Source organism: Sinohyriopsis cumingii, unplaced genomic scaffold (genome assembly GCF_028554795.1).
Source record: "Sinohyriopsis cumingii isolate HCF-2022 unplaced genomic scaffold, ASM2855479v2 utg000360l, whole genome shotgun sequence".
NCBI classification, from domain to species: domain Eukaryota; kingdom Metazoa; phylum Mollusca; class Bivalvia; order Unionida; family Unionidae; genus Sinohyriopsis; species Sinohyriopsis cumingii.
The window spans coordinates 110,926-255,104 of NW_028315892.1; the positions used below are offsets into that span (position 1 = coordinate 110,926).

The window sequence follows — 144,179 nt, forward strand, 5'->3', positions numbered from 1 at the left end:
AATAGTAAAATACAACCCAAAAATCTGAAACAAATTCTTACCAGATCTAAATTTAACCTAATTGAAATAGAGGACCGAGCAGCAAAAGGTTGCACGAGTAGATGCAAAAACTTATTCAAATATTTAACAGAAGAAAACTAAATAAAATTTACAAATTTTAAGCTATTTAAAGTTAAACAAGACATGACTTTCAATTCAAGAAATGGATTTGTGATGGATGACGATGACGTATGTTGTAGTCAGTACCGTGCTTATCTACGGTTCCTCGTAGAAATACAAATAATGACATTCCGGTGTTGGAAATCCAAATTAAATTTATAAGCAATGTCTTCCCGAAATTTATGTGTGAGCACTCCTCTAAATTATTATAGCTTAAATCTCACTACACAAACAAATTAACTTGCCATCATTAAGAAAGTCCAATAACTGAGAAATCTCTGTCAAAACAAAGATTATATTGTATCATAAGACGCAGTTTCGAAATTCCCACAAGTTGTGAAATCAGAATGGGGGTCACATGATCAGGTTTATATCACATGTACAGACTATGGCCTTGATTAGACTAATGGTTTTATTCCCACAATAACAATGAAAATAAGTGTTTACTCCTTAACCCACGTAATCCCTTCATGACCTTGACAACAGCAAATCATTTTAAAATAAAATAGAACTATGTTTACTAATTCTGAACAAAGATCAGAATTTAGATCAACACCTGTTGTTTATAAACTAACAGTAAAGGTCAAACAATTTTCTGAAAAAGTATCATATCTAAAGAATAAATTTAAATTACGTTATCATGTAAGAAAAATAAAAATGTTAAACTGACAAACAATTAAATTAATGTATATATATATATATATATATATATATATATATATATATATATATATATATATATATATATATATATATATATATATATGTATATATATATATATATATATATATATATATATATATATATATATATATATATATATATATATATATTAAATCAGATATACTTAACGACATTTTCATATCATGAAGACAGAATAATTTTTAGATGTTTTAAATTGTATGAATCACATGTTTCACTGTATTAATACTATAATGCACATTCATGACATTTCAACACTACCGATTTAATTTTTGTATACAAGTGTGGCATATAGATACAGGAAGTTGTTAATGTTTCGTCGTATTAGCAATGACGCATTTTCATATTATAATGGTGTTAAACTGTTTGTTTAATGAAACATTGTTAAGGAATGTTGTATCCACCTGTGGAGCATCTATATGTGTGTGTGTGTGTGTGTGTGTGTGTGCGTGCGTGCGTGCGTACGTGCGTCTGTGCGTATGTGTTTTTTAATCCAAGGCTTTTATCATCAAACTTAGCCCATTAAGAACGGGATATTGTAGACTATGAGGAGCGGGACAAGGCAGATGTTGCTTTTAAACGGCTGTTTATAGAATCGTTTGTGGCCGCGATCGTGTGACTATCTACATAACTATTCTTAGCAACGTGTTTCGGTACGGTAAGGTCTGTCAAATACACGATCTTGTGAGTCAGGTTTAGAATGCCTGTTATGATGTTTATAGCTATGAGTAAGCAAAGCTTATCAAATTCGGTCTGCATATCTTTTCTAGGGAAAATTCTTTGGCATTGTGGATGGGCTACGTTACGAACATTATCCTGAACAATACATCAACAGACTGAATCGGGCTAAGAAGCTCATAGCCATCGTTTTGCGTACCATTGGCGATAAAGACCACACTATTGCTGTTACAAGGACTGGTTTAGTTATGAGCGTAGAAATGTCAAATTCTCAGTTCTTAAGGTTATCGTCGGCATCAGAAAATACGAGACCCGGTCATTTAAGTCTGCGTTCAAAGCGCGGTTACAAAATGAGGCGAAGTAGGCCTTGAACGTCGAGCGCTTCTTTCGAAACTGTCAAGTTAATGTCCGTGATAATATACATATTTTTCGCTCTGTATCGAGCATCTTAATTAATTTCCCTTTCCGAGCAGCCAATTCCCGCTCCCCAGTCACAGACAACTGTGCAAACAGAACGTGGGTCATGCCGCGAAGTAGACCTTGGACGTATAGTTGGTGTGGTCGAACGCATCTTTCGAGTGAAAAGATGGGGTGATGTCCGAATATGCCTACTGGTATTGTTTCTTTATTCAAACAAAACTATGTGTAAAGAGTTGACTGCCACAAAATTAGCGTCGGAGGAAATTTATTTGCTTGAAGCGTCGGAATGTGCTCACAAGCCATAACCTCCGCAATGGACAGGTAACCACAACACATTTATTTAGTCTCTTTTGAGCTAGTAGTGTGAATTATGTCAGCGACAGCGACCGTAGGACGAATTCCAATGTTCTGCGAATAAATAAAAATAGTTTAGGAGACGTTGCAAGGAGGCGTGAGTCCCTGTATTTGCCTGCTGTGACTTCCGCGACACGGGCTTTGAAGAACAGGTCCACAATAGATTATTCGATCAAGTCAAGTTGTTCCTGGCTGAAGTAGTACAATGGGTAGATGCCGGCAAATAAATTTGGTTTACCAAGAAGACAGTGTACACATTGTGATCGCTGTACAAGTACAAAAGAAACTGCAGTAAGTTCTGTAAGTTCAATCAACGTGGTAGTTTGTTTGGAAACGTGCCAGAATTTTGTCAAGTTCATGATATTACAGAAAAATAACAGCGTATATTACATTAAATAATAACTAGTTCTGCTCATATCTATCTGTCTATCTGTCTATCTATCTATCTATCTATCTATATATATACAGTATCTATCTCTCTCTCTCTCTCGATCCATCCATCCACCCATCCATCCATATATCTATCTATCTATTCATATTAACCGAGGAGGTGTCTAACCTATGTACCTAGCGTTTTGAAGTCAACACCGATTTGGCCAAAGCAACTCATAAAAAACGGTTACTTTTCATCGTGCAAATGTCAAAATAGAGAAGGCCAGATTAGTACCTGTCTGTCCCTTACCTGTCACACGTCACTTTGATATGCTATTCATTACTTGTTTGAATATGTGCCAAACTTGCATATGATATTTAAGAGACATGGGTATATACTTTTATCAATGACGTAATATACATACAGTGCATACATACTGGTCTGTCTATGAGTACCTATGCTAGGTTTTAGTGTCTATTAAAGTAGTTGTGACATAACTGCAAACGACAGCAGACTAATAGGTAAGCTGTCACAAAGTATACTAACTGGAAACATGTGCTAGTTCATGGAAATTCTTTCATCATAATCGTCTCAGAGAACTTGACGTGGACATTAGAACGGAGCTTGATTGCGGTATGTAATAGTTCAATATGTGTCGCGTCCTAACATAATAAAACATTTGCGAAAATTAAAAACACGATATTTACTTGTAATGAGTCACAAGTGTATATAAATTGGTACTAAATACATTTTTCGAATCAATATATGTGTGTGTGTGTTTGTGTGTGTGTGTGTGTGTATGTGAGTCTTTATAATATAGCATATATATTGTATTCCTCTAGCAATCGTTATCCCTAAAATGTGGGACAACTAGATACGATATTTACTAGCATTTGATTTATTGGGTCCAATATAACATTGTCTTTTGACAGAGAGAGAGAGAGAAAGTAGTAGTAAACCTGGAACAAAATATTGTATATAGATGACGTATGTTGTTCTGCATAATGTCAGCACTTTTTTTGAGAATATGTAATCACATGGTACAAGGACAGTTGTACATTTGCCAGCTATTTTTTTATGTTTATTTCCCATATTAAATCGAAAATGTCTCATGCATAACTTGTTCATGGCCTCTTCACTAGATGTTATTTATATATGAATACAATAAAAACCTTCAGTTGCAAATTAGTGTGCTATTAAAGATGAAATGAAACACAGCGTATAAGAATCTTAGTTGTGTGTGTGTTTTGGAATATCTACAGCATATCCAACATGAAAAAAAAACGAATACAACACCCACCTCTTATCCCCCGCCCAAACAAATTGTGTTGTCAGTGAAGAAACAAAATCTTAAATATGCACCCCTACCCTTCCTTAACAAAAACGCACGTCACACGTGAGTCTGTCAATTTACATTTGGCACACTTTTTCGTCGCAGTAAGTATTCTAAAAAAGCATTTAGTTGGGTATGTCACCTAGGTTCTAGTAAAGCGCAATACTAAGAAGGGCGTAAGAAATTATTGAAGAGAATATCTATTAGCTTTAGGCACCACATAAAGGTTTGTACCGCTGTATATCTGAACATGCTGCCATTCGTACCATGGTATAAAGCAATCATATTAGTGACCATTCATTTATATTTGCGAGGCAATTTTGATTCTCATAATGCTGGAAAATGTATTGCACTGATTTGTAGCAAAAGAACGCCATATTTTATTTATTATAGTATTTAAAAATTTAATTGTTTTACGATAAAGAAACTGAACAATCTTATCTGGAAAGGAAATATCAGTCCTCTTCTCCCAAGAAAACAAATCGAATGGTCACTACCCTATAGTAGGCGCATTTGCTGTTTATATGTTAACTGTTCTTTAAGTTGTCATCTAAACACTCTAACTAAAGTGGGACTAATACGGTGACACTATAGGTGACATCCTAATAACATATTGTGCTGAAATCATTGCGCTTGCTGATAGACATAGGAAGTGCTTAAACTGAAGCCTGTATCTTACTAGCTGAACTATTGATATAATAGGCAGGGAACCTTGAAGTTCATAAATATCATTATATTTCTAATATTCTGGGACAAATATAACTATTTCTAAAAAGAAAAATGTTACAGTCATTTTGTCATAGGATATAAATGATCAATACATTCGTAACATGATTGCTCGGGAATTTCCGTACATTCTTTTATGATGGAAACTACCAAAGAAATGGTGAAGTGCAAAAGTACGGTATCAAGTACCACCTGGAATAGAAAACAACAACAACAGCAACAACAAAACGTATTAAACTAGTATACCGATGATACCATAAACCTCCCCTCCCTCTCTCTCTCTCTCTCTCATTTCATAAATGATATTCATGATTAATATTTCGAATACACGAGAGTGTGATAGCTTACTAAATTGTCTAGAGTAGTTTCAAAGCATTTTAATCATCATGTTTAGATCCCAAACCGTTGGCACAAGAAGTATGCTATATGCATATCCCGTGAAAGTAAACAAGAAGTAAAGTCATCATAACAGGTTAAGATATGTTTACGTTCGATGCACTGGAGGCGGAAGGTAATTTTGCTTAACATAAGAGTATTTGATAAAAGAGTGAGTTTCATACTGATATCATCGTGCTATCGTGCATTAGTTTAGCCATATTACGGACGGAAGGAAATCGAAATTAATATTTGAAACCTTACAGGAATTTATTATGAACAGGAACAAAAGGACTTGTTTTCCGCTAGCATATGATATTGTGGTTTAAACAGCAGGGAGGACAAACAGACCTAGGGTTTCCAACAAAAAATAAATCTTCCACAGAAAACTCTCTCGTAGAAGTGCTCTATTTACCTAATAGAGGCTTCCTGGGGAAGCTTACTCGTTATTGAAACCCGTTCCATTAATGAAACCTTAGTTTGAAGATTTAGCTGAAAAAAAAATACTCTACGTGAATTTTTTTTTTTTTTTTTTTTGATTCTATATATACGACCGACTTTAGGTAGGTGCCCTCCCTGCTGCTATCGTCTAATCGAGTAGGGCTATAATTAGAAGATTACGCAGAAGATTACAGTCAAAAGTTTATATCGGAGATAAATATTATGGTTAAAAGATTTAATCTAGACCCACTCGATATCATGACCTGGGATCAGATAGATTTACTAGTAGTAAAGGGGGATACATTAGCGACAATGGGAATTAGGATTACAGACCCCCCTGGGACAGATTAGCGACAAGGGAAATTTAACATGGAGAAAAATCGTGGGTCAGATTAGCGACAAGGGAAATTAACATGGAGAAAAATCGTGGGTCAGATTAGCGTCAAGGGAAATTAACATGGAGAAAAATCGTGGGACTGTTGAGCGTCAAGGGGAATTGAACATGGGAATAGAGTGTGGGTCTATCTAGGGACTAGGGGAATTTAACATATGGAAATTGAACATGGTGGGTCTGTATAGCGTCAAGGGGAATTGAACATGGTGGGATTGTCTAGGGACAATGATGGTAGAGGGTCAAACACAACAGAGACAGAAACATACATACACTAGTACAAGCGTGAGATTTATATATAAAGCATTACCAAGACCTGAAATCTTGCTGGGGTGTTCAAAAATTTGCATAATTGTAATGATGCTATAAATAGCTATAATCAAGGAAATGCTCAACGACAAAATGGATGTGACTAAAAGTAACGCTAAAATGACGAAATTGTCCCAGAATTTAAAGGAAAATAAACATATCCCCGAAAATTAAGTTACAATGGTTTAGACTAAAATGGATAAAATTAGTAACTACTTACAATATCAACTTCTGTGACGATCGTGAATAAATACCTATGTATCTATAATCAGCTGAAATTCCTATGAAATCCCACTATCTATTTATAGCTCCAACTTGTGGGTTTTTCCTTTGGAAAATCCCACTATCTTTTTATAGCCTCAGCTTGAGTGACGTTCCTGTTTATGAATTCTAATATATATGTAAAGCTACAAAATGTGGAAATCCCCAAGTCGATATTTATAGTCTCAAAATTTCCAGCCTCAGTGACGTCACTGTACTGAACACTAGGGGATAAATGGCAACAGTGTTGCAAGTGGCTGACCTGAATACGCGCTACTGTAGGTAGGTAGGTAGAGTGTATCTGATAGGGAAAAAGTGAGTTTTATAGGGACAAACAGAGACCAATACACACACACAAACACACAGAGAAGAGGAAAAAACAAACCCCAAATATACTATCCACACTCGGGAGGAAGAAAAAAAAACAACCAAATATACGATCTACACAACGTACGCGAACACACACACACACACACACACACACACACACACACACACACACACACACACAGAGGGAAGAGGATAAAACAAAATCCAAATATACTATCAACACAGAAGGGAGATAATACAAACCCCAAATAAACTATCCACACAAACGTACGCGAACGCATACAAACCCCAAATAAACTATCCACACAAACGTACGCGAACGCATACAAACCACAAATATACTATCCACACTCGGGAGGAAGAAGAAAAAACAACCAAATATACGATCTACACAACGTACGCTAACACACACACACACACACACACACACACACACACACACACACACACACAGAAGAGGAAAAAACAAACCCCAAATATACTATCCACACTCGGGAGGAAGAAAAAAAACAACCAAATATACGATCTACACAACGTACGCGAACACACACACACACACACACACACACACACACACAGGGAAGAGGAAAAAACAAAATCCAAATATACTATCAACACAGAAGGGAGATAATACAAACCCCAAATAAACTATCCACACAAACGTACGCGAACGCATACAGACCCCAAATAAACTATCCACACAAACGTACGCGAACGCATACAAACCCCAAATATACTATCCACACTCGAGAGGAAGAAGAAAAAACAACCAAATATACGATCTACACAACGTACGCTAACACACACACACACAAACACACACACAGAGAAGAGGAAAAAACAAACCCCAAATATACTATCCACACTCGGGAGGAAGAAAAAAAAACAACCAAATATACGATCTACACAACGTACGCGAACACACACACACACACACACACACACACACACACACACAGGGAAGAGGAAAAAACAAAATCCAAATATACTATCAACACAGAAGGGAGATAATACAAACCCCAAATAAATTATCCACACAAACGTACGCGAACGCATACAAACCCCAAATAAACTATCCACACAAACGTACGCGAACGCATACAAACCCCAAATATACCATCCACACTCGGGAGGAAGAAGAAAAAACAACCAAATATACGATCTACACAACGTACGCTAACACACACACACACACACACACACACACACACACACACACACACACACACACACGCACACCACAGAGGGAAGAAGAAAACCATTATACACTATCCACACGGAGTGAAGAAATAACCCTTTATATATATATATATATACTATCAACAGAGAGTGAAGAAAATAACCCATTATATTCCATCAACACAGAGTGAAGAAGAAAAAGTTTTTTGAAAGCACCTAAGCCCTCACCTGCAATGACCAACTCTGCCAAACACCTACACCCCACCCCACCCCCCACTCCCAACACTACAAAACCCATTTAACCCGTTATTTTATGGCATCAGTGTGTGCTTTAGGAAACATCAAGACACAAAATGATGGATGAATAGACTGACTATTGTTTACGGACTTGCATGCCTAAAGAGCGTGCGTGAAGGAAAACATCCTTCCATTTCAATTCTAACTAAAACATGATCCACAGGGATAGAGAGGTGAAAGAGCACAATTTCATAAAGTGTGAGTAAAAACAAAACACGCCATCCTTATTATACAATGTCAAGACCAAGAGACACTTACGTTTTCTTTCTGGTCTATTCTCTTTTAGAAGGTAGTATGAAATTTCACATCAGGGCCAACGCATCGGCTCACATTGTCAATTTTCCATTTCCATGTCTTTACTGGCACAAGTTCTTCATCATCTTCAATTTCTTCTTCTTCTTCTTCTGAATCCCTCTTCTCTGTTTCGTCTTGTTTTTTTTTTTCTTCTCTTTTCTCGTAGGGCACTCTGAATTCCAGTGTCCTTTCCCCTGACAACGATATTAGGTATCTTGACTTTTGTCTCTCGTTCTTAGACGAAGCAGGTATTTTGGAGACAAATACCCATTTACCTTTGCAGATATAGCAAACTTAGCACACACTTTCGTATGACTCTCATCAAATCAACGACCAAAAGAGTAAGTTTTGTTGCCACTTTCGCCTGTGAATTATGCTTTCGTATGACTTTTAGCAAATATTTGACCAGCAGGTCGATCTGTGCTGACTCTTCCATTTTCGTGATCGTTTGAGAGCGGAATGAATACTCTGACGCTAAGACACTCTCCTTATATACAGGGACCTGCTGCGTATGAAACCTAGTCAAATGTAATTTTGCAATAAGATGAAACGATTTCATTGAGGAAGTAAAAGGCAATGATGTACCGTATCGCCTCACACAAAACCTGAAGTGTTAGCTTAGATCCGTGTCAGCAATTTCGAAGACATAACTGAGCTTTCATCAATGCTCTCCATTTATACCACAAAACCACGAGTCCTGATTCACGCCAAAAGAAATTTCGTTCGGTCCATAAAAAATAGTATCACATCCGAGAAACGCAAAACCGAACTTCTAGAAAAATGAGAACGACGGCTTACACCTACAACGTGAAATGTATGAGTTCAAGTAGTGCGTAAAACTTAGTCAAATTAAATTTTTATAGTCAAGACGAAACGATCTCTTTTCGAAGAAGAAAGCAGACACCAAGCGACAATGGCGATCCGTGTCACACAACACTTTTCAAAATGTATATGATCAGAGGTTTGTTCTAGCGATCTGCACGGTTAAATTAAATGTTGATGTATTTTGCAATAAGACGGACACAATTTCCATGGGATCGCCCATGGAACCATTGTTCGTGCATTAGTTTAATTTTTTAAAATATTTTTTATATAAATCGCCTATAGGATAGACCCAGTAAAACATGGCCATTCTCGTCACTGTGTGAATAGCTACTCAAGTCAATTCGAAGTGAACGCGGTAAGAAAATAAGTATAGCCAATGAAATGGCTTACAACGGGTGATGCATTGTTTTGTTCTAGGACTGTGTGGCATAATAATCCCTATGTTCTTGCGTTGTTACCATTACAGTGCAGACAGACTGAAATGTGAACTTACAAGCCCTCTTTGTGTGTGTGTGTTGTACCATTTCTTCTTACCACATCAAAATACTGAGCGTCACAGTATTGGTTCGCGTTTTCAAGCTGACCATTTATTTTTATATCTCACTTAAACATTTTAACATAAACACTCACACTCACATCGGTAGAGTCAGAACAGACGTGTTACAGTACTGAGGGGCATGTTATCTTTTTTTTTTTTTGTTTTTTGTTTTTTTTTCAAACTAATACATTGGGGGTTTGTATGAAGTAAAGAACCGAAAGTACAGTGAAACTCAAGGATGATGACCCAATCTGTCTGTCTATTGATGCGTGTATTTACTTAAGAAGAAATATGACCTCTAAAACACAAAGAGATACGGCAAGCATGATTAGAATGAACATAACGATGTTTTCCTTCACGCCCGTGTAATTTAGAGCTTCAATCCTCTTTGAAGACAAACTTGGTCTCCTTTTGTAGGGCTTGAAATAATAAAAAATCTGAAAAAATCTTAAACACTTTGCTATAGATAATTTCATCAACAGACTAAACAACATAAATACCGTTACAACACTAGAAAGCCTTAAATCTTCTATCAAAAAGAAATGCATAAAAAAATTAAAGATTAACGATAACTAACCAATGAAACCGAATTTAACAAAGGCAGTGACATGTGAAGAAATGGCTCTCACTTTGGAAAGGTAGGCGAACGTACTCTGTCATGCACCATCAACTTGAAAAAAAATTATAAACAGAGAGAAACCTGAATTCAAAATTCAGTTTGTTTTCTTCAAAATTGTTTCGTTTCTTTATTCTTTCTTTTGGAACAAATCTAAGCACTAATATAGAGTGGAAAAGGGAAAATGCACATACAAGCTTTGATATTTCTTTAAAAAAATGAGGGGATATTCCTAACGTTCATAATCACCTATATATGCTTGGACTTGTCTGTGACTTATCCACAAAACAAGATGTACATATTTCTGGTCAAGCTGCAAGTGTGTGCGTGGTTTTGAAAATGGTAAAAATTGGATATACAATTTTCTCGTGACACTTATAAAGTGAAGAGTCTGTGCAAGTGTCAAAAGCCAAAGTCATATAAGTTTTGTATTTTGTACGGCTTGTAAAGATTTCCACTTTAGAAAATGTGAAGTATCACAAGTTATTATCACAAACAGAAGTGGAACATAGGGGATTGCAAGAAAGAAAATAACCCAGACAGTTGGTGTCATCAAGAGTGCTAGAGACGGTACCCGAACTTGCTTGCCTGCTTACTTGAATTAAAGTGATTTTCGCTCTAATGGAGCATATATCACTGGTTTAATAACGCACCGCGTGATTTTTAATTACTCCTGGGGAAGGAAAGAGACCCTCATCCCCAGGCTTTTATGTACTCACAGACTACTTTTAAATTTAGCCACTCAGGTGTAGGACTAACTAGTCCTTAACAACCTGACTGAAAGGCTTTAAACATGAGTGGGAATAGTCTCACCACACACTCATTTTTCTGTCCGAGCGTGGTAAAGGAGGAAAAAAGGTGCTCAAAAAGACAGCCATGGGTGTTAAGTACTCAACAGAACGCTAGCCCGTACTTATTTCAAATCAAGTCCCGTTTTTGCTAATAGACAGTAAAAAGTACCAATAATGTGTTAACCACTTGTGCAATTAGTTCAAATCTAACGAGTCTGTTAAATTTCCTACTTCCTAACATATCTATCTAATATTAGTACTTAGTGTAGTGTACATAAAAATAGCCATACTGATCTTATTTAAATTATTATGTCTAAGAGACATATACCAGTTTGGTCACTGTTAGGTTTAAAAAGTTAAGTTTGTTGCGGTGTTCCAATGGGTCAAGTTTGTTTCGAGAATAGTTTAGTCAAGGAGGGATACCAAGCCAAATATGGTTCCCTAGTTAATAAAAAGCAATCTTTTGGAGCCCTAAAAAAGGCTGTTTTTTTCTGTTAGAAGGTAACACGTCTCTCTTTTGCTTTCACGTTCTTTCTCGCACTCCTAGTCTCATGATTCTTGATATCGGGAAATGCGTAGCCATGATGGGCGGCAATGTAAGCAGCGGCTTCTACCAGTTGACTGAGGGGGTATCCAGCGTAGGTTTGTTTGTAGAATTGGGAAGAACTCTGACCCTAATCCCCATTGAGAAGGTCTTGGTTTAAAGGTGTCTAGAGATTTGTAGGCAACGTATTGTATGACTCTAATAAACTACCCTGCTTTGTTGACGTCATACAATGCTTGATCTAGTCCCATTTCGGTGTACTTCTCAACGAGTGTCAGCGTCCCCCTCCTCCTCCTCAACCGCCTCAATTTCCTCTTCTGGTTCTGATACTAATTCTTTAGTTGAGGTAGATAGTTTCAAGTCTGCTGCTATGGTGTCTGTCGCTGTTATTGTTGTTGTGGTTGTTCTTTCAGCTGAGATTGCCTGCAGTATCGGAGTGAGAAAAGAACGTTGTTGTTGTTGTAGTGTTTAACGCCATTTTTCAGCACGCGATAGGCTAGCAGGGTAGTTTATTAGAGTCATACAATACGTTGCCTACAAATCTCTAGACACCTTTAAACCAAGACCTTCTCAATGGGGATTAGGGTCAGAGTTCTTCCCAATTCTACAAACAAACCTACGCTGGATACCCCCTCAGTCAACTGGTAGAAGCCGCTGCTTACATTGCCGCCCATCATGGCTACGCATTTCCTGATATCAAGAATCATGAGACTAGGAGTGCGAGAAAGAACGTGAAAGCAAAAGAGAGACGTGTTACCTTCTAACAGAAAAAAACAGCCTTTTTTAGGGCTCCAAAAGATTGCTTTTTATTAACTAGGGAACCATATTTGGCTTGGTATCCCTCCTTGACTAAACTATTCTCGAAACAAACTTGACCCATTGGAACACCGCAACAAACTTAACTTTTTAAACCTAACAGTGACCAAACTGGTATATGTCTCTTAGACATAATAATTTAAATAAGATCAGTATGGCTATTTTTATGTACACTACACTAAGTACTAATATTAGATAGATATGTTAGGAAGTAGGAAATTTAACAGACTCGTTAGATTTGAACTAATTGCACAAGTGGTTAACACATTATTGGTACTTTTTACTGTCTATTAGCAAAAACGGGACTTGATTTGAAATAAGTACGGGCTAGCGTTCTGTTGAGTACTTAACACCCATGGCTGTCTTTTTGAGCACCTTTTTTCCTCCTTTACCACGCTCGGACAGAAAAATGAGTGTGTGGTGAGACTATTCCCACTCATGTTTAAAGCCTTTCAGTCAGGTTGTTAAGGACTAGTTAGTCCTACACCTGAGTGGCTAAATTTAAAAGTAGTCTGTGAGTACATAAAAGCCTGGGGATGAGGGTCTCTTTCCTTCCCCAGGAGTAATTAAAAATCACGCGGTGCGTTATTAAACCAGTGATATATGCTCCATTAGAGCGAAAATCACTTTAATTCAAGTAAGCAGGCAAGCAAGTTCGGGTACCGTCTCTAGCACTCTTGATGACACCAACTGTCTGGGTTATTTTCTTTCTTGCAATCCCCTATGTTCCACTTCTGTTTGTGATAATAACTTGTGATACTTCACATTTTCTAAAGTGGAAATCTTTACAAGCCGTACAAAATACAAAACTTATATGACTTTGGCTTTTGACACTTGCACAGACTCTTCACTTTATAAGTGTCACGAGAAAATTGTATATCCAATTTTTACCATTTTCAAAACCACGCACACACTTGCAGCTTGACCAGAAATATGTACATCTTGTTTTGTGGATAAGTCACAGACAAGTCCAAGCATATATAGGTGATTATGAACGTTAGGAATATCCCCTCATTTTTTTAAAGAAATATCAAAGCTTGTATGTGCATTTTCCCTTTTCCACTCTATATTAGTGCTTAGATTTGTTCCAAAAGAAAGAAAAAAGAAACGAAACAATTTTGAAGAAAACAAACTGAATTTTGAATTCAGGTTTCTCTCTGTTTATAATTTTTTTTCAAGTTGATGGTGCATGACAGAGTACGTTCGCCTACCTTTCCAAAGTGAGAGCCATTTCTTCACATGTCACTGCCTTTGTTAAATTCGGTTTCATTGGTTAGTTATCGTTAATCTTTAATTTTTTTATGCATTTCTTTTTGATAGAAGATTTAAGGCTTTCTAGTGTTGTAACGGTATTTATGTTGTTTAGTCTGTTGATGAAATTATCTATAGCAAAGTGTTTAAGATTTTTTCAGATTTTTTATTATTTCAAGCCCTACAAAAGGAGACCAAGTTTGTCTTCAAAGAGGATTGAAGCTCTAAATTACACGGGCGTGAAGGAAAACATCGTTATGTTCATTCTAATCATGCTTGCCGTATCTCTTTGTGTTTTAGAGGTCATATTTCTTCTTAAGTAAATACACGCATCAATAGACAGACAGATTGGGTCATCATCCTTGAGTTTCACTGTACTTTCGGTTCTTTACTTCATACAAACCCCCAATTTATTAGCTTGAAAAAAAAACAAAAAACAAAAAAAAAAAAAGATAACATGCCCCTCAGTACTGTAACACGTCTGTTCTGACTCTACCGATGTGAGTGTGAGTGTTTATGTTAAAATGTTTAAGTGAGATATAAAAAAAAATGGTCAGCTTGAAAACGCGAACCAATACTGTGACGCTCAGTATTTTGATGTGGTAAGAAGAAATGGTACAACACACACACACAAAGAGGGCTTGTAAGTTCACATTTCAGTCTGTCTGCACTGTAATGGTAACAACGCAAGAACATAGGGATTATTATGCCACACAGTCCTAGAACAAAACAATGCATCACCCGTTGTAAGCCATTTCATTGGCTATACTTATTTTCTTACCGCGTTCACTTCGAATTGACTTGAGTAGCTATTCACACAGTGACGAGAATGGCCATGTTTTACTGGGTCTATCCTATAGGCGATTTATATAAAAAATATTTTAAAAAATTAAACTAATGCACGAACAATGGTTCCATGGGCGATCCCATGGAAATTGTGTCCGTCTTATTGCAAAATACATCAACATTTAATTTAACCGTGCAGATCGCTAGAACAAACCTCTGATCATATACATTTTGAAAAGTGTTGTGTGACACGGATCGCCATTGTCGCTTGGTGTCTGCTTTCTTCTTCGAAAAGAGATCGTTTCGTCTTGACTATAAAAATTTAATTTGACTAAGTTTTACGCACTACTTGAACTCATACATTTCACGTTGTAGGTGTAAGCCGTCGTTCTCAGTTTTCTGGAAGTTCGGTTTTGCGTTTCTCGGATGTGATACTATTTTTTATGGACCGAACGAAATTTCTTTTGGCGTGAATCAGGACTCGTGGTTTTGTGGTATAAATGGAGAGCATTGATGAAAGCTCAGTTATGTCTTCGAAATTGCTGACACGGATCTAAGCTAACACTTCAGGTTTTGTGTGAGGCGATAAGGTACATCATTGCCTTTTACTTCCTCAATGAAATCGTTTCATCTTATTGCAAAATTACATTTGACTAGGTTTCATACGCAGCAGGTCCCTGTATATAAGGAGAGTGTCTTAGCGTCAGAGTATTCATTCCGCTCTCAAACGATCACGAAGATGGAAGAGTCAGCACAGATCGACCTGCTGGTCAAATATTTGCTAAAAGTCATACGAAAGCATAATTCACAGGCGAAAGTGGCAACAAAACTTACTCTTTTGGTCGTTGATTTGATGAGAGTCATACGAAAGTGTGTGCTAAGTTTGCTATATCTGCAAAGGTAAATGGGTATTTGTCTCCAAAATACCTGCTTCGTCTAAGAAAGAGAGACAAAAGTCAAGATACCTAATATCGTTGTCAGGGGAAAGGACACTGGAATTCAGAGTGCCCTACGAGAAAAGAGAAGAAAAAAAAAACAAGACGAAACAGAGAAGAGGGATTCAGAAGAAGAAGAAGAAGAAATTGAAGATGATGAAGAACTTGTGCCAGTAAAGACATGGAAATGGAAAAATTGACAATGTGAGCCGATGCGTTGGCCCTGATGTGAAATTTCATACTACCTTCTAAAAGAGAATAGACCAGAAAGAAAACGTAAGTGTCTCTTGGTCTTGACATTGTATAATAAGGATGGCGTGTTTTGTTTTTACTCACACTTTATGAAATTGTGCTCTTTCACCTCTCTATCCCTCTGGATCATGTTTTAGTTAGAATTGAAATGGAAGGATGTTTTCCTTCACGCACGCTCTTTAGGCATGCAAGTCCGTAAACAATAGTCAGTCTATTCATCCATCATTTTGTGTCTTGATGTTTCCTAAAGCACACACTGATGCCATAAAATAACGGGTTAAATGGGTTTTGTAGTGTTGGGAGTGGGGGGTGGGGTGGGGTGTAGGTGTTTGGCAGAGTTGGTCATTGCAGGTGAGGGCTTAGGTGCTTTCAAAAAACTTTTTCTTCTTCACTCTGTGTTGATGGAATATAATGGGTTATTTTCTTCACTCTCTGTTGATAGTATATATATATATAAAGGGTTATTTCTTCACTCCGTGTGGATAGTGTATAATGGTTTTCTTCTTCCCTCTGTGGTGTGCGTGTGTGTGTGTGTGTGTGTGTGTGTGTGTGTGTGTGTGTGTGTGTGTGTGTTAGCGTACGTTGTGTAGATCGTATATTTGGTTGTTTTTTCTTCTTCCTCCCGAGTGTGGATGGTATATTTGGGGTTTGTATGCGTTCGCGTACGTTTGTGTGGATAGTTTATTTGGGGTTTGTATGCGTTCGCGTACGTTTGTGTGGATAATTTATTTGGGGTTTGTATTATCTCCCTTCTGTGTTGATAGTATATTTGGATTTTGTTTTTTCCTCTTCCCTGTGTGTGTGTGTGTGTGTGTGTGTGTGTGTGTGTGTGTGTGTGTGTGTGTGTGTGTTCGCGTACGTTGTGTAGATCGTATATTTGGTTGTTTTTTTTTTCTTCCTCCCGAGTGTGGATAGTATATTTGGGGTTTGTTTTTTCCTCTTCTCTGTGTGTGTGTTTGTGTGTGTGTGTGTTAGCGTACGTTGTGTAGATCGTATATTTGGTTGTTTTTTCTTCTTCCTCCCGAGTGTGGATAGTATATTTGGGGTTTGTATGCGTTCGCGTACGTTTGTGTGGATAGTTTATTTGGGGTCTGTATGCGTTCGCGTACGTTTGTGTGGATAGTTTATTTGGGGTTTGTATTATCTCCCTTCTGTGTTGATAGTATATTTGGATTTTGTTTTTTCCTCTTCCCTGTGTGTGTGTGTGTGTGTGTGTGTGTGTTCGCGTACGTTGTGTAGATCGTATATTTGGTTGTTTTTTTTTCTTCCTCCCGAGTGTGGATAGTATATTTGGGGTTTGTTTTTTCCTCTTCTCTGTGTGTGTGTGTGTGTGTATTGGTCTCTGTTTGTCCCTATAAAACTCACTTTTTCCCTATCAGATACACTCTACCTACCTACCTACAGTAGCGCGTATTCAGGTCAGCCACTTGCAACACTGTTGCCATTTATCCCCTAGTGTTCAGTACAGTGACGTCACTGAGGCTGGAAATTTTGAGACTATAAATATCGACTTGGGGATTTCCACATTTTGTAGCTTTACATATATATTAGAATTCATAAACAGGAACGTCACTCAAGCTGAGGCTATAAAAAGATAGTGGGATTTTCCAAAGGAAAAACCCACAAGTTGGAGCTATAAATAGATAGTGGGATTTCATAGGAATTTCAGCTGATTATAGATACATAGGTATTTATTCACGATCGTCACAGAAGTTGATATTGTAAGTAGTTACTAATTTTATCCATTTTAGTCTAAACCATTGTAACTTAATTTTCGGGGATATGTTTATTTTCCTTTAAATTCTGGGACAATTTCGTCATTTTAGCGTTACTTTTAGTCACATCCATTTTGTCGTTGAGCATTTCCTTGATTATAGCTATTTATAGCATCATTACAATTATGCAAATTTTTGAACACCCCAGCAAGATTTCAGGTCTTGGTAATGCTTTATATATAAATCTCACGCTTGTACTAGTGTATGTATGTTTCTGTCTCTGTTGTGTTTGACCCTCTACCATCATTGTCCCTAGACAATCCCACCATGTTCAATTCCCCTTGACGCTATACAGACCCACCATGTTCAATTTCCATATGTTAAATTCCCCTAGTCCCTAGATAGACCCACACTCTATTCCCATGTTCAATTCCCCTTGACGCTCAACAGTCCCACGATTTTTCTCCATGTTAATTTCCCTTGACGCTAATCTGACCCACGATTTTTCTCCATGTTAAATTTCCCTTGTCGCTAATCTGTCCCAGGGGGGTCTGTAATGCTAATTCCCATTGTCGCTAATGTATCCCCCTTTACTACTTTTACTGTTACAAATCCATATGGAGTAGCTTGAGCTCGTGAGAAAAAGTTTCTGAATTTATTTATATCCATGTCGCCACCGTACCAAGTTTGATGAATATTTCTTAATGTACGAGCATCAACACCATTAAAAACAACTAAAACATTACAGTTATCTCTGATCACTTTAGGTATCTGAGTATACCTCTGAGTTACATAAATAACAACAGTGTTTTTGTGTCGACCACGGGGAAATGTTCTAGCAGGATTATTTTGTTTATCTAACATTACATCGTCATATACAACTAAATTATTAACTGAGCCATCTAGATCATAAACTGAGGGAGCTTCTTCGATATATGTTATAAAATCAATAATACCGTTACCGTCATTTAGCAGCGCTGCGTTGTCATTGAACTCTCTTAGTATCCGATAACATTGTTGATCATCAACAGATGGTGCAACTAAATATAACCTATTCCACTTCAGCCATCTCATTATCAAATTCAACAACAGCTGAGTTTTTCCACTCCATGATGGTCCAATTATTATCATTCTGGTCGAATTAGGTAACGCTGCATGACGTTTGACAGGAACAGACTTTTTTGTAGCTGAAAAATCAATTACATTCATGGTATAATTATAATATGGATTTATATTGTGTTAGATGTAAAACACACACACCAACGATAGAGTTAACTACGGTTGTTACTCGCAACAAGAGATCAGCCGTCACCGGTAGATGTGAAAAATGCAATACAAAAATTTACCTCATCAACTAAAAAAAAAGATTCCACAGAGGTGACATCACCTCGAAGTTATCATCGCTACCAGGATTCCCCTGGGCTAAATACTCTGGAGAAAAACACCTACCAGGATACAGCTACTGCGGACCAGGTACCAGACTCGATATCAGATTAAATAATCAAGATCAACCTAATTCAGGTGAGGAGCCAATTAATGCGATTGATCAGGTCTGTCTAGTTCATGATATAGCATATCGAAATAAAGATATTCAACAGCGACATCTTGCTGATGTAAATTTAATTCACGCAATAAATTCTATAAAAAATAAATCTATCAGGGAGAGATTAGACTCGTGGTTAATTAAAACGCAATGAAAGGTAAATTAGTTTTTGGTGCTGGTAATTAATATGGAAGCGATTTATTAGTCTCCTGCTGGATTTTGGCGTGGCAAACCAGCTATCAAGAAACTCGCAAAGGCTGCTCGAGTAAAACCATCCACGGCTGTTGCTTGGCTATCTAGACAGGCTATATGGCAAATTTATCTATCACCACCTAAGCGAATTGAATACGCTCATTTTGATGTTAGCGTACCAAATGAGGTTCATCAGGCTGATATAATGTTTTTTATCACACGATACTGTTGACGGTAAAATCTATAAATACGTATTAACCGTAGTAGATAATGCTAGCAGATACAAAGAAGCCGAGCTATTAACTAAGAAAACAGCTGCTGAGGTAGCTGATGCATTTGAAAAGATATATCAACGAGGATCATTAACCTATCCGATTTTACTTCAAGTTGATCCCGGACGGGAATTTCTTGGTGCGGTTACTTCATTGATGAAACAAAAAAAAATACAAAAATAAGACGCGGTAAGGTTAATATTCATAATGATCAGGCAATTGTTGAAAGATTCAATAAAACACTAGCTGAGAGACTTTTTGGTTATCAGTATGCTATGGAGTTTATTCAGAATAAACGATCTAATGATTGGGTTGTCAGGCTGCCCGGTGTTATTTCTGGGATAATTAAGGAGACAACAAGAGCTATATCAATGAAACCAACGATCGCCATACAGAAAGATTTTATACCGATAAAGGGACGCAATTTTTCAGCTCGACTTGTTCTCGGTGATGTCATCGTTAGATATCTATACAAACCAGGTGAGGCTGAGGGTGGTAGAAAAAGAGCAACATATCCAATCTGGAGCACGACAACACATAAGATAGTATCAGTGACGAGATCATCAGGTAGACCAGCAATTTATATACTCGATTCATTAGCACCACAGCGAGGTTTTACTCGCGAAGAATTACAAGTAATACCAACTGATACTCAATTACTACCTCAGTCACTTAGATAATCAACTCCGCGTCGATTACACTCTAAACACGTCAAAGTAACATTATCGCGATTGTGACCTAAATTATTATTTATTCTGTCTACGGTAAATTGTCTGGAATCATGTTTTTGATAATCCCACGTCATTATGCAGTTACAACCGGCACAGTGATTTTTTTGTTTCTCTTTCAGCGATAAAATAAATTCGACATCTAAATCAAATTCATGATTATTTTTTTTATCAGTTTGTTTATAGTTGATCAATTTCTTTTAAATCACATACTCGCTAATTTCATCGTTAATATTTATTCTATCTAAAACAATTCGTCCTAGTTGATTTATTTTTCTGACTCTGGATACCGCTAAATATATTAGATTAGACCATTCTATGTGGTCATCTACAATCCAGACACGAGTATCGGTTACAGTTAGTCCCTGCGAAGAATGGATCGTCATAGCATATCCTAACGTCCACGGAGATTTTTCTGCACTCAGCATATCACTAACAAAATCGATATCAACAGTGACAATATCATTCAATACAAGAATCTGTTTCTCTTGTCCTGGTATATCAACATCAATATTCTGCAATCTGATATCAGCTGGTCTGTAACATAGCGGCACAGGTATCAACGGAAACATTTCTTGATGTAATTTAAATAGTCTCTGCTGAAGCACGTCACGTATTATTTTTCTGCTAGCTACAATCAAATCATTTGGAGTCCACGTTGATAAGAAATCTTCCATGGATGTTTTTGGAATTATTTCTCGCATCACACTACACTGAGTTCTATTCGACTGTAATCGAATTAATCTCTTAAATTCACTCAACCGACCATCAAGAGTTCTGTAGTCGGTGTTGACCTCCTCATAGTAGTCAACAAAATTCTTTACCCACTCATGAGGTGATTATCCATCAATAGGATTAGGCTGACCGTGATCTCCGCACATGATTATAGCAGTATTTTTTGTTAGCAACCAATCTAGAAACATCTTTAACGTTTTAACAAATACAGTGCAGATCTCATCCCATATAATTACTCTATTCACATATTTTTCTCCCATTCGAGATGGATTCCATGTACCACCATTATACTTGAAAAAACTGTGATTCGTGCATGAGTTGACACCGCGTTGTCTCATCTCTCGTGCTAGTCTATGTGTCGGCGTCAGCACGATTACATCAGAGTTCTTAAATAATTCTATAATTCTGGTCGTTTTACCCGATCCACCCGGTCCATTCACGTAGACTGTTTTATATCTCTATGCGGGATCTTACACAGATGGTGCTGTCGAAATTTCTGATACACTATCAGAGTAATAATTATCCGCAACAGGTACATCGGCGTTTTCGCAGTACCATAGAATATGTTCGTCTTTTACTCGCCATGTACCCCATGATCCATCACCTGTTAATTTTTCCAACTCTGGCAGGTGTTTTTCATCAACATAGAATGAATCAGTAGCTACTCTAACAGCGTCATTGGGGAATCTGTTTATCATTGATAGCAGATTTATACTCGCATACGCTAACATCCATGATCTTAAATGAGTATACTGCGGTGACTCTCCCTCGAGATAACGAACCACAGTACCAAGTTTTTTTTCCATCTGATAAATAAATACTCTCTCGGTCACAGAATATACCTCGCTCAGCGGTATCAGCGATTATAAAATCTAATTCAGCTTCATCCATGATTAATCTGCAGTGGTGTCGCTGATGATCACACGAACCACCCTGAGTAAACTTTCCGATTATTTTTCTACCTAAATCTTTCGCGTCATCATGTTCAGTTGGTAGCCAAACATCAGTTTGTTTCTTATACGATATAATAGCCTCGCTGACCGTCAACGACATTAACATCGCAAAGACCAACATATATCTCAATAACACTATTGCAACCCACTGTTGCTCTGAAAAATGTTTACCAAACCAAACGTAGCAGATCTTATGTAAACCATCATTAAATTTAAACAATACAATACGAGCGAATCCTGTCAGGGGAAAATCTGGCAGAGGACCATTAATAGATACTCTGGTCATCTCATCGCAAGGATGGCCAAATTGAGTAAGATATTTACTGCACTCGCCTAATCCGAGAAAACTACCAGGATAACATGCTATCATATCAAATGAAATCATCTTGATAGGATTATATTCAGTATTCCACAATCCATCGTGACCGTACTCGATACAACTCTGTTGTATATCTTTAAGAAATTCACGTCGAGTTGGCTTCCATGAATTTTTCTCTCTTGCTGCGTGAGCAACAACAGATGGAATCGTAAAACAATTAACTAATGAATCTTTATTCGCAGAATATTTTTCTGCTATTTTTATCATAGAATTGTGTAAAGATTCACTTCGATATAAATCGCCATTAGGTCTCACGAACTGATAGTATTTCTGATCACTGGAAAACAACCATACGGATAACGGGTCAGATTTACTTATTTCATGAATAAAATCAAAAATATATCCGCTGTAAAATTTAACAATACGCTGTCGAGGGAAAATGTTTACTGCGCTACTCCATGCATGAGAATTGTGATCAATTATTTCGATAGGAGCTCCTCTGGATTTATACGCAGATGAGTATAAAATCTCTCCTGATATACTTTTTACTGTTATAGGAAATTTTAATTTTACTGATAACGCGGCGACGTCACTTACTGATGCTCCATCAACAACTGACTCAGCCCAGGTATTTATTTTTTCTCGTCGTAAATCTGTTAAATCGTTTCCGCGTTTTGCGTTTGTGAAGTGTTCGAATACTCGCTCAGCGACGCGGTTTATCTTCGCTGACATTTTCATCTTAGTAAGATTCTCAACAGTGGGTTTATTTAATTTATATATGCCATAAACAACAGCTGTAACAGGATAAGCTCGTACGTATTATGGTTTGTCTATTCCTGTAAGTAATCCGGGTTTAGATTTTTTACTTAATGTTGCAGATTTTTTTCCACTAATTACAGGATCACGTTTATCTCGAGTGATCCACAAGTCATTTTCGTTATATACAATGAATTTTATTCTGAGTATGTATTTGTCATCACCGAGTAAGTCAATTATCTTTTTTGCTCGTGTATCATTCATGGTATTATCAATATCATTTGTTCTCCACGTGGACCACACATGAGCTGCTCCATCATCGTAGAATTCCTTCTTAGCGAGATCTACCTCTGGAACAACATATTCAATATCATCTAACAAGATAACCGGGTGGGATATCTCGGATTAACAACAGAACACGTTTTGACGACACAGATATATGGTTTAATATGGCGATTTATATGAGTAGTGGATTATGAAGATGTGTGCATATTTATAATCCAAATATTGGATCTATTTAACATAAAAAACGCACAGTTTCAAAGATGGAAAAAATATACAAATAAATTTAGTTCAGTAACCCTAAAATACAGGATAAATGATTTCACAAATGATTCAATAATGGAAAGATGAATATAGTTCACTCAAATAGTAAACAATGTAAGCGTTTACACATAGTAAAAAAAATGTATTCGCTCAGGTAGCGAAATTATGTCACTAAACAAGAACGGATATACAATCTATCCTTCCAGTCCTGAATAATACACTGGGTCTTACTAACCCAAAATTAGCATACAGCTAAAAATACATGTGTGGAGATGCACTCCGTCACCCGTGCACCATATCCGCTCCACAGCTCCTCCGAATCAATTTCACAACCAATATAGACTCCGGATCCTCGGAATACTATGATCACTTGAAACATTAGACCCTCCGGACACTTGAAATATTAGACCCTCCGGACCCCCTGGTCCTTTGACGGCTCTACAGCTGGGTCACCTTAGTCACTCTTGACATTCCGGACGCTAGACATTAGACGCTCCGGCACCTTAAACGCTCCGGACACACAGACGTTTCTACCCTCTGACAACACCGGACACCCCGGATATTCCTACCATCAAAAACTCAGCTGAAAATATACCCGATACAGTGTACTACACTTGATACAGACATAACGTAAGGACGTTATACACGGTAAGTTAAGATTATATTATAATGGCAATTACAAAACAGAGGTTCAATAGTAAACCTAACCCTGCTTGATAAGACAATAGTAAACAATTCTTTTAAAAAATGTAGCTTTACATTACCAATATAAGTCCTGCACTACGTCGCAACAAGAATAAAAAATGCACGCATTATGGTATGTAAAGAAAACTATAACAAACATGCAAAGGCAAATATGGTAATACACTAGTTATCACTTAAAACCCAAAAATTACCTACCCCTACAGCTGGAGTTGAGCGAATCCTTTTAGCAGGCCGCTTGCTGACAAAACCATTAGTATTGTAAAGGTCCTTTACATGTAATAACGTATTTATACCTTTAGAATTTTCGTTATTCTTTATCAAAAGCACTTTGCACGTGTGGCACAGGACAAATCGTACTCACGATTTCGAAATACATAGACCATATTATAATCACCCTCGGGTATCGTTGTACAGAGAAAAGAAACGAAACCCGAGTACATGTATTTAATTAACAACATTTACACCGTTCCGTGACAATTTTAGACAAATGTTTAATAAATAAAATGAATAACTGCAAATGGTTGATGATCGGTTCATTAAATTGCTGTAATAGATCGTGTAGAAAAGAATACTGCGGAATACATTTAGCTTATATAAAGCGAGGTGGAGTTGGTCCAACAAGATGCATCAGATGCAACGTCGGAATACGAGGGAAGACTCGTATATGTTTAGATTGTGGCGCGAAAAAGTACAGAGAGTTGAAAAGATATTATAATAAAAAATCTTCAGATAGTGATCTCGCTATCAAGTGCGAAGAAGATTGTTTAGATAGATTTTCGGACAAACTTTGATTTAGACAAATGGATATTGTATAATGAGTACGATATTCAAGAAGCATCCAATTTACGATAACTATGAGGCGTCATGTGATGGAACAGTTAGAAATGTCAAGACGAAAAAATCGGTTGATCACGTTGATAAATTTGGTTATCTTCATTTTAGAACCGGAAGTCATCCAAGAAAAGATTATTTTAACCATAGGTTTATATACGAATGTTTCCATGGACCGATCAAAAACGGTTTAGTAGTTGACCATATTGATGGAAACCCACTCAATAATAATTTACCTAATCTTCAGGCGATAACATCCAGTGAAAACTCTGCAAAGGGAAATACTGGTGGTGGAGGAAAAGTTTCTAAAGCAGTCAAATCAATTAATATGGAGACTGGTGAAGAGTTATATTTTCAGTCGATGAACTCTGCCAGTAAATATTGTGTTGTCAATTCGGCTTCAGTGCGATTTGTTGCAGATGGAATATATAAATCGACTTTTTCATATCGATTTGGTTGTTCGGTCAAATTCAATTACTTTCCTCTCATATTAGATAAATAAAATTATTTAGAATTAAGTTAATATAAATATGAACCAAGAAAATATTGATGATATAATTAAATCCATTGAGGTGTTGAAAATTAAAGAAATTCCATTATCAGATGAGCTAGATGCTGATAAAATCACCATGGATTTCGAAACACTAATGCAAAACAAACAAGAAGGTATATATACTTTATTGTCCGAATACAGATTTATCAAAAAGATGCAGTCTGCGATGTATAAATCACTCATTAACATCGACGACACGCAGATATCCAATTTTACTCCATTAGCTCGTGCTGTTGAAAGAATTCGATCAGCGTTATCTGACGAGTATGAGTCTAAAACAATGATTGATACTCGTGCGAGACAATTAAGAAAACTAATGGAATGTTAGTGAAATTACCTAGCTGAAAAAAAAGTATACAAAAATTAACTTTATTTTGTTTTATTTTTGTTTTGTTGCTATAATGACAAGATTAAGATTTTATCAGATTTTATCAGAAGATTTATGTTTAGAGTCTCACCACGCATATCTAACAAATTCCCAGACTGATCAGTTAGTGAGAAATTTGCTTGTGATAATAATTTATTGTGAAACCGAAGATAAATTGGATTAATTGGCTCCTGTATAATTAAGTATCCTGGTGGTTCTCTTGGTGAAAACGAATACAAAACAAACCCCTGTTTTGCCTGATTCGATACAGACGCGTCTGCGCTATAGCTGTTTTCGACGATATCACAATTGAGATTAACTGCGACAACGTTAGTTATATTTGCCACATCGGGTGAAATATGCCGTCCGGTACTATCTGGCGCGTTATCGCGCTTAAGAATAGATGGTGGTGGTAGTCTTTTTCTCCATGCGGCGTGTAGTTGGGAAAACATTTCATCAATAGTATCAGTGAGAGATTTTTTAAACTCATCTGCGTTATAACCGGGCAATTTATAATTTGGCAACTCAGCCTCAGTTATCCGATATGCTCTCATAATTTTTTCTTTATTATCTGTTTTATCATTAATTATTATCTGAATTAATAATCGGTGAAATTCTTCTAAGATAGACGTTAAATTATTCATTATTTCAATGTTTTTAATAATTTCATTATATGAGATTGATACATCAGAAATACAGTCATTAAAATGTCGTTTCAAATTATCTAATTCATAACGATATTCTTCATTGTGTTCATTAAATAATCTAGTAATATCACTATCGTGATTAGTCTTTCTAGTAACATCACCAGAGTAAATGGTAATAGAAAAATCCGCGTTTGGTGTTGATCTTAAAAATGTCCATTCTATTGCTCTACCAACAAGTACAGGATGATGTGTGTGGTACGTAAAATATTTGTCAGGATATGTATCTTTTTTATTCATTATATTATCAAAAATAGTTGATGTTAAAGCTCGTTTATCTGTGATAAAATCTTCTCTCTTAGGTTATGTTGGTGCTGGTGGTGCTGGCGGCGCAACCTCAGGCCAACCTAGTATGGTTCTTATTGAACTTGAATAAATATCTACGTTGATCTACGTTGTAATTTGAGCTCACTTCGATAATCAAGGTTAGTGTTGGCTCATGCACGGATATTTTTATTCCGGGATCCTCTCCGGTTATATTTTTTATTCTCCATGTCAGCTCGTCACTGATCTGATCGATTTCATAACTGCCTGTTGGTAATCCAACTACGTTCCAATCAGGTGTTCCATCGGGTTTATTTTTATTAGCAAAAACAAGAGAATTATTTGACCGCCGGTTCCCAAATGATTTAGCTCTGATATTTGGCCAACTGTAATAAACTCTTAACTGCGCTGAACTCGGGTTTAGTCGAGCTCGCCGAGATCATCGTTGTTTTTTGCGGTATTGTGTTTGTCGCTATCTGCGCCAGTAACTCTGTCATTATTTATATTGACATCTTTAATCGTTTGATTATATATCTTAGTCATCAGTGAGAACTCAGCGTCAGATACAATACCGTCATTGAGATTCTCCGATAACATCGAGGATAATTTTGAATACGCTGCCGTCGCTGTGTTTAATTTATCTTTGTATTTGGTTAACTTTGCGCCGGTACACGAGGATATTTTTTTTGTTGTTATTATACCGAATACACCATACAGCGCAGTAGTCACAGAAACAACAACAGTTATCGCTACCGGCGCTATCATCGTTAACGCAGACAGTATTATTCCGGTACCAACAACAACGGCAGATATAGAATAAACGGTAACATCAATTACGACTAATCTGCGCTGGTATTTTTTAATTTTTATTTGATAAATGTCAGTTATGTTTTTTAGAGATTCCTGCCATTCACGAGCCTGATTATATCGGTATCTGGACGCGCTCATTATTTATTAGTTGACACATACGAGTAAGATGCTCTAGATAAATTACCATCATCAGATTGTAATCCAAATACTGCTTCAGTATCTTTTTGTAATACAACTGTTACCGGGTGAGGCGATTCAATTGATAGTACAGCTATAATTATTTTAAATTTCACCAGACTAAGTACTGTTAATCTATATATACCATCAGCAGCTGGAGTATATTTTATTGTATTATCTGTTCTTGTCCACGTTGCAGATGTAGATGATGATACCACACGAACTACAACATGAAGTAATTTTTTAATTTCTGTGAGTTTTATGCTAACTACAGGTGGTTTTCCCAAAAATTCTTTAGCTGCTTTGTTTGGATCTAAAGTATTTTTTCTAAATGTTGCGAAGGTTATTATATGAGAATCATATTCTGCGCGTAAAATACTTAATTTTAAATTCACGTCGTCGACGTATTTTTTTTTTGTTGTAGCATCCTCACCTTCTACTGGATCTCCCAGTGAAGATATTCTATTTTTACCTATGTTAAGTTCTCCTGACGCTGTATCGCCAGTAATTTTTACACGATTATTAATTTTTGTATTAATATCTCGAATTTCTTCATCGTATAATGATATATCGATTTTTCGACGCATTAAATTATTTATAATTCCAAAATCATCATTAATCTTTTTGATAGCATCTTTTTGATAGCATCATCATTTGTTTTAGTATTATCACTGATGGTATTAAAATCACGTAGGTGAGTACTGTATTCACGTAGGTGAGCACTATATTCGTCTCGCTTGATTATGTCGCCTATCTTAACGCTGCTATTCTTTAGTTTTCTGTAATGATCCTGAAAAATAACAACCTCGTCAGGATCTGCTCCTGTTATCGACAAAATCAACATCAACAAATCTTTTTTTCATGCGCGATATCAGAGATCTACCATAAATATCAACCATTATTTATAATCTGATGGATCTAATTTACCTGATGTGTACTCGTGGACTGTTTTATGGTATGGTTTGTTAAATTTAGATATCGCATCGAGTATAGTAATTGCTTCATTGCCGCAGATCGAAGGATATGTTAGTGTTTGTGTTGGTAACGTAGAATATCACGTCGGTATATTTAACTGAGACACATAATTAAGAAACTCACGAGGCGGAGCTAATCCATATGAGTCCACGTAAATAACCTCGCGTAAGCAACCCAGTGAGTACCCGGCCCGATGCTTTTATCGAGATTTATAATTCCTGTTTCATATTTATTTGGGCGAGCTGGTAATTGATCTCGCATAAATACACCCCTGAAAAATTTTATTTTTTGTTTGTTAGCGGCGTTAATTAGATCTAAATTTGACATCGGTGTTACCATGGAGGTCTTGCTAATCGGAGGCCTCCTCCGTACCGGTATCTTCTCAGATAAAGTCTTCGACCTCTTTTTGGCCGTATCTTCCACCTAGTACTTTTTTGGCGGCCATTTTTGCTCCAACTCCAACAGCACCTAATGCAGCAGCTTTCGCTACGGCTGGTGCCGCCGCGGAAATTAGTGCTGGAATCGCAGCTAATAGCGGGGAAATTCCGACTGATTTATCCATATCCTTAATGGCACCAGCAGATAAATTAACTTGAATTCCTGTGCTACCTGATTTAGCTTTATTGAAGTGTGCTAGCTGCGTTTTAGTTAGAGATAGTTTATTTGGTCCACCTTGAATCTGATTATGTTTCAGCGTTAATGTTGTCCCACAGGTTTTTGTTGTATTCGAGTGTAATTTCTTCATCTGACCCGGAGTCAGAGTAACACTAACGTGTTCGTATGACATTTTTTATAAATAAACTGATTGATTTAAATTACATTTTTTCCACAGGAACATCAACTATTCTCATGCGACCACTAATGCCCTCGACAAGCATAGTCCTATCGCTAAGTATAACAGCGATAGCTCTGTAATTAATATTTAATGGATTACCTATTCTGGCCTTAAAATGTATATCAACAACAGACTGTTTCATCAGATCAAGATGTTCCAGCGAAAAGTAATAGATAGGATAGAAATTTTTAAAATCCAACTGAGATATCTGCAATCCGGTATCAATATTTTGATCTCGTCCTAAATAACTCCATAACCTGTGATAGCAGCGTGCTACTGAGTTATTTTTAAAATCCAAATGAATATCCTCAGTTGGTTCTTGATGTCCATTTATTCTCAGTGATACCTCGCTGACTCCAATATCATCAAATATCATATGACTTCTAGTTTGATCACCTAACCGAGCAGTATTTTGAAGAGCAATAAAGATATGCCTGGGTGCAGAAACACCCTGCTGTGATGCTATATGCCAAGTAAAATTACCTCTGACATTAGTAGAAGAAACATCAGTAACAGTTGTTAACCAAGATACTGCTGATTTACCACCCTGGTCCATAAAATAAATTAATTTATCTTCTTCAAGTAGTGATGGAGTCATTGATGGCATCCACAGTGTTAGTTTTCTTAATATTACTTTACCATCATCACCATCGCCTGTTGTCTCCAGAGAGCATCGTTACTTTCAGGTTTTCGATAAAAGACAATAGTGTGTTTAGCTCCAAAAATAACTTTTCTAAAATCTCTGCAAAATCCAAAAATATGCGATAATGGAATTACATATGAAAATCTTCTCTCATCATCTGATAACATAATTTTACGTGTAGCAAATCCAAGATTATAATTGGTATTATAATTTATGATCATATTTTCGAGGTTAGGAAAAAGAACAGGAGGAGCAGCACGATCTACTGGCTGTCTTATAATAAATTGCTCATGATCAGCCTCATCATAATTATCTTTTGCCAACATCATGCTGGGACCGGCTGATCTGATAAAATCATCTGAGTATCTTGCTAGGCCAATAATTGTTGTGGCAACATCAACGTTATCATTAATTGACTCAATTTCTTTTTCATCAACCATGTAAACGGCGCTCTTGAATAATGCCATAATACGTTATTGACGAATCCTATTTTAAAATCATCTGCAAATGTTCTGAGAATAGGAGGACCAGGATCAGGAATAACTCTCTCAATTTCACCAACAACCTCAATAAAAGCCTCACATGGTAAAAAATACCTGGTTGTATCGTGTACTTGTAATTCAATTCTAGCATTTGGTTCTCTTGCATCATATGAGTAATATTGATAATCTTGTACTGAGAGATCCTTTCTTACTGGCTCATCCAACTTAAAGGCGTCATTAGATGTTCGCGAAAACATTTTATTATAAATTATTTATCTTCTAAAACGAAGACTACCCCCGTATGTGCTAGTATTAATTGTCTTGCTTCGCGGTTGTGTTAACGCCAGTGATGGTTGTGCTGACGCCAGTGATGGTTGTGTTAACGCCAGTGATGGCTGTTCTGGAGCCAGTGATGGCTGTGTCAAAATATTAGCTGCTTCTTGCTCTAACGCCAGTGATGCTAGTTTTTTATTAGCTGCGTTATTTATTATTTTACTGACGTCACCGGGCATCTCAGCAGTACTCTGTAATTTTACAGCAAGTTTTTTTGTGTCGCACTAATCTTAATATTCTTTCTTTGACGGCATCAAATGCTTTACTGGCAGCAGAACCAACGACATTAACAGCTTTATCGCGAATAACTCCTATGGCTTTCATCGACAACTGCTTAGCTATAGGACCAACTTTAGGGGCTATTCGTGTGAAAAATTTCCCAATACCTGACCCGAAGTTACATTTGTACACGGGTAAATGCGAGTTAACTAAATGAACATGTACTGGTCTCTGATGACTCTTGTGAATAAACATTTTATTATTATCTAATTGTTTAATCGCTGTGGTAGTCAACCAGCTCATCAATAAAATCACGATAAATAGTAACGTCGATGATACCACCCTGGAATAATCTTCTACAGATATCAGTTGCCTCGTTGATTATCTCGTGCGAGTTGTTTCCAGCTCGTTTCCTTCCAATTAAAACCTCTAATCGAGATACATCATTACAACACTGTCAGGACAAATAGAATAACCACTACCTGTTTTAGGTGGCGATTTTGGTAGTGATCTTCTTATTCGACCTTCTTGTATATATTTATTTACCTCGCGGTTAAAATGTTGATAATCTGGAATATAATAATCAACATGAATACGTTCTTTATTTATAAGTATAGAATATACCTCCATACGCCACAAGATATCTGGCATCATTCCAACAGGTCCCTTCGTGTAAAAATTTATATTTTGTTGTCCATAAGCTGCAATTTCATACGCTTTTTCCTCACTACTTCGAATGTCACGAATATCATTTGAGTTAAATATGCTATCAGTTTCTATTCGTGCTTGTTGAACTTCTTCATCAGGTTTTCTTTCTCTACGCTTATCCGTAGGATCATCTAATTCTGCCCTTCTCATTTCATCTCCTCTTGCATAAAAATCCTCAGGTTCTTCTTCTTCTGCAGCAGTACGTGTTGCAAAATAAGGAGATGGTTCATCTTGCTCTTCTATTTCTACCTGCTCGACTGGTACGTGTGGTGCTGTTATATAACCTTTTTTAGATTTGTTTTTTGATTCTTCTATTTTTGATCTTCTTTCTGCTGTTTTTATCTCTCTTTCTTCTTTTTTTCTTTCTTTTTCTTCTTTTTTCATCGTTTTTTCTTTTTCTTTTAATCGTTTTTCTCCTTCTCTTTGTTCTCTTAAATATTCGAATCCTTTCCTTGCGGAATTTGTATAGCTATGATAAGAATAATCTCTTGTACGATCTAAACGATTAATCCTTCGTTTTGATTTATATAATAGATCTTCCCACTGATCAGCATTAACTTTTTGAACATATTCGTCTTTTATAAAATTATCTTTATTTTGATAATTAGAACCAGCAAAAAGACCAAATTCGTGTAATCCTTTTTCGTTGTTAATATCAATTTGTTTATCCAGAAAATTTAAACCGAATTCAGTAAAATATTCCCGTGGAGAAAGAATAACTCTGGATTTTTTGCTGTTTTTTTCTTATATAGCTAAAGCACCAGCTATAGCTTCTTCGGGTTCTTCTTCAATATCTTCATCTGGTTCTTCTTCAATAGCTTCATCTTCAGCTATCGTTTTGGTCTTAGTTTTAGGTCTGAATTTAGGTTTAGTTTTTGCTGGTCTAAATCTGGGTCTTCCAGGTGCACGTGGAGGTCCAGGTGGAGCTGGAGGTCCAGGTGGAACAGCAACAGGTAAAGGTCTAGTTTGCTCTTCAATTCTTTTCAGCACAGGAAGAATACCGCGTTTTCTCACTTCAGGATCTTCTACGTCACCTAATAAAACTCTTTCAGTGGTTTCAGTTACTGGCTTAAATAATAACTGAGTTGACTCAGTAAATCTTTCCTTTGCATCCTCAATTGCGCGTATTTTTCTTTTAACTGATTCTCGTACTGGTAAATACTTTCTTATAGCTTCATGTCTTTCTCGTGCTATTCTTGCTGTTAGTGATTCTCCAACATTCATGATTTATTAAATCAGTATTAATTTTAATTCTATAATTTTCTGATTATAATCTTCTGCGTAATCTTCTAATTATAGCCCTACTCAATTAGACGATAGCAGCAGGGAGGGCACCTACCTAAAGTCGGTCGTATATATAGAATAAAAAAAAATAAAAATCACTTAGAGTACTTTTTTTTCAGCTAAATCTTCAAACTAAGGTTTCATTAATGGAACGGGGTTCAATAACGAGTAAGCTTCCCCAGGAAGCCTATATTCGGTAAATATAGCCCTTCTACGATAGAGTTTTCTGTGGAAGATTTATTTTTTGTCGGAAACCCTAGGTCTGTTTGCCCTCCCTGCTGCTTGGTTTATTCTGGTGAATTCCTTTCAACGTGTAACATCTGATTATTTGGCTAAGTATTTCGTACGCTATACACATGTATGAATATGATCACATAAGGATTTGGGTTTTGACAATACATAAATGAAACAACAAGCTACACAGACAAAACTGTGTCGACTTTCTTGACATATTCCATTATAAAATACATAAATATATTGAATAGAAATATTTGCTAGGTTAATATGATTATTTATTAAAATCAGATGTACCACTTTCACTCAATTAATGCCCACGAACGTTTACAAAATATAAATGCTCTGGCGACGTTTGCATTGTCTGACATATACGTCAGATGATACGTCAGATGACGAAATATAAACGTATGAGATGCCGCCATTATTAACTATTTTTGTTATTGAAATTGTGCACCACTCTGTAAAGAAAGAAGGAAACAAACAAAACATAATTGCGCAAGCTATGTTCATTACGCAAAGAAATCACTCGTAGCTCTATCAGATCCGTATCGAGAATACGGAAAAGATCGAGTGTTTTGACCTTAATGAAGTCTATCAAAACGGCTGATTTATCCGCCAGTGCGTTGCCACTGTGTAGATCGATACCTTGGGCACCGGTGCGAGGAAGGGTAGTTTGGTAGTGTTATAGGCAACACAATATAAAGTGGTATTATGAGCGTCAGACACAGGCGACAGGACGACCGGTCATTTTACATCAAAGAATAATACGTATTAAATCTCGCGAGAGTCTGATAGCGTCGAGAGAATTTTTCACAATATCCGTTCCGAATTTTATTATTTTCACTTTATGCAGTTTCAGAGAGGTAAAACCATGTTTAATCACCTGTAATGATATCAGTCAATCGTTAAGCGCCACTCTTGTCATGTTATGGAGATGAGCTATTTGTCAGTTTCAATCCGAGTGCCTTTTTGATCAGCTGTAAACAAATGCAAATGCAAATACAACAGCTGACAAATTAATGTCCGTGATAATATACATATTTTCCGCTTTTTATCAAGCATCTTGATCAATTTCCCTTTCCGAACAGCCAATTCCCGCTCCCCAGTCACAGACAACTTTGTAAACAGAAAGTGGGTCATGTAATGAAACCGCGTCAAAAGTGTAATATATGACAGATAATTGCGTTCGTAAACGTCATTCAAGTCGGCTTTGATATCAGCCCAAGGGGTACCATAAGAGAGCAGAATTTTACAATATGCTCATTGCTCAGAGCAGACGTGACGTAACACAGGTACATGAATATGTTCCAATAATTATGTCACAGTCGTTTACCTTTATTACGCCACATTTCTGGCGTGTTGCATATACAGCTGCAGATAATTTTATTTATTCTATTGATCATCATTACATATATTGACATGTTGTAACACACACATACACGAGCAGACACAAACTCGTAATAACCAAAAATGCAGAACTTTTTCAAATAACCCTCGCAACACCAACTTTTACAAGAAGAGGCATAAGGACTAAACGTGTTGATATGAGTACGCAGCGAAAGAAAATGGTCCCTTTGGAAATCAATAAATAATAACAAAATAATATTGAACCAGTTTGGTTTTATTTTTTACTAGGCCTTTTGGAAGAAAGATACACATATTCAGCAAAATGTGTGAACAGAAACTTTACTGATACTGATATGTAAATGTGGTTATATCTTGCTCGAAATCATTTTTTTAGAAATTAGAAAATTTTGTTCTGGGTTGTATGAATACAATGTTGAGATAAAAACAATATAATTAGGTTGTAGACAATATATACCTTTCTGTCTACAATTTTGCATTAATTGTTAACTTGAGAAACATTTAGATATGTGTGAAATGCTAGTACCACTACAATACCAAAAGAAACATAAGGTACAACTGGTATATCATATGCTACTACTTCAACCAATGTAACAACCACCATTGCCATTACTACTACGTCTTCGCTCAAAGGATGTTTAAAATATGAACAATACACAGCCATGTACTTGCCTATTATTTCCAAAAGTATTATTTTTCTTCTTATGTTTGATCTTTAACAATGTAATCAGATTCATGACTGAAAAGTTGCCAGTTGTCTTTCATGAAGTTCCCTATAAAAGTACAGCCAACAATAAATAAAAAACGAACAAGGACAGCAAAATAAATTAATACATAGAGTGAGAGAGAGAGAGTGAGAACAATAAAGAAAGAGAGAGAGAAACGGTTATCTAAACATTTTACGCCCATTAAGTTTGAGTTACGCCGTTCAAGTGCTCAATCTAATTTCTGTACAAATTTAATATCAATAATTTAAAAGAAAACTAGTTTAACATGTCTACCTTAATATATAAATGGGTCACTATCGTTTGAAACGTGAACTCGGAATATGTAGATATCGATATCTGTATTTGATTTCTGATATGGTCATAATTTTCCAAATATGTATATGCTTTAAGTGTTTCACTATCTCTTTGTTTATGTTTGTAATACAGTATTGAAATTTCAAAGCATTATTACGTATTTAATAGTTTTTCTTAATCAAATTTAGTCTAGCCTCCCTAAAAGTAACAAATACACTCAAAGAGGCAATTTAATTCTGTACATAAAATATATTGCTCTTCAAGCTCTATGTTGATAAACAAAACATATTTAATTTGATTGAGCTACTACATTTTTTATTTTGTATAAAGTATGATCTACTATGAAATAGTGTTGTAAATTGAACTCCACACCTCTAGTATTGATGGAAAATGGGATAAATTTGCCTCTTCCTTAATACGAGCTGTCTTGATCTGGCCGCCCAATGCAGTACAACACATTAATAACAAACCTACTTGATCTCTACATATACCTTCTTGTATATGGAATGAGTTGTGTCACTATTAAAATATGAAATATTAAGTCTTGATTCTGGTAAAGATGTGATGTTGGAAAAAGTTTTTATTAGCAGACATAATATAAAGCATTTTATTTCGTAATGCCGTTTTGTTAAATTAGAATTTGCCGAGTCTAAGATAATTTCTTCTGATCCTAAACGTTCATAATAGCATATATGACACAGCTTTACAAATGTACCACGCAATCGATAACAGTGTATGTCTTCTCATGGCAGAACGATCCTTTTGTTAATGATAGCTGTATTACCTGTTGAGATTTGGGTAAACGTTTCACGGTACACATACAGGTGGGGTTTTCGTTTATGTACACATCATTTGCGCAGTGGGTTGACGGGTTTAGAATATTTGATTACATGCACTTGAACTAGCAAGTGTAACAGAAGTACATATTAGATTTCACACTAACTGTTTTGTGTGTGTGTGTGTCTTTGTGTGTGATTAGGATTTTTAACGTAGCTTTAACAATGTTTCAGTCATATAGCTACGATGTTTGCAGTGTGGCAGTTTATAGTGATGTCTAGCACTCGGGCATCATGCCGCAGACATGTAGCACGATGCCCCACCCACTCACATTATCTTGAAACCAGGCCGACCAGTCTTAACACCAACCTCTTAATGCTAAGCCCCTAGCGAGGCAGCTGTTATCGTCATTTTTGTAAGTCTTTGGTGTGACTCGGCCGGGGTTCGAACCCACGACCTCTCGTTTCCGAGGCGAACTGGGACTTCCTCTAAATATTTTGCATATGCCTCAAAGGGAACGGTCGCTCGATCGATCAAACGAGTGACTTAATTAGGATATAGAGGATGCGGTAAATTATTCGAATTGTGACAATTGAAAACCCATTCAAACAACTGCTAAAACTGTAACGTGCATACTATTAATAAATTATATGAAAATTTGCGCCTACTCCTCTAACAGCCCCCCCCCCCCATCAGAAGCGTCACAGATATACAAAATGCCAAAACATATAATGTTGATTCGTCAATTTGTAATTTCTAACATGAAAGAATTCGCCAGGGGGTCTCTACTGATATTATCTTTCTTTGTTAACACGGCAGTCATATTTTCCTGGGCTAGTCAGACAACAAGAATGATTTAGTTTACCGTCCTCGCTAAGCTATAAATAATTATGTTCAACCCATTTACATTAGAGTGTCCTTTTTTATTTTAATTCAATTGTATTTGGAGACATATAAAAATAAACATTTCAAATATTGCATGCAGCCGACACAGTGTGTATCTTCAATGAATGTGTAGTCCAACGTACCTCAAATATTCGGCTTTTCCAGGAACCGCAAAAGGCGAATCTGTAAGTTGGTTGTTTACCTGGTATCTTCATTTTGCAACAATGCAACAAGATGCCATTGACTGGGACCCTTAGCTACAATCAAGTGATAAATTGAAACTTTAATTTCATACCATTTTAGCATTTTTAGAGTTGTACATCATTCTTGCTTTCTGTTTTTAAAATTGGAAAGGGGGTTGGGTGGGTAGGGACAACACGGGAAAGAATACTCTATACTACTCCATATATGCAAATCAGATTTCTTTGCGCAAATGAACAAGCCCCCTTCTCTCTCTCCCCATGCAAGCTGTTACTCTTTCAAAATAGTTATTTAGCATACCCAAAATATAAAATCCAATTATTTATATTTTGACACAGATATATTACATCAACAAACGAGTCTGTATTCTCTCTCATTATACATATATACAATTAAGTTAACATTTACCCTTTGATATAATGTACTATTCATAGCCAAAAGAGATTATTAATAGTTTACAACAAATCTTTACTTACAAACATCCAACACAAGATGATGAAATATAAAACTGTGAACAGTTACTTTCGAAATGGCGCTTAGGTGGAGAGACAAAGATAATTATATTCTCTCCATTAAGTCAACAGTTACTTATGATATGGCATATACTTATTATTTTAATATTAAAGTAAATCACCAGATCTTTCGACAAAATAAAAAAATAAATAACAATAATAGAGGACTTTGTGTGGCGCCTAATTTTTAGAAGCTCTAAGCATTTTACAACATTAGACAACACCTATAAGATAAAAAACCTTTAAAATGATATGATTACAAAAACAAACACCATAAAAATAGAAAACATAAAAAACATGCTGAGAATTTCTAAGGTAGTTTTAAGGTAGGACACATTATTAGTTCCTTAAGTTTGTTCTTGCAATCAAAATAAGTGAGTTTTGAGAGCACCCTTGAGTGTGATCACTGTGTCTTTGTTTTCTACGTCATCGTTGTTTAGGGTTTTTCAGTTTTAGTTCAAGCAACATCATCTAAATCAGAATCATATTCACGCTCACTCTATGTTAAACTGCTATTTGTACATGTCGTCTTTCCTGCCGAAGTCAAACTTGGAGTAGGTTTCAATCAAACAGTCACATACCAAGTTAAAATTTACAGCCAAAATATGATTTAAAGTATTTGTGGATATCAGTCGTTTAGAGATGTATTGCATAGCCAGCGAGTCAGATGGTTTCAGTAACTTGTGTTTATCTACTTCACAAAAGTCCTGTATTGGTTTTTATTTCAGCTAAGCATTCCGCTTTGACGACTTCGTGAAATAATACAACAAAAGACATGGAGGCTCATTTATGTCACTTGGCACTCCTGAATAACTTTTGTTGGCAGCAATATAGCTCCGCTGACATATGCACCAAATATAGACCATGTTAACTGAATAGTCTTCATTCTACTAAATCAACCCTTTCAAGTTCTGATCACTGTATTCACACAAGAAGTACCAATGTGTATTATATTTATACAGGTATATTTTCCGACTTCAAAGCATTCTGTCAAGTATACTCAATGAAGTGGCCGAAATTAAATTTTATATTCTATAACAATATCCCATGACAGTACTAATTGTCTCGTCATATCACCTGAATAAATACAACACTGCTGTTTTGTGGTTACATCTAGTGTGTCGTCATTTGCAAGTCCAAACTTAGCAGTGTTTATTTTATTAATTACATTATGTTTGTAAATGTGGAGCTACATATTTAGAAAAATCTCATTTTGCCGTTGTATGTCCAAATTTAAATTGCCGCGCAATCGCCGAATCCGGAAACATTGAGTTGAGTAATTTATAAGGATGGCCTCTTCTTTTAAAACTCAGCCGATGTGCTTCTAAAATGAGACCACATTATGTCTGCTTGTTTAACTTGATTGGATAAAGAGTACATGTTAGTAGCACTCAAATGAGAATTCACATCTCTTTTGCATACAGAATAATAAATATAATGATGACATTTTGTAGATTTTAAACACCAACTCTGACGAGCTGGACGCTTTTCAAACTTAAACGTTACGGAAGGGTACCTGATGATTGATTTCATTCTGAATTAATACGATGTTTCAATAACTATTATCAACTGCATGTTCCCAAATAATTTTTTACGTTTCTTGAACCCGAAATCAGGTGATTTTTTATGCAGACCTGACTATCCTGAGACGAAGCTAAAACGCCGCAGAAGCCGGATTTTATCCAGAGATTTGGTAGGCGTGTAAATGATAAACTGCTTGACCAGGAAGAAGTGCCTCAGGCTGAAGCTTTGACTGGAATAGAGGCCAGCAAAGTTCTCTTGACTTATCTGGAGACATGATTCCAGGTTTTCATCGAAGCTAGTGAAACTCAGAATTGGTAGTAAGTAAGAGCCACTTTATACGCATTATAGTATAAGAGGATTTCGCCAGCCGGGACGGTTTAGCCTCTTTAATGTCGGGATTACCATATACCATAGTTTTGGACTCTTGATTAGTTAGCCATGTCGCGTCATGGAAGACAACACATATTTGACTGGGCATTTATTAGACAGTAATATTGACTGTTGACAGCTATCTCATGGAATAATGTGGTCATGGCCTCGACGGTTATGGTAATCGTGTACCACCTCCCCCACCCTCCACTGCTCTTATTTAGTTCAACATTTGGGTGTCCATAACCAGTGGCGGTGGTATCGCAGGTATCCAAATTACAAGTTTTTAAATTATGACTTTGGCTTGAAAAAATGCCGTCAGCGTCTGTATTCTTACGATAAATGCGATCGCCTGCTTGGCACCAAAGTTAGCCCTGCACTGTTACCCGGAAACGCCAAATATTGTTTCCAGTACATAGTATTTAAAAACATTATGTGCAAGATCATATACATTATAATATACCCTTTTATGATTATCAAAATAAGTAGCTTTTAAAACAATGAAACAATGGCACATATGCCATGGAATCACTCGGAACGGGTGTTGTGTGTTATTTGCAGGGAAGGAGTGGGGGCTAGTCTCAGGTAATCGAAAATAATTGTTTCAAACCGTTTATCGCAATTTGACAGATAATAGATTTGCCAATGGTGCTGCAAACATGACATAGGAAAAGCGATGCATCATGTCACCGTCATATATACTTAATCATTGTGGTCCTTTCTTTTTAACTTGAGTGTAGATATTCGCAAGAGCAGCTTGCATCCAAGTGCAGATTGATAAGGAAACATACTAAATTATCACACATTCCCAGAGGAAACTTTAGTGTTTGAGTAAAGCATTCAACTGATTCATATGTTCATCGTGAACTTCTATATATAAATACCAAGGAAAAGTTTATAATTTTGGCAATAAAAGCCAAGACAAACGTTTTCATAACACATTGTAAATTCGAAATAATTTGCTGATAATAGCAGAAAAAGAGAGGAGGGGATGGCAGACCGAAATAAAATAATAAATCAGGACAATTTTTTGCATTGATCCAGGCATTACAAAGCATATTTGCAACGAGTAAGCAACAATGAATATCAAGTAAAGCAGTAACTGAACTGTGCTATTCACTGCATTTCTTACTAATTTTGAAGTACTATGTTTATTAAAATAATATCTAAGACTTCTGCATATTCATTTCCGGAATTTGTTTGTACTGTAACGGTTATATCATGCTGCGCCCACTACCACATGAAACAGCCGACGGTAGGCCAACTACAAGTGAATGTTGACCAAGTGTGGTCGGCTACACTAACTGTGGAAAATCATCTGCGTTGGATACTGCAGCAGAATGTGTATATTCACCGGCACCCTACACCACCCTCGTTGTCAAGACAAAAGGCAATATATCAATCCAATGCATCCAGATTTGTCTTTAGACTTTTCGACATCGCTTTGCTATGGTATTTAGACAGATATGAGAGAGAGAGAGAGAGAGGTGACTTCGCATCTTTACCTCTCTTAAAGCCAATTTTAAGCTCACTTAAAGGGAGTATTTCCTTCCCACGTCAGGTATTTTAAACTAGAACACCCCCTCCGGCCTACAGTGACTGAGCAGCACATTTCAGGATCATATTGCTTTCCTCCATATCATAGGGTCTAACGAAAGGTGCCTGCTTCACCTTAATCAATCCTAGTTCACATGCCATATATCGGTTATGAGTGAAACTCGCGTTGGCGAGAAAGAACAACTCACTGGTGTAGGAGCACGCCATACTTTCTTCTGCAGCAGTGGTATTATGGAAGACCGACCCGAAGCCACTGTCGGGTTTGCCATATATATCAAATCTTCTACAGGACATGAATGGCAGTCTAATTCACATGAGAATCCCAATTTCGGGAAGACGGTAAGCACTATTTCAAATGATAATCGAACTATCTGGAAAAAGACATACACTGGTACACCCACCATAAACAACCCAGATGAGATAAAGGACTAGTTATGTGGAGACGTGAAATATCTTTTGCAGACGAACCGAAATCAGACAGGCTCAGAATTCTTTTTTACTGTAATCCTAGCGATGGCACAGTTCAGAGCACAACTGTACTGATCACCAACTTACGGGATAGCAGAATTCCGAACAGTTAATTATATCATATTGGTTTTCGAAAAACAAACAATTGCACCATATATTTAGAACTCGCAAACGGAAGACAGAGGGACAATGGGTATTCACAGATGTTAATAAAAAAAATATCACTTCGAGTTATATTCTATTTTGTGATTATGGAATAGTAATGGATTTGATCGTCTCCTGCCAGTGTGTGTATGTATGTGTGTATGTATGTGTTTGTGTGTGTATGTGTGCAGTTGGAGCTTTTTAACAGTGTATGCCTTGTCACGCAAGTTAAGAGAGTAAAGTCAGATTATACACCATGTGTCTTAACATCGATTTGCAATCAAATGGTTCCATGCACTTTACTAGATTTGTTTTTGTTTATTTGGCATGCAGATAATTATATATGTAAACGATTATCGAAGCGACGTTCGGAATTTTATGAAACCTTCATAACAGTGTTAACATATGTTCAAATGCAAACATTTGGTGTAATATTAACTTATAACTCCAGTTGCTGGAATTTCTATCTATCAATATTTCAATATTTCCCTTAATGGTCCTACCCCGCGAGCCTAGCCCAGCTTTGCGACGAACGATATCCATACCGATTGTGCGAACGAAACAAACCCAGCACGGATGCATACATACCACTAACATCTACACATATTTACATTCATGTACCCTACTATCTCTTACCTATTACGATGTGGTACTGCAATACATGTCAATTCATGTTTGCATTGTTGCCATGATAGTGACATTTGGAGGGACATAGTTATATTGACATGTGATATGCATAACTTGTAAACGGGTCTGGACCTACATTAGAATTTAGTATATTTCAAAGTAAATATGCTGTACATGTAGACGACAAGTTAGTTTTCAGATAAGTAAAACTAGATTGGATATTTAACAGTGGTGTACATATGTAACTAGACGAATTTTTCGTTCTTCAGATCGGATGATTGAAGAGTGGCGTGGGATTTTGAAGGGAAAGTGCTTGTGGTATGTACTACATTACCGCTTCGTTTTAATTTTTACTGCAATAAACATTTATGAACATTAATGCAACTATATTAATGCGTAATGTCTTGGTGGTGTATACTTCATACACCTTTAAAATCACCATGCTAATAACAAAAATGATTTTATAATATAGTAGTTTTGTTGTACATCCATCAAACGGTAAGCATGTATAAGGCACAACAGAATATATCATTTCCATATTAAATGGATCCGATATAACATGTATTTTGACTAAGGGAAAGAGTGGGCAATCTGGAAAAAACATGCTGCGTATATATTACGTCTGTTGTTCTGAACAATGAATAATTTTATCCTTTCTCTAGAATATATTAACACATGATAGGCTCCATACAAGCTCAACTGTAAGATTCTCAGTACGTTATTTCTCTTACTCTTCCACATTAAGGTAATTATTACTGATCTATTTCATATATTGTTTGAGGATGACCTCTAAACTATTTTTTATCTAGATATGTTTACAGTAATAATTGTTTTGTTGCAAGAGAAGATTAAAATTTGACCAAAATGCCAAGTGGCAGACGTTTGGTACTGTATTTGGGATATTAAGTGCAAATCAAACAGGGCGCTTGGTTCCTGGTTTTGAATATTTGCCAAAATCAAATAGCAGAAATATATCAACAGTTATGTTGTAAAAGGACAAAATCTTAATAATACAATATCCCTATATTTCTCATAACAAACGCATATCATAAACACGGGTCAACTGCAAATTACAAATGGGAACTTTCTGGTTAGTAATCATTCACAATAGCATTTCGTTCGGTATTTCGCTTTGGCTCCATTTCTAGATAGCTAAGAAACAGACCAAACAAATTATTATTATTATTATTATTATTATTATTATTATGTATGCTATTAAAGAGTGACATTTTCATTCCGGGATACTGTATTAATTAAATGGTCTAGATTAGTTTCCAAGCACTTTTAAGGTTCAGTTTCAGAATAATTGTTCAAATCCACTAAAACGTATTGTTAAAAAGAAATATAAAATATGCCATGCCCTGAAAGTTAAAAAGACTTAACACACCACAGCTTACTTAGAATATGTGTTTACTTTCTTTATGCACCCTATAAGGAGGATACTTTTCTGATAGATGCGTATTTTATTGAATGAGTTGTTTTCATATTGACACACACGTGCTATCGTATATTTGTGTTTTGCACAAGTTTATCACATTTTTGTCAAACTATGCATGTCACCAATGATCAAAAAAACTCGCCATGCCTATAAAGAATAAATTATTTTGCTAAGCATGGCAATAAAGATTTCCAGGTATGTTCATTAATATTCGTCACATCCACAGCGACATGCTCCTGAAATTCGAGTTGAGCATACCCCTGAACCTGTAAAAGTACCTTCCCCACTGAAACAATGATAAAAAATAAATAAATAAATAAATAAATAAATAAATAAATAAATCCCTTTACACCAAAATAATTTAAAAGTTTTAAAATAAATGAAAATTGATACATCAACACTTGCCCCGTATATGATACCTTATGGCAACAATATGTTTAGCACCATAATTTATCAGATAAAATACCCATGGGTTATAAAAAGTTTGACCTGACATAAATCGTGACGATCTTTTGTTTCGTTTTCTCTAATTCGTGGTATTATCTGGCTTTTAAAACTTAGTTTATCTAACATTCTATGGAGCTAACTCCTTCAGTCGGCAAAGGAATTAAACTGGCTTTTCCTTCTCAATGTTAATAAAGTATTGATTGAATGTGAAACTCATGGGACGTATTCGCAAACTGCGGCCCACATAAAACCCATCACGCTTCTTTATTTTCTTCCTTTTTCGTTTTCCCGTATTTTTGCGAGTACATATTTTGTGTTTGTTCGAGTAGAGGTGTTGTTATCTGTTTAGAAAGTATACCCGCAGAGTGCTATTTCATGCTAAATATCACTGCATAAGCCTCACACTTTACTGAGAAAACCGAGAACGCAGCTATGATATCAAATCGACATGTGCAAATTCTTCACTTTATATTGCAATCTGCGTAGGTGAGTAGTATAGCTGAAAACTCGATAAATATTTCGTGTACTAAACTTCCTGTATCCATATATGAATTAATAAGGTACAGTAAGAGTGGTAATGAACACTGACTTTCTTGAAACACACTGAAATACATGACAGTGTCCTTAACCTAGATTTTTGCTGCTTTTGTTAAAATTAGCTGAACATCAACTTTTTAAGAAAACCTTGGTGATCTCTACTAATTTGTAGACATTCGATTTAGAATTTAATGAAGACTCGCAATGTTGACGCATTGTGAATCTCAGTTGAACATATGTTTCAGATCATACACAATTTCTATTCTACTGTAATGAATCTCAGTTAATTATGATCGTTTTACTTGAGGTAATTGTGTAAACAGCTTATATGCTATCAACATAGCAGAACAGAACAAAACTTCATTTCAAAATACGTCAACTACGAACAGACATAAGTGGTATACGAGTCAAACAAAACGATTAAAACTGTATTATGCATAAAGTTATCATTGTGTAATATAAATAAGATAGTGAAAAGCAAACAAAACAGAAAGATAGAGATTTGTTGTTGTTATGGGTTGATAGGCTATATATGGCAGCTAGTCTAACTGGCGCAGGAAGATAGGGGAAATCTCCGAAATTTACCGCTGTCAAGCTTTCTCATATACCAACACTGGTCCTGCCCGAGGTTCGATTGAGGTTAGATACCAGTGAACAATCGATCATTTATCGATACTTTTTTGAGCTGTCAATCCAAACGCATAGCCGCATTTGGTACGCTGACGTAGGGCAACTCGAGTGACCTACATGTATTACATGAATAAAAAAACCTGCCATTATAGATCGTCGAAGATAGCAGTACACAGTAACATGCCAGCTCGCGACTATTTGAGTTGAACAATACGTTTTCCTCAAGTACTTTTAAACAATAAATGGGTACCTGTTGCTATGTGCTACTGCATACTGGCTCTCAACTTATCGTCCCCCACCCCCGATAGTAACGAATCAATCAATAATAAACAAGTTAATTTGTATGACTAGCAGCTAACAAAGAACACAAAAAGACACATCACATATCAAACAATCATCAAAGACAAGCCTGTGATTTAAAAATTGAAAGTAAAATGAATGTAAGCCTTTGTTTTTGACGTAAAAAGTATGCACCCATCCAATATGAAACTAATTTTATGCTTCAAAGATATGTGTAAACCTTGACGTTTTCGTGCCTGTATAGTCATGATGAGTCAACTGAATTACACTTTGATTTGTCCAAATAGTAATTCTGGTCACATAATAAAATCATCCACCCACCCCTCCCCTTTCAAAAATGGATCATCCATTTTTGCATGTCATATCTAGGACCGCTGACAGGGTAGGACCAGTTTCTGAGACCCAAAACGGTGACGTGGTCTTCTGATGTTTCAATTTCTAATCCATAGAGGCCTAATGGATAATTTTTCCTAGGACCCACTAATCCTGTCCACAACCCTGGTCCAGGGGCCCCGAGTGGTCGAGTGGTCTAACGAGCTCTCCGTGACGGATCACTGCCATCTCACCTCTGTCTGCGTGATTCGAGTCTCGGATTCTGCTAATGTGGGTATGTGAGAAAGCTTGCCAGTAGCTTCTCGTGGGTCGGTGGTTCTTTCCGGGGTTTTTCAGGGTTCTTCCTCCACCATTAATACTGGCCGCCATGTATAGCCTATCGTGTGCTGAAAAATTGCGTTAAATCCTACAACAACAACAACAACAACCCTGGTCCTATCTGATGCAGTTTGTGATCATATCTACTTTTCTGTTTTATGCAGTTATTGAACTGTTCGCTGCAGATTTACAAACACTCTATGTCTATAAGCTGTGTACAGGTGTCAGACTTTTACAAATTATCTGAACCTTTCTTCACGAACATACACTATGTTAATGACGATCGCTTAAAAGGTGCCCTACGTTGATTGCCGTATAAAAATCCAGATTCGACTTTCGGAAAAGTTATATAAAGTCGAGCACTTTAGACTATTTGGCCAATCGAGGCCCTTAAGACAAAGAGATAATTGAGTATATAATAATTATATGTCAAATAAGTATCTAGAGAATCAAAGTTCACCCTTCAAGTGCTCACTGAGTTGTTTTATACAAAGCTAATATAAGTAATTTAGATGAAAGCTATGTTGATATGTTGATGAGATTTGTTAGCCAAAGTGCACAGGCTACAGCCTTCCTTGATAGTAACCAAATCAGATTCAAGTACATTGAACTGGTTCATTGTATTTGTATATCGTATAAATTGCAATGAATCAGTGTCGATAATGTAACTCCATACCTCCATTTTTGCTGGCAAATGGAGGAATTATCCTCTTCATTCACACAAGATGGCTTGATCTCGCTAGACTTCTTATTACGCGCTTCTCACGTTTACACTGAAGCAATATGCCGACCCAGGATACGAGACATGTAAGGGTTGCAAGTGTACGGCATATTTACGTTATACTGGTGATTTAAGGTATAACTACCAGTCTCGAGTTACTTTATTTACCTTTGATGAGCAGAGCCAAGCAAAATTTAATTAATTTAACTTTATTCTATGGTTTCTTTGTCTCGTTGCTAAACGTTATACCAATTTTATGAATCTCCTTGTCAATCCTTTGCTGATTGTGCTTATTATATATTTTTGATCAGTATATATGAGAGATTGGCTCTGGAAAATGATGATATTAACTGTTATCATGCTATTTATATATTTTCTTTCCTTGTCAAATTGAAATGATCGAGTTATTAAACTACGGATGTCACTCGCATATATAATCATCGCTGAAATATACCATTATATTCATGAGGAGATAACGACAAGTGAACTGAGATAACTAATATGAAGAAAACTCAAGAAAACAAAGGAGAATAACAGCAGTCAAGAACAAGTTACACATTATATTATACTATCATGAGATTTCTTTTGTCATATGGGTGAGAAATTGAATATTTACGATATATCGTTTTATGTTGATTTATTGTAGCAATAAATCCAATGATAATATTAATATACCAGTCACATCTTAGTTTTTTTGTAGCATTAATATAGAACACGCACAATTCGCTACAATACAAATTAAAAACTGATATTGCAACTCTCTATTCGCATCTTTACCCATAAGCATGTATCATAGCAAATCAATCACTGAACACTATCCAGAGGCTACATTATATTCGTTTGTTTATGATTTTGTTCAAATGAGCGGATTAGTTTTGATTGTGCTTCTTTTTACCTGCGTTGTCGGACTAAGGCGTTGCAGTCCATATACGATGTAAAGCGTGTTGTAAGAGGCGAGTAATGGAGACAGACACCACATTATATCAGAGATTATCTTGCCAACCTTGCTACTGAAAAGTCCTTGGATGGAATCCTATCATCGGATATCGCTAGATCTCTAATATTGTGCATTCTCGGACAGTACACTTTACTCCAATTACCACGACATAATATAACCTACTTGTATTGATGTGCCTTAATAAAGTTATGTGCGTTTGAATATATATTGGTGCCACTCGGTAGTTTCCTCTTAATTATAAACAATACATGTCCTGTTATAAACAATTGGACCAGACTGGTTAGGGGTAATGAAGAAAAATTATCGTATTGTATGTATTCTCTCTTATTCATAATGTTTGGTGATAATGTTATGACAGTAAATGGTCAGTTGAAGGAAATCTTTATGATGATATTAAGTTACAGTACGTATGGAAAAATCAAAGTTTTGTGTCGGTTAAATGGTTAACACATTCGGTAGAACAGCCACTAAATGTACAAGCTTGGTTAACTAATATTAATAAATCATCAAAAAGCGTTAATTGCAGGTTATTTACAACTTGTTTTAGATATATAAAAGATTTATTTCTCATTTGCAAAATGATAAACATCTAAATTTAACTTAAGTTTAGAGAAGCATATCATGGATGTCCCGCTGAAACTAGTAGGTGGCTAATGTTCGCTTTAACGAAAGATATGCACACACCGTCACTCTCTAGATCTAGGAAATACATATCTTCCCTTATGTTCTTATATTTACGATGAAAGACAAAAATGTATACCTCATTGTTTACACTTCCTGAGTTAACTTTGATAAACGTAATCAAATTTTAAGATTGTGTAATCCATTTTAGGCATTATATAATAGCATCCCACACTATAAGTTTGTTCTCTTATATACCTCACATGTCGTAATTTTTACATCCAGAGTAATAAAGTCTTATCTTGTCTTGCCAGATAACACCCTACCCCTCACCTGTACTTAATAGGATAGGTAAATATATAATGTGCTTATGGAATCGTCTTTATCCTGACGTTTATGTAACATATCTTCGACCGTTGCATACAAAAAGGATCAAAAAGGTAATATCACATTGAGGACGATCACATTAACACATACGGTCTGATCAGATTGCTTATGATCATAAAACCGATACACAGCAATTGTTGATTTTACCTTTATAAGGTTAGACTGAACATATTTTGCAAAAGTTACTAATCAATCAAGTCCACTTTAAATCTAATACAAGTAAATGCATAGTGTTAAAACATGGTTATTTGAATGCAAAACAAAAGAACATTATTTCTTCCAAAATAAATAAACGTGTAATTGATATATAATATTGAACCATTTATCGGTTTGTATCTAAGCTTGTGAAGGGAATGAAGTAATTATTCAGCAAAACATGTTAGAAAAAAAATCTGCCTCACATTGCTTTGATATCTTGTTAAATTACTCATGCGATATAAAACTATCATGGACTGTGAACGTTTGTCAAATATAAAAGGTAATTTGTTTATTAAAGCATTAAACTGTGTATAATTTCGAGATGATAGCTCTTTTTTAGAGCTAACGATACATCGTATGACTTTTACAAGGATAAATTTCCTTCTTAGAAACGTTGTATCACATTTCTGATTATCATGTATGTGTATTAAAGCGGACCGACATTCTGCATAGCACAGATAAATCATACTTAATGAAGACTGTATTTAATTATTATGGCCCGACTTCCAGTTTAAGTCTGTGACTACTTAGCATGCTTTATTCACCCCCCAAAAAACCCCCCACCCCCCAAAAAAACCCAAACAAACATTGGAGTCAGGCATTGTGTAATAGTGAAAAATACGTTTAAAGATGTGCAATTCTGTTTTGATCCCGTGGTTAGCTGCAGAGCGAGATGGGCCGGGGTAGGGCATTGTATTGAGGACCAGTTTTCAATATATGACTAATACTGTTATGTAATTTATTTAGATAGCAGAAGCTAATATGAACCTTTACTAGAGAGATTTTTTGCCGGCTACCAGTGAGCATGGATTGTTAGATTCAAAACCATTCAAATGTTTGTAAATATAAATAGCGCAATTCAGCTGAGATTAGAAAACAAGAGGATCGGTATAACGTAATCTCTCAAAATATATTGCATTTTGTGATATTTCACGCAAGAGAACAGGTAGAAGCCCTGTAATAGTAACATAACGCTGGTTGAATTCACGCTTAGCTATATCGACTGCTAACTCAGAACCTTTCTCCATTTGGGGATATTTTCCACATGCACACGCCTACTTCCCATATTATAGCTTGCGTATGTCCTTGAGGATGGTTTGCGTGACAACCCCGCCAGTGTTTCGGGGATTGTGGAGTAATGATATGGTAAGGGTGGCCTCATATATCTCAGTTATGATAATATTATTACGCTCGGTCTTTGCTGCATGCAGATTAATTATCTTCTGTGTTCCCTGTCTACTTCTGAGTCGTCGAAAGATTTTCATTTCGATTATGGTAATCGTTTATTCTTCGATGGCCAAACTGTATAGTCTGGCAAACATCACCGTTTATTCGTCGGTGGCCACATAATATATTGTGGTTCATGTTATGTTGTTAATTTTGGCTGTCGAGACTTTTTGATTAGACCAGTATTCCTTTATGCTAGTAGATGCTATCGATATAGCCCCGACAACAACTCCGATTGGCGTAGCTATGACATTTGCAGTTGAAACAATTCCCCCCACATCAAGACCAACAATTTTTGCAGCTGCGTATCCACAAATATAATCCAAGACAACACTCGCATTTTGTATTTCGCGAGTCAAGCGGTTTTCTTGGTCATTTAATTTATCAGCCGTTTATCCGCTTCAATACATTTTTGCGTCTGTAGATTTTTGCGTCCTTCGCATTTCTTCAATTAATATTATATTGCGTTTGGAGTGTTGTTTTTATTGACTTGGAAACTGTTCATTTAGTAAAATATACCTCAAACAGGAGAAGATCATATGAAAGCGAATCTATGAATGAGTTCAATTTTTATACGGGTGAATAAGGTATTAGTTTCTACAAGAAATGGTTTGAACATAATGTAATATACATTTGTGATATGCTGACAAAGCAAGCAATTATAAGTGATTATGATAGTTTAAAGTTCAGTACAGTCGCGACACAAATCTTCCTTCTTTTCAAAGTATAATTAAATGTTTAAATTTCATATGCAAAAAGTTATATTTAAATATAATGACACCGGTTAGATCACATATTCACTTCCGTTTGGAAATTGTATTTCATAATTATAAAGGGTGTAAACCCTTTGCAAATAAATTTTACAACCGAATGTTTGACCAACCTGTGGAAACAAATAAAACGAAACTTTCAATTTAAATATGGATGAGTGGCCTAACATATACACAAGAATTTTTCGAATAATATGAAATGAAAAAAGATACACTGGTTTCAATTGATGTTACTCAAAGAGTATTACCAATGAATTAATTTTTTATCAAGTAAATCTATCTCATACTGATAAATGTAATTTGTGAGATTTTGTTTTTACAGGAAACAATACTGCATGTGTTTTGGAAATGTAATATTATAAACAGGCAGTGGAATGATGTGTCCAACTGCACAAATATAATATTGTGAGATACAAGATCAGAAGGGATATATAAACATCCTCTGTAATTTTGTTTTCTTCATGCTAAATATTAAATATATGCAAATAAAATGGAAAATCATCGCCAGACTTAGAAGTGTTGAAAGGTTTTCCTATAGACCACTATAATTTGGAATATAATCTATACAGAAATAAACATTTGTGTTTATTTGGGAACCGTCGAAGCCACTATACAACTGGTATCTACGCAAACTTAGTGCTATATTTCAAATGGACGTGTTATTGCATGATGTACAGTGTAATGTTTAATATGCTTTTTTCTGATCTTACATTGACAATATATTGTTTAGATCTGTTGTACCAGCGTGAAATACATGCTACATCTAAGTTATCTAAAGTGAATAAAAAGGCACATCACAATAGCCCCAAAAGGACCCAAACATAACAACAACAAAAACAACAATTCGTCATTACTAGTGTACTTTCTCGACGATGGCCTTTCTCAGTTTCAACACATACAACACCATCGAATCAAGAATATGTTGTCACTGGTACAGCTACAATACAATCAGACAATATATCTTCCTGGAAAATATTTGTCTCCGCTGAGTGTACGTTCCTGGGTATTAACATCATATTCACCTCGATTGCCCTTGATCTGTGTCAGCAACGACTTTATCCGTTTTTCTCCTCTGTTAGATGGGTAAATGTAGCTTTCATGAACATCTGTCAAGAGCATTTTATCTTGCAATTGTGTTTATGTTGGATCGATATATCGGATAATTTTATCCATGAAGACTGGTAAATGAAATCGACTTCATCGTTGTACAACCAATCTAAAGATGTATCTAAGCCTGTTGGTGACTTTACGACCAGAGCTTAGGAATAATTAGGGCTTGAGTTGTATCAGTCATATGTTAGTGTCTCATGTGTTAATAAGGAACTTGCGATAGTCGGTATTATCATTTAATACACTAATACTATTGATGTGTCATGGAGGCTACAACGGTTAACGTCTATCTAGCTCTTAACCATAATGTATTTGAGCGTATATTTGTAGCACGAATTCAACATTGATGTTGACACGCTATCCCAATCGATCCAGGACCAAAAAGACATCGTATATACGAAACATTTTGGAATATTGTCATTTAGGATGTCAAGCATTATTATTATTGGTGCATGTTACTGGATATTATTTATCAACGTTGGTAGCTAACCCTACTCACCACAAAGACCGGAGAAGATGACTAAGTACGATCCAGACCCATACACATTTAAGATATTAGGTTCAGGTCTATGAGTCAGTAATATCAACAGCGACAACATGTCGTACATTTACTATGCCGGATTTATTTTCTTTCCTTTGTCGGTCAATATTCCTATCTATACTCCGATTGAAGTTGCAACACGTACTGTCAAAAATAGGGCCGATACACGTTCGTTACCTTTATAGGCAATATTAACCTCTCTGCCATTTACATATGTTACGTCACCTGCACATATTTACAGTTTCCAGTGTGATACATGTACATATGCAGGACACGTTATAAGACGTTGGTTTGTCCGTCGATCAGCAATACAGATTTTTAATTTATTTAACGCCATTTTAAATCTAATGCAAGAATATGTCTGCTTATGCACATAGACAAAGATAGCATATTTTTCCTTTGAAAGCAAATAAGTACAAAAAAGAACAATTTCGAGGGAATTAGTATATGAGACAACTTACTAAGCAACCTAGACAGTCCGGAAACTTTTTCTTATGTTATATGCGCCCGACTGTAAAACAGACGAATCCGTGTTCACTTCGCAACCGGGATAGTTAGAATTTGTCTCGTCACTTGTTACACAACAATAGCAACAACATATGATAACATAATTATGACACCAGTGACCACTAATATCACAACTACTATAATATGATGGTCTACGTCAGGTACATTTAGTATTTATAGAATAATACCTCTTCAAAGGCAACTAACTGCTATTAAAGTATTTTTTATTAACATATTCTTATAACTGGTACTTGGCAATGATAAGATTCATGCTTGAATAGTTTTGCGTGTAACGTAGATTTGGTACAGTTTTGAATGTTTAGGTATTATATTTGCCTAATTGAGTTTGTAAGCAAGCTGATCTTATTATTTCCAAAAACAGTTTTGTGAACTATAACCTAACAAGTGCCATACCTGTACATAATAAAGTAAATATGTGGTAAGCTTGCTTACAAAGGCTGATATGTATGCTCTGTTGCTACTGACAGGCTTTCTCACGTGCCAACGTTAGCCGAGGCTGAGACTCAAACTTACGCAGAAATAGGTGAGGCCAAAGATTTAAATGTGTGCTAAAATATGTTTTATTTTTTATTTTTCGTTTCTTGTAGTAAGAACAAAACATAAAAAATAGTGTGTTTTCATTTCGAAGTGCATGATGTAAAAACCAATATATTTCACATGCACAAGTGTAGAATATGATGTTAAAATAACATTATAGATATATATGACTATTCGTGTCCCATATATATAAAAGAATTTTATTCCCTGGTTCCTAATTCATCTATAGATATATCAATTGAATGATGTCAGTGCATGTTATCAATAATTAAAATAATTTGGCTCTCTCTTCGTTGTTATATCCATTTGAAAGAATAAATTAAAACGCCTCACAGATTTGATACCTTTTCTAAAAATTACATCGAACTAGATTTGGCTGTATGCATTTAAAGATGATTTTCAATCCAGATGTTATGCTGATGCCAAACTAACTGAAGGCAGTTAAGTACCGTAAATTATCGGCTAGGTGGACATAATCAGAGAAATGACAAATCAGTTGGTGTTTAGATTATGTTTTTCAATTTTGATTGAAGAAAACGATAACATGTTGTATTAACCGTAGGCTTGCTAGCTTACAATTGTATATACCTATTACATTTGACAATAAAAACAAAAAAGAGAATTGAATATATTTGGACTTGCTATGTTATGTATATAAATTTGCAATTAACTCTATATGAGTTTGTGAATGCCATACTTTTATACACTTTTGCACCCACCCCCATAATGCAAAACCAATTTATAACTAACTTGTCTATTTTAAGAACATTTTAGTTAGGTTTCAGAAGGCTTCTTTGTTTATATGGTATTATTCCAAGGTGTCATTTTTAAAATTCTAATTGACAACCTTTTGTTCATTAATTATTGTTGATGGTATATGACTAAAAAGTCCAAAACAGTGAGTGCAGAATGAATTGCTACTTGCTAAGACGGGTATTATTGATTTTCTTACCTTGCTAATTTTAGCATGTGCGTTGTATTTTCAAGTATAGTATTAGATTACATGATTATCTAAGCCAAATCATGATATACAATATAATCAATCCTGAATGAAGGCAGTTTTCAAGATTTATAGCTCTGTCTGTCCTTCACAATAATAACATTATAATGTAAATGTAGGGCCATAGTTTGACATTATCAAATACTTTTAGTCATCAACTTTTGTAGGATATTTTCGGAACATTGTCGGACACCTTTACAGAACTATATATTACTTGTATGTGCATACAAAAACAAGGAAACAGGACGAACCGTTAAACGTGAAATGTTATAAGTAATTAGGTATGCAGAAATTTTTCACTTTATAAGCCAGAACGTAAACTAAGAAGTTACACGTTGTATTCCTTTCTGTCCTCTCACATACATTTTAGTTCATGGGGTATTTCTTGTCCAACATTTCCATGAGCGTAAAATGTGTTAGCACTAGCAGAACATAAATTATCATTGACATAGCATAAAGCACTGTATGTTACTATTTGTTCTTTCATGTCCTCCGATACACATATTTACTAATAACCTTAAACACTTTGAGAATTTATCGTTATCGTTTAAATTACAGATTAATCTATACAATTATCTAATTTTTGACATTTACTTTAAACTCTTATTGTACTGAGTCATATCCTTTCTTAATATAAATATGGTACATTTTGCAGTTCGTAAAGACTTAATACCTATGCATAAACTCAGTTAAATTACATTCTCCAAAAAAATTCACTGGACAACAAATTTTTACAAAAGTCATGTTACTGAAATAAAATTAGTCAATTCTTATCAATTTTTATGTGCTGAACACGAATATGACAGTCAAATTGCAAAATTGGCTCTAGTTTTTTTGTAATCTGCAAGAAATTAATGTTTACATAACGAAATGCATTCCAATAGTAAAAGGTCAACTGTAATAGCCTACCTATAAAAAATCAAGTCATTGACTACATCTTAGATTTCTTCGCCTGTCTCTTGTACAGCTGTTCGGGAGCATCTCTGAGGAGTGTCCAGCAGTAGTCAGCCAGCATTGTAGTGGACCATTTTCCCTGGTATCTTTGTTCCATTGTTGCGATATCTTGATGAAAACGTTCGCCGTGTTCATCACTAACAATACCACAGTTGCTAGGAAAGAAATCCAAATGGGAATGAAGGAAGTGAATCTTTAGAGACATATTGCAGCCAAGTTTCTTATACTTCATCAACATGTCTTCTACTAGTTCCTTATAGTTTTCTGCCCTAACATTTCCGAGGAAGTTTGTAGAAACTAGGCGAAAAGCATTCCATGCTTGTTTCGCGTCACCTTCCAGCAAGTTGTTGAACCGGTCATCTTTGAAAAGCTCTGGAATCTGAGGACCCACAAAAACTCCCTCTTTAATCTTTGCTTCGCTGAGTCGAGGGAATTTTTCATGCAGGTATCGGAATGCTGGCAAAGTCCGGTCAATGGCTTTCACGAAGTTCTTCATCAAACCTAGTTTGATGTGAAGGGGTGGTAGCAAGATTTTCTGAGCCTCAACCAGAGCTGGGTGTTGGATATTCTTCTCTCCAATGGCTACATTCTGCCTGTGAGTCCATTCCTTCCTCATGTAGTGCATTTCCCTTGCTCGGCTATCCCACTCGCATAAGAAACACATGTATTTTGTATATCCTTGCTGCAGTCCCATTAAAAGGGCAACTACCTTCAAATCACCACAGAGGTGCCAGCTGTACTTGTTATACTCAATGGAATTCAGTAGCTGCCTTAAGTTATCGTATGTCTCTTTCATGTGGACAGCATACGCTACTGGAATAGATGGAAGAATGTTTCCATTGTGCAAAAGCACAGCCTTGAGACTCAGTTTCGAAGAGTCCACAAATAGTCTCCATTCTTGTGGGTCATGAGTGATTTTTAAAGCATTCATGAGGCCCTCAATATCGGAACAGAATATCAGATTACTTTCCTTTCTGAAGAAAGGCTCCAATTGCTGGTGGCGCTTTCGATATGCAGTAATTGTGACATCTTCTTCTAGAAGATTCCATTGTTGGAGTCTTGATCCTAGCAATTCTGCCTTGTTCTTTGATAAGTCCAAATCACGAATCAGGTCATTTAGTTCTTCCTGTGTTATTCTGTGTGGGGTTGATGATGCACCACAGTGAAAATCTGGATCACTGCATGCTGATGGACCAGGAGAAGAACAGGTCGACTCACCTTTGTCTTCGTCAGATGAATCAAGAGAATATTCTGCTGGAGGTTCTGGAATAGGAAGTCCCTCACCATGTGGAACTGGTCTCAATGCAGACGGAATGTTTGGGTAGACTATTCTCGACTTCTTTCGCTTCGTTATTCCGCCGGAAAGAGGAGGAACCAAGCAGAAGTAACAGTCATTTAGGTGGTTGCTTGGCTCTCTCCACACCATTGGGACTGCAAACGGCATTGATGACCTTTTGCAATTCAACCACTGTGAAAGCTGTGTTGTACATGTAGCACAGCATATATGCGGAGCCCAAGGCTTGTCTTGGTCACCAACCTTGCATCCGAAGTAAAGATGATATGCCTTCTTCCCTTGAGAATTGATACTTTTCTTCTGGTTGGCAAATGTCACTTCCCCACAAATATAGCAAAAATTGTCCGCGGTATTAACACACTTTCGAGGCATTACTGTTCTTTATTGTACGTAAATGGATAAAATAATAAGTTTTATGTAACAGTAGCTTGAACTGTCTCGCACAACGTCTAAAATATTTTAAATGCTGAACCTATCTGATTGGGCTTTATATAGTACACTGCTTACGTCAGCTTCAGCAGCCGCCTGGCATTAGTATAATAGGCCTACACATGTATAGTACACTGCTGACGTCAACTTACTTCAGCAGCCGCATGGCATTAGTATTGCATTGCATCAGAAAATGATGCAATCAACTGTGGATGATGTGAGCATGATGGTATTATGCAATGTTACATCATTATTCCGGATGTTGCTGCAGTCCTACTGGAGAAATTTACACAGTGAAACATAGAAAATGAGGTATATGAATATCTTCAAAACGAGAGCCAATACAAATTTTTCACGGTTATATTCGTGTTCGGCACACCAAAATACTACAGATTAGGGCCTTTTCAAGTCAGTAATGATTTCACTGTTGACCAGTGAAATAAGGATGTGTTTATCGCGTGCCTTTTTGTGTAGGGTTTTAGCACTGAAAAGTTAGAACGGGTCATAAAATGGGTATTTTTGGTGGGGTTGTTTGCATACATAATAAGGAATATAATTATTAGCACGCAGTGAACTAGTTTCTTTATGAGTGTACAATATTCACGGCCTTTGACCCAATGACTATTTTTAATGTATTTCTGTTAGTTTTATCGTTTGCGTTAAGGAACGGCTGCGCTTTCTGTAGGAAACAAATTGAAATATTTGTTTTACGCTGTTCTTTCATGCGTCTATTACGTTTAAGCTGATGAATACCTACACCTCATATATTATTACATCATCCTCCTCGTTTATTGTGTGAGTCGGTTTGAAAATGTTTCATCCAATGGTCTCATCTTACCAAAGGAAAGTAGCGAGAAGATTAATGAATACAAACATTCAGCTGCACTACGCCGTTCCTTTTCTATGACGTGAAGTGGTAGATTTAATAGTTTTTCGCTAGCACTGGAAATATTATTTTGTCATGCTGAACATAAGCGGCGTAGGTTGTTCATATCCAATATACTGACGTGACTACCAAATTAGTTTTCTGCATGGGACCATCAATATATAACTACGTAACTAATCTCTTTTTGTCCTGTTATCCAGACTTGTCTAGTCAAGCTTAAAACCAAACACAAACAATCTTTTTTGATAACAACGATAAACACAATATCAACATATTCTGTACTTGAAATGTTTCCGAGATCTACCGAATACATCAACATTTGTTGAACCTTAATTATCACATTTTCATCAAACTAAATATTTAATATCGTTTTCCTCCTAATTTCACAAAACAAACTATTCATACTTACTGAAATATGAACATGGCGAGGCGCAATGGCATCTAAATAGCTGAACATCTTCTAAATTCTCTACACTATATATTATCCTATTAAATGTTAATTGCAGCGTTTATGCTGATTATGCCAAGCTCTCAAATATTGGGTCATGAGAAACGTCGATACATACTTTTCCCGGTTTTAAAGCCCCACTCCATAGCACACATTAATTTCTCGAGGGAACTTAATAATAAATAATAGATCTTTTAGTATGAACGACATAATACAAAAATGTCATAATTTTACTCTCGTAAAGGTGTGCTTATAGCAAGACAATAGTTTATGAAGTGGGATATCTGCAATTTCTATGAAAATACAATTTTGTTACGCAGCTGTCTCTTCTATAACTATATGTCGATCTCTCTCAATCTTTATATATATATATATATATATATATATATATATATATATATATATATATATATATATATATATATATATATATATATATATATATATATATATATATATATATATATATATATATATATATATATATATATATATATATATATATATATATATATATATATATATATATATATATGCTCATTGTTTCTCCGTTAACATTACATTATCAGAATCGTTCAGTATTTTACGATATAGCACACCTTCATAGTGCACCCACGCTCAGGACACGTGTGCCCAATAGTGTATTATTAACTAGTTTGTAAACAAATGATGTACTCTCGTATATACAAAACAATGCTTTTTGTGACCTTGTATCCGTCTTAAGGTGTGTAGTGTATTGGATTTGAAAAATGAAAAACAAAACATAGAACATTAATTGTAAACTGGTGAATAAAAGACATGTTGATAGCCTCGGTATAAGGATGAACAATTTACTATAGCGTAAAAGAAAGTATAATGTGCACGTGTTAAATGTATGTAAATCATAAATCATATATAGTAATCTTAAGAAAGATGGGGTCAAAGAAAATGATTACGTAGCATGATGATGTGCAAATAAAGTAGAATAGTTAGAACAGTAGTTGCATGAATTTGGTAGTGTATATTTGAGAAATCTTACGTAGATTGTATGGATTGTTCTGTATGCAATTTCTCAGCAATCTTAATTCAATATAGTTCAAACCTAGCATTTGTGGTTAAATCATTTATTTCAATGCATTTGCGCGTATGTGCTAAAATACAAGATACAACGCATTTTTGAATTTTTTTGAACCTATGGTAGTATGATCATACTCTAATTCAAATAAATGTAGTGTTGAAAGCATTCTCGGAAAAAGCAGTAATTATTACCGATTTGATGTACACGTTGAAATATTCAAACAAATAAAACAATAAAAACCTGATGACATTGTATTAGAACATGAGATGTAAATGAAATCGTTGTGTCCGAAGCTAAACATCAGACAAACACATCCTTCACTTTCTCCCTAGTATCGCCAGAAGATGCAAATGGATGGTCATAATTTCTAAAAAAACAATGACTCATATGCACGTAAAATGTTAAAATTGTAATATTCTATCTTGGTGCCAAGTCTGTTAATTACTTTTCTTGAAATTAAGGTCGAATACACAGTTTAATAAATTTTCCTATCTTTCATTTCGTAATTTGTTCAACTGAATTTGATTCAAATTTTGTAATTAATTTCTACTTATAGTTGCGTTATGTATGGATGTGGAACAGTGTTGTTGCCACTGAAATATGTTTAAAGCAGTAATATTCACATTGCACTCATATAACCTTTAACCTTTGGTATTACTAAATACGAATATTAATTCTAATTGGTTACCAGCTCTTTACTTGAATTGCAGCGAAAGATATGCTATTAACGGAATAAAAACGGAATTTCCATTATATTGAATTCCTTACGTGTTGTGGGCGTGGCCCCAAAAACACAGGATGTATTGTTCTGATGCATAGACTTTAATATTTGTCTCTTACTGATTTTAATTCTGAACATTTGATACTATTCGCCTTTTGTCATATATGGATCAAAAATTGAAAGGATATCCCTTATGTTGTTGTCCTATATATATATATATATATATATATATATATATATATATATATATATATATATATATATATATATATATATATATATAGTCTTTTCGATTGAACAACTGTGAAAATGCTATTGTGTCTTAGCAACTATCATAAAACAACATAATAAAACGCACACTTTTTGGAAGACGTACATATCTGAAACGACTACCTATCATGAAAACGTTCGATAGACAGGATAAAGGAGCTAAATGTTTTACTACCTACAGGGTTACCAAGCAGTATCTGAATTCCATATGTATAGTTTAATTAAATAAATGTTTTTCACGATGTTTAAAAGAGTCATTAAATAACTGTACGAAAATATCTTTAAGATCTGAAAACTATGTACATGTACGTTAAAACATGGTATTAATGTAACCATCTGAACCTTTTTAAAAAAACAACGATTTTGTACTTTAGCAATGACTTCGTGTTGTTGACTGTAACAAAGGTCATTTAATATTGTTCAGAAAAATCGTTTTATGTGTGAAAGCTTAATTTTAATCATGGTTTTGTGTGGTTATACAGATGATTGGTAAGACGATTTATGTTTGTTTTAAAAAACCCACAAGTATGCATGGATTATACTAGGCAGAAATTAAATACTGGGAAAGATGTATCAATGAGTGGTGTGGTGTAAATTCAGCACAATGCAAAATGATTTACCCATGCTTGAAACACTGAACTATTTGATCACGACCAGATTACAAACTATATTTTTCCTGCGATGCTTCTTGTGCACCAAGATACATATAGAGTTTATACAACAGGATAAGAAATCACTTTATTCAAGCTACAACGTTTATGTCCACTTAACGTAGCTGGGGTCTATGAGATAAAATAGATCATTAGTATATACAGTAGCTCCCATTAAGAAAAGTGGGTGCAATAAAACAGTAACGGTATCTACACATATTGCAACTATCATATATGAAAGTGGGTTTGCTTAAAATAAAGATAATCGCATAATCAAAACAAATATGTACAGCAAATGACAAATACAAAGCAGCTCCACCGCCTATAGGCAGCCCGCACAAAGTTGGCTCGGCGTGAGACAACATAGCAGGCAGCAAAGACAGTGAGGGATGAATTTCCCCACCTTAGCTCGATTGAAAGAATGCTTTTATCATGCAGCGCCGCTCGTTGCGCCAATTACCTAAAACTCACACTTTCAGTGGTATCAATGTCTTCTTTACGCCAAGTTAGTCTGAAGCCAATGAATCTGCACATGAGCACATACACAAAATTGTGTGATTTTCATAACCTGAAAGGTTGTTTTAGTGAAGTCTAAAATAGGGAAATACAATTCATTAAGTATTATTTCTTACAGCGATAATGCGGTGAACGCATGATATATACGCATAAGAAGCTGCTTAATCTACCATTGTAAATCAGTGAATTATATTTTATCAGTTAATTGTCGGCAGTTTACCAGATTATTGAGCATACTGCCTTCAGTCGCAAACTCTACAACTGGCTTTTCCAGTTTTCTTAAGGACGGTTTGATATTTTAATCAATATTGCAGACATTTATCAAATAGCAGGGATATATAGTAAGTATTCAGAATACGGTTTGACTCTAAGAACCAATCCTTTTGAATTCACGTCTAGTACTAATTCCAATGATTTTCCAGAAGAAAAGTGCCTGTCCGTGACAGAGGCATGCACTTTTCACTATTATAAATTATTAGATTGTGTATATAGATGTGGGATCACATTTTAATATACTGATCAATTAACAAGACTGCTTTCCCCCAAAAATTAAAAGCAAATCTACCATTTGTTTTTTAATTTTATACTGTTCAGATATATATGAACCGTTACAACTTTTAAACCAGAAATCCATTTCTAGGCAAACTCCTTAATGCAATGATTTCTTCGAAAGGATTCACATATAAATGCCCATGTTCCTATACAACTACAAATACTACCAAAACATAACAGCAACAAACTTACACAAAACCGCTACTACTACTTCAAGTGCATAAGCCAAACGAACTTAACTTACATGTCTTATATTGATTTGACCACTATATTAATTGCTGCTACTACTGCCAGGACTACCAATATGACTACTATTCTTACAGCTGATGTTACTAATACTGCTACCACCACTAACACCACACTAAACAACGATTCGGAATATATTCAGTGCACACCAATCTTTGTATTGCCTCGAATTGCCATATAACGTCATTGCGATAATCTTATACAGATTTGCAAACTTTTACAACAGCGCCATGTGGCACCATATTTATCTTAATATAGCTCATAAATCCAAAGAACGATTTATATTTATTTCCTCATTTTGACTGACATAAATATAGTAAGTATCCCAGGAGTCTTCAAGGGATTATATCTGCATACATAAATCCACACAGAAAAGCAAGTATAATAATATCTTAAATGTTTTACGGCTTGAGCCCGACATCATATTGCGTGCAAGATAGGTTAGAGGATCAACAGTAATGGAAGATTTATTCAGTTTATATGATTTGATATGGTGTGGTTGGTACAAAGCTCAATTTAGGAGGATCAAATTGGTGCTTTAGCGTAATAAATGTGCTATAGTCGCTCAAAATGCATTTCAATGTTTAAATCTGAGTCCAAGAGTGATTAAAAGAGGTGTTAACATTTGATTTTGAAACGTCAGCAACGCAATCAGTATAAGATCCGCATTTGAATGCCCTCTTTTAACGACTAACGTATTCAAATAATATATTCTCTTTTCTAAGCAAGAACTCTTAGTAACGCACTCACCCGTTAGATGCCAATATACAGGCAATGATATCTGCTGGGAAATATATTAACATAAACTCATCTATCAAGTCTTATGACAGTTCAAATGACTCTTTATCCATACTACATTATCATCAGACAGGGTTGTGATATGAACATCTAGCTCGAAGCTAATTTCAGCTTTTTGTACACCGTGACTCGACCACTGATTCATAAGCAACTACTTTACTTCTTTGATATTGCACAGTTACGTAATTAAACTGTATATGGCGGTCTTTAGCAGTGTTCATAGCGTGATGAAGTTTTCATCTGAATTAGTAAATACACTTGACATTTATTTGATACCGGTCAACACTAGAAATACTATTACCTGGGTAAATGACCACGTTAGCGTTATAACGGTTTTAATCTCTGAAAGTTTTTGCAATCTATTTTTATATGATCTCTCTATAGTTATGATCATTATTTTGGCTTCGTAAAATTCAATATATTTTCTGTAAGAAAACTAAACAAAACAAGAAACATGCATGTAGTTAAATGTGAAGTGGGGGAAAAATATCATGGAGTTTAAACGAGTACACACATGCATTGGGTCTGTGTTTATCTGGACTGAAATATAGAAAAGAACTTCAATAAAATATAAATCTACGGAGATTGCTGAAAAAGGTATAATCGGAGGTTAAATAATGAGGCAGAATATGCATCATATTGATAATTAAATAGAGATTTGCATCGCTGGTAGGAAAACGCGTTTATTCTCGATGACGTAGTAATTACATATTGATAATGAATTGCAACAAATTTATCCTTTAATATTACTGTTTCTGGATATGTAATTCCGTGAAATGAGGAATATCTTATTTAATATATTTAAATTACTGTTATAATGTACAAAATGATTCACACAATAGTTAGACAAGATATTTACTAATACAAGACATGCTTACTTTACTAATTACAGCTTAAATGCACATTTTATTTTTTTAAGCTATTATTTCTGTTAAAATGCTTTCCAGTATAGATTATGTGACTGGTTAGACACTTCTTTTCATAAAGGACACCATTTACCTCACGATGCAAACAATAAAAAACACATATATTGTGTATAAGTCATTGTTTACTTAATACCATCCATTAATGTATTTGAGTAAATACTCTTAGTACAATCGGTTGTTTAAGGATATGCTTGGCTTTGTGTGACAATATGTTTTGCTTTTCAGAATGAAGATGATATCCAAATTCAGATTTTGTTTGTTTCTTTTGGTAAATGCAGTTACAAGATTGTTATCAGGTAGGCAAAATTATATCTGTACTTTGAAGTATTTTGTAAAATACATATTTGGTGATATATATATATATATATATATATATATATATATATATATATATATATATTTTTTTTTTTTTTCACACACACACACACACACACACACACACACATATATATATATATATATATATATATATATATATATATATATATATATATATATATATATATATAATTTACGTGAATTCAGGAGGACATGGCAAATACTCTTCACTTTTTGATCTTAAACTGAATCCACGGAAAACATATAGTCCATGGAAAACATTACTGAGTTAAGTATCATTTAAAGTACGCATCCACCAGAACCACATATAAAGTATTGTAATTCTTGGATGATGGTAAATGTACAATGATTACTACTATTGATTTTGTTGATGGCACAATAAAGTCCATTCTTTGTGTCGATTTAGCAAAACATGGATAAACATAACAGAACGCGTATTATATATATATATATATATATATATATATATATATATATATATATATATATATATATATATATATATATACAATAGGAATCATTCCAGGTAATGTTATGACGGGAACTAATATGCTATCCAGCACAATTCAAAGTCTTATTGAAAATGTTCAGAGCAGCAGAAGTTTTTAGCATCGGATATTTTCATACGATCATTCTTGAACTAAATAATAATGGTGATTATGCTATTTTTATGACCTTGTTTTACATTATTGAAGGAAGTAGTTCACTCTAGGGTCCTGTTATTATAAGGACCGTACTATTCCTGTAACCCCAGATCTCCCTTGCATTGCGTTGTAGTAGTTGCTTTTCCCGATATGTGCCTCCCAGTGCAGTATATTAGGTTTTGATTGGGTCTCACGGGTCTTCATAGTCTTTGTTTTTATTTAAAGAGTTGTGCAGTGTCACGTATAATGCATGTTTCGTTATTACCAGGCCATTTTCATTTCACTTTGCTTAGTTATTCTATTTTGTTCATTCCATTAGAAGTGACCATGCCCTGAAATGAATATAATGTAAGCTAGTATCTGATATTTATAAACTAGCACTATTTTTCCTCTTATGATATACCCCTAATCTTCTGAATCTTACATTTAAACAAGATACCCAAAGCAGTTTATACAACTTCTTCGGTCTTATGATCGTTGCACTTGTTTAAGCATTTCATTCTATAATCCGAGAATGTTGCCAGTGTGTTGCAAAAACCATTTGCAATGTTGAGTTTAATACTTGTATTCTGTTTGTTTTCAGCACGCTTTGATTAAGTGATATTCCTTCTTATATTTAATCTTCTGCAGTATGGACAACATTTAGATAAATTAATTTGTGTCTCGACTTTTCTTTCTTAACCATGATCTTTTGTTATTATGTTATCAAAATCAGTTACTCTGTTTGATTAAACTTTGACTGCCATAATATTCCCGTGTAGTCTGGGTCTCTCATAAAGTGCCCATGCTTTTCATTTGTCATTCTCATATTCTTTCAGTTTGTACTGGTATTCTGTTTGTACTCAGTCCTTCTGAATTGTCTTATAGGAGAGTATCTTTTATCAAGGGTATCTTCTCGTCTCGTCATCGGCAGGTACAGTCTGCTTACCATACCAGTCGGTACACTGGAATATAGATACCAATGACTTCATAATTTGGTCAATTTTACTATTCCTGCTGTATACCTTGTTTGACTGCCCAACTATTGCTTGTTGTGCATTTTTGAAGTTAGGAATTTAATCACTCTTAATGTCTATTCGTTTGTGTATTATTATTATTATTATTAGCATCTCCACGTGTGATGACAATATATGAACTTTAAATATATATCCTTTGATCCTGGAAGCGTGCAGTATATTGCCACGAGTAGTAATTTGCTTGCGAGTTGCATCTCTGTTTGTTTCGAGCTGTACATACTTGTCGGAAACTTTATAATATTTAAAATTGGCGGTCTCTGCTTTGGTCCCTATATATTCAATACATACCAACCAAGTCTTTTTAATTGTTCCTCAATGTATGGTCACCCTGATATTCTTAAACGATTTGTTGCTATTTGGCACACTACTTTCGTCGCAAAATATGTCTGGGACAGTGTAGGCACACTGTTGGCCTTGTCTTGTTCTGCCTCATATCAGAATTCAAATGGCAATAGGTCGTCACTGATGCCCGATACCCACTCTATTTGGCATACCATGTCTCAGAGTTAGCTCCCTTTCATAATTTCGATTTGTTTGGTCATACTATGTCATCAATACGTATGACTATGAGTTGTTGCCTTTTTATTATTAGTATTAATAATAAATCAATACTTTAGACTATTAAGTACTTACTAATATAAGATTTATAACTGCGTATCTTGTGTGACATGGTCGATACATAATACATAATAATTATTAAAAGCCAGCAATCAAACAATCAACAAAGGGTTTATGTGCGAATTATTTTTATTCCAGGAGATGAAAAGTCAGCACCTAATTATGCATATTGAATATATTTTATGTACTCCTCAGTTTCAGGTGCAGGATCAACTTTCAAATCTGTTTGCGATGGGACTTCTGTCCAGGCGTTTCAAAACATTAAATTCAACAGTTGCAATGCAGTTGTTTCCCTCTACGTAAATGGTGCGAGAAATGTGCAGATTGCCAAGTGGTCAATGCATAATTGCACCCATAATACATCCATTCTACCGGAGTACAATGAACGCGTGTTTCTTGACCAAACTGGAAATATATCGATACACAATATTAACCATTTTGATCAGGGGAGATATGTCGTTTTATCTCAGACGGATACTTTGCCAACGATATACGAAGTAGAAATATCTGTAATGGGTGAGTATTATATCATGTTCTTGTAGAACCATGATATTTCAAATCTTCTGTAATACATCGACTTAATACACGTTATTGTTTCCTATTACAAATCACTTTTGTATGCTTATTGTATGTGTTTGTTCATATCCAGTGAGTAATGATGTTGTAAGCTAGCCACATGGCTTGAACGGAAAATAAATACTTTAGACTATTAAGTTCTTACTCATATTTGATTTATAAGTGCGTATTTTGTGTAACATGGTCGATAAATAACATACTAATCAGAAATGCCATCATACCCAAAAAATGAAAAAGGCGGCAATCAAACAATCAACAACGGGTTCATGTGCGAAGTGAAAGTCACCTGTATTTTCGTTTCGGTGTTATCGTCCCGATGTAAAGAGTAGCATATGTATGCAAAATGCATGTTTCTGAACGGGACATGCCTCTGAAACTGAACATGAAACTGTAAAAGTCTCTCATAATACTACAAATAAATGTATATTTTGAAGTTCAGAACTCTTATATGATTGTTAAACATTGCAGGTATAAATATTAATGTCATAACTCGAGTATTTTATGTTTAACCCTGACAGTTCCACCAACCAAAAACTGCAAGCCGAAAATAGCGCGATTCGGAAATACTCTCTTGGCCTCTCTGAAACCTAACGATTGTGGATATCCTGTAGCGACCCTTTACTGGAAGGACAGTGATGACGTTTCCAGCACAGTAAGTAAATGAACCCATTTCTCCCCTATTTCTTCTATATATTCAGTAAAACCACGCACGTTAGTTCGGCGGATATAAACTATTACTTTTTTGTTGCTTCCAATGGTTGCATATATTTGAATATTTAAAATATATGCATTTCTCAATAGGCAAAATAGTCGGTATGTGACCTGAGTGTTTAAATTGTGTGCAAGAAACCTATTTTCTATATTAGATGGACGAGGTAAACTAAATTCACTATTGCAAGTAACTACTTCACCAACTAAAATATTGTATTACAATTTTCACCGTTCAATAGTTTGCTCCAGTTTCTAGCATGCTGAAATATGTGTATGCCGGGATGTTATAATAATCCCCAATTTAAACAAATTGTATTAAATATAATTTTTAAAAGAAATTGTTTTAACAAATCCTTGCTATCTAAAGTGGTCATCAGATTCATTGACATCATCATTTTTATAAAATCGTGTGGGTGCTGAATTAATCTCAAAATCGATGCCAAGGCCATTTAAAAAGAAATTTTGCAACTTTCATTTTATTCAAACCATTTAATCTATACTGCACTATTTTGTATTTGAAATAGTCCACTCCAATATGTATTTGCTTTTACTGGTAAGTAATATAATTAGATTATGGGTTGTTTGTAATTATGTCTGTTTATCGCTTTGTTCAAGTTTAGTAATTATTTGTTTCATTATGGGGTGCCAGTTTTGGGTACATATTTCTCAGGCCGAGTACAGAGCCAATTTTTAGGAGCAGACGTCGAAATGTAAAGTATTCACTAGACGTTAAGACTAAGACTCCATGGATTAATAAAGCCTTCACCGGACTTCATGATTGCATGGGATATACTCCTTAAAAATGAACCTTCGCTAATTTCTTAAAGTAGAGAATTATCTGGATATTATTAGGTGTATCTGTTTAGTAATTTGAGACAGGAGTAAATCTTAGTGTTACATGTTTGAGACTTGTTTCGCCGTGTATGGCGTAAACTACTAATCTTCGGCTTGAACACTTTTGCTGATGATTGAAACAAGAGAAAGGCTGACAGTGTAAAACTCGAGTTTCTTGATATGTGGTCATTCGCCCTTCTAGAAGAAAAGCTGTAATATATGCACTTTTTGCATGTCAATGAAAAGAATCCAAAATGATACTAATAATAATAATGATAATAATGACAATAATAATAATAATAATAATAATAATAATAATTGTAATTATTATAATAATAACAATAATAATAATAGCATTTAAAGTATCAGCATATGGGGATATAAAAGTACGGGTGACATTCAGGACTATAAGGCAAACAGCGTAACATTGTACACGTTTCCGCTCTGTTAGCACGAACTCTTTTCTCAGAAAAGATATTTGTTTTTTACGTGCAAAGGTCGATACCAACGCACTTGATTACGAGTCGTTTCCGTGTTTGTTCTTTTGTGGTTACAGCAGATTATGTGATTTCATATTTGAGAATGTTATTTTCGTTGAAAATTCGAATGTGGAACGTGCTAAGTTTTACTGAAAACGGACTCAAATTTGAAAAACTACTCAAAGCATAATCTTCCATAACCTAATTCATGTGAGAAGTTTGTCAACATATTAAATATTTTTTGAGAAGAAGTAAACGTTTGGAAGATAACAAATCCACAATTCTCTAATTACCCAAAATATAACTGCATTAAGATATTACCCTGATGTTGAACTAACTTTTGAGAGTGCACTTAACCTCACTATGGATGCCCAACATTCGGACGAGATGTAGAATACGAATGCCAGATTTACAATCGGTTACTCAGACATATTGCTCATGAATGGTAGAATGATCACCGATGTGTTCGCTTATTGGTACTCTGTGAGGTGAAAGTCCATGGTCTGTCACAATCTTTCACTAAATAGATAGGTGAACATACAAATCCGTGATTAGTATTTGGTTCCGCGTCATTTTGAAATGGATATTGCACACGATATAAGACTCCCAATGATACACCGGACATATCATCTAAAGGAAGCATTGATATACATTGTCACGACGCATATATGCCCTGTTACGCAAAAGAGCTTTACACGTTGTTGTTGCGTTGTGTAGATGGATTGATGAGACTAAGAGTGTCAGAAGATGAGTGCGAGTATCTACAGGCATTGTGCATATACATATACTTGACATTCAAGAGGTATTTTTAGACTGGATGCACTCAACGAAATGTAACAGAAAGAACATAGTTTGTGTTTAATGCTGGAGCAAAACGGGCAGCCAGTGAAGGGTACGTGGGGGGGGGGGGCAATCTGAGCATCTGTGGTTTTAAATTGTTTAAAGATTCTGATATTGAGAGGAACCGGATAGAAGATAAATACAATAGTCAAGTAGAGACAGTATTTACAGGATGATACTGTAACAATGTAAGATGACAAAATCACATCCATGTATATATTACACCCCAATATGTCTTCAGGAGATATGAACACAAGAATATCTAATGAGAATAATTATATCAAGGATGATATAGTTCGAATGATTAAGTGGAATTTTGACAATACAATTATAGGTTATATAACCAAATTTTCTTCCTTTATTTCAACCACTACATACAATTTCAAACAAGCAGGGATGCAAAAATCAGTGATATATTTTAAATATAACGAGCTTTCAATATCAAACGGAAGGTTTTGTAATTATAGAAATTTGGACATATTAACCTAGATGAACATTCTGTATTGACACTTTATATTTATATGAACGGTATACTGAAACTTAACCAAGCTCAGAGTCTTAACGGATTTTTAAAATACTGGGATGAAAGAGAAGAAAGAATAATTTTGCGCCAATATCTACGACATTGACATGGGCTAGTAATTATCAAGTATGAAAGCGAAATATATCAGTATTATATATGTATATTAAAATGGTTTCAATCTTCTTATCGAGTATTTATAATTCATCCCTAAAGCAAAAATAAACATTTCAAATGAAATGCATGATTGTTATTGATAGTGGCCACAGCTGACCGATGTTTGTTAGTGCATGCCGAAAGATAAGGATAGAACAGAATACGACCAACAAAGTGTTTAACATAAACCCAGCACAGACATATTAGAAAAACAATGAAGCAACAAATACGAGTATAAAGGAAAACAAAAACCAAAATAACTATGTAAAATTGCACATCAAGATAATTACCGTCTAGCAACTGCATTAGTTTCTTTCGGAAATTTTTTCACATCAATCTTAAATAAATCTTTACAAATGTTAGCAACACCTTATGTTTTTGTTACGGAAAACAAGACAAGATATTGTTGCATACACTAACATACATCATGAAATGAAATATGACATTTTGTGTCTGAAGACTCGACTCTCAGAAAACATATCAGTCACTTTGTATAGACACTCCGTGGCATAATCTAATTAAATAAAATATTGATATAAATTTGTGTAGGGTTCTAATAACACATACCAGGCTTAAATTCTTGGATTCTTTGGGGATTCACTTCGCAATATCAATGTTCTCTGTTCTCATTTTCTCTTTGTATTCTAGGGAAATAAATTATTTGTTAAATTGTACAAAGTTTATTGTCGCTCACTCTTCTGTTACTTATGTTTGGAGCGTAGGCTCCTAACAACATGTAACATATTACTCTCATACTGTCCAGTTTAACAAATACTTAGTGCCTTAGGCAATATTCCGTCGATAAGTTGATACGTAACAAGATTAATTTAATCTGTATTTTGTTTGAACATAATTTGAAATAATGACTGGAAGTCAGAATTATGGATTTTACCAGCGTATACAATTCTTGCGACTGAAAAGAAACCAAAATACTAAGGATAAACAATATGCACAAAGAATAAAATGATCAAATAAATGCATTTGATAAATGATATGAATTAAGCAAGAAACATGCTTTGTAAAATTTCTAAATTGATGCCTATTGTTTAATAATTCTTCACGGCGACTCATTGATATAGCATTGGAATTGATCCACAACATTTGAAATTATGAACCAAATGCTTTATAAATATGTTATATTACAGAACAAAGAAAAGTTAAAGCTTACACCAGGGAAGGAAGCTGGTATATATCATGCCTGCATTGAAGGTCCGGCCCTAGCTTGTGTGAAAAACATAATGCCTCAGGACTACTGTGACAGCATCACAATAGAAGGAAGTAAGACATATGTAGTTCTGTTCTGTCACATAATTAAATCACAATGTTTATGCCTGGAGGTAAGACCCACCATTATTCCTAAAACTAGAACAACCTTGATATCACTTCCTTGTTGATCCTTCCGATAATGTTTGTTGATGGGGATGGTGGCTTGTGAAATGTAAGTGCGCCAGAAATCAAACCACAGCATGAATGATCCTGACTAATAGGAATTAAGTGAGACAAACGTAATTAAGCCGCCTTTGTACAATAAGGTCCAGTAGATTGAAAGGAATATCGAATGCTGACATATTTCATAAATATCATAACACGATGACTGAACTAGTATTTGAAACACACTGAAAGCAGTGTAACTAAGCCTTATACATTCTTCTTTTATAAAATCATCGGAATGGAGTACTTTGAAAAGTGATTTGTTCTCTTTGATATAAGTATTAAACTCTTCTGAACTGTTTGGAAAAGCAATATACTAGAGCCATGTTACATCAAAACATGAAATCATTTCTAAAACATCTATATAGGGTGTCATGTGTTTCTTTCAGTTTTCATTTAGAGAATGCTCATTGCTATGATTACGATTTTGATAAATGTAAATTTCCTTAAGAAACTGAAATCGGAATCACATCATTGCGCGTGCAATATAGCACTAATATTTATCTAGTTTATGAACAAATAAAAATCTAATAGCGTCATTATGATAAGACTCTAATATTATAATCAGATGAATTACGTAATATTCCTTCAGACTACTTGTACTTATCCTGAGTGGTAATTGTCTATGGTAATTCATCATTTGCTAAACAGTAGTCAATAACCTTCAAATTATGATATATATATATATATATATATATATATATATATATATATATATATATATATACTACAGAGAAGGGAGAGAGAGAGAGAGAGAGAGAGAGAGAGAGAGAGAGAGAGAGGGAAAGAGAGAGAGAGAAACGTGCAAAGAGTCCATCCGTGTATGTTCTGCTGGACATGCACATAAATATAAATATGTAATAATACAGATATGATTCGGCTAAATAGAACAGCTGTGACCCAGGTCGGAATTCTTTTTGCAATACTTCGTATCAATTTTGGACTCTTCATATTGTTTACTACCATTTTCCGTTATCGCCATCATCATCATCTTCTTCATTATTGTCGTCATTTCTTGTTATTTTCGTCTTCCTGTTCGTAACAACATTGCGAATCTCGTGGATGCTATAAAGTCCTGCATAGGTCAAAATGATAGCCTGGATGTAAAATCTAGAATCTTCAATATGCATGTCAAAGATACCATCTACCGGTAATTGTTAAATCTTGTAAACTTATAATTTATGTGGTTAACGCGTATCAATAGTATGCTATCGTCTAAATGCTTACTATCCACACTAGAATACTATTCTCATCATAAAACTAAATACTCTTGACCTTTTTATGCGCACTATAATACTATTCTTACATATATCATGTAGGGTCTAGGCACAGGAAACCAGTATGAGAGATTAGTAGTGTTTTATTGTAGTTCATCTCCTCGCACCAATTCTCACACACTCATAACTAAGTATAATTCCCCTTGCACATGTGGTATATACATATGTAGTCGCTGTAGGCTCTCCGTGTTGTAGAAAATAAAACATAAGAACTGTCAAGGCAGCTCAAAGTATGCAACACATGTTATTTCGTCGGGAATGGCGCCCTATAGCTCTCTCTCTCTCTCTCTCTCTCTCTCTCTCTCTCTCTCTCTCTCTCTCTCTCTATATATATATATATATATATATATATATATATATATATATATATATATATTGTATATTTTGTGGAGTAAATGATATTTGATACTAGGATTGGTGATGTGATGAGCCAGGTATTCACAGTTCTATTTAAATTACTTTTTACTCCATTTTTATATTGTTAAATATTGACTAGATATTGGTGAAAGACGACATACTATTATCTACCTCCAGACCCTACCCCAAAGACCCCAACATATTTGGGCTACGAGTGTATAGAAAAATGCATTTTGATCAAAACATTTCTAGTGTCGTAGTGTTTAAAAAAATACAATTTGTGTCGATATTACTATACTTGATTGAATCAGGTGTGACACCTAATACAGTTGATTCGGATGAAAGTGCGGAATTGGTAAATATAAAGTACAAATAAAATTGAAATGTGATATGCAATGAAAATCGTAGGAACTGTTTCTTTCAGACACTATATACAATGGAAGTGAAATATAACGTAAATGCTGACAAATTGGCATCCTAAATTATTATTCATGGCACATTTTCGTGCGTCAACGAGTGAGATTAAATCATGGGTTGCCTTCAAGAGGGACTGAGTGCCAACTGGCGGAAAGAGATGCAGTGTCCTACTGAAATAAATTAGGAACAACACTGTAAGGTGACTGCGGCAGTGCCAGTCTCAGTATGATAGCTGTTTTAAGGTATACTGGTTTGCTTCTGCAAATGCATTATACTTTCAGATTCCGAACCCACTGACAGTGTTAGTATAAAATGATGAACTAATTGGGAAATTTACTTATTAGGTCATCATATGTACCAGATATTAAAGGATTATATATACATATGCGCTATGTTTTCTTCTCATTTACAAAAATGCATTAAACATTTCCTTAACAATTCTGTGTTAAAGATACTAGTCGCCGTCATCAAGTTAGGGCTCTTTCAGATTTCGTCAGTATGACATAGCAATATATATATATATACATGTTGTGGTATTTTACAGGTAACTCTTCAATAAAGTCATCGGAGTCATCTGGTATGAATGTCTATATGATTATTTCTGCATGTCTTGGTATCCTATTCACTTTGGTGATAATGGTGATTGCGATACGTGTCCTAAAATGGCGCAGAAACAGTAAGTTATAATTTTTTCATGTACTTGGAATAATTGAAATAAATACTGTATTATCTTATCCAAACTTTGTGTACATTGTTCACTACACAGGTCTATTTGCCAATTTGAAAGAGAAAAATGAAAAAAATATTTAAAGAAAACATTCCACCCAGCACAAACGCTTTTCTAAAATGAAAGGGGTTAGTCATTTTTGATAAGTATTTGGGTCGATATTGCCATTAAATTGGTGCTAATAATTTTATAACGCTTATTTGTAATAAAGGAGTGGATTTCTAGACTGCAAAATGGCAACGTGCAGACCCAGCTAAATGATAGTTTCATAAGCAGACTACGCTGGAAATGAAATTTCAACTCATGTGGTTACCGATAATGAAATATTTACAAGGAGCGCTACAAGAACAAGCAAACATATAAAATTGTAGCTTATCCTGAAAGATGACGTTTTTATGCTGTAATATAATGGAAGTGTACCTTAAATGTACTTAACGCATCTCCCTTGTAACATGATGCAGTTTGCACCGTAAAGTGTAGCAACTGGCAGGCGTTTAATGTTTTATTGATTCAGACTGGAGAAGCTGTTCAAGCTTAATGTCACCGTTTCTTTCAAAATACGACTTTAATATTTTCTTCATATATTTAGACATCGCCTTCTTTGTTTAAACAGTAGCTTCAGTAGAAATAGTAGTTAATGTGGAAAGGGAGGAAACAAAGCAACAGTGCAAACATTCTGGAATATGCGGTGATTTTAAACAACAAGCAACTTGCATGATCTTCATAAGCAACGAAGAAGGTTAAAACAAAGTTATAGTTTCATTTCAGTGGTAATTGCTATGTAATGCTCGTAGTATTCATGAGGGAAACGGATTATAAATAATATTTACAGTTTTCCTATCTTGAACATCCTCGCCATGTTTATTCTTAAGAACCTAGTATGTATTGTACATTGTGTAAAGTCTTGTAAAATCTTGATGAAGTAACATACTTATGTCTATTTGTATGGTTGTGTCTGCAATACTGAAAATCAAAAAGTGAAACATCAGCAGATATGGTACTTTCATATTTGACAACGGTTTTGGCTCAAACGTGTTTACTGCATATTTTTGTAAGGGTAAAATATCATATTTGAATAACCGGGTAGGTGGATTGATTGTCATTCTTCTGCAGTCCTTTTGTCTCAGTAAAGGTTTCCTAGTTGAACATAGCATGTATACACTTTGATTGTATTGGTGCATACATTTAATTTCTTATATTCGCCTGGAACATATATAATGAAAATTCTTCTGATCTCTAAAGATTAATCAACAAACCTGTTTCATCCATATGTAGTCTAGTAAGTGGTTTACAACATACGATGTTTTTGCATAAAAACTGATATTTTCTACTGGTATATAATCAAGTGAGTCTCTCTAGTGGTGAATACTTAACACTCAGATTTAGTAAGATTTGGCACGAAGAGGGAAATTTTAAACCTTTCATTAACATTTAAGTTTTGATGGAGAAAATTGGATTACTCGTATTTTCATAACTTGCCTACCTCCTCTCCCGAATAATATTAAACTGCAAAATCCTTGTAAGAAAAGTTTTATTTGGTTCTGTAGGTTTTCATTCTGCCTGATTAGGTCAAGTGATAAATGTAAATATGCCAAGATTGTATTGTGAAAAGCTTCGGTGCATAAAGGTATAAACACCAACTCAGTAAAAGGCTACTGAAATTTACACAAGACATCATGGCATAAAGCCATCTTAAGTTTGTGGAGATGATGCCATTCAACAGGTAAAAGTTGAAAAACACGCAGGCAAGTAAACGAAATCATGAATATTAATATACCAACTATGAAACAAATCGTCCTTGTAAATGAGTAATTTAATAAATCCTGCTTATTTTCATCTCTTCGATGTCTAGGTGAATTACAAAAAATGGAAAGCATTTAAATGACTTCTCAAAACCGGTCAAACAGAAAATAATCAATATTTTACAGTAAGTATTTCGTCACGAATGGAGTTTAAAGATTGTAAAAATAATGCCGAACTGTAATCCGATGTAACCATTATTAGGAAAAAAGTTTAAAACATTGGAGACGAATTATTCACGAAAGCCAACACTGTGATTAATTTATGCAAAGCCTGTTCAGAAGACAGCACTTTACCATCTAATATCACAGCCTTCAACAACATAAGCCGACTGTTAAATGCAAACTCAGGCAAATGCAAGATTGATGATTAAGGAACAAAGAGGATGATATTCAGTACTACGCAGACGGCCATGTCATGAATAACCTATAAAAGGCTGCTTTCTAGACATTCTACCGGCCACAGTCATCACGAACTTTGCCGACACTGAGTGTTGACAACGCCATACTGCTCACTCACAAAGAAATATTCTACAATGATCGCAAGATCATTTCCGCAAAATCTCCGACCAAAAATCATACATCAGTCAAGATCGGGAGTGCCTCAAATAGAAATCAGCATATCACATGTTGATCCCACCAGTTCTGACAGAAACGGAGAGAACAGTTGCTGTAAAGTGATAAAGCTCATGGAGCAGACACTATAACAAGAAATATACAAATTCTAATGATCGCACATTGCATAGCTACTGACTGAATTATTCCAGTGAATGTGGATATACGTTTACGTATATGTTTATCTTAATGTCTGCATGCATGTACATGGCTGTAATATGCATGCGTGTTGTCTCTAGACCTATATCAACCTACCTAGTCATCTTCATTATCTCGAAACGAAATTTTTGTCCACTATCAGCATGTATGATAAATGAAATGTAATGTCCGGTCTTACTGAGTTTATATTATGCTCTGTATCTAAAGAGAACTTTAGTCAATATGCATTGGACATGTTTAGCATACAGTTTTAACACTGTATTAAGTCTACGTTTCTACTTTAAAGTCAATATCTGTTCCAGTTATATGCAGTTATTATTTCAATGACAAAATAACTTCAAACATGCTCTTAACTATTGTGTTGTTTATCCTTATCAACTCTTGGTCCGGGAATAATGGCGACAATATTGTTGCACCATCAGGTAAACACAAACACAGATACACACATATGTATATTTTACCTTCATTTGTTCCCTTCTTAACGATAAATCGAACAGGGAACATCGAATATTCCCTGCATTTTATTGAATTTCCTATTACTAATTCTTTCTATGCTTATTGCCAAACAAATAATAGATCGAGGATAATGAAACTACCTTACTTTACATAAATATTAGAAACATGTGGGACAACGATATTATTTGGAAAGTGTAGCCTGGATTTAAAAAAAATAAGTTGCTTTTTATACTTTAGCAACTGATCGTGTGGATATTTTAAAGATCGATGGCATAAAAATAACCTTTTTGAAAGGCAGAAGTAGTGAAGGAGGAGTCAAGGCAAGTATTTCCCATGAACAAATTAGCAAACGTCTAAATGATTCAGAGGTCGGCTAAAGTGCCATTGCCACTGGGTTGATCAAAATGATGTTTCTCTGGCCTAACTTAAGGTAATTTATAGAGAAGACTACTATCCTATTCCTTGACGGGAATGTTTTTAGACTTAAATTGGCATCACAGGTGACAGGTATACACTTATAATATGATGGGAGAAGTTAATATTGATTTACTCATATCTTCTTGTTCAAACAATCCCAAGCGAAACAACTAAAGGATGCTATGTCAAGGTTTGGGGTTCAATTTATAGTAACAAACCCTAAGCGAATTACTTATGATATGGAAACCTTACTTGGCTGATATTTTAGAAGTTGATAGGGACCCTGATCCTCTAAAAGTATCAGTCAGTGTCAACGCCAACCACCAAGCAGATTATAAATACAGTGTATATATTTACACCAAAACTGATTTGAACATATTCAACTCTGATAGGATCGCTTTGCTCATACTAAATTATCTGATATCAGTAACTACATTTTAAATATATTGTGCTAACCTTGAGAGACGCAGTGCTACAAATGACATATCTGTCACCAAATTATTATAATTCACAACGCTGCATATCCCGTCTAAATCTCTAACAATTCGCTCAGCTTATAAACTTAGCTTAATTTTTTTATAGGATAAAGATTCTTGCACGCATATAATAATGACACGGGTAAGCCAACTAGCTCCTTCTTGCATTATTACGTGTTGAATTATTAGCCGGATGATTATATAAATGTATGGAAACACGAATATGAATGATGTCAAACGAATGTAGCTTATATATCACATTTAATAAAAAAAACGCAAGTGATTTTACTAATAGACAATGTAATCGTACTTATATTGCATGGCATGGAAGGATCATTATATCTATAGTCTGTATAAATTTAAAGAACAAGGAAATGTCACCTATTTTTAAGAAGAATACGAATTTTGATAGCTGATGCAGGAAGCGAGGCAATCGTTGTACTTGTGAATTTTGGCATATTATGTGTCATTATTGATAATCTCAATGGAACCAAGCTGGAAAACATTGCATGGCGAAGTAAACAACAACCACAAAAAGATTGCGTGACAAATATCGAATCTGACTGGCAAAAATGTGTCCTCTATGTTTCGAGCACAAATCACTTTAGGCATCAGACGACGTTCCATCCTAAAATTAGAGGTCATATTAGAGTAGTTATACCAGAAGTCTTTTCAATTGACCATTTGAGAGAAGGATAACTACTATCTGAGGATGTCTGGTATACAGGTAATTCGTCTCTAATATTCAAAAATGTTTTAGGATGAGATCAAAGTGGTGGTCTATAAGGTTATGACAGACTAAATGAAACTTGTTTTGCATCCACAAGTTCAGATTTATTATACGCTGCTATATGATATCGACTCGTGAAATATTGTGATCTCTGACTTTGCTTTCGCTTTGCTGCTGCTGTTAAATTCAACACAGAGTAGAGATCGTGAAGTTATTTTTGTCATCTTCATCACAAATTGCGTTTACATGGTGGAATACGATCGAAGTTACTCACTTCTAACATGCTCTATATGATTTGCTCTTCACAGTTAGCACAGCATTACAATTTTAGGATTTCTTAGATCCCATTGTTAACGAAGACGACTGTGTAAGCGTGAACACATCTGACATGCTCCGGAAATATTCTTGCAGAAGATTTATTAGGATCGCAATCGTCGCCGGATATGTGAGAAGGTAGTGACTCAGAATGGGCATTAGTTATAAATGGCACGCGTGTCTTATCACAGAAATTTCAGATGGCACTATGTTATGATTTTTTCTGGCATAATTGCTTTCAAGACGTTCGCCTAGTCTCAGTAGTGGTCAATAAGAGTTGCTTCAATTTAAGAACCACGTGGACATCTGCATTATTACTGTATGCATTTGTGCATTTTACATTACCCATTCATCAAACCAGGGAAAAGAATATTTGGTCCAGCGGCCTTCGTGTTGTCGTGAACCTAAAGCAAGCTAATTTCACGCTCACTTGCCACTGAATGAATATGTAGCTGGCAGATGATTTTGCTGTCGCTAGTGCCAAAATCAGTGTCTGAGATATTATCTAGTATCGTAAAATTTAGCATACCATTAACTTGCACCGATAATTGTATACCAGAGACACTCAATGCATTTTGATAATTATGTGCTCACTCTGCTGTAATTTTGTTGCCCATGATATATTGCAGGTACGGCCCATACAAAACATTTCACGTCAATCTTTTGCACATTGATATAATTCTGTCACCAAATACAACCGTTAACGCACATGATTATAATATGACGTTGATTCCTCATATCTTGACTTGCTAGACAAACTCCAGCTAGGTTAGTCGCATTTGAACACATCTAAATTGTCTGGGAGAAGACTAAAACTAATTTTGATATATCTGTTGTTATCAAATGCTGGCTTATAAATAAAGCTTGCTTCGTTTTTAGTGTCATCGTTGTACACACCAGGCTAACATCACCAGAACACTTTATATAATGACTCAAACGTAGCTCAATCGACAAAATCTTGATTTGAATTGACTCGGCTGTCATAGTTGAAATATCATACGGCTGCAGCTTGCGCGGTTTCATAACAAAGTCGTACCCACTGAGCAAGAAGTTCCTGATTGTCCTTATTCTATATAATGTGCAAGCTATTTTTCTAATCAATAATTCCTAAGGCAGCTAGAATTATACTTTACTTCATACAGGACGTAAAGAGCTACATCAGCATATTGTTGTCCTAGCAACAACAACAAAAAATTGGCCGCGTCAGAGCAGCTTGAGTTGTTGACTTTGTGCAAACAAAACTGCATAGAAAATGGCTCGGCTTATGCAGCTTGTGTGGTTCATGATTTCCGTTTGGCGATACTGTAAGAATGTATATATATATAATTCTACCATGGCATCGATCAGTATTTCCGGCAGCTTCGAGTAGAAATCTGCAGTATAACACATATTATCTGACAATGTATAAACTCGTTTGATAAAAATCCATTACTCAGACGAGAATAAAGTAGCAATTGCTCGCGACAGTAACGATTACAATTACGTCAAGAACGCGTAGATGCATTATTAGACAAAGCAGCAAAGCATATATTGGCCAAAACGGATCATATCAGAAATATATGAGCGCGATTTAATTGTGTTATGAAATATTGGTGCGATTTAACGAAATCTTTGACAATTTCGTCACACTCATCTTTCCAAGACGATATAAATTTGTCACGTTTGATTCCGCCATCCAAACATATTTCTGAGGCTACTTATTTCAAACAAGACAGCCATGAGCAAACTTGTAACTTGTAGAAATGTGCTGGCAGAATAGTACAATGCGATTTCATAGTACCTATCTGTCATCTGGTAGCTATTATTGTTTTGCAGATTGAAATTATGATTATTTCTAAAAATAAAATGCAGGCATTTTACTTGTTTGGCTTGAGTCACGGATATGCTGCTAATAGTTCTTGCTCATAAAATGTTCCCGAAATTATTTCTCTACTAAGGTCTTAAACATTGTAGGTCACAAGAATTATCGTTATAATTTTTACACAACATTTATTTTGTCCAGTACGTCGTATGACCTCTCACATCTATTATCTATATCTGCTCAGTCCAATTCGGTCGCCAATACTAAAATTCAGTTTAAAGAATAATTTATTATACGTCATATTGATTTTCTTAATCATTCAAATTCAGCTGGAGGCATTCGAAGCCTGCTGTGTCCCTAATTATTATATTTGTCCTCTATTGACTACAGTTTATTTTGATATTATTTTGTTCTATTTTTTAAAATAACTCCAGCTTTTATTCTCCAATTCCCTTTAAATCTTTCTACAAGAACTGCCCTGCCTACATTGAACGTCGAATATTTATGGATTCTGATTTTCACAAGCCACATTTCAAACGCATTTGTTTTACAATTTTCCGCCATGATTACCCAAGAGTTTTGCTGGTTAACGTGACCAAGAAGCAGACACGTCTTCAATAGCAGCGCCTGTTTTGTTTTATATTGTCAAGCTCCATGCAAACTTGCGAAAGACATTAATCATACCTAGCAGATGCCTTTCTTCTCCATAAAATATTATTTCGTTTGGGTTAAATCTGCAGATAAGATATCATTAATGCCAGTAGTAATAAATCTTTGCCTAAGTCAGAATACTAAGGTTTTCATTCAGAAATGGGTAAATGCACGATCACATTGGGCATCTTATTTACTTTTACATCACTGTCATCACTATTTATTATAATGTGAGTAGAAGTACATCGTACCTTACCTAGATTACATTATTTTCCAATCCGAAAGTAATGCATCAGTGGTATAAATATCTTGCTCTTTAGCATACTGTGTGCTGTTCACTTCATTTCTTATTTGTTTGGTATTTGTTCCAATCGATTCGTCAACCACGATTGTTGGCAAATAAGAATAAAATAAAAGAGCACATCATGCATTTCCTTAAAACTTGAGTGTGCAGGCTACAAGCATCTTTCTCCAGAGACGATTATATAGCGGTATTACAGGAAAATGACTTTTATATTGCTCATTATATTCCCTCTATGCTTGTAACAACGCACGGATTTGTGCCCCACTGATGAGACACATTTGTTTCCATTGAACTTCATTGGAGTCTCTAACAATATTCTCTTGGAATAAATCAAAAATATCAAATTATACATATACTAACTTGTTTAATTAAAACCTCACAGCAGTTTTATTGGAATACACGAATTATTAGGAATTCTAAAGATAATACAAGCATATACATAAGCGTTGCCCCCAGAAGATACAGTACACTCCAATTGTTTTCTTCGTAAGTATGAGTATCATCTGTTTCGCCTCAATGTCTATCATAAACGGTGAATTAATAAAAGCCAACAGTCGTACCCACGATACCTTTAAACCTTAGAGACAGAGACCAAAGCATAAACCATCTCGGCTACAATCTCCTTAAAATTTACCCGTTTAAAATGTGAATGAAATATGTCTCTCAAAGCAAACAACTAAAATCACCTTGTATTAATTGTGTTTAATATGCTTTTGCCATTTGTCTGCTCAGTAGATATTTACGTGAATATAAAATACAAGCTTAGGAGATGACATAACTTATTGATCACGAGTTCTATGAATAGTAACGGTTGTCTAGATGTGTAGCAAGCTCTTTTCTGGGTCGAAAACAACATTATAAGCCCCTGAACTTCTGGAATATGGATATAAGCCCCTCAGCTTCTGCAGGATGGATGCTAAAGCCGAGTAAGAATCTAAAGGCCACATAGACAGATTGTAATGGCTCCACGTCCACAAGCTTGGTTAAGCCAATCTACAATTAACTATAATTATCTTCTTTCTGTACAATATTGGGTCTTTTTGTGCATCGTATGGGTGCCATAAAGGAAACTTTCATGTGTCAAGGATGAATTTGGATGCCCTTTGCACAAGGGAACTGCCTAAACTGAACATGTGTAATACATGCTAGACTAACTCAAATATTTTAAACTCATGCAGTACGGTGTGTTATCTCAGCTTTATGATAACAAGCCCAGTAGGACCCTTATAATAATTTGCGTGATATGATTGGATTCTTATTTATGTAATCGTTCTCTTTTTATTATCAACTAACGTACAATATGGCATATAGGGTGACTGTCTTGATAAATACATTCTCATTGACAAAGCACAATAATAGCAGATTGATTAAAAAATTACAAACTTAATTAAAAAATAATAAAACTACTGAAGTTCACATGATCTTAGGACACACTTAAATAACACTGAATGCTAGAAAAAGGTTGAGACATGCAAAATGCTGTTCAATCAATCCTTTGCAATTTTGTCTCACAATTGTATAACCTTAATCAGTGAACTAAAATTGTGTTGTCAAACTGATCACCAATGTGTTGTTCTTTATCATGGAAAAACAGTAGAGATCTGGTCTGGAACATTGATTCGAGAGAACGTCGTTGTGAATCATGTACAGTTGTTCATTAACATTAAATTGTGAATAATGCTGAAGAGCTCATTGCGGCCGTAACTTAAAGCAGTCTTCGGCGATGCATGAAACATGTTTGTGACATTATTCTTAGTAGCTTCAATAATTTGCTTTAAATGTAAATACCGGATTTAAGCCGAAACAATTAAACCTTAGAGCAATCCATTTTAGCAATGCGTCACTGGTCACAAACACTGATCACCCACTGGGAACACGTCCGAACGGATACTATGTATTATGGTAATATGATATGATTTTGGAGCAATCAATGCAAGTACATGAAACGTTATTCATCTGTGGGAAATTTATCTGTTTTAGGTTTGCTTGAACAACGTTTATTAATTGGTTCATATGTATCATACGACGATTGTTCTTAATTACAAACAAGGCGGAGGACTGGGGACTGACATCATGAGATGTAATATTAGGCTAAGGTAATCTGATGCACGTTTGTGGGAAACTAATTAAGACTGTACATGAATAAAGTAGTATGATATGTGGTCACGTTTGTTGGTTGCTTGGCTCAATGATTGATAGACCTTAAAAACGTGAAGTGTTTCCACGAGTTTTGATGTACACAAAACAACTCTCTTGTAACATAGTTATCATAAGTGTTATCATCAGTTTGATGCAGCTTATTACATACCATCCATTACTTTACATCGGTAATACATTTACTTTTGGTAGCATCAACTTCATTTAGGTGACAAAAGTTTTATATTTGAGTGTCGTCAACATGCAATTTGCGAGACCATGGACTTTAATTATGCCAGTTGAAAGTGGATGGATGTCCAGAGTGAATATGTTTTCCTGAATGAATATTTCTGCTCATTTGTCAGAGTCATACTTTCCAAGACAGTAAAAATAAAAGTTGCAATATCCACTTTTAATTAGATTGCAGCGAGATTGAATTTCCGTATACCATTTTAGAAAAGGGCATCCACAACATAAATTTAGCCAGCTTGTTTATTTAGGAGGGTTAACATTAACAATAGCAATCTCTTTTAAATGTATAAAGTAAGTGCTGAGAGAAACAAAATTCGTATTTATTATATATTTGTAATTCTGAATAACGAAATTTATAATGAGCTGATTTATAAGTATCCTCATTAATTGAATTCCACAACTCTCAATGCATCACTGCTTGAAAATGGCATTATCTGTAATTATTAATGTAATTTTCTAATTCTCAATATACGGATATAGATAAACATTTTCAAACAGTTCTAGGTTATGTTTTATAACCGTATGTATTGTATCATACTATTCTACTTTAGCAAGCTTTAGAAATTTTTCTCTTTAAAATTCATATAACTCGTTTTATTATGTATCGTTATCTTACAGATGTGCTGTAAATATTACAACATTCGTTTGTAATCTTTATCAGTAAAAACTTTCTGTCTTAACGTTATTTTCATTCTCAATGATAATTTTTTGCTACTTATCTCTTCATAAGGGGAATCAATGTAAATGCACTACTACTACCACTACTACTACTATATTACTACTACTACTACTAATACTACTACTACTACTACTACTACTAATGTTTTAGCAAGTAGCTAAGCCACGGACAAATACCATAATCAATATTAATGTAGTTTGGCACATGTATAAAACTGGAGTTAGCCATGGTAGAGGCTAATCTGTTGTAATGCATGACTTTTCTAACTAATACGTGGACTTCCATGGTAGTTAACATCAGCAAGAAATTCCAAAACAGCTGTATTCAATTATGTGACGGTTGGTGATACAACATGGGTGCCCTTAGATATAGTGGACTTCCAGTTACTTAATTTCGTGTCTCCTTTGACTACTACGAAAGAATATAGTTGACAATCCGAAATTCATATTGCGCGTTCTGTATCTCTTTTTCATGTGTGCTGTAATGGGCGACGAAACGAGTTCCCATTCCAGTGCTTCATGGATCTTGCTACACTGGTCAATGACGAACGTGTTCGCTAATTCATTGTTACTTGTTTGTATTGTATTCATAACATGTATTTAATAAGCTACTCAGTTACATTCATACTTGCTAGGAAATAAGTTTGGTATGTAGTTGTTCCTTGCACTGTTCTATAGCGAACGTTTGATTTAAGGTTAGATAACATTTCTATAAAAGCTTGCATAGCATTTTGCTTCCATTGTAGACCCAGAAAATAAGAAAACAGAGGCATCCACCGAGCTCCAATCATTCATCAATTCAGAAAATATGACAGGGCATCAGGAACTGCTTTCCGCTGATCAGTCTAATATCTTCAATGACAACAAAATGAGCGCAGTTGTTATGCCTTGTAACCATACAGTCACGTGTGCCAGCTGCAATATTCCTGTAACACCCCCGCAATATACGGAATGACCTAATTCACTATTGAAGTATTTAATCAGTATTCATTTTTATTATATGCTCAATTTTTTCTCTGTTAACTTTACATTGTCAAAATCGTTAAGTATTACCCGAAACTGCCTCGCGCATTCACGTGCATAAATAAACTACTTTCTATTGTATGCAAACAATGGGCGCAGACGCCAGAACTTCTGATTTGTAAACAAATCATTCACACTCGCAAAAGAGGCGCTTTACGTTGTGGTTGTTTAAATTTGTTTCTGAAAGAACTATAACGGATGTTTCGTGGACTGCCACACAGTGACTAGTCATATGTTTACTTTAGTTGGTGATAAGAATGGCAAACATTTGTACTTACAGTTTTTTTTACATCCTGAATTTCCTCAAAATGTACTTTCTTAGTAATGCAAATCGAATTGCGTGAGCCATGTCATAGGTTCTCAGTCTTGATGGCACGTTTCGCAATTGTACTGTAATTTCGATGATAAGTGCAATTACATATTCTTTACTGCACTCAAATTGAAATAAGCATTAAATTCCATGGGTTCTTTTTGATAATTGCAAGTGAAAGACTTCGTATTTTTCCCACATTATGATTTCAAACATTCAATGACAGAAACAAAAATACATGTGTAGATATCAACAGGCTTCTCCCTCGCTTCTTCGATCATATTTATTTCATGTGGAATTGTCATATAAATCCTGTCCATAATCACGGAATTTCGTAGAATCGAAAAAGATACCAAAATCTATTTTGTCCAGATCAAATGAAAAAGTTGTTGCAATGCGCATTCTTTCACAATATGACTCCAAATTTCAGTTTTAGCTAGACACGCTATTTTCGTTCGAAAGTTACGTCGAGCGCGCGACTGAGTTTAGCTTCATATCGGCAAAAATACGTGATCAGTAATACTGTTGTTATTGTGTAATGATGAATGTGAGCTTTTGTATTTAGTTTGGAATGCGGCATACATTCAGTTACTTTGTTTCGTGTAGTGTATTTTGTTAATATAATTAAGCATTAGGTAGAATAAAAAATAGCATATAATTAAACGGTTGCTGCATTTGTATGGGAAAATATGAACTCGTTTTGTCGGATGGATATACTTCACTCCCACGGTCGTGTTGTATTTCCATTCGAAACACTCGTTCATATTTTTCCATACAAATGTAGTAACCTAAAAACATTATATTATATTTGGCAGACACATGATGCACATTAATAAACAAATGTTTGCATTAATATGAAAAATGTGTACATGCAGATAACAACTGTCTTAAAAACCCACCTAGAATTTTGAAATAAACACATGTTTGATGTACAGCTAACCTGGATAAGGGCTAACGGTGATGATTATTGTGGGGTAACATCTTTGTGCGTCATGCGTCGTTCACCTGTCCGTCAACACTTGCTTGTGTACCCTTGAGATGCTTCATTTTGGATCAGATTTACATTAGCCTTGCAATCTTATTTGGTATCATCAAATTATTTGATGTGTTTATCAACAACATATATGTTTCTGAGATAATCTTGGTACCGATGGCTGGAGCTTGTGAACGCCCTAGAGGCGATATATATAATCCGACTTGGTATTTTAGGCTATTCTTCAAGATCTCATATAAACGTGATTATGCACAACACATTTGCATATTGGTGCGATAAACTTGCGTCGATTGGCAAAGATTACAGAGGCCATGTTTCCTGTTAGATTGTAATCATACCTGTACAATTCAGGCTGATTAGACTGTGCGAGCCAAATTAACACACGTTTTATGATAACTATACTATCTTGACCACTGTGTCACCGTACCTGTATTGGATGGGCTGTGCTTTCAGGACGGCGCGATAACCTATCTTTGTGTCATGAATGGGGACCTATTCGGGGTTCATGCTAGTATATGCCTTTCACATAAAATAATTATTCAAATCATTACTGCAAATACTGGCCAGGAATGAATGGACTGCATCTGTGTATAAACCATTGGCACTATATAAATCATTTAAATGAAAATTAGTAAATTTTTAATTTTCATAGTAATACAGATATGTCCGTAATATAAATAAAATTATTGCACTGAATATATTTATTATCATATTTGAATTTGTTTTCAATGTTCCATGAGTCATATTAAATCTGGATTTGTTTGGTTATTCGTTTGTAATTTTGGGGTTATTGCTTGTTACATGTTTTTACGAATTACAAACTTTTTTTGGTTTTTACATAAATGTTGAATGTAAAACATTATAAACGTCCATCTGATTTTCAAATGTACGGATTGATACAGGAATTTACTGAACGTCATCTGTAAACCTGGTATGCAGCACTACTTTTTCATGGCGCATTTGAATTGTGTTATCTATGTATGTATATATCAGACCAATAATCTTTTTTATATCTGAATTTTCCTATACCTTTGAAGTTTTATTAAACCCGTATATGCGTTTGTTCATAAAAGTGGCTTAAAATGATAAGTTTATTTATCTTTAGTACATTGCATGCCTTTAAAACTATTTGATAAAAGAGGTGTGCAACATCGTGTAATATTTAATACTTCCAAACCGATAGATTACCAAATGCGAGACCTCGAGTATCTGTGTATGCTACTCTATTTGCATATTTGAATAAAGAAACACATTTTCCTATTGGTCTTCCTTTTTTGTGTCCGCTAGGAAGCAGATTCATGATCAGTTTCATAAAAGGTTCGAATAACAAGCTTACTCGTACATTCGGGTGTTTTGTTTTGAAAATATGTGCAACGCATAGCCATTAGATTCAACATATCACAATATTAATATTAGCATCTGCCAGATATAGATTAGGAGAGATAATACAGTAGGAATGAGAAAGGGACAGATTGGGTCGGAGAATTCCATTAGAATTATCGAAGTTACAATTTTCAGAGGTAAACATTGAAATAATTGCAGCCTGTAATTATTAGTTTATACTAGTCGTTGGACTACGAAATTTAAACATTGACTATATAAAACGAATTAAGCAGATTGCACTTTATATATGAAGAGTATCTTCACGTTAGCATTGTTCTTAGTATGAAGATTTAAGTGTTTTTTCCAAGCATTTATTAATAATTTATATCAAAGTTATTTAAACAAAGGTTGCAACTACCAAAAAAGTAAAGCAGATTTTAAAATATTTATTATTACTTTTTCCTTTTAGTATTTAATTTGTAACATGTCTGTTCATGTATAACTTTTATTTTCGTCACCAATGTAACATGACTGGTGATTATCAATAAAATTATCAGAGCGAACATGCAGTTAATTTCATTGGGAATAACATAATCTTCTAGTGAATCCTTCAGTAAAAAAATCACTTATATTGCTCAATTACGTAAAATATAACTTTGATGGCTCAGTGGATTCTGAACTAGTCTGAACTAGTTTTGGTTAAGATTATACAATTGCATCAGTGTGGATCGGATACATTAATGTGTCTTTGGCAAAGCACGTTACTAAGAGTGCCACAGCACTAACTAACCTACATGTGTTGCTGTAATTAAGTACAAAACTAAAATCACTTATCTGAGAGCCACATTAATTGATAATGGGAACACTTTAATGTAACACAAATTACAAACTGCCTTTCTTATGTCTCATTCTTGTTTAGTAATCGTTCGGAAATATTTTCAACTTTCCATTATGCTTATCCGAATACTGCTATTGGTGGATGGGGTTAAGTTTCCCCTAAGTCGGTATTTGCGTCATCTCTGTCTATGTTGTGGAGGCTCTCGCTCTCTATATGTGCACAAGTGGAAAATTATGTTGGGCACCATTCAAAACTACCCTGGACTAATCTACTGTCACTTGTTTTTAAAATAGTGACATTATAACTGTAAATTTATTGCACATTGCTGATTGTTTTAGCTCATATCATCATATGATCAAGAAAGCATATTGTGTGGTCTAGTATCCGTGAATCATATACTATGATCCCTGAAACTAAAAGAAATTACTGTTTTAAACGTACTATTAAAGACCAAAACACAAAACACCTGTCTAATTGTGACTAAATTTCGCATAGAACATCTTTGCATAAAGGGCTTTTATAATTGAAACGAATGATGCTTATCAGCTAAATGTTTTGGCTATTACTAAGACGAAACCATTAAACAGAATTGGAAAAAATCTGATAGAAAGGATCATGGCAGGAAGTCTTTTCTTACATGTACAAATGATAGATATATGTCTTGAAACGTGCCACCGTTGCAAAGACTATGCAATATGCTGCTATTAAACATCGATATATCATCAAGTTGATAGAAGCAATCTCTCACAATTACATTTACAAATTGGAAACAACATGCCTTTAAGCATTAAATTTGGCCGCTATGGTTATGAATGGAAAATATAACATTAATGACTTATTCAAAACGAATGCTTACCATAGAATGACGGGACTCTATAGAAAGTATATATTAATAATCGGCTTTCAATCTTGCAGAAACAATACCAGTCCGCCACGAAACGTAGAAAATATTCATAGTAGTCATTTACTGATGACATGATGTACAGAATGCGACTAGCAAAGCAAACTCGCATGTGGGCCTTTAAAAATTAGGGAACTTATAATGATGTTCCATCAAGTAAGGATAAAGATAGGGCATGTGAAACTTTATAGCAATTGTTTCATAGAATGCAAGCAAAAGTATTGAGAAAATGTCAGTATAATCCATCCTACTGTGGCGTATCTTTTAGCCAACATCCCATGCATTTGACAATTAGGCAGATATCAGAGAATTTCATTCATCTGAGACATAATTGGACTTCTTGTTTTAAAATGAAAACGAATTTATCCTGTATAATGTAGAACTCACCTTAAACATATATAACAGTTTGTTATATGGACGAATTAATAAAAAAAATTCAAAAAAGCTTGTGAACAATACAGATACAGAATGGAAAAAAATTCATTGGTTAAACATTCAACGTGGCTGTATGTCTGTTTTGATTTTCAGTATTGCCGTGTGTCTGACAATATGAAAACACCACGTTATACATTTGCCGATCGAAACCAACATTTGATTTAAGAAAGTATTGTAGCAGAATTGCTGTTTAAGCAATATGTCTATATAAGATGAAAGATGTGTACAAAATCATATTTGGAACCATTCATGATATTGTACACAGCGTTTTAAATGTTTGGCATATAAACCCATTGTTTGCAAAGGTGGTCAAGCATTATATATTTGTAACACAAAATCCAAGAGGAACATAGTTAAAAATGCTGATCAGAATTACAAAGGTCCTTTATAATGAAAAGTGACTTATGTTTCATGCATCGCTATACACAAGAAGTACTGTCCACAGATTAATTGGTACACTAGGAAACATTAAATAAAAACAGGATGACAACTTTAGACTTACTTGATGCATGCATAAGGTCCATCATGCCAGTCAATGAGATATATTGATTCCGGCCTCCCAGTTTGGGCACGAAGGCGATAACAGTTTGCGGTGGATATCAATATGAACCTACAAATGTACATAATGCGAGTGTAATTATGGCTAACAATGCTACGAAAATCTTCACTATGAAACCTGAACATATATGGGCAAGTTAATGGGCCACAATATGGACTAAAGATTGCAATAATAAAATAGACAATGGTAAATTTGTGACCGTACATTACATATTTAGGGTCTTAAATGCACTGAAATACATCTGATGAACGACTTGGGAGAAGACATATCTACTAGTGATCCATTTGATGCATGCTGTTCGTGTACATTACAATTTATCAAATATCTGAAAGCAAACTTCATCAAGTTTGTTAAAATTCTACAACTTTCATTTAGGCCTTTTGGTCCCTGAACATTAATATTAATGATGGGAATATAAGTAGCAGGGAAAAGAATGTAAAACAACAGATATAAAAATTGCTTTGTTTTTTATAAGATGACAATAACACTCTAGGTTTTCTTAAACTATTTCATAGGTTCCAAATATATAAAAATATGCGCTATGGACGAGGAAAACTTTGCTGAGGCAAAGTGTTATGACGAGAAAACCCTATGCAGCACCAGCAATGATATTTCATAAAGAAGACATCAGTCCTAGACTTGCTGTTATTGTTGTTGTGATGGCTTTAATGTCATGTTTAGCATAATATAGGCTATACATAGCGGCCAGTATAACTGGAGGAGGAGTAACCCATGAAATCCCAAGAAAGAGCTACTGGCAAGCTGTCTCACGTAGCCACATTAGCCGAGCCAGAGACTCGAACCCAGGCAGAAAGCGGTAAGATGAGAGTGACCCGTAGCATTCATACATACATACATAAATGCATACATAGATACATACATAGATACATAGATACATACATACATACATACATGCATATACATACATGCATACATGCATATAATATTAATACAGTTTCAATGATTTAACACCCAGTGGCGCATACATATTTAGGAAGCATCTTAATAACCGATGAATAGGCGTTTGCAGCTACCCGACTATGCGTCATTCTGACGGCTAATATTAGATTGTCTTTTATCGCTATTAATCCTCAGTGAATGTTAGCGTTGACAATGGGTTTTCAAGAAAGATTTATTATTATGTATAGCTGTTCGAAAGAAACGAACTGATTGTCCGGCATATAACAATGCCACCATGGCAGCCATCGTTGATTTGTACTTGGTGCGTTTTCATATAAGCAGATAGTGGATAACATTTGATCTTGCTGAAGCCCCACTGAATAGATAAAGGGAGCTTTGTAATTATCTGAAAGTTGAAGTTTATTGTAATTGTCGGCAGATTTAAAATTAAGAGACACTTTTGTGGATGTCTTTTCAAAACCAAATTCCCAAAATGTATGGTGATAATTGAAGTCGCCAAGTAAAACAAAGTGATTGTTGGTAAATGTCCCAAAGGTAATCAAATTAAGACTGATTGATCAGAATGCACGTATGGAAATCTACCTATACAATTGTTTGAAATTTGCATATAAATATAAGAACACCTGTAGCATGTAAGGTTGAAGGGTTATTAATTGGGCTGTGTGAGGAGTTTTACTATTTCTAACACTCATTTATAAGTCGTACCAGCTAATGTGCTCTATGATGTTTTACAGATAAATGTTGTCATTTCTTTTAAACAAAAGATTCCATGAAGGAGACACCTGTTAGATATTGCTCTTTAAGCAGAATTATTGATACATCAGCAATTATATTTTACAATGTTCTTAAACATAATCGTAAAAGTACGAGGCTTCCATGAGCTTTTTGAAGGGTGCTCTCAAGTGTTCATATTCTCCAGACTCACACTATTACGAAAAAGTTTGTTAGAATCATCAGTTCATTTTTGGTAGTATAGTTTATTCTTAATTTTTGTTCTTTATTTGGTTTAGAGCAAAGGTTTTTACTAACGCCAGCGGATTACTGTTTTAAGGTGGTCTGTAATAGATCTGTAGATTCTCTGTAGTAGATCTGAGTAGTTTACTATACATTCTGTTTTAGGACCGTATGCACTCGTGGTTTGTTGTTCTTTATGCTGCTTTATTTGAATTATGTTATTGATTGTTGCAGATAAATTATTTCTACAAGGTTTTCCTCGAATGCATGTATTGCTTTTCGCTACGTTTCGATAGCAGCTGGCATGGGTCTCGGGGAATGAATACTTCTAATGTTGTCCCGCTTTCCTGTCATGAAAGGTTTGCCATCACATTGAGTCTATATGTGTGGAAGGATCGTTTCTAGTGCAGGCACACTATCATGTGCTTTCTTGGAAGCGTTGAATGGAGCGCAATAGCTTCCACACGGGAAAATGCATATGTTCCTCTTGTTTCGCGTTGAATGGAGCGCAATAGCTTCCACAAGGGAAAATGCATATGTTCCTCTTGTTTCGAGTGTTGCATTTCTTTAACTTGTTTCAACGTAGGACAGGCATTAAAGAGAAAATGTCAAAGTCAAGGACGATATATCGTGAACCTTTTGCTCTCATCTGGGGCAGACTGGTTTGCATCTTGCAACCATCTTTGTGAAGGACATATTTCTGGCATAATTTAATGATGTCAAAACGATTAAGTAGAGCTGAATTAATTGGGATATGCAATAACTAGGCTCTGCTTACTGGCCGAGTCTAACTGTCCATTGCAAGGGCTTTTTGACAGCGACTTGTCATTATAGTAAATGTTGAGTCGTGAGAATATCAGTCTCGCTGCAGCCATGTAAATCTAATTGTATTATCTCATAATAGGAGCTGAGACATATGTGGGGGAATATTTTAATGGATATCTTCTCAAACTTGGTTAGAGAGAAGCAGATTAATGCTAAACTCAACAAGTACTTTTTCCGAAGTAAGTTTATTTCAGACTCTTTTACTTTCCATTCGATCCCCGAAGTACCGGTAGCTATTACAAAATCCGACAGCGTGCATAGCTCTTTCGCTGTCATCGTTGGATTTAATGCAGACTATGATATACGATTTTGCTGCCTCGGGACAGTTATTTCTAGGATATTGAATTAATTTTACATAGACCACGTCTCATAGCATTTGTTGATATGAAAGTTAGGTTGATTTTCCAATATTGTAATGCTAAACGTTTCCTTCTTCATAGTATAGAAGGGAGAAATATTTACACTAATAAATTTCGTTTTTTATGCCACATTGATATGCTTGATCATAGGATGAGTCATGTCAGAGGCTACATCTACTTAAGTGTTCCTTTGACTGCAATGGTGACCTTTGAAAAGTATGAAAATCATAAAACCTCTGTTTTCAAAATAGCCCTTGAATAGCTGATTGATTAGATCATGCTTTTGCAATAATCCGTCTAGCTGAAGATGAATCCAAAGTAGTATGTAACATCAGATTGCATCGATCCTTTAACAAGTGTCGGGTTCCTTTTCACCAACGACACGTGACTCAAACCACGACATACCGGTTTTCTCCACGCAGTCGCTTATTACGACAAGCACATAGGATGCATCATAATGTTTTGCAACCTAGATCACGAAGAAAGGTATTGCTAAGAGACGTAAGGTTCGTCTATTATTAGCCTAAATATGTCGTTACGTAAATAAAAATATGTCGAGCGAAATAACACAGATAATCAAAACAACTGGCCGAGCGAACTTAATGTCAGACTTTATTGTTACATACATCATGCTATGAAAAAAAGGGACTGAATTTTATAATTTTTCATCCATAAGTTATTGATATTGATAACATTTATAAGTAGACGATTGATATTGTTCTCTTTCATTTAACAAGGCCATGGAACGTTTACCTAAAAAACTGTCAAATTCGCGCAGACAAAAAATATATTTATGCCGTACTTATTCCAATAGACACCCACTTCTAACAAACGCACCCACTTTTCTCACACAATTGAAATTCAACAATTGTTCCTGGATATAGGCCAGCCTCCTCTGCAACATTCATAGTTGTCAACAAATTTAGAAATGTCCATGAGAAAATAGGATGTTCTACACTTAGACCCAAATAAACATGTTTACCTCCAATGATATGAATATTTAATCAACAATGAGATAAAAACATTCACTATGCATTATGCTGCATTAAAAATAACTGTCGATCGTCAGATACACAGCGCACATGATCTTGGACAAGGTCAAGCACTATATAATATGTAACTTATACTACAATTTAAATATCCACTATAAATTTGATTAGCTATTTCTGTTAATTATTATTTTGATTTCACATGCAATTAAAAATTTCGTACGATGCTGTCTTATGAATGACTCAACTTATACATGAATTAACATGCTACTTGTATACACGCGAAAGTGCATCTGCAGTTATAATATCTTTTCCCTTAATATGCCTGATTTCATTATTGTATTCCTGCAATATCAAACTGGACCTTAATAATTTCTGTTTTCGTTTTTCATCTTCCGAATGAATGAAAGGGGATTGCGATCAGTGAATACAATAATCGGAGAAGGAGCTGAACTAATATAAACATCAAAGTGTTGCAAATCAAATATGAAAGCTAAATAATCCTTTTTTGAAAAATAGTACACTGGTGATAATTCGTCAAAGGCTCAGCAAATATGTAAACATTTGAGAAAACTTTATTTATAATATCCAGTCATACCCAAACATCGCATCAGATACATTATACTGATATACACAGGGAATTTAGTGATAGCCTTGATCTTAGCCTACGTAGGTTTAACTTGCCCCTGTCCCACGATATGTCCTAAAATTGTGACACAAGCACCTCTTTATTCAGTTTGACTTTACGAGTCATTCGATTCGCATCACTGAGTTATAAAGTATTTTACAATTGTCTCCATGTGATCTTTCGAGCACTCGTTGTCAATGAGACGTCATTGGTGTAAAGCCTCACAATGTACCAGATATTAGCTACATGTGATGTGATGTGATTTTGATTTTTAACGTAGCTTTAACAATTTTTCAGTCATATCGCTACGATGTCTGCAATGTGGCAGTTTATAGTGATGTCTAGCACTGGGCCATCATGCCGCAGACATGTAGCATGATGTCCCACCCAGTCACATTATCCTGACACCAGGCCGACCAGTCCTAACACTAACCTCTTAATGCTGAACGCCAAGCGAGGCAGCTGTTAGTACCATTTTTTAAGTCTCTGCTATGACTCGGCCGGGGATCGAACCCACGACCTCCTGCATCCGAGGCGGACGCTCTAACCACTAGGCCACCGGAGCGGTGCATTAGCTACATTGTACAGCAACTATCAGCGATACAGTTCAGCAACCATTTATCTCAGCAAATGCTATATAGTACACAATATAATTTTGCACAAGACAAAACAGTAAATTACCATAGGATATGGCACAAAGATCTTAAAAAATTACTGAAAGTGATGCATATTCACAAAGAAAACAAAATGTGCTAAACAAAGAACATTTCTGGGTTAAGCACCTTATCAATTGTCCCATATTATTCACAAAAGAGTTTAAACGAATACCTTTAATTAACATTTTAAAAAAGTATTTATATAACACGCTTACAGACACAAACGTACGTAAATCAGCAATACAGAAAAATATTATTGATTTCATTGACACATGTGCGTATGGGTGCACCACCTGTATGACCCTTTCAGTGTTTAATCCAAAGTTTATATCTTGGCCTTGGACTTCAGACAATTCCAAGAATTTAGTTTTGCTAGAAACGTTTATTGCTTCTAGATGACAATTTGCTAGACAATTCCGACAATCATTTATGCTGCTAATCACGGTAAAAGATACCCACAAATTGCTCTTATCTTCGATGCTATGAGTAGCATAAATACACTGGATCTGAACGAACAAGTTTTGCCGATATACCAACAAAACCAACATAAAAGAAAATAAAATAATTGGATATAACCCGAACATGTACATTTCTAAAAGTATAATCGCATTTAATACATTACAAAAAAGGAGATATTAGAGACTGTATGTAGGAAATCTGTGTTATTGTTACAATCATGCACAATTTAACCTGGAGAGATGCGAATAAATTGGTTGACCTATGCATGTAATACCTCTGACTTCTAAATAAAATGGTATCAACCTCATTTACAATTAGGCTATTGTTACACCTTAATCAGCATCCTGAATGTATTATGTTGCAGATTTGTACGGTCTCCAAGACAAATTAGATATACTGTATTATTTCAGTTTGCTTTTGGCACTGTTGGTGAAAATTTGGGGTCTATGAATTGTTATGTATATCTATATTTTGTAAGTCTTTGTAAATGACTGTATTACATTACACCCGTATCATATGGTCATCATTTAAATAGTAATAATCATCTATAATAAAAATATTAGTTAATTGATGTTTGTGCATTGGTATAAAAATCTATTTCAAGAAATTAAGAGTGCAGATTGTGAATGATCTTTATATAGAATTGACCTACGTGTTTACGATCATTAATAATAATATTAATAATAAAACTATTTGAAAACTGTGAGATAATCTCTCATTATCTAGTGCGGTCATCTGAGTTATTAGAAGAATTAAGTTATTTCCATTGAATACGTTACGTCAACCGGGTTCCTTTATGATGTGGGATATTTGCAAAGGGTCACGTATCTTGTAGTAGCATAATGCGATTTTACCCTTTATGTTTGTATATAAGAACCTTACGCTAGACTTTTGTAATCAGCCGCATTTCTTTCGTTCTTGTTGTAGCATCAGTTTTCAGACGTTCATAATGTTGTTCTTATATATAATTTGAGATGCATTTGTTTAGAGTATTCATTGGAACTACAAAGTGTTGATTCGTCTAAAGTATTATTCTGAGACTATTTTCGATTATTCAAAGGAGTTCTAGAAATTTCCATTTTGATACATCAGGACTATTACCAGACCAGTATATTCTGGAATCGAAAATTCATTCGGAACATTTGATTCTTTCGCCCTTTAATATGACTTTTTATTATTTTGGGTTTTATTCATAATACTGAAAGTTCCTTTATATTGTCATTTTATAACTTTGATAATTACATTATTTGTTAAATTTTACAAAACTTATAGGTTCTGCTTCTTTCAGTTACATAGTTCATGACAGTAAATTAGTAACAATGTATAGTTGCAAATTTGAATGACAACTAGTTGATGCAATTGTTCCCGTGTGAATTATGTGATACAGATTATTGGACATATACCTTAACATTATAATATGTATCATACGAAATTTGATTTCTTATCTTTCTTGTTTTTCTACGATGATATTCCTTGCAAGACTATTGGCAGAGGTGAGGTTACGCAACATCTTGATCTAATTCTTAGAACTTGTGTTAAATAAACTGGACCTTCTTCTTCATGGATGAATGATATGGTGTTGTTACTAGTGTATTGTACAGAGATACTTGTCTAAGAAGTCAAAATTGTGGTTTATAAAGACATTCTCTCTCTACCATTACCTCTAGCAAGTATGAATAACCCTGAAGATTCGGGTACGCTCAAAAAACTCATATATATATATATATATATATATATATATATATATATATATATATATATATATATATATATATAGTATATACATACATATATACATACATACATTCATATATATATATACATACATTCATATATAAATACATACAGTCATATATATCTACATATATATATATATATATATATATATATATATATATATATATATATATATATATATATATATATATATATATATATATATATATATATATACGTAATTGACTCGTGGCACATGTATATGTTATATGTGTTTCTGCTGGAATATGTCACTACAATGCAATCAATTTCGATATCAATCCATTTTTCAATTTCCTTAAATGAGATCATCTTGTTTTATAAGGATCAATATTAATGCTATGATTTGCAAAATATATGTTGTTTCTTTTCTTCTTGGGATAGTATGACTTTTTAAAGTATGACCAAATCGTAGCCCATTTTATCCTGAATCTAACGGATGCTTACGAATGTAAAACGTTCTTAGAACGTACCAAGCCTTGAGAAGCAAAAGTTGTGTTACTGATGCAGGGTTGAGGATTTTGTGACTGGTCATATTACTATCGCTAGGAAAACACTTTCAATGCATATTTGATATAAAGACATCATCTACAAGACCGAGATAAAGTGGACAAATGTTTTCATCAAGATGTGCAGGATCTGAATTTACTGTTTACAATATGTTCCTTAAACTCCATACTATCTGAACGAATTTATTCTATTCCTTATCGGGTTACCTGGGATCAGAAATAATTGGATCACTATGTATATCGAGTCCTATGGAATCTGTCTGACTGGGATAAATATACCCTTCAATCTCAACTGAATCAAAAGGAACATCATTGAGATACCTATCTTATTCTAAGTTTTCAGAAAAAAACATCATCAACATTTATGTCGCGTTGAACGGCATCTGAAAGAATACTTTCTATATTTTCATCACGTTCCCCTGGATATGATGGACTTAAGTCAACGGTTGATATATTGACTCCCTTGTAATCTGAAGGATTAAGGTCCGAAGGAATTGGATGGATGTATTCGCTAATATCGCAGGCATGTGACCATATTGGATGGATATATTCATCGGATTTTGTAGGATCAGAAGGAATAGGATTAATATAGCCTTCATGTTCTATGGAATCTGAAAAGCTTGTCTCGATTTCTATAGGGTCTGCATTTATTGAATGGGAGTATACTTCCAGCTCTTCAGAACTGTGCTGTCTTGAAGTTATCTTTGCATTAGATTGCATGAGCACTGAATGAGCTGGATTGACAAACTCACTGCGTTCTACATTAACATTTATTTCGAGATTAGTGCAAAATTCTCCTCTTGTGTTCGTCACAATTGTCCAGTAATGTTGCAATGAGGATTCCTCTTGATCATGTTGATGAGATTCTCCTATATCAGATTGCGCATTTATGGTATTGTTTGATACTCTGGCTCCACGTGAGCTGAAAAATAAGACAGTGCTAAAGTTGTGATTAAAATCACAAACCTTAGGAATAAAATTGAAACGTGGTATCCATATATTTGCATCAGCAATTACATTTCTTGTAATTCAAGGAATGAAGTTGATAGGAATTCGATTATAACGTCATTTTGTAATATTCATTTTATAAATAATTATTTATTAGATTGACTATACAATCTTACGACTATAATCTTCATATCAATGCCTCATACTATCGTGTATTATTCTGGATTAATGCCATGATCAACCCATTCAATACTAATCACCTTAATCACGTTGTGAGACATACAGCCACATATAGGTGATTTCCTAACTATGGCACGAGAAGTAATAATTAAATTAGTTATAGTGTTTGGCTAACTATGCTTTAAAATGAAGCTAATATTCACATGGAAGTTTAAGTAAATGTGTATCAACACAAGCATAACTACCAGTGGTAGCTCGTTTCTTGTAACACTACGGATGCTATCTCAATCTCTCTCTCTCTCTCTCTCTCTCTCTCTCTCTATATATATATATATATATATATATATCGCGCGTGTAAACACACAGACACATTACCTTGCGAGGTTTTAGGACTGTAAGATGTAAACGTGTGCAATATATGTACATGCACCATCGACATACTATCGACCTATAATATACCCCTGCAAAGTATACGTTCTATCAAGTTAAAATATTGAAACTTCCTTATGAATTTATGAATTTGTGAAAACATGGTATTAGTAAGCGAGAACACTTAGTTTAATTATATTAGTCTAGAACTTATATAATTTGATTAACAGTATTATGAACTGAATTGAACAATGTCATTTAGGGAGTCCGTTTTGTTAGCATTTCAATAATTAACATACATTTCTATTTATGGTGCGAGTCCTTTTTCCTGTTGAAGTTATTCAAATCAAGATCATATTTAATCGATTAAACTAATGAATTTAAGCGAGTCTTATAAATATTATCTCATTTTAAAAGCACTGTTATGTCAGTTAAGTGGCAATACTTTTTCTGGCCCTTTTATTCTGAACGTGATTGTTTACGTCATGTTCATAATCACCCGTATATATGATTGTGGTGTAAAGAATATTTTGCATTGGTTATCTTAGTGAAACGTTTGAGATAAGTACACAAAATCAAAAATACAAACATTAATTGGCTCGAGTGAATGGACTTCGTCTTTCAGCAGATGGGCCTTTGAAAAAGCAAGCATTCCGCAAGATGATGCAACAAATATCTCGGGTCCGTCTTAAATTAATTTCAAATCATTGATATTATATTTATATGTTTACAATATTATTATGATACCTCCTAATGGCGGTGCAAATCGAATGTCGTTCAAATAATATATCTCACCCTCTAATCTATCTATATTATAAAAAGTCTTTCAGACCTTTACATCTAAACGCACGCCTATTCTAATGCATTTTGATTGTATCTTTTGCGTAATGTTTGTATTATGCTTGGAAAAGGGAACAATCATATGTACCTGTGTATATATTTCTTCAGTAAACAGCAAAGAACAGCTATAATCGTTCCAATAACTCCAATGCCTGGAATAACATGTACCAGGTAACGTGTCGATGAGATGTCTGAAAGACATTATGGTTGGTTTTTCTTTCTTAAAACATCTCATATCTCTCTCTCTCTCTCTCTCTCTCTCTCTCTCTCTCTCTCTCTCTCTCTCTCTCTCTCTCTATATATATATATATATATATATATATATATGTGTGTGTGTGTGTGTGTGTGTGTGTGTGTTTGAATTCGTTATAAATGCTTACATAAGGTGAGAAGTTAGCGAATCAGCAAGTGCAATAACGAAACTTTATCTTTATTCTTGATGCATTTTATCACCCGTTCTTCATAAGTGATGTTGCAAAAGTATATACTTCTTACTAGAAAATGCAAGATTAACAGTTAGATCGCATTTAGATTCAGCGCATATATCTAACGACCATGTCTTTACCATACCTATATGCTTCAATATATATTTTTATGTACAATATTGCGAACGGAAGAATTCTGATTCATAGATATATGGACAAATTTGTTTTTCTGTTTGATCTTTTTATTGTAAATATTTGCAAGGCTTTTATTTGTTCGAAACCGTCTTCATTTTATATTTTGCAATATGATTTCTGCCCGATGGTGTTTTTATTAATTGTTAACACTATTATTTTATTTAGTTTAGAAATGATTCTGAACAAATTATTATACTGAAAACTAAGATGTGCATTTGAATATTTAAAACCTTTAATGAACAAATATATATTCTGCATATAGCAACATCTTATCCGTTGAGGCAAAAGCCTATGAGCTTATATATTTATATCAGAATATACAAAAATGCTTTTTACCTATGATAACTTCTTTATCCTGGTCTTTGTCTGCTGTCGATGTAATATTATGAATGTGTTCTACAATACAAAGAGGTATAACATTACACGCAAACAGTCAAAAGGTTTCCTCCGTTTTAAGCCTATTAATGTTTACTATTCATTACTTTATAGACATTTTTAGAAACTGAACACACACAGTGAAAGCTGTCTTGCAAGCACACTATTTTTGACACTGCTACCCTTTAATCAGATAATTTCAGTTGGATTTTGAAATACTACATTGCTTTAGGCAATAAATTCCCTCACAGTGGAAGATATAAGTATGTGGTACAGTTATATATAAATATATATATATATATATATATATATATATATATATATATATATATATATATATATATATATATATATATATATATATATCCATATATCTATGCATCTATCGTATATATATATATATATATATATATATATATATATATATATATATATATCCATATATCTATGCATCTATCGTATATATATATATATATATATATATATATATATATATTGTGCATATAATTTATTTATGCACTAACGTATCATTGAATGTTTACGCCAAATGTATTGCTACAAAGGAAAAGATGTTATTGTATTAAATAGCTGCAGCAGGCTATATAAATAAATGCAATTTTCAGGATATGAAACGGACTGCTCTGTGATTGATCGCCACCTATGCCACAATATGCAGAAATAATTAAATAATGAAGGTCTATATAAGCAACATAATCATATTCGTCTAAATATTTGCTGAAATGTTCATTCGATTATATGATGTATAAAATATCCGTTTATAAAAATGGAGTGACACCATCTAGCATTCTCGATATTATACCTTTTCTAGATATATAGTTATTCCACTATGGTTTTATTACTAGTGGAATAATTTCTAGGTATGCGGGTTCACGGTCTTAGTTTCTTATTGTATATGTCTATTTAATATTGTACAGATTTTTGTTTTGTTCTCTCCTAAAACTGTAAATATTGTTGTTTTTTTTTTACTCGTGCAATTCCTTGTGTATTTGTATTTGAGCTTTTCTTTGCCCCCTTTGGGAGACATTGTTTTAAGTATGGGCCTATTTTATCTTTTTTGAGGTTATGTAATATATTTATATTTTGTCTGCAGTGTGCATTCTCATTTTCTTTATTTTGACTTTCGTGAGAATCTAAAATAATCAAATGCTCGGCTGCTGTCCGTGTCAAATTCAATGAGATTACATGTTCGTTATTTCGTTCTTATTAATTATTATACTTAGACGATTCGCAAGGATAACGGATGTTACATGTGAAGGAAATATTCGACATTCTCGCTCGAAAACAAAATTCTCAGATAAACACAGAAGGGATATCACCTTGAATATTCAGTTAACTTGTATGAAATCTATGCATGTATACAAAATGATGTTATTAATACTTTGCATCACCGAAACATATTTACCTGACTGCATGATATGAATTGTCGCAGAGGTTGTGACATTCATATTAATTGGATTTTTTGCTTGGCATGTGATACTACCAGTAGTTGTTGCATTGACAAGCTTCAGTTCTGCACCTTCTGTGACTATGTCTGTATATGAGAATGTCCATCTAAACATACAAGGTGGGAAGCAGTCAGCAGAACAGAATACTGATGTTGAACTAAATTGATATATGCCTGTACTGTTTTCGGACGTGAATAAAACTACTTCATCTGGGCCATCTAAAACGAAGAATAAATAATAGATATAGCATCTGATATTATATTAATTAAATCACTGCTAAAGATTTATCAACCACATAATCAATGATTGCAAGATGTATAGCATTGCTCACGGTTATATATTAGATATTCTTGGTTCTGGTTGTGCATATAATTCATGTTTTACATTAATGAAAAACAATAGGGACAATACAAAGAAGCATGAATAACAACCAACGATCACCAGCAATATACTGATTCTAGCAAATATGCTTGCCAGAAAAAAGAACAACAAAGGAGCAAGATATTTACCAATGTACTCATATCCAATGATAAGCTACATTGTTAAATACAAATATTACATAGTATCTGGTATACCCCAACTAACTCCGTCCTCGTTCTCAGATAAAATGTAGGTGGGGAACACTATATTTACTACTAAATTATTGCAATGTCAAGAGGTCACTACCTGTAGCTACAGTAATTTAAGCTTAAACTATGAAAAATAAAATCGGGTTTATGGAACCGCATGGCTAAAAGATGTAGTTCCCATGTCTTTTATGCTATTGAAAAGTAATATCGAGGAAATCTTTAGTTAGACGTTCAGTAATTCAATTTTAAAATAGTGTTAGTTAAACGTGCTATAATTTAATTCCAAATAAGTAGAATATAGTTATATTCCTCAAACTGGATCTCTGTTTAACAATCAACATCATGAAATGCAACAAATATGTAAAGATATACAGATAATTACTGTTACATAAAGCTGTTGATTTACATTGGTAGCTGAAAGAAAAAACGTGGTTAACTGGTAATGCAAACAAATTCAGAACAAGTTTCAGATTCAAGCGTTATACTAAGATTTGCTGTTAGTAAGGATGAAATCTTTGATCATAAATGCCAACATATACGGCAATGTTAAAATATTCAAATGGACCAGAAACAAAATGTTAACGATTAGAGTTTAACAGAAGATTAAACGTGCAGCGGGAGAAAACGTGTGCAGCGTCGAAGAAGAATCAAGCAAGTAAATGTAAAACCAAAAATTATAAAAAGGGGTACAAATAAGCACGAATAACCTGGAGATTTTTGATGATTCGAGATCGGCCAAATCATCCATGTAATTGCCATATATCGTCATCCTTGCATTAAAGTCTTCGATAAATATGGGTCTAGCATTTGGATATATGTATTAACTATATACATTGTTAAACAATACTCAATGACAAGAAATAACATTTAGTACATTCATGGGTTTTATGATTTAGGTTGAGATATTCTCCATATTCTTTGAGCGCTAGCCGGATAATTTTAAAATAAAATTTTCCTGGCTCGGCTGAGGAAAATACAACATTATACGCTGTCAGCAAAGTCGTGTTAGTGGACAAAAACAAACAACAACACTACAAATAAATCACCTTCAAGAAGCATCGAAACTAATGGCATACCATGTGTACTGAAACCATTGCAATCGCTGTATTTGTTTCTCTTGCTTCGATATTATCCGCCATTATTTATGTATAGCTAGAATACAATGTGTAGGCACTTCCCATTGTAAAATTCGTTCTAAAGTCTACAAAGGAGATACGCCTTGCCGGTTTATGTTATATGGTTGTTAAAAGAAAATTGAAACGAGTGAACTAATGGAACCATGATAGTATATAGAGAGCATTAAGAAAACAGAACATAAATTCAGAAATAGAAAATGTCTATATATATATATATATATATATATATATATATATATATATACACACACAGATGTAGTTTTTATCGCATTTAAATCGAATTAAAAGATACAAAACTGAGAGAAAATCAAAACAGTCATCCACTTACATATTTTCATTGGGAAAGGATCGCTATGAAATCCACTTCCGGGTTCTGTGCACGTATAGGAGTTATATTGATCATCAGCTGATAAATGTCTTACAGAAAGAAACATATTGTCTTCAGAATATCTATCACTGTTGATTATCATAGATCCATTAACTCTCCACGAGAACCGTCCCGCTGACGTACGGAAAGAAATACACTTTAAGACTATGGAATAATTCAATGCATTATAGTTGGATATATCTATCTTTGGAATCAGTGTTGGGTCTGAAAAGGTGAGAAAATATATAACTCTATTTGGAAACAATCTAATCACATAATAATAACTGTAAGCAGTTTCTACGTGGCGAAATATGGCTAGTTTACGTTATATTTTGCGGCACCAAAATTGTATTCTAAATTCATACACTTTATGGAGAAACCATGATATTATCTAATTTACCACATCATGGTAGCATAGGCATGAGCTTGTACCCTTTGCATGAAGCATTACCACCTCTCCTAGCAGCTGAAAATAAATACATTTATTCTTCTAGAATGGATACATAATAACTTGTCTGCAATTAATCACAACTGGTCTTGTGTTGTAGATCGACTCAGGTAGCTAGGCATTTCTGGGCAAATATTGTCGATAATAATGTGGCATATACTTGAAGAGAAATTCATATACTGATACTTCAGAGTACTTTAAGTAATGTACAAGTATACATAAAGATGAAAAGGATAATAGAAATGTATAAGTTTATCGATACCATATTTAACTTTTATGATAATAGTCTCTAAAACTGTGGCGCTGGCCATTTGCGGATTCGTCGCATGACAGGTGAAGGTACCATCCTCTTTCACATTACGTAGCTTTAAGACTGCTCCACGTCGCATCATATTTTCTCTATATCTTTCAGTCCAGCTAATTAGACAAGGGGGGAAACATTCGGCAGCGCATAACACTGTTATGGCATCAAACTCGTTCACCTCAGTAATGTTGTTAGATGTATTAAACACAATTTCATCTGGACCATCTGAAAGGTAAAAAGCAAACTAAATTAGGCGTAATATCTAAAATGCATAGGAATAGAACAGACATAATACAATAGATGAAAAGAGTCGGTGACACTTCCTATACCCTGAACATTGATGCAAGACAGCAAACATGGGACGAGAAGACTTGTTAGTATTTCAGGCCGACACGTTTATTGGTGCATTCAAAAAATATTCCCCGAAGAAAAGTAATTTGCTAATGCTAAGCTGTATAGTGTACGCATATTACCCGAATGATTATTTTTTTTGGACAGTGCGATCATAACTAGACAATATTCATATGCGTTTCCAAACAAAGCTATCATCCATAATTGCGTCATTCGATGATAACTATGGATACTGCTAGATGGCACAAAACACTATCGATATGATTGTTTGATATTGTACATAACATTTGTTCAGTAATGACTTAAGAAGATAATAATACAACTACTACTACTACTACTACTACTACTACTACTACTAATAATAATAATAATAATAATAATGGTACTAATAAGGCCTTTAAAACAACCACTGATAATATTATACTCACAAAGAACATCCAGTGATAAAGAACTTTCATTAAATGCACCCGTTATAATATTTTGAACTTTGCACGAATAATTCCCAGACATTCCTCTTGTAATATTCGTTATTTGCAATGTTTGTTCTTCAGACGAAACGTGCTTTTGGCCAGAAGATGGGTCCAATTTAAGCCATTGAAATGAGCAAGTCGGATAGCAGTCCACGTGGCAGTTAATGTTTAAGCCATTATACTCTCTGACTAACACGTTTTCTGGATTGAACTTAATGGAAGTAGGTCCAACTGTAAGAACGATACACAGAATTAATTCAGTTATATAAAATGACTATCATCAAAAGATTGCGAGTCAGTAATTCGACATAATGTTGAGGTTGATTGATCATTAATTCCACTGTTCTACCATTTGTGCATGCTATTCAGAAAAGCATAGAATTTAAAATATCGCAATTTTGAATAAAAGTGAGAATAAATTATTCCAAAATACCATATTCACTTGAAAATGTAAGCTTCCCTTTCACTTTAGTACATCATATCATATTTAAGTTACCTCTTGCAACGGATATTTGATATCTAACTTTCACATTATCAACTCATCAATTTTATTTTGTGATTCGTTTGGACTCAGGTGGATGGATGCATATTTTAAAAATCAGACAATGTTCAGCTTAAGCGCTTACGCACCATTTGTTCAAAATAACTAGCATACTAATAACTAGATGAGAACATATTTGCAGGGCTATGTGTGACATTATTTCCTGTAATAAACACACACAGTCATGAACTTACATGCTTTTATCCAGAAAGGATCACTTTGGAGCTTACTTCCTGGTTCTCTACATGTGTACGGGTTATTTTGGTCTTCAGCTGTTAAATATCTTATAGAGAGGAAATCATTATCAGGTGAATATCTATCACTGTGTTTCACCAAAGATCCATTAACCATCCAAAAAAACTTTCCCTTGGACTTGCGGAATGAATGACACTGTAACACTACAGCTACAGAATAATCCGAAACATTATGTCTGACTCTGCTTATCTTTGGAATCAATGTTTCATCTGAAAAAGTGAGAACAATATTAATTTCAATTTCCTCCAGTGAGAATAATGATTTGATATTTTAAAAAGAAATATAAGTTTCCGCTGCAAACCTAATGGCAACCATTGTACGTATTATGTTCTTACATCAGTTGGGGTTAATCCTTGATTGACTCGCCCTACCCTTCACGGAAAAATCGTATGAACCAATTGATTTGTTCCGTTATGATTACATCACTGTGTGTTTTTGTGTTTGTGCTGCATTTACATCACACTTATCAACTGCCGGTACACATATATAGATGTGTAACATGGACATAATTGGAACATATTGATAAATATCGATATTGTTCTTGGGGTGAAGATCAACCCTGGTAGTAGTGTCATTTGAGGTGTTTACCCTCTGTATGCCCTTTTGGCCTTGATACAGGTCACAGTCACAATCCCACATGATTTGGGATGATTATTATTAATACTCCAGGAGAGCGCGATTCATCAGCTGTAGAGGTTATGACGTAAATGAGAACTAATAAGGCCAAACGTGACAAATCTAGGCAGATTAATAATACGCATACCATCTACACGTCTACACTCTCGTCTAATGGTAGGCACATATAGTAATTTTAGGCTAATCAAATATTGATTGTTCTGTCACTAGAACTAGTTCAGTTATTTTTTTATATTAGCAGGGCTATTCTAACTCGATGCACATTAAGTAAAATCTAGTTTATTGCTTTATCTAGATTCAAAAGGTACCTAAAATGAACTGTTTTGATAAAATCTGCTTCGGTACGGATGATGTAATTACGCAGTGAGCATATGAGTATCTTCAAAGTAACGATCAATGCAGCCTTGGCTATCAGGAAACGTGCCACTGATGTATACAGGTACTTTACACAGTCTCAAAATCGTGTGCGTGTTTTAATTATAGATGTTGCTGGCACGTTAAGAGACAAATGTTCATGTAAACTAATCCAATAGTATATGTGACTGCAACCTAAAATATATCGTGTCGTGGCTGTTGGCTGTTGGCTCTGACACCGTCAAAAAAGATAATGATGTCCCACGGGTTAATGTGTAATAGGATTTCAAACACAACACGGCACACACAGCAAATATCATAAGGTGTCAAAAACTTCGCATAGGTGTTTACTGAAACACTAAAGTGAATGTGTCCACACTTGAAAAAAAGCAGTATATACTCCCAGATGGTATTACCATATACGCGTATGGCCATCATGCTGTTGTAAATCTACCTAAGATTGCGAATTGCACAGCGATTCAATAACGTACTAAAATCCTGGTGCCAGTTCTGTATTCGCTAGACCGACTTGCAATTACTTGTATATGAAAGAATAAGCCAGTCTATCACGGACATGTGGAAGAGAGAACAAGTGCTTCCTGATGACCCTCAATATGTGACTGGACATGAACCAGCTATGCAAAGTCGTTGATAAAGCACTTGATTGGGCAACAATGTTCGACAAATTAAATGAGTGACCTTTGCCACGCTTACTAACGTTTTCACGGCAGCTTCATATTTCCGATACCTAGGAGAACTGTACTATATCTTGGATAATGTCCAGCTTCACCAGGCTTTGGTAGGCTATTATAATCGATTTGTATATCCGGGCCGGTACCAAGTCCATAGTAATTGTATCTAGGTATATGTATTTCACCAGCGTATTTACTCCCTGGTGTCATCGATCTCTTTATTACAGCAACCGCGACATCACTGCCCATAGTTTTTTTTTTTTTAAACAGACCCAGATCCTATGCCTCCTCCGATGGAAATGAAAGTTCTAATCACATTAACTTTTTTGCCGCAAAGAAGACCAAACTGCATTATATTCTGTATTATCTAATCGTATTTCACGAAGACATTTCAATGTCATTGACACTTCCATGCAAGCAACACCAAACCATCAAAGCAATGTGATACATTTCTGAAATCTATTCGTGCCATGATCATTGCTCTTGCTAGATGAAGGAAAACACATCTATTGCTGACTAAAATTGTACGATGGTTGCTGTGAGATCCTTTGTACTCAACTGCACCGTCGCCTGATGATGACCTTGTTAATTTGTTTTGAAAGATCTTCAAAAAGTTCTGATAATTTGCAGCAATGGCAAGACAACTTTATCTTCCATCGAGTTCTTTACTACCTTCGATGAAGCTCTTAACTTTTAATATTTGGAAAAAGACGAAAAGAATTGTCTGGTGTATGAGGATATGCTGCTTGAACACCAAATCAATCCTAAACACATATTTGCACGAGATATACACAAAAACACAGACGTGATCTATCTTAACGATACGCAAGTTTAACTTAAGAAATCCGTCATAACTGACACATGCTAATATGGCGTGGCATTGACGTGCATTGTCCTGGAAATGTACATTGCACTTTTCGTGCCGCCGACCACACGTGGGATGAATTTAATGACATCTTTACGGGAATCACATGGAATCAGTATATTGTTTTGTACCATTCATTTGACTGAGACTTGCAGGGACGAAAATCATGCGGATCTGGATACACTATTTTAAAAATCAAAAGCAATTAAAACAAATTTGTGCTAGTGATGTCATATAAGAGTATGGACGTGACAAAAGTAAAATAAGTCAAGAACAGCAGAAACTGATTTATAATGTTATAGAAGGCCCCATAAATATCAAATATATGTTACAGTAGCAACAACATGCACGAAACTACCCCAAAGTGTGCTTTGAATATACATTTGCGCCGCTTATGAACCAACAGTGAAAAGTGCCAAACATGATGATGATATTGATAGGGCTATACAATTATCAGTGAAACAAGTTTTAGCGCCACTGGGAACAGAAGGAGAACCCTGTCCTATTACTATTTAGATTTTGCACAGCTGTTCGCAAAGTTATTGTGGGGTTAAATATACAGCCACATTAACCCCCCAAAATAACTCCAACGATGTCATTCGGCGATGTGCAGCTGTTGATGATGGTAGAGTTGTGCTAAACATTAGTACTTGAGATGCTTGTGTGATCTCCTTCATATACTAAAACATTACGTCATTTTATCGTTTATGCAATCTGAAACCACTTAAATGCGGTCGTTTCTCTTACATAACACCGATGTGCAATTCGAACATCAATTATATGACAATTTACATGACAGAAAAGAATTCAGCATGACCTTACCGCAACAAAACACTTATTCTTGGCGTATCATAATGATTACGACTCTATGGTCATAAACTAAGTAACAGAAAGATTCTAAACTAATATGTTTTTAAACCTTAAATACTAATTTAATTATCAAATTAGTTAAAATTCTGTGAAAGTTCAAATGAATGAAAACCTAAGCATAAATTTCGACACAGGAAATGTACTGGTCCACCAATAATAGTGACGTTGTCCATAATTCCTTTGAATAATTCACAATATTTCCAAAATAATATTATAATCAAAATAATAATCACATTCTATTCCTACTAATCAGCCCAAGCAAACATTTTTCCTTTCGAATTATATCTAAGAACAACATAAAAAATAAACTACAGACTTACAACTGGAACACAAAAAATGAGGGCGACTTCAACATAGGAATAAATCTGAATCCACAGTTATCTCCTTATATACACCTGCTATTAGGACTATATTTCCCAACATACCTCACGTGACAGATAACACTACTCAATTTATTTCAAAACCTGCTTGTCAAGCGACTTAGCCCAACCAATGGGAAGTTACTCACTTCTACATGAGCCGTCCAAACCCCACCAGTCAATGAAAACTTAACGTAAAGTCGCAAGTATGTATTTACACATCTGTTTAATTATGTACTTTAGTCACGTAAGCAAAATCTAAATAAAAATAATCTGTACAACAAACAACCACCAAAAAAACTTATAAAAAATTTAGATAAGACCATCTGAAATGAGTTACACATATATATATATATATATATATATATATATATATATATATATATATATATATATATATATATATATATATATAAGAAAGTATAATTTGAGACAATAACCAAGCTCAGGGTAAGATGTTATTTGACAGCTTCGAAGTGACTGGGGTTTCTTTGCTAATCAACGGTCATCAATAACATCATAGAGTAATTAGTTTTAACTTTTAAAACCATCATTTATCACGTGCTTATGACAATCTTCTGTCCTATATAAACCAGTGTGACAACGTAGACCCGGGTTTGAGAATTTCCAGACATGATTTTATGACACTCTACATGCTTTATTCCTTTTTCATGGAACACTTGGGGGTGTTCAGACAATCAATTATCACCGTGTAGTTTCATGCACGTCATTGCCGATCCAGCTGTTGGTTATCGATGGAATGATGTGACACTTTCTGACATAGCACTATTGTTGGAGGGTGCTTGTGGTCAGATGAAAGTGATCAATGTATATGTGGAAAATTCATAATTAAACCTGCTGCTTATCCGATTAATAATGTCCCATAATGTGAACTTGCGAAATAAGAAGCAAATGTGGGGATCATATTGAAACTTTCTTCAGCAGTATGGACCAAGAATGTTTCTGTGTGATTATCCCAAACACAGACTGTCCAGCTTAATGCTGCCAAACACAATAACACCTGATTGACATTAAAAGTTTATAGATCAGAGGCGACACAAACGTAAAAGAATATTTCCATTCATTGAAGAAATTCCAACTTTGCTAGCATCATCTGCTACAGCGGTTGCCATGACGCTAGGGGCTGTCTGAACAGCATTAGCTATGACTCTTAAAAAGGCGTTCGGTGGTTGTATAAAATAAGGAATAGGCCTTTGATTATCTTGAAGAGGCTGCTGAATACCATCGGGCAGAGGCCGTCTAGTACACGGTTGCAGAAGATCATGCCGTTGACCAAGCTTAACTTACTCGCTAGATCAGTCGAACGACAAGTGTGCCATTAAAATAGTGTAATTAGCTAGATGTGCGTGCACGTTATATGTTTGGACGTGATGGGACCGGACAAGGTCTGCCTGACGTGCATTTGTACTACGTTTATTAGTAATATCAGAACTATGATGGACCATCATTGCTATTGACGCGAAATAGCAATTTAAGCAGAACAATAGTTGTGAGACGAAATTACGACACCGTGCTGATCGTAATATACAAAACGGTCGTGTTTGGTCTTAGATGCTGTTTGCGGTTTTGCCGCGCAAACGACTGTAGGTCTTGACGTGAGTGGTGTTACAACCATCGTAGGTACACTAGTCTGAATTATTATCCGGACAATGTCGATTCTAACACAATTATCTGGTAGCGGTAGAAAATTATTTTGATACAATTGTTTTCACGACCACGTGTCTATTCATAGGTGCTTACAAAGTGTATTCACAATAAATGCTGCGTAAAACAATATTCCCTTTCGTGAACTATTAATCTTATCAATTTGTTATTGATAGTATGAGTAGTGATAGCCTGCCCGGTTTTTGTCACTTTTGCGTTTTGGGGTTTTGATATACCTCATCTCTTATATCCACCATGCCTGGTACTTTCATATATTATTAATGATAATTATATATGGGTTGTGAACATAATAAAATCGCTTGCCGAGTCATTTGGGGATTTCAGGGCCAAAACGGGGCAAAAAGGGTACAAACGACATAACGACACTACTCAAATTGCTGGGTTTCATATTGTTATATTAATACTGTTTCAATTAATAACATAGAAGTTCGTGCGATTAGTGTTGATATAAAATCAAGATTCCGTTTAAAGTAACTACCGACCAGCAAGAACAAAATCATAGCTCCAAGTTGTCATATTCAATGAGTAGGTCCGACATGATGTTTCTGGTGGAGTTCTATAAATGAAGAAAGTCATAACAAAACTGTTCTCACTATACTATGCTAGTGTATCCTTACCAAGTTTAACTGATATGTTGATTGTCTGTGCAAGTTTGGTGCCAAGATTACGATTCCACGCAAGACATGTGTAGGTACCATTGCTTGTCACATTGACTACCTTTAGTGCTGCACCTCCTATATAGTTGTTTGCAGACGTCTCAGACCAGTTAATAATACACGGTGGGGAGCATTCGGCTGCACATAATATTGTTATGGAATCAAATTCGTCCACCTCAATAATGTTTTTAGATGTATTAAGCATAATTTCCTCTGGACCGTCTGAAAAGTAGACTAAGAACTTAGATGCAATATATACGGTACATTAGAATCGAACGGATCTAAAAATACACGACATCAAGAAGAAACGTTTCTAATGAGGTTGACATTATAAACACGCTTTAATAATACAGTGCTTTATGAGTATTTACTTTACAATTCTTAATGTTGATGGAATGTGGAATGACATAATGCTACAATCGGATAAGGGGTGGTTTGTGTTGATATCACATCCTATAACGTGAACATGGATGCAAAAAGAAGAAATACCCAATAGATTGATTAACTAAATCAAGCTGTGAAATTGATCCTAGACAGAATCTGCGCCTCTGAAACAATTTTATTTTATTATCTTAAAGACTTAATGATATCTACTGATTCTTATTTATTGCTCCGCTCTTCATGCAAATAATTGCTCAATATAGCAGATGTAATTTGTTCAATGTTGTGTTAAGATGCAACTTGTATTACTACTTTAACACTTACTACAGTCACTACCACCACCACTAATAATACTACTACCACTACTACTATTATTCTTACTACTATTATTAATATTGCTAATACTATTGCTACTACTAATACTACTACTACTACTACTAATGCTACTATTACTACTACTAATAATAATAATAATGATAACTAATGTTAGTAATCGTACTCACAGTGAACATCCAGTGAAAAAGAGCTTTGAAGAAATGCGCCATTTATAAGATTCTGAACTTTGCATGAGTAATTCCCAGACATATTTCTTGTAGCATTCTTTATTTGAAACACATCATCTATCAATAAAACGTTATTGTGGACTGAGGACGGATCCAGTCTACTCCATTCCACAGAACAAACTGGATAACAGTCTGTAAGACAGCTAACATTCAAGTGATCATTTTCTTTTACCATCATGGTGCTTGCTGTTACCTTGATGACAGACGGGCCAGCTGCATGGATTATATAAATTAATTACACGATAATCAATAACATTTGTAACTGTTTATGCATGAATTTTGTATGTAATGTGTGTACGTAATGCACAACAACGAACTGAATCGAGTGCAACATTATTGAACCAATATATCAGAATGTATGATATCAGCGTGTCAGGCGAACAAGTCACGAATTGGTACCACCAAAATGAAAATATTAGTAATTGTTGAAGTTTTGTCATTTAATTATATCATGTTGATGTATTTAATGTGTTTCTGCGCTCAAGGAAGGCGATATCAAAGTTAGGAAATGGTTTTGTTACAATAAGAATTTAAAGCACTCCGATGCCTCGTCGGAGTTTGGATTTAATACGTCATAGCTAACCGATAGAGTTGAAATTTGTATAGACGATAATAGGAAACTATCGATTATAATACCACAATAGGCAACATATCAGAAGGTGATTACTACTGATGTCGATCACCTCACCAAGAAAAACGAACTATTTTCCAAAACGACCACACTAAAATAAAAAAAAATTGTAATTAAACTGTTATTGCTTCAATTCATGTTCGCTTGTATTGGTTGATATCTTAATGCTAATAGAAATTATACTGCAAAATTATAATCCAAGAATTATTGCAAGTCATCGGTGTAGCATCATCTTTTAAACAAAACAAACCATTGGGAGCATTTCGTTTAAATGACTTTTCTGCATTTGATTCAGTGATCTTCGCTAAAATCTGACACATACTATTTTAAATAATTAAGTATTTAGCAACTTTCTACGTGTAATTCATTAGCAAATGCAAATGAACATAAATGTCGGTGTAAGTGAATGACTTGCTTAATGTCCACTTTACTAACAGATGATGCAACTTTACCTCTTTATACATTTAAGCCAATATGACAGAATCAAGTTGAACATCAATAATGTATTTTTCGTACATAGTCGGTCTCGATCATTAATTAGTCACCTCTACTTTAAACTATGAATTCACTATTAGGTGGAACAGAGAAGACTAAGTATAAGATATTTGATTCTTATTTCCTTGACAAATTTAGATTATAAATAATAAACTTAATTTGCAAATTTGCAACAAGTCTTTGAACAGTAAACTCGGTAATATACATCCTTAAAATTACACCAATTATAATATAATGATCGTGACGGTTTGTAGGGTCATTGTAGACCAATTTGATAAAACGGTCAGCTTGATGAAATGAATTATATGGCCGAAAATTTTAGATGTAGGAAATAATTCTTTAAGCAAAAGTAATAAATAAGCAGATTATTGTCCTATATGAATCTAAATTATTGACTTTTTTCTCTATCTTTATATATATATATATATATATATGCATATATATGTATATGTATGTATATATATACGATTTATTAACAAATAGAGATAAACAGTTTTAGTAATATTAGTATTATGTATAATACACGCTTATTAGAAGAAAAGAAAATAAATTAAAAAAAAAAAAAAAAAAAAAAAAAAAATTACAGAGATAAATGTAATCAACATATATACTAGTATAATCTTTATAGCTGTTAAAGTGGTTATCAGAACTCAATTTATTTAATAAAAATATGATAAAAATATGGTGTGCATTACGGTTACTATCAAGTATTTTATAAATAATTAATCAAGTATTTTATAAATAATTAATCATATTATATTGATAATTAATTACAAATTCAATTTCAATTTTTAAAGAATTAGTAAACTTATTTTTATGTTATTAGATTATACTTTTACCAATTAAGATTTTCTGCAAAGTAAAATAATATGAAATATTCATATCTAATTGTAAACAGGGGACATAATTCAGAAAAAAAAAAAAAAAAAAAAAAAAAAAAAAAAATAAAAATTAATAAAAAATTACTAAATGTCATATAGTGTTTTTGAATTTAGACCTTTTGGATATACCGTGTTAAGACGGTGAATCCAATAGGTTTCCTTTAGTAGACGTTCCATTTCAGAATCAGCTTTAACAATAGGTTGGAAGGAGAAATCTTGCAATGTATGGGAATTTTTGTTAAAATGTGCGGCAACATGAGATGAAAATGGTTGATCGATATAATTTTTTATATCTGATCTATGTTGGTTCATACGTTTAGATATTTGTTGACTGGTTTGTCCAACATATTGGATGCCACATTTTTTGCACGTTATCAAATAAATAACATTTGATGTTGCACAATTAATGTCACAACGCATATTAAAAGTTTCTTTCGTATTATTACTATTGAAAGAAGTATTTTCATTAATAAATGAACAGTGTGAACATCTAGGTCTATTACATTTAGTTGATGATCCTATTTTATATGATGGTTTTTCTAATTTGGAATTAGTTAGGAAATCTTTCAGATTTTTAGTCCTTTTATAAGCAAGTGTGGGTTTGCTTTCGTGTAGCGATTTAACACTTGCTTTACATGATAAGTTTAATAAATCCCAATATTTATTGATAATCTTACCTATATTAGGCAAACTTGGATTATATTCAATAACAAAAGGAATGATATCTTCATTTCTATTTTTGATTTTATATTGTAAAGATTCAAGCTGTGTAAGAGAAGATACCTTTTGGAAAGCAGTATTAATGATGTCAATAGGGTAATTTCTATTTAAAAAATGCTGACCTAGCTCTGTCAAGGATGATTTAAAAACAGCATCATCCGAAATAATTCTTCTGTATCTTTTTGCTTGACTATATGGTATCCCATTTTTACATGATTTAGGATGGCATGAAGAATATTCAACATACTGATGAATATTCGTGTTTTTAACATGAACCATGGTAGTAATTTCATTATTTTCATTTTTCATGACATCAACGTCCAAGAATGAAACTTTAGTTTTAGAGACATTGAATGTAAATTTTATTGTTGGATGTAATTTGTTTAAACTGTCTATAAAGTAATAAAGGTCTTCTAATGAATAACTCCAAATCATAAAAATATCGTCTAAAAACCTTAACCATACATCCGGTTTTAAGAGGCATTTATTTAGAAAATCATTTTCTAATTTTCCCATAAATATTGCAGCGTTATGGAACTATCCGGACTACTGCTATGAGCTAGATATATCTTTGGTAGCACCTCTTCATATATATATATGTGTGTGTGTGTAAGTGTGTATGTGTTTGTATAATTACCGAGTTTCACAACTGCCACTGTTGCTAGTTTACTGAATCCTTAACTAATATAACACGACAGAACACTGTAGCAAGACAGATTGTGCGGAAAAACCTTTGCTACACCCATAGCTAGGATATATATATATATATATATATATATATATATATATATATATATATATATATATATATATATATATATATATATATGTGTGTGTGTGTGTGTGTGTGTGTGTGTGTGTGTCACAGAACACAGAAAGTGATAACTCACAAGTTTCGATACTATATGGGTCACTCTGAATTCGGCGTCCGGACTCCAGGCAAGTATATATGTCGTATTGGTCATCATTATCCAAATGCCGGATGAGGAGAGAATCGTCCATCTGAAAATACTTGGCGTTGTTGTTTATTGGAAACCCATTGCGTCTCCAAAGGAACTTCTGAGCTGATTTATCGTTTGTCTTACATTGCAGCGTTATGGAACTATCCGGACTACTGCTATGAGCTAGATATATCTTTGGTAGCACCTCTTCATCTACTAGAAACGTGAGGGACCATACATGACATTCATGTGGAAATGAAATCTAGTAGTGAACTAACTGTAATACATATGTTGAGGCAATACTTTACACATCCTGCACCGTTCATCTCCTCTTCGACTATATTAATTTGCTTGGCCATGTATTTAAGAAGCTAACAAATTCTCTTGCAGTTTCTGCGTTCCTTTTTTGGATTATGACATTGGTGAATACTTGATCAAAGATCATCTAGGTAAACTAAAAGAATTGACTGAGATGTTTTGTTTCCTTTGATTGTATGTACCATACTGTAGAGTAAAGAAACATTATCCAATCCTATTGTTGTTCAACGACCTTCATATCACAATTTCTAAATCTTTTTGTCAACATTGCTCCAACGGTAAATACAAAGAAGCCATGTTTACTAATTTATGCTAAACATATATAGTTGAGGATCTATATGGATCAACATTAAATAATTGTTTAGTATTGATGTCTGTGATTTTCTCTGCCATCAAATGGTAAATGTTATGTATTCCCTGTAAACGAGTAAGTTATATACATTAGTACCCGATTATAATATTGTTTAAATTAGGTTTAGGTTATCTCATAAATTGAAGAGTAGGCATAATTACGGCCTTAGACCAATTACTTTAAACATGTTTGTTGACCATTTATTTGACAGAGACACATTGAGAAATGCAAAAGGTATATTAAATGCAAAAATATTGAACACATCGCGGGTAACAAGCCATCTCTTGCTAGAATGCCGGTCATATACCGAAACATATTTTTTAAAGGGTAAGATGTACATGACTTTAAAACTTGAACACTATTCATTGAATTCAGTTATATGTATGCATAATTGTTTTTGTAGTTGGTATCTTAACGTTTGTTAGTTTGGGGTGGAGGCGGCTGTAATTAAAGACATCTGCATGTAGTTTCCGCAAAAGGAAGACATGAACAAAGCTTGTTTATTGAGCTTTCCTTCTTAAAACTCGGTATACGTTCAGTGGTGTATTTTATCAAATCTACCAACCTCTACTAAACTGAAGGAACCAACAGTATTATATTACCTTACAATAATATTCGACCGACACATGCGGTTTAGTTCCCTTTATCGATTGTTCAATTTATTTTTTGTTGCTTTGAACACCTGACGCTATATCTGATGAATTGTCTGCATCTTTGTAGATGATTTACACCGACACAATTTCAAGCAAAATATGGATTATTTGTCCCTTGGTTAAAAATTTTTAGTCCATTACTTTCTTATTCGAGTTGAGAATGGACGTATAAAGACTATTTAATGTAACAAATATTAAAATTGTTAAATGTGTCTGTTTTCTTGAAAAATTCTATTCATATCTTTAAAAATAAGAAGTTTGCAAAATCAAATAAAAATTAAAAGTGAAAATCGCATGTCAGTTAAACGTTAGCATATAACAAACACACTTATATACGATAAGTCGAATATCCTTCTTATCAGAATGTGATAATATCCTAGATTATTACAGGCACTGTCGGTAGTTCATGTGAGTGATTGTGCATACCTGGACCTCTTCTGAAAGACGAACAATAGTCAGTTGCCTTGAATCTTCTAACACATCTCAAAGAGGGACTTTCGATACAAGCATGATATGGACCTGCTTCCTTTCCTGGTTCCACCGTTATCACATTTTGCTTCTGTAAAATATCACTCACTGGTTGGAGAAGTGACAGTTAATATATAATCTAAAGAGTTCTATTTACTTCTATCCAAATCTGATATCTCGTTTGCCTTGGCATGGCAAGAATAAGTTTGCTACTAATTATATAGTTGACCTATATTTTGTTCAGCCTTATACAATCCCATATTTTAATAACTAGAATCAAGATGGACATCGCATCATTGATTTGCTATTAAGTATATAAATAAATGTCTGTACGTGTTTGTATGTGGGTGCTTTTTATGATATACCCAACACACCATACATTTAAAAAATTGTGTTATGCATCACCTATCTATTCGGCTATACTAACATCAAAACTACGAATTAAGGACGAAATAAATAAAGAATTAACAGTATGCTGTACGTTGAACATATACATACCACTCTGGCAATACTAAAGTCAATAATTTACATCACACATAAGCTATGATTCGAGGGTCATATACATTGCTGACCTCCAATGACACATATTTTCTCACATATGCTAAAGAAAATCTGAGCGATTTAATAATTTTGTTTCTTATGTCAATGCGAGTATCTTTATTCATGCTTTCTTTCATGTGAAGAAACTATTTTTGTCTTATAAGTGAACAATAATAAACGACCGATATGACAAAAAAAGACTTCACTCATAAACCAACGTGAGGTCTCTTCAAATTTAATAACACACTAAACGAAACATTCTGAGACACCCGGTCTAGTTACATTAGCACATAAATGAAATTATATAACTTAACCCCAGCGTGCCAATCACATTAAAAAACTATTTGAATTCTTGCCGATGGGACCTAACTCACCATCACATTTATTAAATACTTTATTTTTAAAGAATATCTTGCACATTGGGAACAAGGAATGGATGAAGAACACAAAACATCAAATAGAGATATATCTTTTTTTTAGAAAGATTGCAAACTACAGATAAGATATTTTGAGCTTAGCGAAAGACAGACAATTTCAATGACGGGGAAGAACGTAAAAAACGCACCCTGTGACAAACTAAGAATGTGGCTAAGCGTATATTTCCAGACAGGTGCATTCTGTCTACAAATATAATAAAACACATATCCCAGTTATATTGACTTGACCATCCATTATAATTTGCCCATGTAACCAAAGTAACTACAAAGTGACCACATGAGTAATAAACTTTTACGGGAAGAGTTTGGGCAATAAAGCTAAATACCGTAATGAGAAACAAAAAGGCTGTGAAAACAAATATGCCAACATTGACTTATAAACCTATTAAAGAAGTAAAGCGCGGAAAAATATTTAAGTCAGAAACTAATAGAAGCACTAATCCAGACAAGGAAGCTATACACATCATTGCCCATTAAAATCCAAATTCTGTCAGAAACTACCACAAATTTCGCATCAGCCTGGTATATGTTATGTATGACATACTTTCTTCACAACAGTGCCACGTACCAATCCGGTTGTTTACTTATCTGTCCACACTATTCCACAAAACAATTTCCCTGTAGCGTATCACTGCACTAGTAATAGCAATACTTATCATCTTTACAGTACATACAATATAAATTTCCAAGAAACAAATGAACTAGAACTTTTTTTAATATTGTGCTCATCGTGATATGCGTTCAAGGGTCTTGAATATATGGTGGTAATGGCGCAACTAATATCATTTACAACATCAGTTAAGCAAAAGAAAATGTGAGTTATATATGATATTAACATATATCTCTACTTCTTCATGAATCGCCAACAAATATAACTTGTCCACTTCGTTAGAAATGTGTACCCAGTATTATATCATTGCTTGCCATATACATTTTCCAGCATAGAATATATGAAAGCTTACATTTATCCTTTAGAATGTGAATCACTTATTTGCATTTTCATACTATATACATCGATCAAACATGATAACATCGTAATTATTTAATTTGTAATGTTTTTATTTTCTCATCCGTAAACCGTACTTACTTAGGGTCGACAGATAATCTACTGCCCTCATTAACATATTTGTATAAACGCGTGGTGTTCACAACAAGAATCATAATGCTATAGACGCCCATGTTGCAATACTCACAACATGTAACAAAGATTACTGTATTATGTTTCCTTTCTAATTGTGACAAATATAACTAGATTCTAATGAAATAATTATTTACCTTTTTATAGCACAGTAAGGTAACGAGTGGCCTATATAAATCATGTAAGGTAAACATAGTAATGTTGGTGCTGAATCTACTAATTATATTCGCAAGGGTTATTTTAAATACAATGGAACGTACTGGATGAGGCAAATAATATGTGCCGGTATTTTAACAGAAGCTAGATTATATATAACAAATATTCCATGTGTTGTTGCCTGCTGTCATGTGGTTTTATGCACACATATTCGAGATTTATGTAGAAAGCATTACCTTTAAGTTGTATGATGCAAAAGGTGTCAGTACATTTGCAGATATTGTAATAATGATGTAAAGAACATTAAAGAAGGTAGCCAACTCATAATAATAATAAAATGAGGATGACCAAAAGAGTAATAAAAATATGAACTTGTTAAGGACTTTAGCGGGGTCTAAACATTATCGAGATTTTTTGTTTCAAAATCTGGTGTAAAGTAACAGCAATGTTAAAATTCTACAACCGGACCAGATTTTATATCCTATACAGACACTGTATAAAATAAGAAAGTTTTTAAAAAAATAAAATTACCGTGACTAAAAGTAGAAGAAAACACCGAATTGTACCGATATTTTTGGAGACCAGTTCATTATATAAAAGTCACCTAGCAACTTCGCATGACGTGTCGTGTGTGTGACTTACTCATCAGAAGCCTTTGACATCAACAACGTGATTACCGATTACATTGCTTGCCTCTAAAAAAATTCAAAGTCTCCAGCTCCAATGCTGAAGACAAGTTCCTGTCAAAATGACAGTGACCTACTAAATGTAGGCCCTTGCGACAGGACATACAAAATATATAACAATAAAGAACAGTCCTTTGTGACAGTATTGTATGGGAGTCATAATGAGTTGATGTAAAACCAAAAGGATATGTTCCTTCTTCCTTTTCCCCAGCATTGGGAATAATAATCAGCCTCAGAAATTATGAGTATTGCCCATCCACCAAGAGGCCACTGAAGCCCAATGCATGCAGCCCATCATTAGGCACGTGTAACTACCTCAGGGGGTGGGGTGTTTAATAAACTTTAAAAGCTACGCTCTTTGATGTAAATAATCGTATAAAACCAAGTCGTTGACCGTAGGTAGCATGTGCATGTTGTAAGAACTAATCATTCACATTAATAAGAGTAACATATAAACAGGATAAATGACTAGTCAAACATATTGAAATTTTAACATTGAATAGACGTATGTATTCCTACTTTAAACTTCCCTGTCAAAACGTAATTCTGCAAAGACTAGTATTGAGCTGAAAATGGGTAATTACTTACCTAAGCAAAGCATTCCATGCAATTGACGTTTTGTTATAAGATAGAGTACTAACAGAGATACATCCATGTAGGAAGCTTCACATCTCTAAAATGAAACTGTCCAGGCAATACATTCTAAGCATACAATTTCAAGAAAGTCACATAAGGATGAAGTATAGGTCAAAGAATTATATTTTTGCAATAAGAATGAAGTACTTATCAAGTTACTTCTCTTCGTCAGGTTCCATGAGTCTTGGTAGGAACGTTCACTTATAGCAAGACAGAAGCCAACAAGTTAACCACAGCTGGTATAAGGTAAAATATTGGTCACAGTTACGTTTCATTTATCTTACGTATATGGCTAACATATGTGCGTTTAACCTAATTAAAGTTTGTGCAGATCATGCAACGCGTTACCTCTTAGCGTTTGTAATGACAGGTTTCTTTAAACGGTAGAAAGTTTAGCAATTAGATACCTTCAAAATTTCTTCAAAAACAGGGCAATTAATACAAAGATTTTATTAGATTTCTAAGTCTATTTTGATATGCGGTTTCCATTCTCATTACCATGATATAATATTTCGTCTTGGACTTCATGTTTGTATTATCACATCGATGTCAAATCTTTACCTTTCTAGCATGTAAATATTTTTATAATTAAATGGTTCTATTCAGCAATTCTTTATCTATTCATCTGTGTGCATAATGTTGCCAATAAAACTACATAAAGTGTGTGTTACTTTTATAACAATTTAGGCTTGGTAAGCAATGCCAGTAATGGCTGTTTCCATGGCCATGTACTACAAGTTAACATGGAATGCTATGATGTAGGGATCAAGATAATAGCTAAGCTGAATTTCATCAGTTTATTTACTCTCGAACCATGTTGTAGATATTAATGCACTGAAAATATTTCAAAATCAAATTCTAAATTCTATATAATATCATCAGATACCCTGTTTTTCATGCCAATCGAACTAGAAAGAAACCAAGACATTGTTCTCTGAGATCGCTCATGGTCGACAACTTAAACATTCGATTCTGATTGCTATAACATCTACTACAATAAAATATTCGTGTTCTGTGCAAACTTTAAAAGAACAAACGTATTCAATTGTAGCTTTTATCTTTATTATAGAATATTCAGTTTCTTACTCAGAATTTTCTGGTAACAGACATGCGTAATTCTTTATAGCGATATTGTCATTCCGTGCGATTTTACTTTAACCTATAATCTATCAAAATACTATTCATGTACGTGACATGTTTAGAAAATGAAATTTAAGGGTACGAAAATGTGCATAAGATTTAAAAATAAATACGAAGATGTTCGATATTAAATATAGTTAAATAGCTGACTCACTCTTCTCTCTCATATATTGGTTTCCCAACATTAGACAAGGACCACTTTTCTAAACATAATACACGATTCTTAAAACTTCATTTGCCTTACAATGGTAAAGCACATGAAGAAGAACCTGGTTATTGTGCTATAGGCAGAGATACTGATAAAATCCCCGAGGAGGAAATATAATCCAAAGTAAAAATGATTTGGTTTGATCTGACATTTAAAAGTAGAGCAACAGAAATAACTTGCTTAGTGCCGAGGGAAGGGTGGTAACGTGACTAGCCAAGAAAACACCATGGTAGCCGTTCTGAGTCAATCCACTTATATCATTTGGGCCAGCAACGTTTCGGTCACAAGTCCAGCAAGCCAAGTGCTCGCCACCGCAGTCCTTGTCTTTATTCGTTGCTCTTACGACATGACTGATGGCACATTGATACAAATTGCATCTCCTGCTCGACAGGGAGAAGAAAAACTGTACTTATTTAAAAGTCAAATTATATGGGGGCTGTTAGTGTTTAGCCTATATAATGATAATAGCACACCATTTTATATTTTTGAAAACTAATAATGGTAGTTGATGGCCATCGTATAATTTAATGAAAAAGACGGGAGTAGACATAAACTCAGCACATATCAAAGTTCCAGTTTGAAAATACAAGCCATATTAGTCAATTTATTTGTCTACTTGTACTGCAGAAATTGACCAATTAGGCTCTAAATGTCTTCCGCCTACGGACCAGAAATAAGCAATCACCTTACACAAGTAACGGAGAAAACGTTACCACTATACTACTAAGAGCAATAGTAGTAGTATTGCGACAATAAGAACTGAACTTCTATTTGAAATTTCTATTTACACACAAAATATTCTTTTTAACACAGTAATAAACTTATATATATATATATATTTATATATATTTATACTTCAACTGAACTCTGAAACATAGGGAAGCCTTTTGCTTCTATTTCACTGCTCTAACTTTTTTCTGTGCGAGAGATATCCTAATTAGTCATAGTTTCTGCTATCAGTCTGTAATTAAAGAATTATATGAAACTTCTCAGCAAATACGTATTTATATGAACTGATTAATACTTCTCAGCAAATACGTATTTATATGAACTGAGTAATTCTTCAGACCTGTTTTTTAATAGTTGATTAACAGGCGTAATATAAACAATGTCGCAAAGTAAAACATACACACTTTGTAAAAGGTCTCAAAACAACTATTCATTTTCAAGATCACGAATAATATGCCTTAAGGAAAAATTGAAAGTACACGAATTGTTCTTCATTATTGGATTTGTTGAAGCAAAACACGAGTATCATACTAAATATTTCAGTAGCGTATTTGAGGTGTTCTGCTTAGCGTGAATGAGCACAAACTGAACGATCGGCTTTCAACTTAACAAGATTATCATTAATTTTATGCAGATGTGTTTGAAGCCAAACAGTACACTACGTTTGTTTTGTGTATCTTCTTGATGTATATTTTTATATTTAGTACCTCCTGGTACGTGGCTATATATATATATTTTAATTTTAATGATGGCTGTAAATTGTATTGATTATCTTTACTTGGATTTTGTCTACGTCTGTTTTGTAGACATATTATGAACGCAACGTTATATATGATCTATAAACACACACGTACGGATGTATTCACATTTAATATTAATAAACTTAATAATAAAACTTGTGGACGACTTTTGGTTTATTTATCATTTGCAGGTGGGGTTTGCACATTTCTTGAATAATTAGGTAATTTCTTACTGGATGGGCTAGAACACATGAATAGATATTTCAAACTATTTATTGAGTAGTATGTTCTTCCACGGTGGGATATGTTGTGAAATAAAGTCACCATATAAGGCATAGATAAAGAGAGAATTTAGCAATACAGATTCATTCCTATTTTGGAGTCGTTCTTGTGTATTGTGCTTCTGTTGTAACGTCACGTCTGCAGACGCGCTTTATGTTATATATTATCTGAGAGGAAAATATTTGTTTCGACTGTTCAACGGAAAAAGATCTAGTTTTAGGATTATCGTATTATTCTGGATCTATTGCTAATTATTCAACAGACTTCTGGATAATGCCATTTTGACAACGTCACGATTCTTGTCTGACTAGTTCATTTCCAGTACTGAAATTTATCCGGAACCTTTAATCCATTTGGACTTTAATATACCCCTTTCAATATTATTTTGAATTCACTATATAATAATGCATGTTCTGCTCACATTGTCATGTATAACTCTGATAATCAAGTTTTGCAAAACTTGTTGGTTTGCATTCGTTCTCTTATTTAGTATATGACAACAGAGTCATAATTAAGTTAAGTATCTTACAATAATAATTGTGCCACAATACAGGAATCGCATACTTTACTGGAGGAGAGAAGTTTCTGTTCTCTGGAAAACTTCTTTCCAAAATGAATTAATATATTTACTATTTTATTCTTGGTGTAGTAGTAACTTTTGTGTCTCGTTTGTTCCATCTTACATGCTTGTAAGGTATATTTAAACTGGGCCATGAATTTCATCGTCATATCGCATAGAAAAACATGCCCAAGCCTATTGCGCAACAATATATTATAATCGATACCTTCTCTATACAATTCTTGTATAGGGTCATTCCGTCAGCGTACCACATATTGTTTACAATTAGCTTTGTGTGCAACAATAGTACTGTCGTCTGCAAGGAATATTGCAAACAACAGGATGATAAATCAATGTATCAACAACCTAACGATCAATGTCATGAAAGCAATTTACAGCACTGCTTAACATAGCTTTATATAACCGACAGCGCACAGTGAGTTGTTTGTCACTAGTGCATGCCGTGGAGTGAACATCTGACCCATGGCACGTTGCTTTATTTACAGGTCAACAATTGAATGTATGCAGATTAACCTATGACAAAAACGTCACCTAGAGATCATCCTTGAATACAGCTTGAATGACTGTATAATACATTATAATATGAACACATTAAACATTTCAATATTGACAAAGAAATAAAATAATTTTGTTTTTAATTACGAGTGGTATTTATGAACGGACTGATGGAGAGACAGGCAAGAGTAATACTATATGTCAAATGCACATTCGTGATAGAAGAAAACACAACTAAAATTTAAAAATAAAAACACTGGACATATTATATATTGGTATAAGCGAGGACGCGAATAACCTAATGAAAACATTAGCATACAATAGGAACTCAAAAGGAAAAATACCCACTTTTGGATATGAATGGTTTATAATTCTCCATGATGCAATAATTTAGTTTGACCCAATAATTTGTACTGTTTTCGATATCTGATAGTGACTTTGACTTCAATCTTGGTTTTGCTACTTATTTTTTAAACTTTAGCAATCAATATTAACCTGCGCTTTATTCTTGCAATAAGTGTACGTAGACCGAGAAAAGGAATTCTGCTCAGTTTTATGAGAAGCTCGATTCCTAAAAGTTATGTCACAGTGAGATTTAGAAGTGTTTTTATGAGTAAGAAGTTTGGTTTTGGGAGCTTTTGTTAAACCAAAAACCTGCACAGTTGAAGACTTATTAACAAATGAAACCTTGTGAGTCAAGGAATAATCATCATCTGGATGAGCAGCATTAACTTCATATTTTCTACTTTTCATTGATTTCTAAAAAAAAGTTGCTTATATGTTGGCATTAAAGGATTGCACACTAGATGCAAGCTTTGCTGAACTTCGAAATCAAAGAGCGTTACCAAATTCAAATTGCAATAAAGATATATTCGACACTGACTGCGATAATAAGCTCATTTAAGCGCATCATGGTACCAATTGTTTCTAACGTTTCGGTTAGATCCTTATTATTCATACCTGTATGTCAAAGCGGTGGAATGTAGAGATAATGTAAAAAAACTGAATAGTAAATAGCCATATAACAGAAGTGCTAGACTAAAGGCAATGATGCGATTATGATTACAGATCATCAACTATATAACTATTAAAACACGCAATTCTACATATATCTGAATCTATTGTTGAACAGACCAACGTGAAGTGTTTTTATTATAGGATACAACCATGATACCATACATATGTTTTCATCCCTATTTATGTCAGTGTTTGAGCTAGAACATCGGGATACCTCCATGATCGGAAAGGCTATTTAGGCAAAATTCACCCTAATTTACTTGATGTATGGAATGAAACGTCTCCATTTCTGCCTCATAAAGTGCAAGATGTTGCCATGTATTCAGTTACCACAATAACAAGATCAATTAATGATGAAAGGAAAGAGGCTCTTACTTTATCTGAAATAAACGACACAAGACCACGTGTTGATTACTAAGACAGCAACTGAATAAATTGTACAGCGCTACAGCGGATTAGTGACGGACTGGACTTTAGTAATCTCTTGGAATAACCACCAACCTTGGCTTAGCAAATTATCATAAATTCCGAGTCCAGCAGAATGGGTATTCATGGGAAATTCATATGGTGAATGCAATGTATACGGGTTTAAAGGCATGTGTAAAATCTTTTAAGCTTAACTTTAATATCAAATAGGTATGATACAACAATTTGTTCTTTATTCAGGTGTAATCTCCACATTTATTATTTGGTATCAATCTAGCACCAGACACTGTCTATTTTCACTCCGGACAGCACGAACGTATGTACTATGTACGTAGGTCTGAGTCTTCGAAATAAACCAAACACAAGAAGTCGTATATGTGCGTGCTTGGAGTGCAAATGAATGCCTGAAAGTGGCTATGCCAGTTGATATACTTATACAACTGTAACTGAAAATCCTTTTCTTAAATATTGTCTCATAGTTTATATATTCTGCGCCTGCACATTACCTCTGTAAAGGGGCTATATGGATTGGTAACAGGAAGTAAAATCACATCGGATCTGATTAAGGTTGTGTTCAACTTTACTTACGTTGTATCCAAGCCAGTATGCTGATGCTGCAGGTCTACCACAAGCACTGACATCGAGAGAAGCAATCAGAAGTGTATCGTCAAGTTCAAAATTGGGTTTACAATGCAAACTTGGTGCCACTAAGAAAGATAAACATAAATTCGATGATTGAATGGCGAACACTTTTGTGACGTCAAAGTTACGAAAATCATAATGCAAGTATTATACATGTCTTGGCATGTCTAGATTAAGGCAATACAATGGTATTTTATATGTTTCAGATTTGGTTCGTTCTTATTTTTATTTTTGTTGAGGATGAGAGGGGAGGGGAATATTGTTTAAGTACTCCACATTCATTTTCCATCTTAGTCCGTTCGTATCATTTGTATATAAAGCTGTTCTTATCCTCAGATCATTTCATCTTGTCGCCTGGTACAAAACTCATTAAACGACACACAATCACACACATACGCACAAACACACATGCGCACACGCACACATTCCCATTGAAGGCGCCGGTTAGGAGGGTTCTTTTGCGATGTGAGGTATTTGTCAAATGTCATGTAGTGGGTATGAAAAAAATACATTTTGTGGACCAGGTGTTTGTAGAGAAACGAACAAATGCTTTTATTCTTATTTCGGATTCTCCTTTCCTATGTCATTGGTGTGATATCTTCTGCATATGTACTTATTATTATGTTTAGATATTATTTGAGCGGAAATATTTGTTTTGATAATTCCTTGGAAATAAAGTTTTCATTGAACTGAAATATTATTCTTGTGTTACTGTACATTTATTCAGAAGAGTTCAGGACAATGTCGTTGTTAAACAACATGACTTTGGCAACAAGTCAATTCAAGAGCTGAACTTCATTCTCAACATTCAATTATTTTACACTTGAGTACAGCTTATTAGTATTATCGTGGATTATTTCATGCATAATATAAGTTTCTCTTATATTTGCATCTAACAGCTTTGATAATTAAATTATGTTTTAATTAGCTTAAGAAATCGTATATATTTTTGCATTTTTCTTAATCAATAGCTGACAAATGAGATCTTTTGTCGGAGACAGTGCCTTGGGAGTACTGTTATTCGCCGTATCATATATATATATATATATATATATATATATATATATATATATATATATATATATATATATATATATATATATATATATATATACATATATATATAGATACATACATATATATATATATATATATATATATATATATATATATATATATATATATATATATATATATATATATATATATATATATATATATATATATATATATATATATATATGTATGCATGTGCGCGCTACCATTAGGTCATATGGATAGTAGTGTAGAAACAAACATGTTCATGTATGCGATAATGTGGTTGTAAACTGGATTGATCTATGACCTTTACAACATGACTTCAACCAAGTAGCAATATATATATATATATATATATATATATATATATATATATATATATATATATATATATATATATATATATATATATGTATATATAATTCTGATATGTATGTATGTATCTATGTATCTGTGTATCTATATAACTATGTATGTATGTATGTATGTATGTATGTATCTATGTATGTATGTATGCATGTATGTATGTAATTATGTATGTATGTATGTATGTATGTATGTATGTATGTATGTATGTGTACATGACGTGGCAACTATAACACGATTGAATACTAACCCAGAACAATAACGTCCACTTTCAAGACATAACCGGCTCCGGTATCGTCTGCAGACAATAAGGTATATATCCCATCGTTGGAATGATGTACGTTTCGCATCCATATGTTACCAAATTTATCAAGAGATAGTATTCTCTCGAATCGTTTATCAATGAAAGGATGTATAACAGAATCATTTATAGACCACTTAGCAATCTGTCTAATTGCGTCACCATAGTTCTGGTTAATCACTATTGTACGTGTGCGATTGTTTAAAAAAACATTTTGAAACAGTTGCACGGAATCCTCAAGGCATATATATTTAGAACTAGTTTCTGTACCTCCTGAAATTGAAAAGTTTGTACGATGATTAAGTTATAAATATTTAGTATTAAAACTTAAATCGCTTCAACACTATTACCGAAATATTAGAAAATAAAATACGCTGGTTATCCATGCTTTTCCTACCACCAACCAACTCCATTTGCGGGTTATTCATGTCCACTTGTTATACAATTAGATTTGTACTCTTATTACCAAGTAGTGGTCAGATTTTAAAAATCTCGTTTTTTTTTCTTCAAAGAAAGTTCAAAATAGTAAACGGGTCCAATGTTGGTCATATGGTAATGTTTTACACTTCAGACGAGATAATAACAAGAATACAATTTCAGAATAATAAAATCATCCTCTTCAGTTTAAGCGCGGAAATGTTGTTGACTTTCCCAACTCTTAAACTTCCATAGATGCGCTTTACTTGCTGACGTAGTTGCAATCAGAGCTTGACTAGTCAACTTCTGGAAGAATTTCACATTTAGAGAATTCATTGCGGATATTAGCTGATGTTTAAATTGCTTATTGTAAAATAGTAAGGTGTGATGTCTATGACATCAGGAGATTATATACGGGCAGGTGACTATTTTATTCATATCGTATTACCAGCAATAGGATAAGCTTTTGTCATGCGTTTAACAAAGTGATACGTGGCGTCATTGTTATATGTTTGAGATGGCTCAAGGTGATGAACTAATTATGAACTGATCCAGATTGGCTGAAACGGCTCTGTTGCTGGTCAGTCGTAAACAGAAAGGATGAATGACCATACCCTAGTGTTATATACCATGTTTGAATGAAATATTTTTGTCCTTTACTATTCTTTGCTATAAAAACTGCAGGTCATATACGTCCATGAGTGATCTAAACTATTTTCTACACAAAATAGAAAGCTTTAGATGATACATTAGTCCGTGTTATACTTGGACGAGTGTTAGATTTGCTAATTTACAATACTGCTACCGCTACTCCTACTAATATTTTGTTAGTAGAAGCAGTAGCATTGTTACATGGAATGTTCTTGAGAGACTTTCAGGTAGTAAAAGTTGGATAGTAGCTTATTTTCGGAAGACCCATAATCCCTCTCTCTCTCTGATTACATTGCAGGATATAAATTTGAATCTTGCTGGAAAGTGCATTGGCACTCAGTTTCAACAAATCTGCAATTGCTGCCAAAATATAAGATACTATTTTACAACGACACACTCATTAAACGCACACCCCCACACCCATCCACCCGCACACATTTATATCTATCTATCTATATATTTCTCTCTCTCTCTCTCTCTCTCTCTCTCTCTCTCTCTCTCTCTATATATATATATATATATATATATATATATATATATATATTTATATTTATATATTTATATATATATATATATATACATATATTAACAATAACGGAGTTGCATTATCTACCTGAGGGTATTCCAGTCAAAAGAGTTACCAGCAGAAACACACAGCACAGTAAGGTTTCCATCATCTTTCTGTAATTAAAATGTAAACACTATGGCTGCAAGTAAACAGTGCTATACCTAGGCATAACAGTCCTAACAAAGAAAAGAAAACCACGCCCATTCAGTGCAGAATGCACGCTAACAGCTGACTATTGAACCATCACAATCCTATTACAAATGATAGATCTAGCATAAGCAACACAGAAGTATCACGTGACTGGTTTTATTTTGAAGTACATCGTAATTATCGTGAGTAAGGCCTTCTCCATACCTTTGCCTCCAAGAGCATAAAGGAAGCAAAATCGACGAAGACGACAGCCACATTGAAATACCAACTGAATATAACAAACTTGAGTAGTTAAGATCTTCAAGGGTAAATTGGTTAGATCGATTTTTTGATATTCATATAACGGTATCATCCAAACTCCCAAATCTTCTCTTTGTATTTGTGCATATATATATATATATAAGAACTATGATAGACACTCGATGCTTAAAATGTCTAAACTAAAAGCGAAGTTGAACAACAAATTAAAAATTAAATCACCAAGAGAATGTCATTGAACTTGAAATACAGTCAAATGTGTTTGACCGTAAATGCAATGTTCAGGCTTGCCGCAGCAGCAACTGTTGGTCTTGGTATGGAATAATTCACGGCTGAAGCAGTCATCATAGGTGCACCAATCGTATGTAATGTTGGGGTTATATCGATACTAACCCGTATCTTCTGTTGTGCAAGCAAATTCATTTTATATACGATATCATTGTCGAATACTTCAAAACATTTAGCGTCAGCACAATATAGTTTCAGTACGGTTAATAAACTGTGTTCGATGATTTTTGATGATAATTAATTAGCATCACCGAGTTCAAGATTGTGCTTACGGAAATAAAAAGTAACTGACAACTAAAAGATGGTACGAAAGCTCGGGATATAAGATTTATAGATATTAACTATCGAGTAATTCCTTTAAAAATTAATATTACGTAAATAGGAAAAGCAATTATCACATCACAATATCAAAGACATTTACAAAATTAGCTTGAGACTGGCTACAGACTTATGGTTGATATAGATCACTGCCTTCCATCCTCATGACTGTCATCTTGTTTGGTCACATATAGGTCGCCTTCACTGATTAAAATCTGGTGGTTTCGCACACTAATTACTTTTGACCAATACAAACAGAAGTTATGGGGCATATAACTATGTGACCTCTTATTCAACCATATGTCAATAACCACAGTATAAAACACATTATCACGCCACTACGTTCTTGAATCAATGATAATTTACTTTTAGAAATTTGATTTCTTTATCATTTGTTTGGTGGAAACTAAGAAGACAAGAATCGACAGTCCATATGCAATGTATTAAAAGTTTGTTTTCAAAGCTAATTATATAATAGTCAAATCAAAAGGGACGATAAAGATTTAAAAAATAAGGCCATGCTTTGGTGTTACTTTGCAAAATTTGCTTTACATCGTAACCCCGATTACTCAAGCATGATAGCCAAGGATTCAAAACATAAAATATGGTCTAACGACAGAGGCTTATCCAAAATAGATCAGTCCTTTTTCTATTAATAATACGCTGAATCGTTTGGTTAAAACTGATATATTCTGATTGAAACAAGCCACGTGATACTTAATGTTAACTGTATTGGCGTCCGATCTATTATATATCTTCAAACATATTTCCTGGAAAGGAATATCTTCTAAGCAATACATAACACTTATTGAGGAAGTATTTTGTAATGGTGTGATATTAGTTATCAAGAGTAAGTACATACATAACTGTTTTATATAATAGAACATTCCGGTTAAGTAAGCAAGCGAATTCGCTTAATATAACATTAAGCCAGACATATCATTATAAATAAAATGTTTCAGGCAAAAAATATTTTCAAAGCAACAAGAATCAAGTAAATATAATAAATAATTTAAATACATCTACATCTATATCAAAGACATCACATGTTTCAAAAAATAAAATGTCACGAAATCTTTATTTTAAAGCTTTGCACCATCTTTGTATTTTCATGCAATTATTATCTATCTGAAGAATGAAAAAAACATTATTCACATTCCTAAGTCTTCATGAACAATAAAATTGAGAAACAGTTGAGTAATTGGAGTGATGATCACAGAGGTCCTATAGTCTAACGATTGTGAGCGCTCGGGTAATCAATTTATGTAGAGGACTTGTTTATAACATATTGAAGTGCAGCGACAAAGTTATCAATGTGACGAGAACCATTGAAAATTTCCATATAAAGTCGTTGCACAGGCGTAACCAATATAGTAGCAGTTTGATCTATTTTCATACTCTTCAAACGCCGCTTAGTGGGGGCGCAAAATAAAAATAAACGTCGATACGGTGGCCATATATTAACGAATAATGGTCATATTCTTCACGTATGTTGGTCTTATGATAATTTAATACACGAAAGGAGTCTTCTGAAATATTGTCCGACATCATCGATGAGCGTATTAAGATATCCATCGTAGACAGACAGATTCATGCTTTTTCATCGAACGTGTAAACGGTTGGCTATGCTTTTGTGTTCTTTGGACGGATCATTATCCAATTAATTTAGAGATTTTTTGAGGACATTTAAGTGCAAATTATTGTATTTATGACGTTCTCACAACATACTATATAACCATTTGGGCAAGGTATCCTTGGCAACTCAGAGTTCAGAGCAAAAGTATATTTCATCACTCTGCCTGAGGCAGTAATCACTTCTCAGAACATAGGTCCCGTTAACGTTTAGGACTAAACTCTGCAAAATGCAGAAACTTTTAAAGCCCTTAGATAAAATAGGTGGACAGCGTGGTGTTGATTTCCAGCTGTGCTAAAGATGTAATATTTTCATACTCACATCTCATTGTCCATTTACGTTGTGTGTCTAATTGTATATACGTTAGTCATGGATATGGAATCAAGAGAAGTCACCGTATCCTCTATATCTCAGCTTCAGATTTATTTATATGTCGTACAAAATGCTGCTGGTTTGAAAGTGTCTAAATCCTTATAACAGCATGCCCATGAACTCAGATGATAATATGAACAAAACGAATCTCCATAGTTTTTTAATACGAAGCATACACAATATTTATATAGAATGTAGTAGTAATAGCAGTAGTAGTAGTATTAGTAGTGGTAGTGAAAGTAGCTGTTGAATGAGTAGTCTTTAAACAATAAGCAAGTATTGTAGTTGAAATTAATAATACGATTGCGCTGGAAGTATCAATAAATGTTGTATTTGCAGCTGTTATTGTCAAAGTTGTTGTTTTCATGGCATGATGGTTGTTGTTGCTGGTTTGTAGCAGCATTAGGACAATTGGATTACATATGATTGGTTTTGACAAACAATCCACGTTAGGGCTTTTACAGAAAGGGAAGATCTAGTGGTAGTTGACACATTTTCAAAAGCGCTTCCCACATCGTTGTAAATAATATATTTCCTATATTAAAGACCTATGCTTTTATTTTGTTTTGAATATATATATATATATATATATATATATATATATATATATATATATATATATATATATATAAGTTCTGTGCCCGATTATTCTTCTGCCAAAGCAAATACATTAGTCGATATAACTAAATGCGACTAACTAACCATTCATTAAGCATTTTCAGATGTATCTACCTTGTTACTTTTAAACAGTGGGGTTTTTAAATGAGTACCTTCAAATGAAACATAAACAAATATGCTGCAGAGGTTTATACATGTGCAAACCCTTGTTCTGTAGAGCTCCACCTTATTTATGTCGAAATAAGATAATTAACAGTAATTTATGCAAGTGTCCGTCTCCACTTGAGAGGTGGCATGTGAAACGGTTAGGTACACATCTGGTTAATAAGTTAGTTACCATACCGGTATCACACTGAACACATTTTATTTTAACTTGGATTATTTTAATAAAATGTTTACTTTATCAGATCGTTTACACAACTTGGCAACATCGTCTGTGCAGGTAACGCTCATGCTTTCCAGTATATTACAAGATAGTGTGAACATTTCCAGATCAATAATGTATGTTTGTCGGTCTGAGACATCATTACAATAACTTCTTTTGGGTAGAGCTATCATGCAAGGTTTTGATCATTTAGATCTTGCTGAATGTCGTTGTGAACCAATAATCTGACAAAGAATGTGAGGATAGCCATATAGTATCCCATGGACACAACTATTGTTTTCAATAAGTCTTCCTCTGATACTGAAAAGTAAACGTTTACACTGATGTATATTAAAAAGAAGACCAATAACAATACCAAAAAGTAACTATATCATGGATACAGGCAAAAACATCCAGAAACACGTGTAACCTTAATAAAAAATGGGACTAAAACTGTATGTTTTGACTGTGATTTTATAATTTATATGCGCGATTTTTACATTTGGGAACGTTTCAAAGGATTAATTAGTCGTATTTCAATAAGATTGCATTAATCAGGATAACTGAAATATTTGAGACAGCATGTGTTATAATATAATCGGGTTATTTCAATAATCGGTTAGACGAGCATGACTGTTCTGAAATCTAAACTTTGCCACCTTGAATGATCTATAGTCTGCATAACTTGTTGAGAATTTTACTTACACCATGCACGACTTAATTATGAAATACATAAAACAGAACAACTAACAACTGATAACAACCGATAATCACTAGAGAACGGAGACATCAGTTAATTCAGAATATAGCTTTAATGCAAATGCTAAGCCTCTACACTATATTGAAGTCAATTTTCAAATATATTATTTAGCTTTTCAATGACAACAAGTATGACCTAGCCTAACAGAGCAAAGAATATACATAACGTAGAGCTAGCGATGTGTATTTGAAAGTTGCGACCGAAATTATGTTTAAGTTATTTCACAGATACAATTGTCTACTCATGTATTATGACACAATGATCTTAAACTAAGTAACATAAAAAGAGAAATCAACACGTTATGTAACAAGTTATAAAATGAAATTTCAGAAGGGACTTATTGCCTGATGAATCGATTCCAAATTATTCCTGACACGTTTATTCACAAATCTACTGTAATAGAGGGTTGAGAATACATTCCAGGTTTCGAATGTAATGAATTATCAACATCCTGGAATATGCTGGATTACTATCAGTCTTGAATGATTACAATGGCATTGCCCAATGCTCTTTTGAACGAATTCACAATAATACCATAATAATAGTTTAGTCCAAAAATCAAAGATTACTTCATAGTTGTCTTGAAAACTCTAAACAATTTAGTCCTTTCCATTTATTTCTAAACAAAACAATACATAAATCTACAAATTGATATCAAAACAAGAAGATAGGAAACTAGAAATATTGAATGAATATATATCTCATTGCTTACATCTCCTCGACTTTATCATGACCTAAATCGTAATACCTCCTACGCGATTTATGTTGCAACTCACCCGACCTGATATTTTGTAGCAACATAACCCACCTGAGTTGATCATCCAAATGGAAATTACCAGAAACTTGTCAACATGTTCAATATATATGACACTAAAACTAAGAAATGATAGATTTTGTATTTATAGCTCAGTGCAATGTACAGTCATAAACCAAGCGTTAAAGACATAACATCAATATAAATAACACAGGTTAATACCTTGAATTATGTCTAAAAATTAAAATTATCTGCCCGGAACGTTAGGTTCTCAACATCCAGTTTAGTTTGTCTTTCAATGATACCAGATCTGAATAAAAGCAGTGATAGAGCTATTGTACTTGACAGTTGCAACCAAACAGATGTTCACGTTAGGCAATATTTGTGAACATATTTACTCCAAAACATCTGGCTTTCTTTTACAATGACATTGTACTAATCTTACATAATCTACATGAAGGTTATTCCACGTTTAAATTATCTCAAAGATGTCTTACTTGTATGAAATACAGAAATATTATTGAAAATGGGCAAGTGCTAGTCATTTGGCAAATAATGCAGAAAACTTGTGTTCATGCCGCATCTTAAATTTTGCTTAAAGGTCACTTGCCACCTATATTGTACAAACGTGTGATATTATTATAGTTATAAACAAAACGCATTGGTTATATATGCACACTTTAAAAATGTTTAATCAGACTTAAAACTCCGTTTTATAAAATGGAACAATTATCCGGCAATCTCCGTTAACATTTGGTAGTTTCCTTGTGCCAAAACCGGATATGACGCACATTTATCCCTTCTATTCAACCTAGCAATTCAAGTACTTAATTTCCCCACGGAAATGTCTATGTGATATAGCATACGATCATGCTTTTGTACAGCAAATATGGGCACTGTGTTGCATACGGATTTTGCCAAAAGAGTGATGATGGGGAAAAAGCGTTCTTTATTTTTCCGAAAAACCATGTTTACCAGAAAAACGTGTATTTAATCTGTGGGATCGAATAGGGGAGGGATTGGAAAGTTGTATAATTTATGCAGGATTATATTGAATTTGGCCCAAAGACAATTCGGCCCAACTCGAAATACGATTCGGCCAAACTTAACAATCATTTGTACGTTCTTTTTCTTCAACAAAGAAGTAGATGCTATGTAAGATAGGTTTTCGGGGGAAAAAACTAAATTTAAATAAACTTTTTTGATATTCTTTGAAAGAAAATAATCATACTTCGTAACGTACATATTTATGAGAGAAAACACAAACTGACATATCTTGCTTGTTCTAATTAAAATATTTCTATACATTTTTATGCTAACAAATATATATACATCTAGACAATGACATTCTCAATTTAAGTCTTCCGGTCAAATTATCAATCATCATTTATGAAACATAAATACGTAACGGATAATATTCTACATAATACGTATACATTTTGCTAAGGGTAGTGTGCATGAGATATTATGACAAATATGCTTAATTTTAGGCTTCACGTTGTAACACAGCTGCATACAATACATACTAGATTACACATGAGAGAGAGATAGAGAGAGAATAATGTTGACCATTTTGTCAGTATTCATTTGCTGCAATATGAAGTTCTTACCAGTTAATTTTATTGTTTGTTTATATTTTTCAAGTTGTCTTATTGTTTGCGCGCGTAAATTGAAAGCTTGTAATTACTGGTCAATATTGTCAATCATATTTGCTCCATTATTCCGTACAAATTAGAAAGGAAGTCATTTTGTGTTTAATTTGTGCCCCCCCCCACACAAACACACTCACGGTACAAAATAAATTGATCAACATACACTTGTTTGAAAATAAAATGAAAGAAAGTAACCTTACATTGTTATCATATATTCCTTCTTTTTGC

General features: G+C 34.4%; 3 protein-coding genes across 7 annotated transcripts; 1 reads left to right on the top strand and 2 right to left on the bottom strand.

The window, feature by feature from the left end:
- Nucleotides 1-3,131: 3,131 nt before the first annotated feature.
- On the top strand, nt 3,132-90,978 carry LOC149774231 (uncharacterized). Of its 5 annotated transcripts, XM_089945552.1 has the most exons (10): nt 3,132-3,320; nt 27,199-27,321; nt 40,242-40,466; nt 43,584-43,632; nt 65,888-65,958; nt 68,475-68,795; nt 69,374-69,507; nt 73,541-73,673; nt 76,422-76,553; nt 88,140-90,978. In XM_089945552.1, exons 5-10 carry the CDS (start codon nt 65,889-65,891, stop codon nt 88,346-88,348), a joined length of 999 nt encoding a protein of 332 aa, XP_089801678.1. In that variant the 5' UTR covers nt 3,132-3,320; nt 27,199-27,321; nt 40,242-40,466; nt 43,584-43,632; nt 65,888; the 3' UTR covers nt 88,349-90,978. The 5 variants fall into 5 exon arrangements, with proteins under 5 accessions (XP_089801678.1, XP_089801677.1, XP_089801679.1 ...); XM_089945551.1 differs by lacking the exon at nt 27,199-27,321; XM_089945553.1 differs by lacking the exon at nt 27,199-27,321 and having other exon boundaries at nt 40,258-40,466.
- A 10,591-nt stretch (nt 90,979-101,569) lies between these two features.
- On the bottom strand, nt 101,570-109,345 carry LOC149774232 (uncharacterized). Its single transcript, XM_089945581.1, has 5 exons — nt 108,663-109,345; nt 106,587-106,847; nt 105,125-105,184; nt 104,257-104,359; nt 101,570-102,753 (listed from the first exon to the last, which is right to left on the bottom strand). Exons 1-5 carry the CDS (start codon nt 108,802-108,804, stop codon nt 102,171-102,173), a joined length of 1,149 nt encoding a protein of 382 aa, XP_089801707.1. The 5' UTR covers nt 108,805-109,345; the 3' UTR covers nt 101,570-102,170.
- LOC149774233 (cell adhesion molecule CEACAM1-like) lies at nt 109,106-118,303 on the bottom strand. The gene is made up of 6 exons (XM_089945556.1): nt 118,073-118,303; nt 117,150-117,410; nt 111,010-111,279; nt 110,233-110,505; nt 109,412-109,678; nt 109,106-109,167 (listed from the first exon to the last, which is right to left on the bottom strand). The coding sequence occupies exons 1-6, from the start codon at nt 118,152-118,154 to the stop codon at nt 109,106-109,108; spliced, it is 1,215 nt and encodes a 404-aa protein (XP_089801682.1). The 5' UTR covers nt 118,155-118,303.
- Nucleotides 118,304-144,179: the final 25,876 nt, after the last annotated feature.

Excerpts from the sequence above, each read along its gene's own strand:
- LOC149774231 (XM_089945552.1), top strand. The coding sequence starts at position 65,889 with ATGAAGATGATATCCAAATTCAGATTTTGTTTGTTTCTTTTGGTAAAT. Across the intron at positions 68,796-69,373 it reads AGTAGAAATATCTGTAATGG|TTCCACCAACCAAAAACTGC; the intron begins GTGAGTATTATA and ends TAACCCTGACAG. Across the intron at positions 76,554-88,139 it reads CCTAAAATGGCGCAGAAACA|ACCCAGAAAATAAGAAAACA; the intron begins GTAAGTTATAAT and ends CTTCCATTGTAG.
- LOC149774232 (XM_089945581.1), bottom strand. The coding sequence starts at position 108,804 with ATGATAATCAACAGTGATAGATATTCTGAAGACAATATGTTTCTTTCT. Across the intron at positions 106,848-108,662 it reads TCCTTTCCCAATGAAAATAT|ATGGCCCAGATGAAGTAGTT; the intron begins GTAAGTGGATGA and ends TCTTCGTTTTAG. Across the intron at positions 104,360-105,124 it reads GGATAAAGAAGTTATCATAG|ACATCTCATCGACACGTTAC; the intron begins GTAAAAAGCATT and ends AATGTCTTTCAG.
- LOC149774233 (XM_089945556.1), bottom strand. The coding sequence starts at position 118,154 with ATGTCTGGGAATTACTCATGCAAAGTTCAGAATCTTATAAATGGCGCA. Across the intron at positions 109,679-110,232 it reads TTTATCACTGGATGTTCTTT|ATGGTCCAGATGAAATTGTG; the intron begins GTGAGTATAATA and ends TTTACCTTTCAG. Across the intron at positions 109,168-109,411 it reads TATCATAAAAGTTAAATATG|CTGCTAGGAGAGGTGGTAAT; the intron begins GTATCGATAAAC and ends ATTTATTTTCAG.